Genomic DNA, 128,170 nt, shown 5'->3' with positions numbered 1-128,170 from the left:
TTCCCAGGCCATAGCAGAGAGCTGAATTGGAAGTGGAGCAGCTGGGACTTGAACCAGCACCCATATGGGATGCCGGCACTGCAGGCGGTGGCTTTACCCACTACACCACAGTGCCATCCCCTATATCTTTCTTCTGATTCTTGCTTCTGTAAGATGCTATTAAGCTGAGATACATTTAGAGGTTCTTCAATTTCTGATGATACATCCCAGATATTTCTAAGATGAGACTTCTATTAGTGCTACAACTTCATGTACCTAATTACTTCTCTGTGCTAACTTTCTGCTTTCTGTCACATTTAATGTTTATTGCTTTGAAGTTATTATCTTTCATGCTTGGTTTATATGCTCGGGACCATATTAAATGATTTGCATGCATTACTTTATTTAATCTTCTCAAAGCTTCAATATTGTTTGTTAGAATTGGGAGGATGACTGATGGAACCTAGACTTCTTCACACATTTGGCTCAGAGCTCATCATTTGTTCCACTACTGTGCACATTACTATATGCATCTTAGAGTATAAGCAATGCCACATAACCTGTAGTTTTTCATTTAATTATTTTACTTCACCTTCATGACTTAGCAGTAAGTAAAAAAATCTTCCTCCTTAAGCTATATGCCTTATCTTCTCTGTTAGAAAATACATTTTTGGAGGGAATTATTACTTAGGATTACTTATTATTTTTGTAACTCTTAGGCATTGAACAATACCCTGGACTAGTACATAGGTAATAAAACTGTTGATGATGATGATAATGTGATGCTGAAGATAGTAACTATTAGCATTTGGGATACATAGATTAGGTCAATTTCTGTTCCTTTCCCACACACATCTCTTAAAATTTCAATCTTTGAAAGCTTCCCACACTCCTGTCTCCAGGCAATTTGACTTCTGCTCCATGCTTCATACTCTGAACACCCACCGAGTGGGAAGCTCACCTATGAGAACTTATAGTCACTGTTCTTTTGAAATAAAAGTCCATGCCAATCTTAAGGAGGGGGCCAAATCACAATAACAGGATGGAGGTGAGAGTGAGCGCATCTTTCTAAGATTCCAAGGTGAAGTTCAATACATTTTGGAACCATAATGCTTACATAATAGATGCACTAATTAAAACTGGACTCTTGCAATACACACAGCACAGACAGTGGGCTCAAACTCAGCAACTAGGTGGACTTTACCTACAAAGCCAGAGAAAAACTCACTAGAGCCTCCTCCAAATCTAGCAGATCATCTTGTTGTCTGAGAAAATTAAATGACATTGTAATGAACCAACAATGCAGTGGTTGACAGTTTTTGTTTTAAATGCTCTCAATTGCCTCAGTCTTGGATCCAAGCAAAATGCTATAAATCTTGCATGGCGCTTACATTTATAATTGAAGTCCATGCAGCATTATCATACTGTAATGCAACATGAGCAGGGGATGCCACCACTGAGACACTGCCAGTACACCAAAATGCCCTGTCCTTGACTGTAATACTCCCACACCACTCCCACCCGACCCTATCATACACAGAGAGGTTTGGTGAGTGCATGGATATCCACAAACACCTGATGCTGGAGCAGGCTAATCAAGACTTGACCCTAGACTTGGATGTATAGGTAAGGTTCTATACTTGAAACACTACAAAAATGAGCTTGTATCAAATGTACTTAAATTGAAATGAGGTGGGTTTGTGCTTGATCAGCAAAATGGACATACTCTGTAAAGTTAGCAAATCCATAATATTTTCTCATAATATTCATCCTACTGTCTTCCTCCTCATTATTAAAGCACATCACTAAATACTAGTGATACTCAAATGGTCCAATTACGGGTTAGCATAGGGCGTTGACTTATCAGAACATATGCCTTCGCTTCTATCACGTGTCAACCCTTTAGGTTCTGGATCCTGGAGTAATATAAGGGTCTGGGTGGGAGGGGTTCATCCAGGTTGACATTTGGGAAGGGAGTGGATTAAGGACAACATTATTTATCAATAACTGGCCATATTTTTATATCAACTGTATCATTCTGTTCTAAAGCAACAGCTTATCAGACAAATGTCAACCTTACTAAAAACTCATTTATATTAATAAGTGGTGCTAGAATCACAGTGCTTAGAAATTTAATGATTCCAATAGAGCAGTAGATCAAAAGAATTTTGAAATTTTCTAAACTGTTAGAAAGCAGTCTTAGACTTGCCAATTAATGTTGAGTGGCATTCTGTTGTATCACTATACCACAGTTTGCTTATTTATGGCTTATTGATTTTGGCTATTTTGAATAGGGCTATGAAGATTTCATTGTGAGTTTTTATATAGCCAAGACTTATGCTTTTTTTTTTAAGATTTATTTATTTGACAGTCAGAGTTACACAGAGAGAGAAGGAGAGGCAGAGAGAGAGAGGTCTTCCATCTGCTGGTTCACTCCTCACTTGGCTACAACAGCTAGAGCTGTATCGACCTGAAACCTGGAGCCAAGAGCTTCTTCCTGGTCTCCCATGTGGGTGCAGGGGCCCAAGGACTTGGGCCATCTTCTACTGCTTTGCCAGGCCATAGCAGAGAGCTGAATCAGAAGTGGAGCAGCCAGGACTCAAATCAGCACCCATATGGGATGCCAACACTGTAGGTGGTGGCTTTATCTGTTATGTTATAGCGCCAGCCCTTATGTTTTCAATTATCTTAAGTAAATAAGTACATATGGAAATGCTGCATTATGTAAGAGGCATATGTTTGATTTTTATAGAGTATTTAATTTATTTGAAAGGCAGAGTTATAGAGAGGTAGAAGCAGAGAGAGAGAGGGATAGAGAGAGAGAGAGAGAGAGAGAGAGAGAAAGAGATCTTCCGTCTGCTGGTTCACTCCCCAAATGGCCACAACAGCCAAAGCTAGGCAAATCTGAAGCCAGGAGCCAGAAGCTTCTTCTGGGTCTCCCACACGGGTTCAGGGGCCAAAACTTGGGCCGTCATCCACTTCTTTCCCAGGCACATTAGCAAGGAGTTGGGTTGGAAGTGGAGCAACCAGGACTAGAACTGGTGCCCATATGGGTTACCAGCACTTCAGTCAGTGGCTTTTCCCATGATGCCACAGCACTGGCCCCATATGTTTGCTTTTAAAGACAGTGCAAAACTGTTTTCCAAATCATTGTGGGAGTTTCCAATCACAGTAGTGATGTGTGAGAGTTCTTGTTCCTCCATATTCTTACCATTGTTCCGTGTTATTGGCCTTGATAATTTTAGCCAATCTTTTAAATATGTAGTGTTATCTCATGAATTTAAATTTACATTTTCCTGATGACTAAATCATATTGAATGTCTTTTCATGTGCTTATTGGCAATTATCTTGTTTTGTGAATTGCATGCTCAAATATTTTCCTTGTGCTTTGGTGGACTGATTACTTGTTTTAAGTTCTTCAAGTTCCATACATAGTCTGGATATAAGCTATTTTCAGATATATATAATGCAAACAACTTCTTATATTTTGGGGCTTTGCATTTTCAGCTTATTAATGCTTGCTTGAAGAGCAGACATGTTTAGTTTTGATGAAGTTCTCAATTTATCGTTTTGCATTTCATTTTCCTATCTAGGATTTTTTTATTGATGCTAAAGAAGGCAATATAAATCTGGAGTTAACGTTTAGGTTTTTGACACATTTTGAGTTATTTTTGTCTGAAGTTGAAGCAAATGTTGAGCTTCGTTTTTTTCTGCATATGAGCATCCTATTGTACCAGAGCCATCTGTCTTTTCTCCATTGAATTACTAAGACACTCTTGTCGACCATCAATTGACCAAACACATCAGCATGTTTGGGAGGCAGGGAGAACATATTTTTATTTATTTCTAAAATATCATTTTGTTCCTTTTATTAAATTTATTCTTATTGTTGATTATTATAGCTTTATACTGTTTGTACATGTAGTGTAAAGTTCTCTAAGTTTCTTTTTTTTTTCAAAAGTTTCAGCTGTTCTAAGTTCTTCACATTTCCATATAAATTTTAGAACCATCTTGTAATTTCTATAAAAACAAGAAAATTGGATTTTGATTGGAATTATTATGACTCTGTAGATGAATTTAAGTACAAATGATATTTTGATAATATCAAGCCTTTTAATCTATGATCTGGAGATCTTTAATTTCTCTCATGTTTGATAGCTTTCAATGCAACAGGGATGGACATTTTTTAAAAACTTACCTCTAGGCATTTTATATTTGTTGATATTATGCTAGGCAGTATTTTCTCTTTTCATCTCATTAAATTTTCCATTTCTAATTTTTGTTACTAGTACAGGGTATCCACTGATTTTATGAATTTTGTCCTGTAGCTATAATATGTTAGCTTATTAATTCTTGTAGTCCTTTTGTAGATCTGATAGGATTTGTGTATGATCTTGCAGTCTTCCTTTCCAATTTGTTTGTTTGTTTTTTCTTGCGTTACCATACTAGCTAGGAGTACGCTCCTCCCTCTCCTTCCAAAAAATGTTCAGTGGGACAGGTAGAAGTGAATAGGTTGACTTTGTTTCTAAATTAGGGGAAAGCATTTAATTTTTGTCCATTTACATGAAAATTAATCATTCGCTTTTCGTAAATGTGATTTATCAGATTGAGGAAGTTCCCTTTCAATTCTCTTTGATGAGAGATTCTATCACATATGAGTGTTGACTTTATCAAGTGCTTTTTCTCAGTCTATTGAGATAATCATGTTTTTTCTCCTTTATTCTGTTAATATGTTGAATTAAAATTATTTATTTTCATATAACAGACAGCCTTGTGCTTCTGGGATAAATTTCCTTCATCATTTCTTTAATTTGCTAAATTCAATTGTCTAACATTTAGTTAATGGTTTCATTGTTTGTGTTCATGAGAGTTTTTAGGTTGTAGGATTTTTTTCTTCTTCTTCCTTTTCTTTTCTGTAAAGTCTTTAACTGGTTCTGTTTGCAGGGTAATCCCAACATCACGAAATGAGCTGTGCAGTATCCGTTTTTGTTGTTGTTGTCATTATTTCTATTTTCATCCACCAATTTTTTTCTCACAGTTGTGGTTCACAAGTCTATTTCTTTAGGGGCATGTGTGTAGATTTTGGAATTTTATATTGTTGAGTTGTTACATTGTATTTTGTTGTCTTTAGGAAAGATTGTCAGACTTTGCTATGGAAATCTGTTATATATTTTGTGGCTCACCTTAATTCTTTCGAGACTTGTTTCTGAACTCTATCAAGACTTATTGAAAGTTATCTTTACTGTTCTTACTTTACTTAGTTCTTCTACTGAGGTGTGAGCATTCTGGGTCATTCATGATGATGATCAATGAGAATTTCCAACAAAGGTTGACCAATGCCTGACTGTTTCTCTATTCTGGGTGCGAAATGGGAATTTACAGCCCGCAGCTCCCCAGTCATGCCTTCTCGGTTATTCTTTACCTGACCTCATGGAGTTTCCTGCATACTGGGCTCACAGATGCCTATCCAATTATCAGTAGATACACTCACCTATTTGAGGCATTTTCTGTGTAGGTCTCTCTATCTGGTTGTATGCTCCAGAAATTTCAGCCATCTTAGTCTCCTGGCTCCAATCTGTGTCCTCAGTTTTGCATGACTGTCAGGTTCTAGGCAGGGAATTGTCCTCACCGCAGCTGCCCTGGAACGGGCAAAGTCAGGATGTCCCCAAGCTGATGATTTCTCCTGGCTCATGAGTCCCAGTCCAGCTCTGTCTATTGTCCATTGTCTGAAATATTGTTAAGGTTTTTGTTGTTGTTGCTGTTGTTGTTGTTTAATGAAGTGATAAGCTTGATCACTTTTAGTTGTGACCAGGAGTGTAATACTTTCACCTCTCTTTATTGATTAAGCAAACAGACCTAGAGAGACCATTAGGTGTAGTGATGAAGAACAGGGGTTTGGGGGTAGGTTTGAATTCAATTTTTTCCATTTAGTTTTTAGACAACCTTGGGAAAGTTACCTAACTTTCTGCATTCATCTCTGCATCTTTAAATCAAGGTATTACTGCTGCCGCCACTGCTGCTGCTACTACTGACAATGTAACATTAGGAGTTGTGTCTTCTTATCATTGGGATGATTAATTGAGATGAAGACTCACGTTTTTAGCACAGATTTGACACATAGGGAGAGTCAGATAGATGTTAACTTTTTTTAAAAAGATAGAATTTTAAACATTTTCATATTCTTATTTATTTCTAAGTGTCACAATTGAAGGTCAGACTTGGAAGCATTTTAAGATAAGTCCTTGGCAACCTCCAAATTATTATTGGTGACCTTGACTTCGGCAGAAATTCTTATTTCAAGTTCAGGAATGTAATGTTTGATGGAAAGATGCATATTTTCCCATTGTTTATCAAAATAGTTTTCCTTTTACTAAGTACCCAGACCAGAAACAGCTCATGTTAAGCCCTTAGGACAAACCTGCTGGATACAAGGACAATCTATACTCCCTTAAGGAAACATGAGAAGATCTGTTTGTGTTTGTAGGGAAGCTGTAAGATGAAGATTTGTGGATAATCCATCACAAACTCTCAAGTTATCTGTTACGGATTTAATTCATCACAACAATGAATATACTATTAAGGCCTTTGACGCTACTGACAGTTTCAGTCTTGAAATAATCACTCAAAGTACAACTGTTAAAGGACATCCCTAGTTTTCTTTTTAGAACTCCATACAATCTTGAATAACTACAAAAGTTGCCCAGCAGAGAAGAATCAAGGCAAAACTAGTATGTTCATTGTTGGGGGTCCAGCAATGTCCTAAATGGATCTTCATGAACTTCAATATAGTATTTCTTGTCTGCCTTAAATATAGGTAGACAAGAAACAAAACTCAGCCTTTGTAATGACTGAAATATTCCAGCTCAGAAAGGGAAATTTAAGAATCTTTCTCTGCAGGCTGATGACAGCCAATATGTCAGCTAACATCATCATGTATTCCCAGATGATAATAGTGCCAGTTAATTAGGTCTTGTTTATATTTGGATTGTTGATAGGCTTAAGTTATATTCATATTATCACAAAGAAAAACCACATAGAAATCCTTCTCTTTAATCTAAATTCAGGTTTCCTTTGTCACACTGACATTTAAAGTATATATCAGAATAAAAAAGCTTATAATAAGTCAGACATACAAAGTAAATCATCTAAATCTTAAAGAACATCTGATTAATGATAGTTTTGGCTTGACAACCAGATATCCTGTCTCAACAGAAGTTTAAGCTGGTATATAAACATTCAGACATTACCTTTGAGATTGATGCTACAAAATACCATGAAAATCTCCATAAATTCCACATTACTCTTAACACTTAGACCTTTGTAAAGATTTAATGCTTTGGTTGTTGGTGTAAGACATGTTCTTTTTGTAGAATTCTTGAACTGGGATGAATTCTTTATGACCATTAAAAAGCTTTCTTTTTTTCCTGATTCTTGTAAACTCTTTTCTAACAATGCTCATAACAGGTAGAGAAAATGTTTTTTTTTTTTTTTTTCTGGAACCCACAATAATATCAATTGCAAACATTTAATGTTTAGAAGAAGTTGTTTCTTTGCCATACATTCTGTGTAACTAGACTTGCTAAGAAGCTCAGTTGAGAATTCTAGGGGTGCTGGGCTATTGTCCCCTGAAGACCAGTGCTCACTATTCAGCATGTTCCTGCCACTGTCTCACCCCTTCAAGGATTTCTAAAAAGTCAGAATTATGCCTGGACAAAGCAGCCCTAAAGAGAAAGTGCATGGAGTAGAGACACTTGTCCTTTTATCTTATGTCTTATTTTCCTTTTTTTTTTTTTTTTTCTATTCCCCATTCTTCTTGACAAAACACAAAGAGACACCTGTCAGAAACGCAGATCTTCTTGCTTGGTGTCCTTGATTAGAAGTAGTCTAAACCTCAGGAAGCTAAAATCAAGATGATTATATAACTCCTGAAGCTGATAGTTTTCAAATATACTGCAACAAAAGACCATTTAAGAGGCAGTTTTAAATACACTATTCCATTTCTACTGTTCTGCTCTAAGATTACTAAGATAAAATAGTGTTGAACTCAGCTTACATAATCATAAAAGTTAAAAGCTGTCACTGGCACTCAGTTGGTTCTTAAGCTTTCCGCAAAACCTCAGCCAACTTGAGGTGTTGATTCCTTGTGTCTAGGAAGTGGTCAAGGTTGAATAGTCAGCTTTTAAAGATGAGTTTGCAATCGAAAATGAATCCTCATGTGAATGGAAGGGGAGAGGGAGTGGGAAAGGGGAGGGATGCGGGTGGGAGAGACGATATGGGGGGGAAGCCATTGTAATCCATAAGCTGTACTTTGGAAATTTATATTCATTAAATAAAAGTTAAAAAAAAATAAAGATGAGTTTGCCCCTGATAAAGCAACATTTGCAATCACATGGTATATTTAGGAAAGTGATAGACTGAAAAAAATCATAATTTTGTATTTATGAAGTGTCACTTTTCTACAAATTGGATATTCAGTACTGATGGCTAGAACAAATCATTACATTTCTAAAAGAAATAAAAAATGCACAGAGATAGTAGAAATCAAATGAATTAATGAAAGATTTTGCTCCTGTTATCTTCTTAATAAATGCAGTACAGAGTGTCACAAATGCCCTTGCATCCTTGTTACACAGTTTGAATTACAAATAGAATGACCAAGTAATTTGCTGTCCTCCTAACAGAGTCCAATAGATAAATCCTTAGTTCCTTTCTCACCTTTTACAGATGCCCGTCATTAGTTAGTACTCATATTCTAATTATAATCCCAAATGATTCATAATTGTAGGAAGACAATACCATGCATTTTCACAGTCACATTATTATATTTTAGTATGTCAAATACAGCAAGTATTTATTGAAAGTAACATATGAAAATATGAATAAAATAACGGTATGTACAAAGTAACACTGCATGACTTCTACCTAATATTTAATAATACAACTGCAAATTATCCCTGCATTAACATAGTGGAAAATAATAAATACAAATGTTAGGTAATGCAAGAACACCAAGAAAGTCAGAAAGTCTCCATGGGTATGAACTGTCAGCCCTGGAAACCTTCAACTCCAGGAAGGGGTGTGCCCTCAGGGAGAACACCTGCCTGGGCTGTTAGGTTCATGGCTCACAAACATCCCTCCTAAAACTCACTCCCTTCGGAATGTTTCTAGAAAATGAAGTAACACGCTTTTGTTGCACTTGTAGGCAGAAGAGGCCCAGGATTCTTTTTGACCCTATCAAATTATTGCATGCCATCTAGACATCCTTTTATTGGGACAGGCCAGTGATGCAGACTGGCGAGCAGGATTGGAGATCAGGGCTGATTCCTCACGATTTTCTAGCTTTTCACCCCAGAGCACAGAAGCTGAAGATTAAGCCTGTGAAGAACAACAACAAACAAATTCAGATTCCAAAAAAAGTGAAGAAGCAGAGATGGTGGGGGGATCATTTCATGATAAGAAATGTTAGTAATTAGCCATTTTTGTTTTCAGCTAGAAGAGTCACTTGAATGTTTTACTAGCACTTCAAACTCAACATGTTCGATTAGAAAGCGCTATGCATCCTTCCAAACCTGTTACCCTTCACCCTGTAAACTCAGTCTTGCTATTGCAGCCACAGCACATCCACACAGCAAAGCTGGATATGTGAATATCATTGATAGTCCCATTCTTCTACATTCTTCACTGCTCACACCAAATCAGTCACTACATCTTGAGATTTTTCTCCTTCTAGACCTTTTCTCTATTCTACCTCATCACCTCTATCTCTCCTGTAGCTGCAGCCTTAGCCTAAGCCCTTGTAATTGTCTAGTAGAATATTGCACTAATCTCTGACTTCTCTGCTTCAGGTCTTGCTCCTATTGAACTTTGTGTACCTCAAGAACAAATTTCCTTTGATTCCCCTTCTAATTTAAATCCTTAATGATACTCTACTACTAACGGATGCAGTTCAAGATATGTTGCTTAGGTGACTTTGAGTAGTTAGTAGATTTATGGGTAAATTTCATTATGTCCCTGCTGTGTACTCATCAAGGAGAAGAATGAACAGGCAGCTTGCTGCTTCTCTTTCGCAGGAAAAGTATATAGGCCTTCAGTCTGGTACTTCAAAGGTTGCTTGTTTGTAGTACAGAAATAACCTTCTGTATGGGTCCAAAAGAGAGCCAAGGATGGAGGTTTCTGTGACCAAATTGGGACAGGAGTAGTGGCTTGTGTTGGCAGGGGTTAGATGCTGTGTAGCTCATGACCATATTAGTGACTTGTTGGAGTCTAGGGAGCAGGTGACATTGCATGTATGGGAGTGGGGAGAGTGGGTAGTACCAGTGGCAGAAGTGTGTTCTCTGATCTTTCATGGCATGGTTAGTACAGGCAAGAGGACCCTTAACAGAGATACCTGTACGATTGGTTTGCATGGGACAAAGTTGTACATTTGTTGGCAATGCCTGTGGGTAGGAGCCCCAAAGTCCATGTCAAGTATTAGGCTATGGGAAGGGCTTTAGACTGAGGTAATTCTGATGGCCTTCCAGGGCATCTGTGGCTGAAAGATGGTCCAAAGTATGCCAGAGTGTGGTGTAGCAGAAGGAGCACCATGATTCTAGGGATGCTTACAGGTCTGCTCTTCCCCTAAATATTGGACTAATTTCCTGGGGGGGAGGATGCAATCCCTCAGTATGAAAAAAGTATGACTTTTTAACATTAACAGAAGAGTAAATCATGCTTCCTCTTAGCCTTGTGAAGTCCTTTGTGGTTTACCCAAGGAACAAGGTCTCCCATAACCTGACACCTTTAGTACTTCACCCTCATATTTCCCAGACTGACACTGAACCATATTCTCTAGGCCAATGCTTCCAAAGCTATCCATAGTGTAGGAACTGGTGGTTGTTAATTTTTTAATCTACCCATTTATAAACTGATATTTAAAAATACAGTAACATGAGTTGGATGGTGCAGCAATATTAGATTGTTGTAATAATTTTTAAACTTTTTAAATTTAATTCATGTACCATGCAGTTTCAGGATTCTTTGCCTTTGCACAAGCTATTTCCTGTTTCTAGAAAAACATTTTCTCTTTTCAATGAGGCCATTTTAACGTTCTTAAAAGTCATTCTGTACGTCTCAGCTCAAACACCATCTTTAAAAAATTGCCATTGAACTTAGGAGTACTGTGTTTATCTTTACATACTACTATCTTATCTCAGATTATACTAAAATTAAATTTTGTGTGTGTATTTCTCTCCACTTCTGTAAGTTCCTTGGTGAGAGCAACAATGTTATATCCCTTTTTATATCCAGAACTTGGAAAGGAGTGAGGCCTTAGTCACTTTTTGTTCAACTGAGTCCTACTCCTCTGTAGATGCATTTCCAAGTGAAATCAAGAATTTTCAGCATGGCTTAGCTAGGTACACATTTGGATTTAGGTACTAGGATAATGCTTATGACTCATAATATTTCAATCATGTTAACAAATATCAGCAATCTATATTAGGAATAAATTGGAGTTTCATTAGCATTTATTCCTGAAGGTCATCTTTCTCAAGAAATGGATCTTACTTCATGAATGCTTTTTCCCATTGAGTGATAGTTTCAGTTTATTTGTCTGTACCAACAACAGTATTTTCTTTCTTTCACTACATTGTAATCTCTCCAGGATTCAGTGCGCTGTCTCCAAGTGTGATGAAGGACTTACTGGTCACTCAGCAACCTAATACTTTGTAAATTTGTGATTTTACAAAGAATGCATTATTATTTTATTGTATAGTTTAATAATAGATTTCTATAATAGTATTGACAATATTTTATAAACTTTCTGCCCCAGTCTTATAAATGCGGGACCCAATGCAAAGCATCACTAAGAAATTCACTCAGGACCAGAGAGTAGGAACAGAAAATAAATATTTTCTTATGATATTTTCCTTTTAGCCCTCTTATTTCACTTAAAAATGAAAGAACACCAATTGAAAAACATGTTAAATTCCTCTGGACATTCACAAAGGTGCTCCTGGATTGCTGGGTACCATTTAGAAAAGTACAGAAGTGTAGTGAATTAAAAGTGAAAGAAAAATAAAAATGGCTTCCATTCCACAGTACTGAGGATGCATAGGATGGCACTGTCATGCCAGCTCCTGGACTTGCCTCATTGGACTGAAACTTCAAGAGATTCGGCACACAAGTTGTCTCAGAATAGAAGCGAGATGAGACCCACCAGTAAGTAAGCAAACAGGAGCAGCATGATGTCTTCCTGACCACAGTTTAGGTTTGATCACCAGTAACGTTACATATAAAGTTACGTATACATATAACGTTACATATAAGTTGCTTTGTTCCCATTCATCTTTGTGTATTGGACATGTTTACATAGTATTAAAAAGTTGTCATGAGAATTACTTTTACTACATGCATGTATAATATCACAGGATGAAGCACATTTATTTTACAATTTCCTATCTCTTTGGACAAATAAGCTGTTCATAAAGGTTTACTACCAGTCTTTGTGTATTAATCTTTAATCATGTTTCCAGTGATTTTCTTACACAAAATTCCTAAAAGTGAAAGAAATTACTAGGTTCCCAATGTGAGTATTTTGTTTCTCAGTGAACACAGCTAAGTACTTTTTAGAACATTAATCCCATTTATACTTTCAAATGCAGCATTTGAAACTTCATCAGTATGATTTACCTCATCAGTACGATTTTTTAAAACTTAGAAAAAAAGAGTTCAGTTAAATTGATGTAACATTCAGTTTTTGGTCTTAAATCACATTTTTATTACTAGTAGCATAGGAACTCTTCTATAATTTTATTAATATTTCTATTTCCTTATCTATGAATTACCTATTAATGGCCTTTTGGAAGTTTTCTGTCATGTCCCAGATTAAAATAAAATTCATATTCTATAGATGTCCTAACTGACATCTATAGAATGTTCTACCCAACAGCGGAAGAATACACATTCTTCTTAACAGCACACAATCTGTTCTCCAAGGTAGACCATATAATAGAACAGACAACAAGTCTTAACGAATCTTCTCAGGATTGAAATCATACTGACTTTCTTTTCCAGCCACAACACAATACAAATAGAATTTAATAACCAGAAAAACATTGCAAACCATAGAAATAAATGGAAATGAAACAACATACTCTTGAACAATTGATAGATCAATGAAGAAATTAAGAAGAAAATGTAAGCATTTCTTGAAACCAATGAAAATGCAAACACAACATGGCAAAGCCTATAGGATAGGAAAAAAGTAGTAGTAAGAGAGGAGTTTATGGCAATGAAGACCTACATCAACCAAGTGGAAAGATTTCCAGTAAACAACTTTTCACTACACTTCAGTGGAAAAATAAGTGCAATTCACACCCAAAATTAGTAGAAGGAAAGGAATACAGATGAGAGTCAAAATAAATGAAATACAGACTAAGGAAAAATATAAACATCAACAAAAGAAATGGTTCTTAGGAAAGATCAACACAATTGGCAAACCCTTAATTAGACCAACTAAGAATAAAAGAGAGAAGACTCAAATAAAATCAGAGATGAAAAAGGAGACATTAAAATAACAACACAGAAATAAAAAGGATCATGAGAGATTATTAGGAACAAGCCAACAAATTTGATAGCCTAAATTCCTGAACACATACTTGTTACCATACTTCTCTTGAAACATAAAGAAACAGAATACAATAAATGTCTTCTATCAAAGAAAAACTCAGGTCCAGATGGCTTCACTGCTGAATTTTATCAAACATTTATATAAGAATTAATATCAATTCTCCTTAAATTATTCCCAAAAAAGAGGAGGGAATTCTTGCAAACTCATTCTAGGAGGCCATAGTCTTAGTCTTATTTTGAGATAGGATTTTTTTTTTTTTTGACAGGCAGAGTTAGACAGAGAGAGAGAGACAGAGAAGGCCTTCCTTCCGTTGATTCACCCACCAAATGGCCACCACAGCTGGCGTGCTGCAACCGGTGCGCTGCGCCAATCCAAAGCCAGGAGCCTGGTGCCTTCCTCCTGGTCTCCCATGTGGGTGCAGGGCCCAAGCACTTGGGCCATCCTCTACTGCCTTCCCGGGCCACAGCAGAGAGCTGGACTGGAAGAGGAGCAACCGGGACAGAACCGGCGCCCCAACCGGGACTAGAACCCGGGGTGTTGGCGCCGCAGGCAGAGGATTAGCCTAGTGAGCCTTGGCGCCAGCCGAGATAGGAATTTTTAACATTGGTATTTACTTCTATATTATTATTGGTTGTTGTGCACATATTCAAAGACTAAACTTCTTTCCCAAAATACTCTAGGACTTATGAATGCATCCTTATATACTCTAAATCTCAGAGTCCATCACAGATTTCTCGATGACAATCTAGAAAGTAGTTATTCACTGGTGATTAAATTCAAATTATTCATAATACTAGAATTCTTATGTATTTATAAGGCCTAGACTATTTGGGGAAAGAAGTTAAAAGTCTTTGAATATGTGCATAGAAATCATTAATAATAAAGAAATAAATACCAATGTTAAAATGGTAGAAATAAGGCCGGCGCCATGGCTCAATAGGCTAATCCTCCACCTGTGGTGCCAGCACCCCGGGTTCTAGTCCCGGTCGGGGCACAGGATTTTGTCTCGGTTGCCCCTCTTCCAGTCCAGCTCTCTGCTATGGCCCTGGAGTGCAGTGGAGGATGGCCCAAGCCCTTGGACCCTGCACCAGCGTGGGAGACCAGGAGAAGCACCTGGCTCCTGCCTTCGGATCAGCGTGGTGCACCGGCAGCAGCATGCCGGCCGCAGTGGCCATTGGAGGGTGAACCAACGGAAGGAAGACCTTCTCTGTCTCTATCTCTCACTGTTCATTCTGCCTGTCAAGAAAGAAAAAAGAAAGTCTTTGAATCTGTGCACAGAAATCAATAATAATAAAGAAATAAATACCAATGTTAAAATGGTAGAAATACATTAGAGAAAACAATAATACAAAAAGAGAGAGTAGAATTGACAGAGGTCAAGCTTGTTTCTTCACCTTCCTTTCTGATCTTTACTCTTCAGTGCTTCATTACACAATCCCCAAGTTCCAAAAAACAGCAAGAAAATCATTTGCCTCTTCAAATTAAAAGACATGAAATAGAGGGTTTTAAAGTAAAGCAATGAAAGAGTATGGAGAATAATTTCTTTCTTTCTTTCTTTCTTTCTTTCTTTCTTTCTTTCTTTCTTTCTTTCTTTCTTTCTTTCTTTCATCCAGAGTTAGACAGTGAGACAGAGAGACAGAGAGAAAGGTCTTTCTTTTTCCGTTGGTTCACCCCCAAAATGGCTGCTACAGCCGGCGCTGTGCTGATCCGAAGGCAGGAGCCAGGTGCTTCCTCCTGGTCTCCCATGAGGGTGCAGGGCCCAAGCACATGGGCCATTCTCCACTGCCCTCCCGGGCCACAGCAGAGAGCTGGACTGAAAGAGAAGCAACCGGGACAGAATCCGGCACCCCAACCGGGACTAGAACCTGGGGTGCTGGTGCCGCAGGCGGAGGATTAGCCTAGTGAGCAGTGGCGCCGGCCAGAGAGTAATTTCTTTTATTAAGCTTGTTTGGGTCAGAATTAACACGCCTTTCCTTTTCCCTTTTCCTTTCCTTTTCTGAAAAAAATTTAATAATATAAAGAGACATATTATGTATTTCCTAGGTACAATTCTAAGAAGGTAACCATACTTCTCTCCCTCCTCCTCTCTCCCTCAATTGTCTTCCTTCCTTTCTTTTATTTTTCTGCTAATTTTTTGCAAAAATATAATTGCAATCTCCTTTATAATCACAGACTTAATGCACCACTAACCATAATATTCAGCAAGTAAAATGAAAGACCACAGTTCCCCAGGAGTATAAAAATGGAGTAAAGAATAACAATCAGATCACAAGATGTCCATTTCTTTCTTATACATTTGTTTGTATTCAATATTAACTACCACATATCAGAGAAAACACATGATATTTGTCTTTTTGGGACTGGCTTACTTCACTAAGCATAATGGTTTCCAGTTGCATCCAGCGTTGCAAACTACAGGGTTTCATTCTTTTTAATGGCTGAGTAGTACTCTATAGTGTATATATATCACATTTTTTTCCTTTGCCATTTTCCACAACTCATCAGAAGACTGTTGTTTTCCTCCAAGTTGGACAAATAACTGATAACATTTAAGCATTTATGGTAACCTAGAAAAAATTCCATTACTTGCCACTGGGTCGCGAAGAAACCGAAGCTGGAACGGCAAGATTTTTTCCATTATCAGCTAAGGATGGGCCATGTATCTCCGTGCTCTGCTTCTCAACTTTTGTATCTGAAGTGGCCATTGCAAAAGGATGAGGAAACTCCAAGTTTCCTTTAATGCATCCTGATTTGCTGGCTAGAGAAGGGTGAAATTCTGATATTGGCTCCTATGTCTTGATCTTAGCCACAAGGCCGAAAATCGACGATTCCTAAATCTGAAAGGTACACCTCTATCTCTGTCTTCTGCTCTGGCCAGAGAAGCACAGCAGTACCATTTACTCCGCAAGCAATTGCTGAGTGTCTGTAACATCGCAGTGCTAGTAGATGGACAGTAGAACAGTGATATTCCTCACCCTGGACACTTAGAGTAACTGCCATTGTGGTCAGGCCAACTCTGGGCATATATTTTTGGTTGTTCTGGTTTTTTATTTGTTTTCAAAAGGCAAGTTTTCTGCAGGTTCTATAAAGCATCAAAACCTGTGAGATCACTTAACTGATAATTCTTTTTTATTTTTTTTTAAATATTTTATTTATTTGAGAGGTAGAGTTACAGAGAGTGGAAGAGACAGACAGAAAGGTCTTCCATCCACTGGTTCACTCCCCAAATGGCCCCAATGGCTAGATCTGAGCTGATCAAAAGCTCTGTTCCCATGTGGGAACAGAGGCCCAAGGACTTGGGCCATCTTTCTACTGCTTTCCCAGGACATAGAAGAGAACTGGATTGGAAAAGGAGCAGCGGGGACAGGACAGGAACTAGTACCCATATAGGATGCCAATGCCGCAGGCAGAGGCTTAACCTATTATGCCACAGAGGTGGCCCCTGTAGATGCTTCTTGTAACAACTGGACTAATGTCAGATGAAAATCTCCTTTCCAGTTCCAGGAAACCAAAGGGCAACATCATCCTGAGCTGGTAGGGTTAATTCCAGAGCAAGCCTGAAATTTGCCTGGGCTATGTTACTAAAATAAGAAACACACCTTCATTGCACTGACTCATGGGCAGGACATGAAACATATTGAACAATGCTGTGGCTTTCAATCATACTTTTGAACAGTTTTCATTCTTAATTGATGAGCAATCATTACAGTGAAATTGGTCATTCGTGTTCTCACTGAGACCCTTAGAGGGCTTGTCATTAAGAAGGTAATCCAAGTAGAGCAAGAATGTGCTTCTGGGACCAACTGGGGATAGGACAGCCCAGCTGAAACTGCATTTTAGGTCACCATGGTCCAGGGTTGTTGTGTTCAAGTGCATGGTACTTGAAACCCAAGGGAAAGAGCATCTTGGCGTAGTCCCTAGATGGGGAGGGCGAAGGACATCCTTCCTGGCTGGCTTCTCTGACTCCAGCGCCCAGAGCCAACTTTTGATTGTTATGAACATCCGAATTTTAGTGCACCTTCTATCATGAATTCTTTTCCCAAACTAAATGGCAAATTTGCGAGCGTTATCACTTGGGTCCCTCTAGTCTTCATTAGCAATAGCAACTTGTTTAACTGCCACTGTCAGAGAGGGTTTACTGACCCAGCTAAAAGCAGGATGCATTTACAAGGAAACATTCCCCACAGGCAGGAAGAGTGAGTAGTGCCATTCCTTAGACAGGCAGGGCAAAGGGAAGAATCTTCTACAACAACCAAGGCATTCATTTTTTTGGAAAGTCTTCTGAGAGTTTGTTTTTAGATAAATAGACAATGATGGCTTCACTGACACAAACCATTAACTTTTCAGCCATAAAATTCTTTAAAAATAATCTAAGCTGCAACAACAGGCTACACATTGGATATTAATGAATGGCTCAGCAGGTAAAATTAGGAAACTTACATATTTACTGCCCAGGTGGAGGAAGGATTCATCAGGCTGTCAGTTCTTGGCTTTTCCTTGTGCAGAATGCTCACCTATGAACAGAGCATATGTTTTGATCTATAAACTCAGAGAATGACTGAGGATGAAAATAAATTTCATTGGCTTGTTTTTGTGCTTTTCAAGGAAAGTTCAATTCTGTAGGAATATCATTAGAGCCACAATTTGCCTCTTGGTATTGTCTGAAAACATTCCCCAGGATTTATGAGCTTTTTAAGCCATCATCCTTTGTCCCCCTAAAGGAGCAACGCGAACTCATTTCCCGGGAGTGCAGGGGGTGTGGTTGGGAGATGACAAGGACACATATACCCTGGGGATTGAATTATTGATTTTTGCTTGTTCTATGAGCTGGGCCTTCTAAGCAAGCTCATATCAGATATTTAGGATGCCGTTTTACCAGGAAGACATTCCAGGATCTTTCTGTTTAAATCATTCAGCCAGAGTTTTGTGAAAATGAATATCTAGGCCAACACCAACACTTTGGTGACATACAGAGCAGCAACAGTCAACATTATTCAATGTTACCATGTCATTCCACTATCCAACATTAAGGTAAATATGAACCTAGGGTGGTTGAAAGCTGAATCACCCCAAGCAGTTATCACACGGTACTGGATTCATGATCAGCGTATTCCACGCTACCTGTGTTCTTCCAGGTAGAATCAAGTAGCAACGCCAGTCACATTACAGAAAAGAATATCGGGGCCTGCGCCGCGGCTCACTAGGCTAATCCTCCGCCTTGCAGTGACGGGTTCTAGTCCCGGTCGGGGTGCCGGATTCTGTCCCGGTTGCCTCTCTTCCAGGCCAGCTCTCTGCTGTGGCCAGGGAGTGCAGTGGAGGATGGCCCAAGTGCTTGGGCCCTGCACCCCATGGGAGACCAGGAGAAGCACCTGGCTCCTGCCTTTGGATAGGTGCAGCGGCCATTGGAGGGTGAACCAACGGCAAAGGAAAACCTTTCTCTCACTGTCCACTCTGCCTGTCCAAAAAAAAAAAAAAAAAGAAAAAGAATATTGGGAAATAGCTTGAGTTTTTTGACAAAATACCCTCATTTTGGTCCCAGTGGTTAGGACACCCCTCTTTCTGGGGACACTGTGGTTGTCTCCTCTTCCTGGCACAGTTGTGGCAATAATAATCAGTGCCAGCAACTGAGGAGAACCAGCTCAGAACTCCTCCTCCGGAGAGTGCTCGGAGAAACACCTGCCGCAGCACTGCACACGTGCAGACAACGCTCCTCTGCACCTTTGGCCCACTGTTTCTTTTGCAATACGCACAGCATCTGGAACCCACGGCTATGCAGTTCACGAATGAGAAGTAAGCACAGTAGACGTTGACTGTAGCACTACTATGTGTAGGCAGGCTTGGAAGGCAAATCATGTAGAAATAATTCTAATTCTTTTTTTTTTTTTTTTTTTTTTGACAGGCAGAGTGGACAGTGAGAGAGAGAGACAGAGAGAAAGGTCTTCCTTTTTCCATTGGTTCACTCCCCAATGGCCGCTGCAGCTGGCGTACTGCGGCTGGCGCTCCGCACTGATCTGAAGGCAGGAGCCAGGTGCTTCTCCTGGTCTCCCATGCGGGTGCAGGGCCCAAGGACTTGGGCCATCCTCCACTGCACTCTGGGCCACAGCAGAGAGCTGGACTGGAAGAGGAGCGGCCAGGACTGAATCTGGTGCCCCGACCAGGATTAGAACCTGGTGTGCCGCCGCAGGTAGTGGATTAGCCTATTGAGCCGTGGCGCCGGCTGGAAATAATTCTAATTCTTAAGACTTCTCCTCAGGGTCTGTGTACTCGGGAACAGGAACTGAGAAAGAGTCAATGACAATATGATATCAGTAACAGCTCTAATATGTCTTAGGTAAAGCCAGACATCTAGATAAAACAACAACTAGAAGGAAACATACCAAAAACAGTTGTATCAAGGCTGCATTTTATGGGTGATTTCAAATTCTTTTCTAGTTTCCATTCTGTCTAATGTGGTCAAATGTTAAAATGGGAGTTTAACCCATGACAACATATTACAAGGCAGCCATATATATTATTTTGCCAAATTAATATTAAGCGGAAAAAGGGAAAAAAACACCTCAAGTAGGGCCATCAATGAAGCCTTGCTGGAAATGCAGAGAATGAATCAAATAGTGACAGGCTGAGAAGAGAGAGATGCATGTAGGCTTCGCACACGTGTGAATGGTTTGCTCACTGTTACCTGTTTGTCCAGCTCTTGTTGCTAATGAACTTCTTTTATTTGGAAAAATAAATTAGTTTAAAAACAGCCCTGACTATACATTTAATGAGTAATTACCACAATACATCCATTAGTATTAGTGTACTGATGCAATGCTAATGAAATGTGATGACCATAATGGTTAGCCAGAAGCGGGGAGGAGAGAGTAACAGAGAGCATCTCCTTCCAAACAGCTTGGGGTCAGTGAGGAAGGCAGTCAGGGCCGGTGGGTGAAGGAGGTCTGAAGATGCACTACGTATGTTTGCTAGTTCGCACGGACTGAACTTCATGAAAGGCCTTGTAGAAGTGCTAAGGTGTCTGGACTTAGACAGTAAGAACTTATCAAAGTTTTCTAAGCAGTGGAGTATTTTCATGAACTCAGATCTGCTTCATTTTTGCTCCCGATGGTTCAAAATCAAATAAGGTTTTGAATAAGTGCAATGACACTGTATTTTTCCCTGTAGACTAATGTATTCTGTAACCATTTCAAGTAGTTTTCTTCAGAATTCTTACAGCCTAACATATTAAACACGAGATGGCATACATGAATGCCGTGAGATGTGACGTAAGTGAGAATCAGGATGAAAGTGCACCATGCTACACTTGTATTTCTCAGGCAGTCATAGTGATGTTTAACTTGGCAAGGTTTCTTATTAAAGCAGAATGATAGCTACATTTCGCATAAAGGACTCCTTGATTTGCCACGTTTGGTGCTCGATTCTTTTCTGGAAGATCAAGCTTACTATACTCCAGCAGGATTTCTCTTTTCCATGAAAGAAAGCTAGAAATATAAACATGTGCAGGCTACATTTTCAGCAGAAGACACTGCTGGAAAGAACATATTTAGTGGGAACAAGGAGTTTGGACAGCTGAGCGAAGTGATCCAATCATAGGAGCAGGATTTAGGGGCAAGGGACTGTCTTCCCAGGAGTACTGAACAGAATTCCAGCCGTGGCTCCTAGAGGCTTCTAGAAACCAAGAAAATTTAGCACTCACTGGCATTTTCCCAGAAGGTGAGTTGCTGCAGAGGTCTGTTTCCTTGGAAACCTTGTTTATTGGCCTCTTCAATGGTACAACTTATTTTGAGATAAAATTCCAAAGTTTCTATATTGAGGTAGTGACTGCTAACTACAACCAATTTTCATGGTGTCTAAAACTCAAATTTCACTGTGCTACTCACTTATGCATCTGATTAACAACATATTCCTTAGAACTTGCAGCAAATAAGTTAAATTTTAACAGTAATCAATTCTGAGTGGTAGGTGGTCATATATTTGCTTTATAAAATTTATTTCTATATTTTCAGTATTTCAAAAAATTTATATTTAAATATATCCAACAGTAGAAACATTGAGCTAATCTTGTGAATTTACATTAAACCTAATCACTTCAAGTTTTGTTCTAGTTACATTTTTGGAAAGGTGTCAGTATTAGACAAGAGATAGTTAAGTAAAAAATAATTTTAACGATCCAAATTTGGGACAATGTGGTACAACAGCTAAGCCATAGCCTGTGGTGCTGGCATCCCAGATGAGCGCTGGTTAAGAGTCTTTGCTGCTCTGCTTCTGACCCAGCTCCAGGCTGATGCTCCCGGGAAAGCAGCAAAAGATGGCTCAAGTGCTTGGGCCCTTGCTGCCAGTGTGGGAGACCTGGACGGAGTTCTTGGCTTCTGGGTCCAACCCAGTGGTTGAACCATGTGGGTAGTGAACCAAAGGATGGAAGATCTCTCTCTCTCTCTCTGTCTGTCTCTTTCCTTCTCTCCCTCCCTCTCTCAGTAACTCAGCCTTTCAAATAAACAAATTTCTTTAAACAAATCCTCTGTTGAGTATAGTGAGCACAGTTTTACAAAAAACAATCTGAGTAACTTTTGAAAGACAGAGGAAAGAGAACTGTTTGCTAGTGTTTTAGTAGCTATCAAACTCAGCTAATAGCAGACTTTTGTAAAAATTGTGGTAATATAAAGAGCATTTGGAGAGCATTAAGTTTTACATTATTAATTCTGAATTATTGAAATCTACTCTGCATCACTAATTTCGGTCTTGTTTTGTCACCAGATATTTTCTAGGGTACTCAGCTAGGTTGACTTTTGAGAGGTTCTTTTGTTGAAGTCAGCGTAATTTCTAAATTGAAGTTGGCAGAAATAAAGGTATCAGAGAATCTATCTTATTGTTTCCATGATATTTCCTCTTTAGACCTGCGCCCCTGCGGGTCTGTTCCAGTGATGACTGCAGTCACTACACAAGTGGGAGAGTGTTTGGAGAGTTTTTCTGGGCTTCGAAAAAGAGTCCACTATTCAGTTAAATTGGCTTTCCCTTCTGGAAGCCATGACCCCATTGTTGGTTGACATTTCCTTGATAGAAATTTCTTGACATTTGCTTGACAACTGGTTGACATTGCCTTGATAGAAACTGATAGAAATGGGTGTTAGAAAACTGTGGATGCTTTTTTGACCCCAATCTCTTCCTCACAAGCAGAGCCAAGGGCTCCTAAACTGAGGGTGCTGGCAGGTGCTGGTTGGCACCCAACCCATAGTGTGAAGAGCCCTGGACACTGCAGTGTGTGATGAAAAGCCCACAGGTGAGCACATGAAAGGACTGGGAGACCCCTGGTACCCACAGGCAGGTTAGGAGAACTTTTCTTGTGCAGTGACATAATCATGCCTAAGGTCAATTGAGAGCTTACTCAAGACTAGTGCACACTTCGGCTACTTGATCCATTTCCAGCCCTCTTCCCTGACTGGTAGAGTAGTCTGGGTTACTTAGCCAAGGCTGCTGACCAGCCAGAAGACATCTGTGGGTGATTCTAACCATTCTATGGATGAATTTTTGCTCCTTTTCCCTTTCAGAAGGTTACGCCTGAGAAAGAATAGCATGGGAATACTGGAAGTGTGCAGCACAAAGTAGAACAGAAACAAGAATGAAGGGAGGTCTCTCTTACAACAAAACAGCTCATGTGAAGGCTTCGCCACATCTGAGCAGGCTTTGGTACATCTGCTCTTCAAGACTGCTGTCTGCCTCTTGTAGCTCTGGTTTGAATTTTCCCCCCTGAGATTGGGCCCACAATCAGCCTTTAAGATCTTGCTCTTTTAAATTTATTTTCTATGAACTTTTTGAAGTACTTTTTTTTTTTGACAAGCAGAGTGGACAGTGAGAGAGACAGAGAGAAAGGTCTTCCTTTGCCGTTGGTTCACCCTCCAATGGCCATCGCAGCCGGCGCACCGTGCTGGTCTGAAGGCAGGAACCAGGTGCTTATCCTGGTCTCCCATGGGGTGCACCTCCATTACACTCCCAGGCCATAGCAGAGAGCTGGCCTGGAAGAGGGGCAACCGGGAAAGAATCCAGTGCCCTGACTGGGACTAGAACCTGGTGTGCCAGCGCTGCAAGGCAGAGGATTAGCCCTGACTTGATCAGCTCTTGTCCTGACTGTTGATGTACAAGGTAATACTTTATCCATTTTAGTATTTTTCTTTTTTTTGTTCTAGTACTATTGGTTGAACTCTGTAATTAACACACAATTATTCTTAGGTGTTTAAATTTTAACTGAAAGATGATCCCTGTTAAATATAAGAGTGGGAATAAGAGAGGGAGGAGATGTACAATTTGGGACATGCTCAATCAGACTTGCCCCAAATGGTGGCATTAGAAACGTGCCAGGGGATTCCAATACAATCCCATCAAGGTGGCAAGTACCAATGCCATCTCACTTGTCCAAGTGATCAATTTCAGTTCATAATTGATCACACTGATAGGTCTAAGAGTCAAAGGGATCACACAAACAAGACTAGTGTCTGCTAATACTAACTGATAGAATCAAAAAGGGAGATAACGATCCATCATGGGAAGCAGGATACACAGCAGACTCATAGAATGGCAGATGTCCTAAATAGCACTCTGGCCTCAGAATCAGCCCTTAAGGCATTCGATCTGGCTGAAGAGCCCATGAGAGTATTATAGGCATGGAAAGCCAAGACACTCTGAAAAAAAAAAAAAAAAAGAAGACCTAAATGAAAGATCTCTGCGAGTGAGATCCCAGTGGAAAGAATGGGGCCATCAAAGAAGGAGGTACCTTTCTCTGAAGGGAGGAGAGAACTTCCACTTTGACTATGACCCTGTTGGAATAAGATCGAAGTCGGTGAACTCAAAAGGCTTCCATAGCCTTGGCAATTCATGACTAGAGCCTAGGGAGATTACTGACACCATAAACAAGAGTGCCAAATTGTTAAGTCAACAACAGGAGTCACTGTGTACTTACTTCTCATGTGGGATCTGTCCTTAGTGTGTTGTCCAATGTGAAGTAACGCTATAACTAGTACTGAAACAGTATTTTACACTTTGTGTTTCTGTGTGGGTGCAAACTGATGAAATCTTTACTTAATATATACTAAATTGATCTTCTGTATATAAAGATAATTTAAAATGAATCTTGAAGTGAATGGAATGGAAGAGGGAGCGGGAGATGGGAGGGATGTGGGTGGGAGGGAAGTTATGGGGGGAAAAGCCATTATAATATATAAACTGTACTTTGGAAAATTATATTTACTAATGATGTGAATGGAATAGGAGAGGGAGCAGTAGATGGGAGGGGTGCGAGTGCGAGGGAAATTATGGTGGGGGAGCCATTGTAATCCATAAACTGTACTGTGGAAATTTATATTTACTAAATAAAAAAAATAAAAAAAAGATCTTGCTCTTAATCTGGGGTAATAGGGGTCAGCGTTGTGGCATAGTGGATAAAGCCACTGCCTATGCTACTGGCATCCCATATGGGCACCTGTTCGAGTCTTGGCTGTTCCACTTCTGTTCCATCTCCCTGCTAATGTGCCTGGGAAAGCAGCAGAAGGTGACCCATGTCTATTACTCTCTCTGTGTAACTCTTTCAAATAAATGAAAAAATCCTTAAAATTTAAAAATTCGGGGCAACATAGTTGTCTGTTTTACAAAACTGTTTTTAGTTACCAGAAATATCTATAATGTACTTTGCCATTCTGCAGATCTGACTTTATAAAATTTATGTATTTTTAAAGATTTATTTATTTATTTGAATGTGTTACACAGAGAGATGAGAGGCAGAGAGAGAGAAAGAGAGAGGTCTTCCAACTGCTGGTTCACTCCCCAGTTGGCCACAACAGCCAGAGCTGGGTCTATCTGAAGCCAGGAGCCAGGAATTTCTTCTGGGTCTCCCATGCGGGTGCAGGGGCCCAAGGATTTGGGCATCTTCCACTGCTTTCCCAGACCACTGCAGAGAGCTGGATCAGAAGTGGAGCAGTTGGTTCTCGAACTGGTGCCCATATGGGATGCCAGCACTGAAGGTGGCAGTTTTACTCGCTACGCATAGCGGTGGCCCCCAAATTTATGTATTCTGAAGGCTATTTTCCAAAAGTAAAACTTATGGAACTGAATATTGAAAATGTATTGGGGTAACTTGACACTGGAAACACAATTTTGAATTATGCTTATAATATCAATGTTTTATGTAATAGTCATCTAAGAAAAAAAAAGCTATGCTTTTTATTAATTAATTAATTTTATTTTACTTGAAAAGCAGATAAGCTGAGAAAGGGGAGAGATCCTCCCTCTGATACTTCACTTCCCAAATGCCAGCAACAGCCAGGAACAGACTCATCCAAATCCAGGAAACCAGAATTTAGTCTGGCTCTTCCACGTGCGGCAGTATTTGAACCATTACCACCGCCTCCTCGGCTGTGCACTGCCAGGAACCAGGAATGAGAAGTGCAGCCAAGACTCGACCTCAGGTAGTCCCATGTGGGATGTGGGCATCCCAAGTGGTATCTTAAGCACTCTGCCAAATGCTCACCCTTGCTTTTTCTTTATTTTTATTCATTTAATTTCACTTTATTCAAAAGGCAGAGAGACAAAGAAAGATCTTCTATATGCTGATTCACTCCCCCAAAACCCACAACAGCCAGGGCTGGACCAAGTTAAACCAAGAGCTCAGAGTCCAATCTGGTCCTCCCACGTCGGTTGCAGGGACCCAAGTATTTGAGCCATCACCTGCTGCCTCCCAGGATACACATCTGCAGGAAGCTGGATTGAAAGTGGAGATGGGACTCAAACTAGACACTCTGATAGGGGAAGAAGGCATCTTAAACATGAGCCAAATGCTCACCCCTGCTTTTTATTTTAAAAGCTGTACAGCATCTAATTTCTCATTGTTTTTCACATAAACAGAACTCATACAAATTCTATCTGTATTTTGAAATAGTTTTATGTTTTAAATCAAATGAATATAATTAAGAAATTGGAAACAGAAATGCAAATTTTATCAACAGGAAATTGTGTTTTATCTTTATTGGGAAGCTCAATTAAAATTATATGAAATTATATAAAGCATGATTTACATTTTAGCTGATAAACATATCCTGGCTCCAGCTGGCTATATCCAGACATCACTAAAAATGAAATAAAACAACAGCAACAATAAAACATTTTACAAACTTAGTGCTCTTTGTGTCACTGCTGCAGAATAGGGAACGCCTCTTATTACCACGCACTCCTTAGAACACATCTATACTCCAGAAGGCCTGCTAGTCCAATAAGCTCATCAAAAATGGTATTTGTAGGACCCTTCTTTTCTAATTTATTTATTTATTTTGGTTAAAAAGCAGAGAGAAAGACACACACGCACACACTGACAGGGCAGGTGTTCAGGGGGAGAGAGACTGAGAGGTGTTTGGGGAGAGAGAGAGAGAGAGAGAGAATCTTTCATCTGGTAGTTCCACAAATGCCCACAACAGCTAGGGCTGTGCCAGGCTGAAGCCAGGATCCAGGAACTCAATACCAGTGTCTATGTGGGTGGCAAGAACCCAAGTACTCGAACCATCACTTGCTTCCCAAGATCTGTGGATGCAGGAAGCTCGAATCCAGAGCAAAGCCAGAACTCAAGACCAGGCACCCTGATATGGTATGTGGGTATCCCAAGTGGTGTTTTAACCCTTGTGTCTAATGCCACCCCTCCTCATCTTTTCTTAATAAGAGAATTTGTATTTATTGAGAGTTACTAGACCATTTCTACATAAGTTATGCATTTTGACTAAGTTTCCCATGAACTAAATCCAAGGTTGCAGTTAGATTTTGAAGTAACCATCTCTCATCTAAACACCTGGAAACTTACCAGACTCATGAGAAATTGTCTTAACTGTTAGAAGCTTCACACTCTCTTTATCGGACTGAGGTCTGTTTGAGACAGAAAACATAAGTTAACACCACAGTAATTAGCACTGCATGTCTGTGAACGAAAGCCAATGTGACACAAACAGAATGAAGAAGATGTGCAACCATATGTGTTTTTATATGTTTCTATGGCAAAACCTGTATTTCCTCACATGCAAATATTCAAATACTTTGGCACTTTCCATTTCTTCTGGAATCAAACCAATAAATCGCTGTCATAGTATTACTGTAGTGATCATCAGATACATTCAACACCAGCATGGGTCAAGGACAACCCCTGTCACAAGGTCCGTGTCATGAATTAAGAAGAGGATGAAACAGAAATGTTTCCCAACCTTTAGGGCTGATGCTGAGTTCTGGAGATATCCCTGTTCATGAGATCCTGAGATACGGTGGAGAAATGTCTGACTGCCTAACTAAGATTTCCACTCATCCTTTCTCAGACCCCAAACAGTTTCAAACCCCAATTCCTTCGCCTGGACATCTGTAAAGCTTCCCTTTCAAAAGTCAGATGGGTTGGGAATGTAGGGATATCTAAAGTTCAAAACCTGATGGTATACAGAAATACTTATGTAAAGGCAGGCTACGAAGTCAGGTCAACAAAGAAAATCTAGCCATAGTATTTGATTTTTCCATGTAAGCAATTCTTCAGATCTCTTGGTAGCACCTCAGTCTGTCCATTAGCCTGGGTTGTTAAGGGCTTTGTTTTAACAAAATCCACATAGAGTAATCATCTGGGGTTAAGGCAAAGCCACTTAGAATTGGCTCAGAGTACAGTTGCAATTTTTCTCTAACTTCGTGCTGAAAATTTTACTAGGAAAACTATCTGAAAACTCTAAAGTGTGTCTTCTATGATATTTTCCTTCATAGCTATATTCTTCTACTTTTCCATTTCACCTTATTATTTTCCATTAACCACTTTATCCAAGCTGAGGTCAATTTTTTCAATGAGGTGGAATTTCTCTATTAAATAGGGAGAGCCCTGACAAATAGTCAACTCCCATCAATAGTGCTTGCTGCAAACATTTCTTTTAGACAGCCGCACTGAAAGTGTAAGTAGAAGATCATTTTCCCCATGTAAACGCAAGAGTCAGAGGTTCAAGAAAGCAATGATGTGGCCTTACTTACTGATCATTTCCATTTTCCGGTGTGCCTGGGAGAGGAGAGAGCTGCTGTTAGTGTTGCAGAGAGCTTGGCCTCCCAAGCCCTGAGACCCCCTCCTGCTTCCCGTGCATTTTTAAATGATTTCATCCCCTCGCAAACATTTCCTAGGTATGAACAGTCTATACCAGGTTGACTTTCATGAGAGAGTCCTCATCAGGCCAGCTCCACTACCTGCACTTCTGGACTCATTTTGGTCTCCTAGTTTCAATTACGATGCAAAACTATCGTCCTTTATCACACAGCCAACAGACACCAGAAAAGTATTTCAGTGTATCTGAAAACATTCTCTGCAAAGTTTCGAATTACCTTTTAGACCAGAGAATTGACTTTTCTACTTTCCTTTCAAACACTGCTCTTCCCTGGGACACAAATCACTGTATTTGTGGTGAGCTACCACGTGGATATTGTTTCTAATTGCATCTTAAAACCACTGATTCGGCCTCTCAGAACTGCCCTGCGAAATGTCAGAGGCTGCAAGCTGCAACTAATCCTTTGTATTCTTTTCCAGGTTGCCTCACGATTATGTAGGCGGAGAACATCTAGGGTGGAGAGTGAGCGTGCCCTGCGGGAACACAGCCTTCTCAGCAGTGCGTGCTGGTGGTGGAACCTTGCATTAGGCCACTGTTTAATGGGATTGTTTAAGGCCCCCTTGTTATGCTTCCGCTTCTGCCTTGGTTCTATTCCACTGCCACTTAGTTCCTGCCTCTCGGATTTGTTTTCAGATCTAACCTAGCTCTTTCGCATCATTGGGATAGGCCTTTTGATCTTAATTCTGGCTCTGACCATCCTTGTGCTACCAGACCTAAATTTCCACTAACATTTCAGGTGATTCTTAGTTAGGATGTCCTGTCATGACTCTTACAACTGAGATCTAATTCTTTGACTATCTCAGATGGTGCTACCAACTAGATCTACCTCATCCTATCTCCATCAGTAGGACTTTAACACATTTTTGTTTGATCCCTGAGTCAAATATAATATCATCCTGATGCTCACAGTCCTGTTTCAAAGTGAGTTATGGAAATTTTCATATATTTATGTTTTTCTATAGAGTGCTGGGCTAATTAGCAAATATAAGAATGTCAACAGACTATTTTCTGCATATGTACCATGCTTATTTGGGGTTAAAGCTCAGCCTACTGTTAATATTATCTACATAAGCTTGATTTTGTACTGAAATCTATGATTCATGTTGTTTTTCAGAGAGGAGAGTTTATTTAGTAATTTTCTGAACTTAATGAAGTCTCACCCACATACTTGAAGAGGAATTAACTGAGGGTGTTTAATGGTGTTAATTTAATGATAACAATGCTATAAATTCTATTTGGGGAACAAAAGTCAACAGTAACCAAATAGATTTGGCTAGTTATGCAACTGCCAAACTGGTTTTAAAGCGCTGTATGTCTTCCAAATAACTTCTCCTCATGGTAGGAACTTTATACATCCGGTGTTTCCTTTAATGGAAAATGTCAACTTTTCAATAACATATTTTCAAAACTTCCTTTGCAAAGAAAATTCTCAGTACAGGGTACACTTTACAAATAGATTCCGCATACTAATGTGTACCTATCCTATACACTCGACACCCACGGGCTTCAAAGTGGATGGCTGATTGCCTGCACCAAGAAGGATTGGTGGCTCGAAAACTTAGAGTAATTAAGCTGATTTATAAAAATGCTATTTCCTGTCTGGAGTCTGGGCAAAGAAACATATTTCAGACATTATCAAGAAGTTTATTCACTCACTGCCAGAGGAAAAGGTATCAATTTGTTTTCTTCTTCTTTTCCACCAGAAGCTAAAATGAACAGTGCTGCTTGGGACTCCCGACCTCTCCCTGCACTGTCACAATCACGCCCCTGCTGATGGAGTCACGACACTCAGTGGACAGTTTCAGGAGCAGCATCAATACTGTCCTGGGGGCACAGTGTCCGTGAGGCAACCAGAAAACAGAGTAGCTTATACGTCTTATTCCTCTCCTCTCCTCTCCTCTCCTCTCCTCTCCTCTCCTCTCCTCTCCTCTCCTCTCCTCTCCTCTCCTCTCCTCTCCAGGCAGAGTTAGACAGCGAGAGAGAGAGAGAGAGACAGACAGACAAAGAGAAAGGTCTTCCTTCTGTTGATTCACCCCCCCAAATGGCCGCTATGTCTGGCGCGCTGCGCCAATCCAAAGCCAGGAGCCAGGTGCTTCCTCCTGGTCTCCCATGCGGGTACAGGAACCAAGCACTTGGGCCATCCTCCACTGCCTTCCCGGGCCACAGCAGAGAGCTGGACTGGAAGAGGAGCAACCAGGACAGAATCCGGCGCCCCAACTGGGACTAGAATCTGGGGTGCCAGCGCCAAAGGTGGAGGATTAGCCAAGTGAGCTGCGGCGCCGGTGCTAATACGCCTTATAAAAAAAACAAATGAGAAACATCTCAAAAAAGTACTTCTTACCTTTTAATAGTTTATGAAACTTAGAGGTTTGTTAGTGAAAGGTAAGATTATATTTTACTGGACATCAAAAAATATAGTGCATCAGACATAGAACAAAGGTCTCCTGTCTACTAAGTACAATGCATGTGGACAATAGGTCACTGGGGACTTGCAGGGTTTGTCAGATTTGAGGGGAGGCAGATGCATTCCGATGTGCTTGACTTAAGTATGATGAATGCAGTCATCAGTTTCTGTAGAATCAAACTTCAAAGAACAGCCCACTGTGGTTGGAGAGGTGGTGTGTTATAGGAAGGTAATAAATTGGTGTTGGAGCTGGAGCTTCCAGGGTAAGCTGGAGATCAGGTGTGTAACAAACACTCGAAGATGGGGGGTGGGGATGGAAATTTTGGGAGAAGAAATATTATAAACAGAGTCATGGCTCCATGATGCTGTACGACATCATCACGGCAGGGGTCTGGAATGGATAGATCGTTAAGGGAGTTAAGGAAGAAAGAAAGATAGTTCAGGTAATGTAGGGGGACTGCTGAATCATGGGAGCTGAATGAAGGCGGAGTCAGGCAAAGCACTGAGCGAAGAGTGCCAAAGTCCCTGAAGCACAGAGCAAGACTGAACAGAGACAGACAGAAATCCAATATGGTAGGGGACTTTGTAAGATGTATTAATATTGGCTCAGGAATTTTGACAAACATAAGACATTAATAATAAGGGAAGTGTGAAGTACACGGGAGCTCCCTGGGCTATCTTTGACAATTTTCCACTAACTAAATCTAGTCTAACTTAGGTTTATTTAAACAAAGGACAAAATATATAACAGCGTCCCTTCAATGGGAGGCAGCTGTGACTCCACAGAGGGAAGTTAGCCCCATAACTAACACTGTTCGTGAGAGTGTGGCCCCCAAGCTGAACTTTTAATGAGCCCTCACTTTGTTCTCTGTTAGGTGGAAACGGAAAAGATCTCCAACTGGACACAACGATGCCCTACTAGGTACTTTTTGCTGCTCTATGTCCCTGACTGCCCACAAAATTTGGGGTTCTTTCATGAATAAGAACTTGTGTTTGATACCTACCCATAATGGTTCCTCCTCCCTTCTGACCTTTACCTGCATTTAATGGATTTCTCTGCCCCTTTCCCTCTATTTTTGTGATCACGCACTATGGATTTTATTTCTATCTGTAACCCTTCTGTCCTTTTAAGAGTTTAAGCTCTATTTTAGATTGAACATATATTCACTCTGCTTTCAAGAAAACAAAACTGAACACCATGACCTACCTGGGTCTGTCTTCCAGCACATCCGGTACAAACCCACCAGAACAAACACTGAGAGTGTTACTACAATCAGAGCAATAACCACCGGCAAAATAACACCTAAAACACATTGGAAACATTGTCAGTTAGAGTGCCTACTGAATTGCATATTCGTGGAGCAAAAGCATGCAGGCTGCTTTTGTCCTTTAAACATCAATCCATTAAAATGTTATATTCTGGGCAAAGATTTCTCTAATTCACGGGTTTTCCTCTCGTTGTCATTTCTGACATATCCACTTGATGTCAGTCTTGTTAGCCTTTCTGAAGCAAAACTTCAGATCTAGGAGAGACAGTCCCCCATCTTCCTGGAGACTGAGGGAGTGAGGAAATGGATGCCCTGAGAAGTAGAAGATGTCCTCTAAGTTAGAATTAAATTCATATTCACAAATTGCATTCCCCAACACTTACAGTGAGGCTACTGATATATGTGAACACACACACACATACATGAACACACATACATACATGCACACATACATTTATAATATACATAGTGACTCACCTGAGACTGCTCTAGTCCTAATGCTGATATTCTGAAAAACTCATGAGTATCTTTCTATAACAAAATTGCCAAACTGGCACAGACATTAGTAAAGTTAAGTGAATATCATAGTAGCTATGATTCCTAAAAATGAGCTATGGAGTTCAGGTGAGGGGTGTGCATATGTGTATGTTTGCATGTTTGGGGGAAGAGGCACTGCTGCAATCACTCAGGGTATATGCTATGTTTTTGGTTTTATTATCTGCCTTCTGTGCTGACCATCAGTTACCAGGTAAATACCGCGGTCACGACAGCAGAGCTGCTGTAGGGGCATGTGGGGTCTTTAAGTATTCATGAGAAATGCAAAATGAAAATAAAACTGTGCACGGATTTTTTTAAAAAAATTGTATCAGAATATACTTATCTTTTATCTCTTGAAGTCCCCTCTTAGAATTAGAGGGATTGAAATTAAAGTTACTTTTTAGTTAGATATTCCCATCTGCTTGCATATCGGCTCCTCATTTATGTATCAGGAGGGTAATACAGTCCTCTGATTCATAGGGTGGTTTATGCTTCCATTTTCTGGGTTAAATATTTGTTTTAATTATGTTCTGCTGATTTCATAACAATCCTTGAATGAGATTTTTATTGCCTCCTAAAATGAAGACACCATGAATCAGCAGGTCAATAATTTCTATGCTAAGTTATTTAATGGAATGGCTTTACCTAAACCTAAGATAATCTTTTATGATTCCAGATTTACAGAAGTTCATCTTATCCTTAATTGCTGGGGAAATTATTAAAGATTCTATGTTCAGTCTTAGCAAACACGCAAGGGTGCTTCAAAAATTTCCTGCTTGGGGCCGGCTCTGTGGCACAGTAGGTTAATCCTCCACTTGCGTTGTCTGCATCCCCTATGGGGACCGGTTCTAGTCCCAGCTGCCCCTCTTCTGATCCAGTTCTCTGGTATGGCTTGGGAAAGCAGTGGAAGATGACCTAAGTGCTTGGGCTCCTGCACCCGCATAGGAGACCAGGAAGAAGCACCTGGCTCCTGGCTTTGGATCGGTATAGCTCCAGCTGTTGTGGCCATCTGGGGAGTGAACTATTGGAAGGAAGACCTTTCTCTCTGTCTTTCTCTCTCAGTGTCTGTAACTCTACCTCTGTAACTCTACCTCTCAAATAAATAAATAAATAATTTCCTGCAAATATAGAATTAAAAGATAAGTATATTTTGGTTCAAAAATTGTGAAACTTGTGCATAATTTTTTTTTCATATTACACATTTTCAGTGAACTTTTTTGAAAAACACTCATCTACGATTTTGATAAAAAGGAGCATTTCTTAAAGGCCATTTTTAATGGTTGGACAAAATTCTGTCAAGGTGATAAATCATTTTTTGGTATAATTTTTGTTCTTAGTATTTTATATTGAAACTATTTAATTGACAATGATGGAATTTATTCAAAATATACAACTTGAAAATCTGAACATAATTCATTCTATGGGGATCTCAGTGTTTGTGTGTTTTGGCTTATCGGAAATTTGTCTCATTGACTCATCCTTGGCCCTTGGTGGTAGCTGCTTACCTCTAAGGTAGGAAAAACTTTTTTTTTTTTAAGATTTATTTATTTGTTTGAAAGTCAGTGTTACACAGAGAGAGGAGAGGCAGAGAGAGAGAGAGAGGGAGAGAGAGAGAGGTCTTCCATCCCCTCGTTCACTCCCCAATTGGCCTCAATGGCCAGAGCTGCGCCGACCCAAAGCCAGGAGCCAGGAGCATCCTCCGGTCTCCCACGTGGGTGCACGGGCTCAAGGACTTGGGCCATCTTCTACTGCTTTGCCAGGCTACAGCAGGGCGTTAACCTGCTGCACCACAGCACCGGCCCAGAAAAACCATTTTTTTTTTTTTTTTAGCTGTGCTCATTATGACCAGATTCACAAGGCCAGTACTGTGGCATAGTGGGTAAAGCCACTGCCTGCAGTGCCAGCATCCCTTATGGCCACCAGTTCGAGACCCGGCTGCTCCACTTCTGATCCAGCTCTCTGCTATGGTCTGGGAAAGGAGTAGAAGATGGCCCAAGTCCTTGGGTCCCTGCACCCACATGGGAGACCCGGAAGAAACTCCTGGATCCTGGCAACAGCTCCAGCTGTTGCAGCCATTTGGGGAGTGAACCAGCAAACGAAATACCTCTCTCTCTCTCTCTCTCTCTCTATTTATTTATTTTTAATTTTTTGACCTCTCTCTCTCTCAGCTTCTGCCTCTGTAACTCTGCCTTTCAAATAAATATATAAATCCTTTAAAAAAAAAAAGAGACCACATTCTCTTGTAGGGAATTCTTAAGGAGGCAGCAGTTAGATAGGCATATAATGGTATCGCAGATTCTGTCAAGTTGAGAGAAAAGGCTGCCCATACTCTGAGCCTTCCCATTCACTGGTCACATACCAACACAGCTATTGCCATGAATGAAGATATGTCTGTAACTCACTGGAATAGGAGGGGTTAGTTGATGAAGAGCTCATATTTTTTCCATCCTCGGTACCTATTATTTTAAGAAAGAAAAAGACAAGTCACTTTGGTTAATGTATGCCATCCCCACAATTTTCCCTCTACTTCCATTTAAAGCAGCATCTGTGACTTACAGGTATGATGCTGCAAGAGGGAGAAATTCTATGCCCTTGTGGGAAAGCTCTGTTCTATAACTCAAGATTGGTCGGGTTTTCTTGGTGACAAAGGTGGAGCAGAGCAGGGTTCCACTCAGGCACAATGAAATCATACCTTGAGACTGTAAGATGATTGCTGGAGTTGTTACTGCTGCTGAAGGCAACGTATTGGTTTCAGAAAATGGTCCATCTGGTTGTGAAGTGTTAACTGTGGAAACTAAAAAATCCAGAGTCAGACAGTAACATTAATTCTTCATATTGGATTTCTTTGCAGATTCAAACCGTCTGCATTTCTGAAGATCTGTGGAAACTATTTATTGTTGAATAATGGGATACATGCTGTCATATTACTGAAGTGTGAGTTCATTTAGTTCTCCTGGAAAGATGATTAAATCTGTAACCACAAAACCTAGATATTACTATTTAATTTTCACAAGTTGGCCTAGAAAACTCGAGGAAGTCTCTTACCCTAGAGTATAGACTGTATCACATGGTGCGTTAGAGTCTTGAGGCAAACAAATCGACACAAAAGCATCATTCACATATCAGATATTATAACTTTGGGCAATAGTGTTTTTTTTTTTCTATCATACATATTCAAAAGTCGCATAGATGCACAGGCCTTTAGATTTCTCAGTGGAAGAGGAGAAAAGGTTGTATTTGTGGCTTTGATTAGAAGGATGGGGGATAAATCACAGGGGATGCGTTCATTTCCATCTCCCGAGCTCAGCTGCTGTTTACACGGTGTGCCTTTCCCACTGTCCATTTCCCATTTTCCACCCAAGGAAAATGTCATTATATATTTACTGTTACCATTACTTGTTTGTTTAACATTTGCCACCTTCAACTGGAAGGACTGAAACAGAAACTATAAATAAAAATGTATTATTCAAAATCCACATATCTTGAGAGGTTTAATGGAGATACAAATTAATAAAGGTTTCACAAATGTATGGTGTTTTTTTCTTGTGAATTTGGGATAAAATGTTATTTGCATTTAGAAAATTGCTTGAAAAAATGAATTCCCCTTCCTTCACGGTGGGCCTGTTTGCCTTGTCTATACTAAATTACCAGTTCCTGGAGAGCAAAGGCCGTAACTGTCACCACAGCGCACATGGAGCGCTTACCCCAGCGGGCGTGCAGTGGGATGTAGCTGACTGCTAGGCTCAACGAAGAGGTACCTCTTAGGACTGTGGCTCCTCAGGAGGACTGAGGCCATGGGCAACTGCATCAAAGACAATGAGATTTCCATGGCTGCCCTGGCTCTTTCATCCTTTGCCACCCACAGCCCAGCACGCGCCCTGCATGCTTGTGCATTTTTGACATCTGTGGGGGAAGAATAATGATTAGAGTCTGTGCCGTTCTTGCCATGGAAGAGGTCTGTGGGAGGAAGCTAGATATATGCCCCCAAGAACAAAGAAAAGTGCCAGCCTAGGCTAGCAAGCAAGCAGAAACAGGAATATTAAATGAAAGAGTAGGAACGAGCTGAAGCCTTGATGCTTTTAGTTCCTGTTTGCAGTGTCAGGTCCTTTAGTGAGGACAGATGCTCTTTCACTCGTGTTGGTAGAGAACACGATGACTGATTAAATAGCCAACGGGAGTAATCCTCATGGATCACCTACAGGTTATTTTTTAAGATCGCACATCCTATCTTTCTGCTTTCTTGTAGACAATGTTGTGCAATAGCTCCAGGACTGAACAGAATCTGGTTCACAGGAAACACCAAGACTCCCCACTTGGAGAGTGGATTGTCAGTCTCTGGTTACCGCTGAGGAACCGGAGGTAGCAATAGAGTTAGTCCTTCTTAATAGAACACCTGAGTGTCTCTTTAAATCAAGACTTTCACATTTTTTGTTTTGCTTTTCTTTTGACTGCAACCCTCAGTTAAGAATCATTTCTCAAACTAGTATAGACACACACACACATACACACACAGAATTACCTCTCTAAATGTGTGATGCCTTCTGGTGTTGCATTTTCTAGTTTCTCTTATTTCCTTTTTGCACATATTAGTTATGACCCCCGTGAGTGACTCACAGAGAAACTCACAGTTGATCATGTGATGTGATCAGATTGCTGAAATTATGGCAACTGGCTGAATTCACAAATTAGGACCCTGCTGCTGTTCTCTGTAATACTAAGATAAGAGGGATTCAGGCTGTGCTCAGAGCTGATGATTTTTTCTGGGTTCTGCTGAGATTCTTTTATTCCAAACAACTCTCCAAACTGCATTGTCAGGGGAGGTATGGGAGAGGTGTAGAGGAGTTAAGAGCGGGATTCTGATGCAGAATTCCTGGCTTCAAATCTAAATCTAGAACTTGCTCACAGCGGAATCATGGGCAAGTCACTGTACTGTTTTTTGTCTGTTTCTGCATATGTACACTGGGCTTATGATGCAATAGTATAATATCATAATATTATTTAGAAAAATTAATGAGCAACAATAATTTTAGCTGCTTAAACTAATATTTGATACTAATAAGTATACACAATATGAAGGTACTTAAGAGTTTATGGTGCAAAAAATATAAGCTTATTTTGATGCCAAGATTTTATAAATCCACATGTAGGTTTCTCAGAATAGGTATTTTCCATGAAATTTTGAAGACACTTTGCATCCATGTATTTCAAAAATTCTGCACCAAAATGGACTTGTCTTTTACTTCTACTTTCCATGAACTAGCTGAACCACCCTCATGTTACATAATATATATTATCATGCGATGTTAGGATACCATTATGTTGTGATTATGCCACTAGAGTTGAACCTTCCAAACAAAGGCAGCTTGTCTATTTTTTTCCAAAGCTCAAAATGTAAAAAACACACGAGATAGACTCTTCAGGCACTCCTTTGCTCTAGTCGGGAGCCAGTGTATGATGGTATGCAGTGTATGCTGCTCATGATCCGGTTTGCCCTTGGGCTCTGACTTCTGGTGACTATGGTGAATACTGAGTTTTGGATATTTTATGTCACAACTTAACCAGTTTGCAATGTCATGTCAGAACTTGGAGCAAGTTTGAGGTGACTCTCAAAGCCAAGTCTGTTGTAATAATGTGCATTCAAATCCACCCCATGGTGCCTGATGGTGGTCCTTAGTTGGCTCTTGCTGTAAATCTCTCACTTGACAAATCAGTGGGAGTTTTAAAGATAGGATGCTTTATGGAGGTTGCAGGGCACTATGGGGTCATGGGAACGCACTGAACAGAATCCGACCAGAGGCCATGTAAGAGCTGCACGTTCACCACCTGCTCTCTGAAATCCTTCATTTTGTCTACAGCGATGTCCTGCATTCCCAAGGCTGTTCTCAGCCACCAAGTGAACAAGGTAGGAATTTGAAGGCAGGTGTGTTTCTGGGAGACATCAACTCCTTAAAGAAGGAACTCGGGCTGGGGGGATTGCTGATGGCCTTCCTGAACCTTCCTTGGAGTGAAGGGCAGACTAGAGTGCTCCCACCCAACATTCGCTCCTTCTCCTCTCTGTATGTCAGACTTGCATCTCTGATGCCCTTCCCAGTGTCCTTGACATTTTCTGTCACGGATATTTTCCCTGACAAAATCCCTGTCCCTTTAATTACATCTTGAATTCTGCTTCTTTGAAGAACCAAACTCTTCCTGTGGGGAAAAAACCCTTTCCCCATTCATGCGGTCATAAGAGATGTCCCTTTTCACTCTAGGCTCAGGGTCACTGGCTGACCAAAGTCCCCTCCTGAGAATTTGAGTGTGGTGGTTCTGGGTTGTTTCCAGTTGAAGCTCTGAAGGAACTATTGGTGGCAATGCCAGATTCCTGAAATTACCTGGGTCCTCTCCTTCTTAATTCTGTAGGCCTCCTAGTATCCTTTACATACACACACGCACACACACATCATTTAATTAAGCTGGAGTTAAATTCTGTTCGCTACCTAGCAACCTTGAGTATTTAATTTTTTAGTTATTTGTTTTGGCAAGTCGGATATGGCAGTTTGAAGTGCAACTACTTCTATCCAAGGACTTGGAGCAAGATCTGGTAAAGAAAATGACCAGATTTCAGACAAAAAAAATTTGAGCCCTATACCTGCAGTTTACTTTTATGTTTGCATATACAGACATAAAAATAAACATCATTTAATTCCATTTTCCATGAACTTTTTGAAGTTTTTCCCAAAGAAATCTTTTATTTAAGGAATACAAACTTCATAAGTAGAACTTTAGGAATATAGTGATTCTTCCCGCCATATTCACCCTCCCACCGACACTCCCACCCTTCCTCCTCCTCCCTCTCCCATTCCCAGTCCCATTCTCCATTAAGATTCACTTTCAATTAATTTTGTAAACAGAAGACCAATTCTATACTAAGTAAGATTTCAGCAATTTGCACACACATGCACAAAACTGTTTGAGAACAAATTTTACAGTTAACTTTCAAAATACAACTCATTGAGGACAGAGGTCCTGCATGGGAACTTAGTACACAGTGACTCCTGTTATTAATTTAACAATTAATCCTCTTATATATGACATCAGACCACCTGAGCCTCTTGACATGAGCTGCCTAGGCTATGGAAGCCTTTTGAATCCACAAACTCCATCAGTATTTAGACAAAGTCATAGGCAAAGCGGAAGTTCTCTCCTCCCTTCAGAGAAAAGTACATCCTTCTTTGATGGCCACTTCTTTCCACTGGGGTCTCACTCAGAGAGATCCTTCATGTAGAAGATTTTTTGCCACAGTGTCTTTGCTTTCCATGCCTGAAATGCTCTCATGGTCTTTTCAGCCAGACCAGGATGCCTTAAGGGCTGAATCTGAGGTCAGAGTGGTACTTAAAGTGATTATCATTTTATGAGTCTGCTGTGTGAACTGCTTCCCATGTCGGAACATTCTCTCTTTTTTAATTCTATCCATTGTTATTACCAGACACTTGCTCCTATTTATATGATCACTTTAACACTTAATCCTATCTATATATTCACTTTAACACTTAATAGGATCACTTTAACACTTAAGAAGGTAACAGGAACCCAACTTTGTGAGCCATTACTGCTGCATTCCAAGGAATGTGTTATCAGAAATTTGGAGTCAGAAGCCAGGACTGAGACTTAAACACAGACACTGCTAAAGGATCCAGATATCCTAACACCCATGCTAAACACCTACCCCTAAGTTTAAAACAAGATTTAATTTTTATTTATATGAAAAGCAGAGTGATGGAGGGAGGGGAGCTTCCATCTACTGATTCATTCCCTAAGTGGCTGCTACAGCTAGGTCTGGGCCAGGTCAAAATCAGGGATCAGGAACTCCATCCTAGTTATCCATGCGGATGGCAGGGACCCAAACACTTAGACCATCATCTGCTATCTTCCCAGGCACATTACAAAGAAACTGGATCCAAAATGAAGAAGCTGGGACTTGGATCGGCACTTCCATATGGCATGCTGGTATTGCAAGCAGTAGTTTAATTAGCTTTGCCACAACACCGGAGTCTAAGTGCACTTTTGTTCTGGAAGAAAATACATTATCAGGCCAAGGAATCATGAACAGAATCATGGAATCCTGTTGCTTGAAGCAATATGTTCTTTAGGTAGAACAGCATTTGAGTGCCATCTTTTTTTTTTTTTTTTTTTTTTTTTTTTTTTTTTTTTTTTTTGACAGGCAGAGTGGACAGTGAGAGAGAGAGACAGAGAGAAAGGTCTTCCCTTGCCGTTGGTTCACCCTCCACTGGCTGCCGCGGCCGGCGCCGCGCTGATCCGATGGCAGGAGCCAGGAGCCAGGTGCTTTTCCTGGTCTCCCATGGGGTGCAGGCCCAAGCACCTGGGCCATCCTCCACTGCACTCCCTGGCCACAGCAGAGAGCTGGCCTGGAAGAGGGGCAACCGGGAAAGAATCCGGCACGCCTAACAGGACTAGAACCCGGTGTGCCGGCGCCGCTAGGCGGAGGATTAGCCTAGTGAGCCGCGGCGCCGGCCTGAGTGCCATCCTTAATAGGTTGGAGCCACTCTGTGCAATGCCGTGTTCAGAACTGTTAGGAAGCCGAATCTGAGAAAAATATGATAGATCAATTTGCAAAGGCTATAAGAGGAGCTGAGTGGCAGCCTCAGGGCACCCATTTGCCGATCTTGCCTTGCCCAAACCTCTTATTTTATGTAGCCAAACTAAGGCTCAGGAGATTTAAAAAAGGTTTTTAAGATTTTGCTGATGTTTGGTAACTAAACCATAAATAACACCTGGGTCTCCTGGACCTCCATCCTGATCCTTTTTCAACTACCCACATTCCCTCTCTAGGCTGTGCGCAAACACACAGCTGTGGTTTCTCTTTCAATAAATTTGGAGAATCACAGGCACTGACACAGTATGCTTTAGAATATGAACAAGGCTCCCCCTTGCCCGCTTCAGGGCTGTAAAACATCCTCTAATGATCTTTGAAGGCATAGTCTCCATTCGCATCCAGTCTAGACTGAATTTCACCATTGGGTCTGTTTCTTGGATTACACTATAAAGCTGGCAGTATTCTCTCTTAGGAAATCTCTGTCACAGGGCCTTTCCCAGGTTTTCCAGAACACCATTGATTTTAATTTTCCTATCAGGATATGCCAGATTTATATCCAAGTTGTTTTTATAAAATACATTATGATTCCTAGAAGGATTTCAAATTAACCCAGTATTAAAATATGCACCCATGTAACATACAGATATAGTTGATTAATGCTAGTAGAGAATTATATGAATTATATGAAGATTAGAAAGAAAGATTGAGAGAAAATCATATGAGGTACATATATATTAATGGGAGGTGAATGTGGGAAGCAGTAGAGAGTTAAACATTCTATTGTAAGAAAGAAAATGAAATTGTATTTTATTTTTATTTCCCTTGTGTTGCCTGCATTTATTTTTGGTATGTGTGCATTTAATGTAAATGTGCCTAACAGGTTAAACTCCATTGAATCAAACACTTGTTAGTTGTTTCATATGATTTATAAATAATTCAAACTGGTCTCTACTTGCAATTTGATGTAGTAATGTCCTGTTTTAAAAAAGAAATTTCAGCATTTCATCATTCGCTCCTCAACGTATTTTCTTTATGTGATTTTCATCAGAGCACACTCTATTGGGTGGTGTCTTAAGGCTTATTCTTCCTGGCCTTTTTTTTATTTTTTTCATTCATCCAACAATAGCAGGAATCGAGAGCTACTGGGCATCTCCCACCAGATGTTGAAGGAAACGCTGCACAGCATCATGGCTGCTATTGCAGTGAAGGATCTGAAGGATCGTACATCTTAGGGGAGATGAGAAGCATACCCAAAAACTGAGAGATGTGAAACATGGGATAAACAACAAGCAAAACAGCATGCTAAAGACGAAGGAAAGACAAACAGTGTTATAGTTTCTTGAATTTCACTTATAAACTGGCTCTTTTTAAAAATGATGTGGGGAGCTTAAGCAATGATATACTTACATACCATCAAATCCATCAACTAGAAATAGGAAATCAGAACAAATGCAAATGCATGAAGTAGACAGGCTACTTGTAAGAGTCACCAACACGCATTCTCACGGTTGCTGGCACTGGCCATGGCAACAGACTCAGGAGCATCCTGACAGGGAAAGTGTGGCCTGCTCCAGACTCTCATTATCAGAGAGGGACACGGTTATATTGCAAAGGTAAGTGGCAGATTAGTTGTATAAACAATACATGGTAGGAGTATGAAACACTCCTCTAGGACAACGTCAGCTCTCCTGGTCCGAACACACAGTCTTTATGCTTTGTCTTGCTTAGCTTGCCCATTTCTAGTCTATGAAGATAGAAATAATAAAAAAATAGCATTGTAAGATAAAACAGAGAGTATACAAGTAACTCTTAATTAGAGAGAAATTAGCTTGCAAAAGTTAATAATTAAAAGTGAAAACTAACTGAGCACCAAAGGGGAAACTTGTTGAAGTGAAATGGACACTATGAGAAACAGTGACTTGATCAGCTCTTGTCCTGACTGTTGATGTACAATGTAATACTTTATCCATTTTAGTATTTTTTTTGTTCTAGTACTATTGGTTGAACTCTGTAATTAACACACAATTATTCTTAGGTGTTTAAATTTTAACTGAAAAGTGATCCCTGTTAGGAATTTGGAAAACATTATGTTGAGTGAAATAAGCCAATCCCAAAGGGACAAATACCACTTGTTCTCCCTGATAGGTGACAACTAACTGAGCACCAAAAAGGAAACCTGATAAAGTGAAATGAACACTATGAGAAATGGTGACTAGATCAGCCCTCACCCTGACTGTTGATGAGCAGCTTAATATGTTATCCCTCTTAGTATTTTTTTTTGTTTGTTCTACTTAATACTTTTGGTTGAATACTGTAATCAATACACAATTCTTCTTAAGTGCTGAAACTTAACTGAAAAGTGATGGCTGTTAAATATAAGAGTGGGAATAAGAGAGAGAAGAGATGTGCAATTTGGGACATGCTCAAGCTGACTTACCTCAAACAGTAGAGTTAGAAACATACCAGGGGATTCGAATTCAATCCCATCGAGGTGGCATGTACCAATGCCATCTCACTAGTCCCAGTGATCAATTTCTGTTCACAATTGATCATAATGATAGGACTAAGAACCAAAGGGATCACAGAAACAAGAATAGTGTCTGCAAATACTAGCTGATAGAATCAAAAAGGGAGAGAATGATCCAACATGGGAAGTGAGATACACAGCAGACCCATAGAATGGTAAATGTCCTAAACAGCCCTTTGGCCTCATAATCAGCCCTTAAGGCATGTGGATCCGGCTGAAATGCCCATGAGAGTATTTCAGGCATGGAAAACCAAGACACTCTGGGGAAAAAAAAAACCTAAATGAAAGATCTCCGCGAGTGAGATCCCAGTGGAAAGAATGGGTCATCAAAGAAGGAGGTACCTTTCTCTGAAGGGAGGAGAGAACTTCCACTTTGACCATGGCCTGTCTAAATATGATCAGAGTCAGTGAACTCAGGGGGCTTCCATAGCCTTGGCAGCTCATGACAAGAGCCTAGGGTGATTACTGATGCCATAAACAAGAGTGTCAATTTGTTAAGTCAACAACAGGAGTCACTGTGCACTCACTCCTCATGTAGGATCTTTGTCCTTAGTGCGCTGTACATTGAGATTTAATGCTATACTAGTACTCAGACAGTATTTTTCACTTTATGTTTCTGTGTGGGAGCAAACTGTTGAAATCTTTACTTAATGTATGCTAAACTGATCTTCTGTATATAAAGAGAATCGAAAATGAATCTTGACATGAATGGAAGGGGAGAGGGAGTGGTTAAGGGGAGGGTTGCGGGTTGGAGGGACTTTATGGGGGGGAAGCCATTGTAATCCATATTCTGTACTTTGGAAATTTATATTCATTAAATAAAAGTTAAAAAAAGTGAAAAGTATAATAATTCATTTCTTTTTTTTTATTTTTTGACAGGCAGAATGGACAGTGAGAGAGAGAGACAGAGAGAATGGTCTTCCTTTTTGCCATTGCTTCACCCTCCAACGGCTGCCGCGGCCAGCCCGCTACAGCCGGCGCACCGCGCTGATCCGATGGCAGGAGTCAGGTACTTATCCTGTTCTCCCATGGGGTGCAGGGCCCAAGGACTTGGGCCATCCTCCACTGCACTCCCTGGCCACAGCAGAGAGTTGGCCTGGAAGAGGGGCAACTGGGACAGAATCCGGCGCCCGACCAGGACTAGAACCCGGTGTGCCGGTGCCGCAAGGCAGAGGATTAGCCTAGTGAGCCGCGGCACCGGCCTAATAATTCATTTCAAATTCCTTGAACAAGAGGTAGAAGGTATCCTAAGATACTAACTATCCTGTGCAATTCTGTGTTTGAGAAGAGAAATGTGCTAAAACAACCCTTGCCTTCTTTTTTATGTATAAGTTGTATTTATTTTATTTGGAAGTTGGGGTACAGATTCAGAGAGAGAAAGAGGGAGAAAGAGAGAGAGAGGAAGAGAGAGAGATTCATTTCCAATCCCTGGTTCACTCCCAAATGCTTTGAACACCTGCCAAAGCCACATTATGGAACTCAATCAGTGTCTTCCATGTGGCTGACAGGGACACAAGTGCTTGAGTTATCATCTGCTGCCTCCCAGGTGCACATTAGCAGGAAGCTGCATTAGAAGTGGAGGAGCTGGGACTTGAATCCAGGCACTTGATATGGGATGCAGTCATCATAATTGCTGTGCCAAAAGCCCCCTCTTTCTCAAGAGAATTTCCTAGCTTTAAAATTGTTTTTTTATGTTTTAAAATATTTTATTTATTTATTTGGGAAAGAGAAGAGAGTGCTCTTATCCACATGATCACTCCTCAAAAACCCACAAGAGCCAGACCTGGGCCAGGCTGAAGCTGGGAGATGGAAACTCAATCCAGACCTCTAAGTATTGCTCACAGGAGCCCAACTACTTGAGCTTGTTGTTACCTCCCAGGGTCTGCTTTAGCAGGAGAGAAGTGGGTATCAAATCTAGATATTCCAGTGAAGGACACAGTCATAACCACAAGGCCAAACATCTACTCGAATTTTAAGATTGTTAGAGTCTTGTCAGGTTCTTTATTTTTCATAACTAGTATGCATGACCACCCAGAATGGCATTCCCTTTCCCTTTATGAGCAAAATATCAAAGGGGCGGGGGTTCTAACATAATTTCCACTGCCTTCAGATTTAATTGGACTTCTACAGCAAAGCAAAAAAGTTTTATCTCAAATTTTCCTAATTTTCTTTTGGGTCACTAATGTGACTAGCTTCAGGTAATTGCATTCCCTAAACTAGTAATAACTGTGAATGGAAATTTATTATCTTTTGGTAACTCCATAGAAATCCATGTTGAAGAAAGAAGATGTATTTTTTGTTTTTGATTTGGATAGTTATTAATTTTCAGAAAATTATAAACAATATACAAAGAAGGAAAGAGGCAACATGCTCATTACTTACATATACGCTAATTCATTTTGCTGTTAAGCAAATATTTGTAACCCTGTGCTTTAAAGACACTGTGATTCAGAGAGATAAAGTAACATGTATGACAGTAAGTGAAAGAACTAAAAGAGAAATAGTAATCATTTTTAGTTGTTTGCCTATCCTTGATCCTATGGATGTATACTTCACAAATTTGTTATCTTCACATTTTTGATGACAAATATTCAATATATAAAGGCACAAAGAAGTCTTCCATTTGAAAAAAAAAATCAAATGATTAGAGTTGTTAACAGATGTATAAAAATATCTGCTAATAAATTTGTTAAGCATTTGAATGTAGCTTTTATTTCAAACAATTTTTTAATTCATTTTCATTTTATTTTAAAGGCAGAGAGACACAGACACAACATGGACACACACGCACAATCTTCCTCCCACTGGTTCACTTCTGAAATGCCTGCAACTGCCAGGGGTAGGCCAGACCAAAGCTAGAACCCCACAACCTAATCAGAGTCTCATGTGGGTGAGAGGGACTCACACATTTGAGACATCACCTGCTACACCACAAGGTGTGCATTAGCAGGCAGCTGGATCAGAAGCGAAGGAGCCAGGACTCCAATCCAGGCATGTAAATATGGGAAGAGGGCATTCCAAGCATCATCTTAACCTTAATGCTAAATATCCAACCTTGGCTTTATTCTTTAAAGACAAAATTCATCTGAAGTTTGAAAGTAAAGAAATGAGACTGATCTTTCTTGTAGCTTGTCGAACTAGTCTCATTTCTTTTTAGTTCAGTATTCAAATCAATGGTTTTTGCCTTAACTGTTTCAGAACTAGTTTACATAACTACTTAAATTAACTAGTTTACATAACTATGTAAACAAAATTAAAATACCCTAGATGGGTGTTGAGTTCCCTTTAAAATACACTATAGATAACATGGTTAAAGACAATTCTTGTAAACAACTTGAAGGCTACTTCAGTCCTTTCTTAAAAGAAACCGAATGCTTGGCAGCTTCCCACTTTGCCTCTATATTATGTATATTTGACTTTTCCTCAACAGCCAGTCAGCGGACCAGAGAGGAAGCACTCCTCCAGGACAGCGTCAGCTCTCTTGGCCTAAATGCACGGCCTTTGTCTTGCCTAGCTTGTGTATACCCATTTTTTGACTACGAAGATAGAAATAATAATTTAAAAAAGTTATGTGGTAAAACAGAGAATATACAAGTAACTCTTTATTAGATAAAGAAATTATCTTGCAGAAGTTAAAGATTGAAAGTGAGAAATATAATAATACAAGAGGTAGAAGGTAGACTAAGATACTAACTATTTGGGACACTTGCTGTGAAAATGATGTTAGAGTTACTCATAGTTTTTATTTTTTTTTAATTTTCCAAAATTTCTAAGTTTATTTCACATTTTTATTTGATTTGTACCAAAGGTAACCAGGATTGGAACCTCTGAGTTTTTATTTATTTATTTATTTTTATTTGACAGTTATAGACAGTGAGAGAGAGACAGAGAGAAAGATCTTCCCTCCATTGGTTCACTCTCAAAATGGCTGCTATAGCTGGTGCGCTGCACCTATCCGAAGCCAGGAGCCAGGTGCTTCTTCTGGTCTCCCATGTGGGTGCAGGGCCCAAGCACCTGGGCCATCCTCCACTGCCTTCCCGGGCCACAGCAGAGAGCTGGCCTGGAAGAGGAGCAACCGGGACTAGAACCCGGCACCCATATGGAATGCCGGCGCTGCGGGCAAAGGACTAACCAAGTGAGCCACGGCCCCAGCCCTGAAACCTCTGAGTTTTAACATTGCTATACACATCAGGCAGAAATATTTAATTTTGGTTTCAAAACTACAGGAAAAGTCAACCTTGCTATCCCCATCCTCCACCGGACTCACCCACCGGTCTTCTCTAATCTCTTTCACTCTGCCATCCAGAATTCATTTGGTTTAAAGCTAAGGAATGGCAGAAACACAAACACTTCTTGGAATGATAACACTGAAGACTGCTAACTGTGGTTTATACCATCATCTTTTTGGATGCCAGGACCAGACTTGGTTACCAAATACAGAGAAGACACTCTGTACTTCTGGGAACGGCAGTGGGTACACTGACAATAACAGCCCAGAACACAGAGTTCTGGGCAGGGGACAATCCCACAGGCATTAAACATGCTCTAGGGTGGCTTCACTCACCTCACTCACAGCATTCAGGCATGTCCTTGTATGTTCTTTTTTTCACCCAAGCTCTCCTAAACATTTTTAGTTGTCATTGAATACTTACTTTCAAATCATTTTGCCGTGTCCTCAAACTGGTTGACCTACTTTGCCTCATTTGGGGTATTTTACCCATGACTATACTCAGGGAAAAGCAAAAAGACTTACCTATTATTTCTGTTGTCTTGCTTGAACTCTGATTCTCAGCTTTAAAGTAAAGAAAAAAAAACCATTAAAATTAAATATCAAATACAAAATTTGCTCTCATAGTTGTTTTAGGTGGTAAGTGGATATAGATAGTTCATTTCTGATTCATTTTTCTTCAAATTATAATATCATGAGGCTTTACACTTAGACGAAATTTTAGAGTAGGGAACAACTGATCTGCAAATATTAGGCGAGAGAAATGAAATTACTTTCTCAAGGAGGGACCAAGACTGTAAATCAGATCTGTTGGTTCCAAATCTCATCTTCTTTCACTAAAATAGCTGGTTCTTCCTTCTACTAAGCTGCCCCAAATGCAAAGCTTGTAAAATTCATTCCAACGTGAACATGGCAAAATGTTACATTTGGAAACACAGTTAAAATAATTATTAGATTTAGAGGATTAGAATAAAAAGAAAATCAAAATCCTTTGTTCCCCTTATCAATAACAGGTCATAACCTTTCTTGCTGATAGAATTGATTGAGAATGAAAAAAGTTAAAGGCTATGTCAGACACAACTTTCTGTCTATCCTTTATTTGAATTTGGTTTCAGCTTTCGAAGTACATGATAATTTTAAAGGAACCTAAAATACAACATAAATATAACTATGCATTAAGACATGGATGGATCTTGAAAAAAATATAACATACATCAAAAATGTATTATATCATATGTTCTAAGAGCCTTCACATGAGAATAAACTGTTACTTTGAAAACAAAATTCTGCAAATCTCGAAAATACTTAAGATTGGGTATGAGATTATTCATTTTTGTCAAATTATGATATATAACTAAGATATTATTATCTTGAAGATTCCTCTTGTATCTGTCTATATGAACTAATATAAGAAAAGTTATGATTAAGTCCCCAAATAAGTGAAAATGACACAGACAAATGGTACAATTCACACACACACACACACAATCAATATGCATTGAAGCTCACTGAGCACTCAGATATATTAACATTTTCTAAAATGTGGGATCATAGCATTGTATAGAAGATTCTATAACATGTTATGACAAAATATTTAATGGTTTTTTTCAGCTTTCTGCTTACTTGGTTATTTCACTGAGAAAGCTTCAAAATTTCAATGTGATGCATACATGCCTCTAATACCTGGCATGTGCTTATCTTGATTCATTTATTATTATTTAAAATCTATTTTTATCTAGACATTTCTTAACTAGAAAATTAGCTTTACGAGAGAGACAGAGACAGAGCTCTTACACACTGGCTCATTCCGCAAATGACAAATGACTGGTTGACCTGAGGCCAGAGCCAGGATCTATGAACTCAATCCAGGTCTCCCAGATGAGTAGCAGGAATCCAATTACTTGAGCCTTACCAAAGCGTTGGCAGGAACCTGCAGCCAGGAGCCAGAAGCCAGAGGCAGGAATTGAACCCAGGCACTCTGATGTGTGCTGTAGGCATCTTAACTGCTAGGCTACCTGCCTGCTCCTCATCTTTATTTTAATTAGCTTTTGCAAAATATACTTCTGCCCTCTTATCACAACCAGTTTATATTTAAAGTGGGTTTCATGAATACTGCATATACTTGAGTCATCCTTTTTAATCTCACAATATCACTTTAATAATAGAAATGTTTTAAACCATTTTATTTTCTGAGATTATAATTGGCTCTAAATAGATAATATTTGTTGGTGTTTTCTTAAATTTCCCATCTGCTCTTTGTTCTTTTTACTTCTCTTATTGCCTTCATTTGGATTATTTTTAAGATTTATCATATCTGCATGGTTGCTCTTATGATACTAACCTTACCTTTTTCCTATTTTAGTGTTTGTATGATTTTCATACCTTTTATTTTTACAAACATTTTAACCATTGTTGTTTGACTGACATGGTATAAAATCATTTATATTTCCTCATATTTTTGCCATGTTCAGTATCTTCATACCTTTATTTAGATTCAAATTTCCATCTGGCATAATTTTTCACTTCTTGAATGTCTTATTGATAATGAGTTTTCCCAGCTTTTCAATGTCTGCAGAAAATATTTTTAGAATTCTATGGTGACATGCTTTTCACCTCCCACGCTAATGAAGCTGCTCCATTTTTTCTGACATGCATTGTTTCTGAGGAGACTCTGCTGTTGGTTGTGTCTTTGTTCAGATCTACTTAATACGTCATTTTCCCCAACAGTTTCTTTTAAAATTTTCCCTTCATCTTCAGCTTTCCATGATTTGATTATGATGTGCTTTGGTGTGGTTTCTTTCCTGTTTCTTCCAGTTGGTGCTCACTGGGCTTCCTGAATCTATGGGTTTATGGTTTTATATCACCTTAGAGAAATACTTCTTTTATTCCTTTTTGTATTTCTCAGTTCTTCTTCTGGAACTTCAATTATATGTGTGTTGGAAACCTTGAGTCCACAGATGACTAATTCTTCATTTTTTTTTCTTTGATCTTCATGAGGTTTCATTCTTTCGGGTTTCTATTGCTATGCCTTTACATTAAAAAAAAAAACCACAATTTCATCTACTGATTGACTCTGTTGTATGGTTGTTTTTTTTTTTTTTTTTGACAGGCATAGTGGACAGTGAGAGAGAGAGACAGAGAGAAAGGTATTCCTTTGCCGTTGGTTCACCCTCCAATGGCCGCCGTAGCAGGCGTGCTGAGGCCAGTGCACCGTGCTGATCCAAAGGCAGAAGCCAGGTGCTTCTCCTGGTCTCCCATGGGGTGCAGGGCCCAAGTACTTGGGCCATCTTCCACTGCACTCCTGGGCCATAGCAGAGAGCTGGCCTGGAAGAGGGGCAACCGGGACAGAATCCGGTGCCCCGACCGGGACTAGAACCCGGTGTGCCGGCACCTCAAGGCAGAGGATTAGCCTGTTGAGCCGCGGCGCCAGCCCTCTGTTGTATGTTCTAATTGACTACTTTCTATTCTTTTTTTTTGCCTCTTTTTTTTTTTTATTTTTTATTTTTATTTTTTTGGCAGGCATAGTGGACAGTGAGAGAGAGAGACAGAGAGAAAGGTCTTTCTTTTGCCATTGGTTCACCCTCCAATGGCTGCCGTGGCTGGCGCGCTGCAGCCGGCGCACCGCACTGATCCGATGGCAGGAGCCAGGTGCTTATCCTGGTCTCCCATGGGGTGCAGGGCCCAAGCACCTGGGCCATCCTCCACTGCACTCCCTGGCCACAGCAGAGAGCTGGCCTGGAAGAGGGGCAACCGGGACAGAATCCGGCACCCTGACTGGGACTAGAACCCGGTTGCCGGTGCCGCAAGGCGAAGGATTAGCCTAGTGAGCCGCGGCGCCAGCCCTATTCTTATAATTATTATTTTCTTCCTTCTATTTTCTTTGTGTTTTTTATTGTTATTTTTTCTCTAGGTTCTTTTTGGGGGAGTCTTTTATATTAAAATAATTCAAATAATATAGGAAAGTTTAAAGAAGTGTTCAATAAGGCTTCATCGATACTATAATGTTTAATATTTTGTTCTATTTGCTTCATATGTAAACATTATAATATGCACATATATTTGTACACTCATACTATTTTTTAAAAGCAAGGGTGGATATTTTAATATTACCTATTGTGAGATGATTCTTGACATAACTGAACTTGAACCATTGTTTTCCCTTCCTACTTAATGTATTTAGAGCTCTGTATTTCAATGTAACTCTGCCTTTAAGTAAAGTGTTGTACACATTTTGATAAGTTATTAAAATGTGGTGAGACTTGCTTTACCACTAAGGCTATGATCTCTTAAAAAATGCTTATCTATTTGAAAATAATTTGCTTTCTTTAGGTGAGGCACAGTGTTCCACAGATGTACATTAATCATGGTGATTAATTTTTGTCATTGTGATCTACTGTTCTTTCAGCTACTGAGACAAGTATACTAAAACATGCAATAAAATTGTGGATTTGTCTTTTTCATTAAATTTTTTAAAGATTTATTTATTTTATTTGAAAGTCAGAGTTACACAGAGAAAGGAGGAGAGTCAGAGAGAGAGAGGTCTTCCATCTGCTGGTTCACTCCCCATCTGGCTGCAACAGCCGGAGCTGCACTGATCTAAAGCCAGGAGCCAGGAGCTTCCTCTGGGTCTCCCACATGGATGCAGCGGCCCAAGGACTTGGGCCATCTTCTACTGCTTTCCCAGGCCACAGCAGAGAGCTGGGTCAGAAGTGGAGCGGCCAGAACTCGAACCAGAGCCCATATGGGATGCTGGCACTCTAGGCGGTGGCTTTACCCGCTACACCACAGCACTGGCCAATTAAATTTTTACTTTGTACATTTTCAGACTATATCATCATATGTGTAAACATGTTAACTTGGCTTATTTTCCTGGAAATTTAAGTATTTTGGTACCATGAAAAGGTCCTGTTTATTTCCATTTAGTTTTTTGCCTTAAATTCTACTTTTTATGATACTAATGTGTCTTTCTTACCTTAATTAATGTGGGCTTCAGTGAATATTGTTTCTTTATCCTTTTAAATTCAACTATTGTGTGACTTCTATAAGCATCATATAGTTGGGTTGTGTTCATTTTGACAATCTACTTTTAAAACTTAGAATATCTACACAATCAACACTTGATTCATTATGGTTACTTATATATAGTTGTATTTCATTGCCATCTTATTCCCTGCTTCTATTTGTTCTGAGGTATAACTTTTTAAGCTTTATTTTGAACAGATTAATAAGTTTTTAAATGAATCTATTATTTTTTTTTATTCTGAATATTTTCTTCTGACATATTTCAAGCACACTGATTCTTTTTTCACTTGTCTCTAAGCTACGTTAAGCTCAACCAGTGAGCTCTTACATTTCATTTGTTAAGTTATAATATTTTCTTTTTCTTTTTTTTTTAAAGAATTATTTTATTGATTTGACAGACAGAGTTACAGAGAGTGGTAGAGACAGAGAGAGAGAGGTCTTCCATCCGCTGGTTCACTCCTCAGATGGCCACAACGGCCGGAGCTGTGTTGATCCGAAGCCAGAAGCCAGGAGCCAGAGCTTCCTTCGGGTCTCCCACATGGGTGCAGGGGCCCAAGGACTTGGGCCATCTTCCACCGCTTTCCCAGGCCATAACAGAGAGCTGGATTGGAAGAGGAGCAGCCGGGACTAGAACCAGAGCCCACATGGGATGCTGGCACTTCAGGCCAGGCTTTAACCCACTGTGCCACAGCGCCGGCCCCAAGTTATAATATTTTCATTGTGTTCTTTGTCTCCCCTGTTGTTTCCATGTCTTTGGTGAAATTATAAATCTCTTTTAATCCATTGTGCACATTATGAATAGCTGATAAATTTAATATATATACTTTCTGTATATTTGTTTTTATTGCCTAGTGTCCTTCTCCTTTTGGTTTTTCATCAAATGATCTTGTACTCATACCATCTAGCTATTTTTTACTTAGTGAAAATTATAGCATTTCACAGTATTGCAGAGATAACTGGAGGCCTATGATGACATTACTGTCTTTCGATAGTTTTGTTTCTTTCCACGCCGTACCTTCCAAGTGTCATATCCAAATAAATCATTGCCCAGACAAATGTCAAAAAGCTTTCCGCCCATGTTTTCTTCTAAGAGTCTTATAGTTTCAGGTCCATTGAAAATGTAAACAAGATTGCATCATGCCCTGATCTCAGCCCTGCCTCACACTGTGTTTGCCATTAGAGTAAATTCTATGACCTCCACCGCAGCTTACGTGGCCCAGTATGGAATGGCTACTGCTTCCTGCTCTGATGCTATCTACTACTGCCTCTTCTTCCCTCCATTGTCCCACCCCCAAACACAGGGGCCTCCTCTCCATCATCCAAACAACCTAATCCATCCACATAACAACCCCTAAGCACGTTGTGTTTCCTCTTCTCTGAACTCCCCAGATATCCACATGTTAACCCCCTCACTCCATTTAGTTTTTTCCCCCAAATGCCACTTGTTCAGAGAGGGCTTCCTTAAGTCCTGATGGAGAATTGACACTGCCATCACCATCCCTTGATTATTTTCTTTACTCATCTTTTTTATATTGTTTAGAATGCGGCTATTTGATAACAAGGTATTAATGTTTGTTTATTATCTTTTTTATCCACTAGGAGGCAAATTCCATGATGGCACTATCTGTCTAGTTTATAAATATTTCCCACAATGAAGAAGAATGTCAGGCACACAGGTGCTCTTCCAAAATACTCCTTGTGAGTAAATTAACTTGCTGATTAAGTCAACAGGCTCACATTTCCTTAACTTAAAGTGAGAGCACTGAATTAATCAGGATTGCTATTTAAAAACTCTAGAATTTTAGGAATTTGCTTTTTTACAGGAAGAACAAAAGTAAATAAACAGGGGAACTACACACAACTCTCCGAGAATGGGAAAAGATGAGAGAGAAATGTTTTTGAGGACATGCTTTGCTTTTATCTGCATTCTACATTTCCAGGGAATAAAGCAGTAGACATCAATAACTCTTCCACTCTAAATGAAACCTGCATTCAGTCTAGTCTTGATATGACACACTCATAATGCTTTTATCTGATGTTTGCTATCCAAAAGGCCATTGCCCATATGTTTAAGAGGGAGGTGATTCTTCAGTTATTCAACTTTCTTCTAATATTAAATTGTTTTGTTCTCTGTCTCTTTGTCCTGAATCCATTAATTCTGGATATGTATGCATGTGAGGAGTGCAAAGGGAGTGGTACTCTGCTAATCAGGCATTTGGAGGGAGGGGTAAAGTTTTCATCACTTGGAGAGCAGAATTGTGTGCAAACTCAATGTACTGAGAATCCATGCTGTGTGGGAAGTACCATGAAGAACGAAGAGTAATGAGTGCCCGAGGAATGAATTTCAGAATACAGAACTAAAGGACTTAGTGTGGAACTGACTAATCAAATGACAAATGAAAAGGACAGCAGTAAATGTTGCTATTTCATTATCTTGCTTTCCAGGGTGTTTCAGTTTTTTTTAAAGAAATGGCTTTGATGTGTTTTTTAGCTCCTTGGAAGAAAGCCATTTCAAACTGTGTTTAGAAGCTAAATAAATACGATAGTCCTCAGAACCGAGTTGTGGAGGGCATTTTACTTCATGAATCAGAGAGAAATTAAGAGTCTTAAGTGACTCATGGGATTGACCACATACTTCTTTGTAAATATTAATTTTAATAAACCACAGCCCCTGAATAAAATTTTGCTCATCATCAACCACTGAATGGATGATGCAGAGTACACATTATTTGAATGTAGTCTTCCAGAAGCTACTACAACTTATGCATATACATATGCAATTTTATTCTTGTTTGCTTTAGAGATAATCATATTATGAAGTAGGTGACTTTTGGTTTGCTAAAGTTTCCTTTCAGTTATTTGCCTATGAAATAGGTTCTATTTGCCAGAAGACAAAACACTATCATAAGGGAATGTTTTTCATATGAAGGAGAGTTGACCTTATCCCTCAAATTCTTCTTTGGGGTTACTGTCTCAGTAAAGGTAATTATTAGTTTGCATTTATGGTGTAAAATCTAGCTGACTGTTTTATGTTGAGCTCAAATAAGATTATTACAATAAAAAAGGGGAAACAGTGTTCTTGATGTATTGCTGTACAAGAGTAGATCTTGAATTCCTGCTCTCCATCCATCTCTCTCTTCACTGGAGGTCTCTCAAAGCCCTTGTTTGACTGTTAAAGAACAGTTTTAGTTTAGTTAGTTCAGTTTTTTTTTTTTTTTTTTTCTTAATGGAGAATGAAACTGAGAATCAGAGAGGCAGGAGAAGTTGGAGTGGGAGGGTGGGTATGATGGGAAGAATCACTATATTCCTAAAGTTGTACTTATGAAATTTGCACACATTAAATAAATGACTTCTTTGGGGAAAAAAATAAAGTCTAGGGGAGGAAGTGTAAAAAAAAAAAGAAGAGCTTTAGATTATGCGTCATCTGTCACTGCTTCTTTTTAGGACTATGAATTTGCCAATAATGTATCCATTACTGTTAGTGGATGGTATCTCATAAGGTGATTATGGCAGATCACTAACTTTTCCAATCAGGACATTTTGACAATACATACGACTACACATTATTTGTATCATGGAAGCTAGAATGTGGGAAGTGCTTGTTGTGAGGATATATATGGCCAGGGAGTGGCAAGGTGTCAGAAATCAAGGGAGGTCAGCTTCTGCCACTCTCTATCTCAGGAACAATTTCATTTGGGTCATGGAGTTGCTCCATCTCCTCTCATACTCCCCATTCTTGTCTATTAAGTTTACGCTATTTCTTCATAACGCCTGTTTCCAAATGTCCTGGGCATGCCCATGAATCACCATGACTGTATCAGACTCTCTTCTAAAGCTTCACTAGCAGTTACAACAGCTAATTCCAGTTCTTGCTTGAATTTTGTAGCTCAGATTATGAACACAACTTTATAAACATTACTTACATACCACTAAATTCACTCATTTTAAGTATGCAACTAATAATTTTTAGTCAATTTACAGAGTTGTATGTCCAACTACATAATTTTATTTTAGAGCATTTCCAACAACATGAAACAATGTCTTGAGTCTCTTTACAGTCAGTCTCCGCTGTCATCCACGGTTGCAGGCAATCACATAGGAACTTTCTGTCCTTATAAAAATGTTCTTTGTGTATACTTGATATCAATGGAATCATAGTATATGCCATATATTGGATATGGCCTTTTTCACTGAGCATAATTGAGGTGGAATGAGAAGGCCATGCCAAGATGGCCGCTGGCAAGTGAGTGTCAGTTACTCAGGAATGGCTACAGAACCCACCTGGCAAAGAAGCCTGCCTGGCAATGGGCAGTGATTGGGTAGGACATAAAATGTTCCTTGAGCGGATTGGCTGCCTCAGCTATATAAGCTGCTGTACCAACTGAAATAAACAAGTCTGCGGGCTGCTCGCCTCTGGCCCGCTTTCACTTGACTCCCGGGGTCTGTGTGCTGACTCTGCACCTCTTGCTCCCACCACGCTCCTCCTCTCAGAACAAATCCACAGCAACACATCATGTTTTAGAGATTCATCCTTGATTATTATAGCTTTAGAGTATGTTTTGAAATTGGGCTGTGGAATGCCTCCAGTGTTGTTCTTTTTAAAAAAGTGTTTTGGATATTCTAGGTCCTTCTCATTTCCATAAAAAATTAGAGATAAGCACTTCAATTTCTAAGAAAATTGAATTGAGATTTTGATAGGCATTGTATTGAATATATCAATCAGTCTCTGATAACTTAGGAAGCACTGTTACATACAGAGCCTTCTGGTCTGTGAACATGAAATGCACCTCTACTTAGACTTTTCACTTCTCACTGAAATGCATTGTACTTTAGAGTACAAGTTTAAAAATTTCTATTCTTAAATTCCTTCTTAAATAATTCATACTTTTGGGGCCAGGACTGTGGTTCAGTGGGTTAAATTGCTTCCTGCAGTGCTGGCATCACATGTACTGGTTTGAGTCCCAGTTGTTTCACTTCCAAACCAGCTCCTCACTGGTATACATGGGAAAGTAGTGGACAATGAGCCAATTCCTGGGCCTTTGCACCCACATGGGAGACCTAGAGAAGGCTCCTAGCTCCTGCCTTTGGCCTGGCATAGCCCTGGCTGCTGTGGCCATTTAGGAAGTGAACCAGTGCATGGATGATCTGTCTGTCTCTCCTTCTCTTTCTCTGTAACTCTATATTTCAAATAAATAAATAAACAAACCTTTAAAAATAGTTTATACTTTAATGTTGTGAATGAAATTATTACCTTAATCTTATTTTGAATTGCTGTTGCTAACATAAATAAATGATTTATATATATATATATATAGTACCATGTGATAGAAGCTACTCTTGATTGTTACAGTAGTTCTATTGTGAATTATTTGAATTTTCCACATGGATTATTGTGTGGTATACTTATTAAAAACTCTTTTATTCCTTCCTATTCAGCTAGAGAGAACCATCTCCTTATCCATCCATCTGTCTTTTATCCATCTATTTACATGCTATCTAGATTCTCTGGTTATAATGCTAAATAGAATTAATGAGGATAGGCATCTGTGCAGTATTCATATATTGAGGGGGAAATATAAAATCTTTCACTATTAGGCATGATGTTAGTAGTTGGGTTTTCTTGGATGGAGGAAGTTACATTTTATTTCTATGTCATTCAGAGTTTTTATTATGAATGGGTATTGGATTTCATCAAATGCTCTTTCTGCATGTAGTGCTAATATGATGTGTTAGGTAACATTCATATATTAAACAAACCTCCCATTCTTGAGGTTTTGTATTCTATCTTATGTATTACTGGATTTGTTAATGTTTTATTAAGGATATTTGCATTTATGTTCCTGAGGAATATTGGGCTATAGTTCTCTTTGCTTGTTTCTTTTTTTTTTTCCTTATTCTTCTCTACCTTTGATATCAGGTTAATAAGAGCCTAATGTGCAATGCTTCTTTCTCCTCTACTTTCTGAAGGAGTTTTGGAAGATAGATTTCCACTTTTTGAAAATAATTTTATAGAGTTTGTTGGTGAGGTCATCCTGGCCTGGAGTTCTCATCATAAAATATTTAAAATTTCTATTTTGTTTTTTATAGGTGTTATAGGTCTTTTCAGACTTCCATATCATCTTGAGATACTTTGAGAAATTTGCTTCTTTCTTAGGTATTTACCATTTTATGAACATTTCCTAGTTTGTTGGCTGAGTTGTTATTTGCGGAATAACTAATATCATAGATTATTATTGCATATCCTTAAATTTGTCTTCCTTGATACACAATCAATTGTAGCTATAGTGGAATGCACCAACACTATAAAAATAAAGTTTTCATTAGATGGTCCCCCTTGGCAGAGAATCTAACTATAAGAATGTATAATATCCAGTTTCTTTGCAACTGTGGGATGCAAAGCATTCTGTGACTAATTCTGTCCAGTACACTAATCAGTCTCTTCAGCACACATCTCCATACTTACTCTTGTGTTGGGAACTTTTTAATGTTGAAACTGCGCTGATAGGTGGAAGATTTGTCACTGTGTCATTTGTAGTGACAGACTCATTCTTTGGGACACCATTGCTTGTGGTTCCTAGTTATGTAAGAAGAATGAAGAGAAATCAGAGGTAAAACAAGACAGGCTTATTAATATTCACATTAACATCCATTTATAACTTGAAGATTAAGTATTGAAAATTTTCTGATTAGAATTTAGAAACTCAGCATTTTAATGTTCACTTTTTAGTGATTCAGTTCATTACTTTAAAGATAGTGGAGGGACATTAGACTTTCCTACGTGCCTACTACAAATAATCTCATTTGATGACTATAATAATTCTATGAATGAAATAATCATCATGATCACTATTTTATGTATGAGGCTCAGAGAAATTTGGTAATTTCTCCATTGTTTCATAAAGAGAGCTTATGGCCTGAATCCAATTCTTCTGGTACAAAAGTTAATCACCCAAATATGCTGGTAAGGAAGTGGTAGTGGTTAAAGACAGCACCATGGGTCTGAAGATGCATGGGAGAGAATTTTCAAGCAGATGGACTGTTCGGAGGAGAAAGTAAATTGAATAAACTCCTGATTATGCTTAGTTCATTCTTGGAAGAACAAAAAAGGAAAATTAAAAACAAAGAAAAGAAAACCTGAGCTTTTCAAAAATGACATTGGAATATGACCTCAAACACACTGAAATTGTGAAAATGCTAGAAAACAAAGTGATTGATGCCTTTTAGTTTTTCAAAGTTTAGTATAGAGACAATTGAGCTAGTAAAGATAGACATATCAGTTGGTGTGTACTTAGTGTTAACTACATGTGATGTTTGCTAGAGATATAGGGGAAAGCATTTGGTAGATTCCTATCAGAGAGTAGAATAGGCACAAATTGTTGGCACCTTCCTGAAATGCCAGTGAGCTTCCATTTTTTGACATTATTGTATAATGTGAATTCCTGGTGCAGCTGAGAGATTCATCATGGAGAAACTGATAGTTTGGGAGAATACCTCATAAAGAGTTGAGAAATACATACATCTTCAGGTAAAAAGCTTTCAAGAATTGGTAGGCAAACAAACATGAAGATGAAGCAATATTGGGGGTAAAGATTTTGCTTCTGGCTGGGACTCCAACATACACATGGGAAGTGTCAGGAGTTCTTCAGAAATCTTTGAAGCTGAGCTGAAACTGGAAAGTATAAAATGCTATCTTGATGGCCTAAACATTTTGTTGATATAAACCTGACTCAATAGTCTTGGTGGCAGAAATATGCAGTTAAGAAAGATGGTTGGCTGCCATATTGAAAAAACACAAAGAAGAAATAGTTGGTAAAATAATGCCAAGGATTTTGCTTGGAGAATAGCCCATTAGTGTGCAATACGCTTCTAAAATGAGAGTGGAGTTAGCGCCACACTCAATTCAGGACAGGCTGTCCATTGCACTGCATCAACTAGACAATGGAGGAAAGCTTAAAGCCTTTTATATGTAAATTAAGATTTTTAAACATACATGGTGGACCCAAAATAAATAGAATGAAAAACGTGAGGCTGATGATGCCACAGCCATAGAACTCCAAATTTTACTAGTACACATACATGCTTGAATCCTAGCTTAGGTGAGGAAAATATGTGAGTAACTCAGATATAGTGATATATGTAAATCCTAGCTGTGTTAGCATCTTTCTGAGAAAATTTTCCCAAACGCAGCTTGGGTTCACATCTAGCAGATTCTGGACTACTGCTGAATTACTGACAGCTCAGAGAAAAAGAAAATTAGGTTTTTAAACATAAATACTTGGTTGTATTTCAGATTTTCTGTCTGGTCACCTTCTCCCGGATAACTGGTTTGGTCTACAGGTATGACTTGTCTTGTAAGACCAGGTAATAGCATATGTATTCAGTTTGGCAAACATAATTTTGCCAGAGAAACATTACTTAATAAAAGAATCACAACTCTGACCACAATGATCAACCGTTGCCTGCTGTTGAGCAGAAGCATGGGGTGTTGCTTTGTGATTATATTGAAATTTTTAATGAGAGATTAATTTAGTACATTTTGGAGAATTAAATATATTAAGAGAAATAAAAGAAACATGATTTGTATTAGAAATGTGATGTACAATTACAGTAATCACCCTAGGCTCTTGTCATGAGCTGCCAAAGCTATGGAAGCCCCCTGGGTTCACTGACTCTGATCATTTTTAGACAAGGCCATGGTCAAAGTGGAAGTTCTCTCCTCCCTTCAGAGAAAGGTACCTCCTTCTTTGATGACCCATTCTTTCCACTGGGATCTCACTCATGGAGATCTTTCATTTAGGTTTTTTTTTTTTTTTTCCCCCAGAGTGTCTTGGCTTTCCATGCCTGAAATACTCTCATGGGCATTTCAGCCAGATCCGCATGCCTTAAGGGCTGATTATGAGGCCAGAGTGCTATTAGGACATTTGCCATTCTATGGGTCTGCTGTGTATCTCACTTCCCATGTTGGACCATTCTCTCCCTTTTTTATTCTATCAGCTAGTATTTGCAGACACTATTCTTGTTTCTGTGATCCCTTTGGTTCTTAGTCCTATCATTATGATCAATTGTGAACAGAAATTGATCACTGGGACTAGTGAGATGGCATTGGTACATGCCACCTCGATGGGATTGAATTCGAATCCCCTGGTATGTTTCTAACTCTACTGTTTGAGGTAAGTCAGCTTGAGCATGTCCCGAATTGCACATCTCTTCTCTCTCTTGTTCCCACTCTTATATTTAACAGCAATCACTTTTCAGTTGTTTCAGTACTTAAGAAGAATTGTGTATTGATTACAGTATTCAACCAAAAGTATTAAGTAGAACAAACAAAAAAAATACTAAGAGGGATAACATATTAAGCTGCTCATCAACAGTCAGGGTGAGGGGTGATTACTGATGCCATAAACAAGAGTGTCAATTTGTCAAGTCAACAATAGGAGTCACTGTGCACTTACTCCTCATGTAGGATCTTTGTCCTTAGTGTGCTGTACATTGAGATTTAATGCTATAACTAGTACTCAAACAGTATTTTTCACTTTATGTTTCTGTGTGGGAGCAAACTGTTGAAATCTTTACTTAATGTATGCTAAACTGATCTGTATATAAAGAGAATCGAAAATGAATCTTAACATGAATGGAAGGAGAGAGGGAGTGGATAAGGGGAGGGTTGCGGGTTGGAGGGACGTTATGGGGGGGAAGTCATTATAATCAATATTCTGTACTTTGGTAATTTATATTCATTAAATAAAAGTTAAAAAAAGAAAAAAAAATAATAAATTCTATTTATCTCTGGAAAAAAAAAGAAATGTGATGTATAATTACAGCGGATTGACTTGAAAGGAAGGATTTATGAATTTTAATTGTACAGAGAGGAGATTAATAGCTTTATTCCTTTGGATTTATGTGGTTGGAAGTACAGTGTTGTTTATCTGATGCCAGTAGCAACAGCATCTGGCCACTTTCTCCAAAGAAACAGAACAAAGAGTAGGTGACTTTTTGACAAAATTATCATTTATTAAAATATATACTGTTGAGCCGGCGCCACGGCTCACTAGGCTAATCCTCCGCCTAGCGGTGCCGGCACACCGGGTTCTAGTCCCGGTTGGGGCGCCGGATTCTGTCCCGGTTGCCCCTCTTCCAGGCCAGCTCTCTGCTGTGGCCAGGGAGTGCAGTGGAGGATGGCCCAGGTGCTTGGGCCCTGCACCCCATGGGAGACCAGGAAAAGCACCTGGCTCCTGGCTCCTGCCATCGGATCAGCGCGGTGCGCCGGCCGCAGCGCACCGGCCGCGGCGGCCATTGGAGGGTGAACCAACGGCAAAGGAAGACCTTTCTCTCTCTGTCTCTCTCTCTCACTGTCCACTCTGCCTGTCAAAAAAAATAAAAAAATATATATATATATACTGTTGAATACTAGTACTGTGGTACAATATTTTGCTTACATAGAAAGATGCTCTTAAACTACTTAGAAATAAATCAAGGAAGTGAAATATATGTACACTGAAAACTATAAAGAATTTGTGTAGAGATTGAAGGAATCACAAAAAACAAGATAGCCCATGTCCATGAACTAGAAGTTTATGAAAATGCATAGTACGGAAAAAAATTTGCACAGATTAAAAAATTTTAGCACCTAAATAAACTTATTCTTTAATGCCATTTCCCATGTTCTTTTTTAAAACTTCACTCTCTTTATACATCTATTTATATATAGGTTGTTTTAGTGTCTTGACTATTGTGTCTAACGCTGCAATGAACCTGGTGTGCAGGTATCTTTATGAATTGATGATTTCATTTCCTTTTGGTATATACTCAAAAAATGGATTGTGGAGTTATACAATGGTTCTGTTTTTTATTTCTTTAAGAACTTCCAAACTCTTTTCTGTAATGACCACACCAATCTAAATGCTTATTACCAGTTCCCTTTTTTCATAATCTTATCATTTACTAAACATATACTATAGAATACCTGTACTGTGGTACCACTGGACTTTTTGATAATAGCCACTCTAACAGTTGAGAGGCAGTAGTATCTCTTAGTGGTTTGACAAGCATAAATTTCCAGAAAACTACCAACTATCAAAATGGAAGTGAGAAGAAATATAACATCTGGAAGATCTATAGAAAGTAGAGTCTGAGTTAGTTAGAAACAAAACAGAACAAGACACTTTCCACAAAGAAACCCCAGGAGAAGGTTGCTTTGCTGCCAAATTCTAATTTACTGAACAATTTCTACAAATCTTCAAAACTACTCCAAAAATGTAGGAGAACACTCCCCAGTTCACTCTATGAGGCTAACATTACCTAACACCCCAAACAGACAAAAGCATAACAAAAAATTAGAAACCTATATATGTTATGAATATAGGCACAAAAGTCTTAAATTAAAAACACAAATCAAATCTAGCATTATATAAAAAGATTTCTACACAATAGCTGAGTTGAATTTATACCAGGAATTCAAGAGTGGTGGAACATATAGAGGTCAATATCAGATGCCATATTAATAAAATAAAGACAAAAAGCACATAATAATCTCAGTATCTGAGTATTGATAAATGAAATTTTTAAAGATGCAGTACTCTTGCAAGATAAGAAGAAATGGAGACATTTATAAACTAATAATAGAATATAACTCCTTCATGCTAATAAAGGTTACCTATGGAAATCTCAAATCTAGCATCATACTTAATGGTGAGTCTCTAATAATGAAGAACAACAGTATACCCTCTCACCACTTCTAGTCAACATTGCACTGGAAGTTCTAGATAGGGCAATTAGGTGGTAGAATAAAGACACTCAAACTAGAAATGAGAAGTAAAATGATTTGCAGATGACATGACCTTGCATATAGAAAAATTCCAAAGGATATTCAAAGTAAAAACAGTAAATAAGTTCTACAAACTGAAAAAAAGGTACCAATACACATGAAAGCAGCTTGTGTCTCTATACAGTAGCAATGAACACTCTTAACCTGAAATTAAAAATAATTCCAGTTACAAAAGTATCAACGTGAAAAAACATTAGAGATCAATTAAATAAAAGAAGTTCAGTTCTTACACACTGGAAACTTTAAATGTCATCAAAATAAATTAAAGACACAGAGAGGGAGCCAAGATGGCGGAATAGGGAGGGCGCGCACCGATAGTCCGGGAAAATTTAGTTTAATAAAAGGGGAGTTACGGTAGCCGCAGAAAATAGAACCAAACAAAAATTGCAGGGGAAACCCTTCTGAATGGAACAGGCGTGAATCGGACGACCTACTGGGAGAACAAGGTCGCCCACCACACGGAAGCAAAGTCGCGGGACCCAGCCGCAGAAGCCCCAGGGTCTGCGACAGTGCTCCAAGGAGAGTGCACGCCACACAGAAAACAGCGGGGAGACTTGAGACGCTCAGGGCTCCGAGTCCACACATCGGCGCTGGAAGGGGAGGTGAGCTCAATAACCCGAGACATTGGTGGGGAAACGGGGGTCAGAATCTAGAGGGGGGCCGGAAAGTGCAGCAAACTCACTACCGGAAAGAAGGAAAAAAAAAAGCTTCGGGGTTTCTCTTCCCCCTAACCTTGCAAAGGTTACAAGCCTGCAAGACTTGAAGAATTCCCAAGAGACAAAGAGCAGGCCTCCTCTTTGGATTTACATATCAGTGGGGGAGAGTTAAGGAACTGAGTCACTACAATTCAGTAGCCTAGGCAACCCAGTGGGAGTCCAGAGGAGCCAAAGACTGGAAGCTAAATACCATCAATTCTGCACAGCCCTGCCCTGCAGTGTTACTTACCCCCTGAATAAATAAAATAAATAAATAAATAAAAAGAGAGAGATTTACCACGCATAACCTGAGGGTGTCACCTTTGCACACCCTTAACCTGGAAGAACCAGGCAGAGCTCTCAGGCCCCACCCATCTCAAGCCTCCAAGGCTCCTCCAACAGCAGGCAGTTCACTTAACACGGACACAGTATAAAAAAAAAAAAAAAGAAAAAAAAAAGCGCACAGTGACGCAAGAAGAATTAACTATGCCGAGTAACAAACACAGAAATAGAGGGAGCAAGATCAACGATGACACTATGATGCCTCCAAATAAGCAAAACACCCCAAGCCAAGAGTATGAAGATGATGAGATAGAAGAAATGCAAGATACGGATTTCAAAAAATTTATGATAAGAACATTTAGAAGTTTTCAAAAGCAAATCCTTGAACTACAGAAATCCTTAATGGACAAGATTGAAAATCTTTCTCGTGAAAATGAAATTTTAAGGAAGAGTCAAAATGAAACTCAGAAACTAGTAGAACAGGAAAGTGTAATAGTCAAGAGAAATTAAAATGAAATGAAGAGCTCAATAGATCAAATGACAAACACATTAGAAAGCCTTAAAAACAGAATGGGTGAAGCAGAAGAGAGAATATCGGACTTAGAAGATAGAGCACAGGAAAACATACAGTCAAACCAAAGAAAAGAAGAGGAAATTAGAAACCTGAAAAATATTGTTGGGAATCTACAGGATACTATTAAAAAAACCAACATTCGGGTTCTAGGAGTTCCTGAAGGCATGGAGAGAGAGAAAGGATTGGAAGGCCTTTTTAGTGAGATACTAGCAGAGAACTTTCCAGGTTTGGAGAAGGACAGAGATATCCTAGTACAGGAAGCTCATAGAACCCCCAATAAACATGACCAAAAGAGATCCTCACCACGACACGTGGTAATTAAACTTACCACAGTGAAACATAAAGAAAAGATCCTAAAATGTGCAAGAGAGAAGCGTCAGATTACTCTCAGAGGATCTCCAATCAGACTCACAGCTGACTTCTCATCAGAAACCCTACAAGCTAGGAGGGAATGGCGAGACATAGCACAGGTGCTAAGAGAGAAAAATTGCCAGCCCAGAATATTATATCCTGCCAAGCTCTCATTTGTGAATGAAGGTGAAATAAAGACCTTTCATAGCAAACAGAAATTGAAAGACTTTGTGGCCACTCGTCCGGCCCTGCAAAAGATACTTAAAGATGTGCTACACTCAGAAACACAGAAACACGGCCATCAATATGAAAGAAGGGAAAGGAAGAACACCTACCAGTAAAAGAGCATGGGAAGCTCAAAGCATATACTAGAAAATATTTCCGGGAAAATGGCAGGGCAAAGTCACTACGTATCAATTGTCACATTGAACATTAATGGTCTGAATTCTTCAGTTAAAAGACACCGTTTAGCTGACTGGCTCACAGAACACAACCCAACTATTTGTTGCCTACAAGAAACACATCTCTCTAACAAAGAGGCATGCAGACTGAAAGTGAAAGGTTGGAAAAAGATATTCCATGCCAACAGAAACCAAAAAAAAGCAGGTGTAGCCATATTAATATCAGACAAAATAAACTTTAATACAAAAACTGTTAAGAGAGACAAAGAGGGACACTATATAATGATTAAGGGTTCAATTCAACAGGAAGATGTAACTATTATAAATGTATATGCACCTAATTACAGGGCACCGGTCTATTTAAAAGATATGTTAAGGGACTTAAAGGGAGATTTAGATTCCAATACAATAGTACTGGGGGACTTCAATACTCCACTCTCAGAAGTAGACAGATCATCCGGACAGAAGATCAACAAGGAAACAGCAGATTTAATTGACACTATTGCCCAAATGGATCTAACAGATATCTACAGAACTTTCAACCCTACATCTACAGACTTCACATTCTTCTCAGCAGCGCATGGAACCTTCTCTAGGATTGATCACATACTAGGACATAAAGCAAATCTCAGCAAATTTAAAAGAATTAGAATCATACCATGCAGCTTCTCAGACCACAGCGGGATGAAGCTGGAAATTAGCAACTCAGGAAACCCCAGAAAGTATGCAAACACATGGAGACTGAACAACATGCTCCTGAATGAACACTGGGTCATTCAAGAAATCAAAAGAGAAATCAAAAACTTTCTGGAAGTAAATGAAGCCAACAACACAACATATCAAAACTTATGGGATACAGCAAAAGCAGTATTGAGAGGCAAATTTATAGCAATAGGTGCCTATATCAAGAAATTGGAAAGGTACCAAATAAATGAGCTTTCAGCGCACCTCAAGGACCTAGAAAAACTGCAGCAAACCAAACCCAAATCTAGTAGGAGAAGAGAAATAATTAAAACCAGAGAAGAAATTAACAGGATTGAATCCAAAAAAACATTACAAAAAATCAGCCAAGCGAGAAGCTGGTTTTTTGAAAAAATAAACAAAATTGACACCCCATTGGCCCAACTAACTAAAAAAAGAAGAGAAAAGACCCAAATCAATAAAATCAGAGATGAAAAAGGAAACGTAACAACAGACACCACAGAAATAAAAAGAATCATCAGAAATTACTACAAGGACCTGTATGCCAGCAAACAGGAAAACCTATCAGAAATGGATAGATTCCTGGACACATGCAATCTACCAAAATTGAACCATGAAGACATCGAAAACCTAAATAGACCCATAACTGAAACAGAAATTGAAACAGTAATAAAGGCCCTCCCAACAAAGAAAAGCCCAGGACCAGATGGATTCACTGCTGAATTCTACCAGACATTTAAAGAAGAACTAATCCCATTTCTTCTCAAACTATTCAGAACAATCGAAGAAGAGGGAATCCTCCCAAATTCTTTTTATGAAGCCAGCATCACCTTAATCCCTAAGCCAGAGAAAGATGCAGCACTGAAAGAAAATTACAGACCAATATCCCTGATGAACATAGATGCAAAAATCCTCAATAAAATTCTGGCCAACAGAATACAACAACACATCAGGAAAATCATCCACCCAGACCAAGTGGGATTCATCCCTGGTATGCAGGGATGGTTCAACATTCGCAGATCAATCAATGTGATTCACCACATTAACAGACTGCAGAAGAAAAACCATATGATTATCTCAATTGATGCAGAGAAAGCATTTGATAAAATTCAACACCCTTTCATGATGAAAACTCTAAGCAAATTGGGTATAGAAGGAACATTCCTCAATATAATCAAAGCAATTTATAAAAAACCCACAGCCAGCATCCTATTGAATGGGGAAAAGTTGGAAGCATTTCCACTGAAATCTGGCACCAGGCAGGGATGCCCACTCTCACCACTGCTATTTCACATAGTTCTGGAAGTTTTAGCCAGAGCCATCAGACAAGAAAAAGAAATCAAAGGAATACAAATCAAGAAGGAAGAAGTCAAACTATCCCTCTTTGCAGACGATATGATTCTGTACTTAGAGGATCCAAAGAACTCTACTAAGAGACTATTGGAACTCATAGAGGAGTTTGGCAAAGTGGCAGGATATAAAATCAATGCACAAAAATCAACAGCCTTTGTATACACAAGTAATGCCATGACTGAGAAAGAACTGCTAAGATCAATCCCATTCACAATAGCTACAAAAACAATCAAATACCTTGGAATAAACTTAACCAAGGACGTTAAAGATCTCTACGATGAAAATTACAAAACCTTAAAGAAAGAAATAGAAGAGGATACCAAAAAATGGAAAAATCTTCCATGCTCATGGATTGGAAGAATCAACATCATCAAAATGTCCATTCTCCCAAAAGCAATTTATAGATTCAATGCAATCCCAATCAAGATACCAAAGACATTCTTCGCAGATCTAGAAAAAATGATGCTGAAATTCATATGGAGGCACAAGAGACCTCGAATAGCTAAAGCAATCTTGTACAACAAAAACAAAGCCGGAGGCATCACAATACCAGACTTCAGGACATACTACAGGGCAGTTGTAATCAAAACAGCATGGTACTGGTACAGAAACAGATGGATAGACCAATGGAACAGAATTGAAACACCAGAAATCAACCCAAACATCTACAGCCAACTTATATTTGATCAAGGATCTAAAACTAATTCCTGGAGCAAGGACAGTCTATTCAATAAATGGTGCTGGGAAAACTGGATTTCCACGTGCAGAAGCATGAAGCAAGACCCCTACCTTACACCTTACACAAAAATCCACTCAACGTGGATTAAAGACCTAAATCTACGTCCTGACACCATTAAGTTATTAGAGAACATTGGAGAAACCCTTCAAGATATTGGCACAGGTAAAGAATTTCTGGAAAAGACCCGGGAGGCACAGACAGTCAAAGCCAAAATCAACTATTGGGATTGCATCAAATTGAGAAGTTTCTTTACTGCAAAAGAAACAGTCAGGAGAGTGAAGAGACAACCGACAGAATGGGAAAAAATATTTGCAAACTATGCAACAGATAAAGGGTTAATAACCAGAATCTACAAAGAGATCAAGAAACTCCACAAAAACAAAACCAACAACCCACTTAAGAGATGGGCCAAGGACTTCAATAGACATTTTTCAAAAGAGGAAATCCAAATGGCCAACAGGCACATGAAAAAATGTTCAAGGTCACTAGCAATCAGGGAAATGCAAATCAAAACCACAATGAGGTTTCACCTCACCCCGGTTAGAATGGCTCACATACAGAAATCTACCAACAACAGATGCTGGCGAGGATGTGGGGAAAAAGGGACACTAACCCACTGTTGGTGGGAATGCAAACTGGTTAAGCCACTATGGAAATCAGTCTGGAGATTCCTCAGAAACCTGAATATAACCCTACCGTTCGACCCAGCCATCCCACTCCTTGGAATTTACCCAAAGGAGTTTAAATTGATAAAGAAAAAAGCGGTCTGCACCCTAATGTTTATTGCAGCACAATTCACAATAGCCAAGACCTGGAACCAACCTAAATGCCCATCAATGGTAGACTGGATAAAGAAATTATGGGATATGTATTCTTTAGAATACTATACCGCAGTAAGAAACAACGAAATCCAGTCATTTGCAACAAAATGGAGGAATCTGGAACACATCATGCTGAGTGAAGTAAGCCAGTCCCAAAGGGACAAATACCATATGTTCTCCCTGATCGGTGACAACTGACTGAACACCAAAAAGGAAACCTCCTGAAGTGAAAGGGACACTATGAGAAATGGTGACTTGATCAGCATAGCCCTGACTGCTAATGGACAACTTAATACATTATCCCTCATAGTATTTTTTTTTTTGTCTGTTCTACTTAATATGACTGGTTTAATTCTGTAATTATCACACAGTTATTCTTAAGTGTTGAAAATTAACTGAAATGTGATCCCTGTTAAACATAAAAGTGGGAATAAGAGAGGGAAGAGATGTATAATTTGGGGCATGCTCGGGCTGACTTGCCCCAATTGGTAGAGTTGGAAACATACTATGGGATTCCAATTCAATCCCATCAAGGTGGCATGTGCCAATGCCATCTCACTATTCCAAGTGATCAATTTCAGTTCACAATTGATCATAATGAAAGGACTAAGAGTCAAAGGGAGCACATAAACAAGTCTAGTATCTGCTAACACTAACCGATAGAATAAATAAAGGGGAGAGTGATCCAACATGGGAAGTGAGATACTCAGCAGACTCATAGAATGGCAGATGTCCTAAATAGCACTCTGGCCTCAGAATCAGCCCTAAAGGCACTCGGATCTGGCTGAAAAGCCCATGAGAGTATTTCAGGCATGGAAAGCCAAGACACTCTGGCAAAAAGATCTCTGTGAGTGAGATCCCAGTGGAAAGAACAGGTCTTCAAAGAGGGAGGTGCCTTTCTCTGAAGGGAGGAGAGAACCTCCACTTTGACTATGACCTTGTCTAAACAAGATAAGAGTCGGAGAACTCAAGGGGCTTCCATAGCCTTGGAAACTCATGACTGGTGCATAGGGAGATTACTGATGCCATAAACAGGAGTGTCAATTTGTAAAGTCAACAACAGGAGTCACTGTGCACTTACTCCTCATGTAGGATCTCTGTCCTTAATGTGCTGTACACTGAGGCTTAATGCTATAACGAGTACTCAAACAGTATATTTCACTTTGTGTTTCTATGGGGGTGCAAACGACTGAAATCTTTACTTAATGTACACTAAACTGATCTTCTGTTAAAAAAAAAAAAAAAAAAAAAGAAAAGAAACTATCAATTCCCAACTTGACTCTCACTGGGATTAAACATGACAATAGGTCTGATCTGATTTCATCATCATTTAAAAAAAAATAATCTATTATTTTTCACTTTATGTTTCTGTGTGGGAACAAACTGTTGAAATCCTTACTTAAGGTATACTAAGCTGATCTTCTGTATACTAAGATAATCGAAAATGAATCTTGATGTGAATGGAAGGGGAGAGGGAGTGGGAAAGGGCAGGGTGGTGGGTGGGAGGGACGGTATGGGGGGGAAAGCCATTGTAACCCATGAGACGTACTTTGGAAATTTATATTCATTAAATAAAATAAAAAAAAAAAAAAAAAGACACAGAGAAATGGAAAGACTTCCTGTGCTCCTAGATTGGAAAATTTAACACTGTTAAGACGGCAATACTCCCTTGTTGATATAGAGACTCTATGCTTTAAAATCGCAGCTAGCTTTCTGCAGAAATTTGCAAGCTGATTTTAAAATCTGTAGTGAAACTCAAGTGACTCAAAATTGATAAAACAACTTATAAAAGGAAGAAAAAAATTGAAGAGCCCACATTTAATGTTTTTAGAACTTAATGTAAAGCTACAGTTACTCCATAGTGTGTAATTCTGGCACAATGAAGGACATATAGATTAGTGGAGTAGATTTGAGAATTCAATAAAACCAAAACCCTCTCATGTTTATGCCCACCTGATTTTGATCAAGGATATGAAGATGACAAAATGGGGAAGCAATCATTTTTTTCAACAACTGGTGCTAGGACAAATGGATAGCTACATGCGGGAGAATACAGTTGGCTATCTACATTACACCATACACAAAAATTGAAGACTTAAGTTTAATAACTAAAACTTTACTCTTCTATAAAATTCTTAAAAGAAAACACTGATGAAAATCTTTGTGATCTTAAATTGGGAAGAAGTTTCTGAGATTTGGTATCTAATGCACAAGTGACAAAAGAAAGGATTGATAAACTGTACTCCACGAAAATTATAGCTTTTCATCCTTCAAAGGATGAAAAAAGGACTACCAAGAAACTACAGAAAAGAAGAAAACATTTGCAAATTATCTATAATAAAGATCTATTCTCTAATATGTAATTCCTACGATTCTATATGAAAAAGATAGCCCATTGTTTTAAGTGTGCAAAGGAATTGAACAAGCATTTCTCCAAAGAAGATATGTAATTGGCTAGTAGGCACATAAAATATGTTCAGCATTGTTAGTGGTTAGCAAAAATGTAAATCAAACCCATGATGAGATACAACTTCACATCCACTAGAATGAAAAAATTGAAAAACACGGACAAAAAACAAGTGCTGTGTGCCAGTATCTTTTTGCTGGTAAGAATGAATAGCTGTTTTGGAACTCAGTTCATCAAAATGTTAAACAGCAAGTTCTCATATGACTCAGCAATCCCAGCCCAAGCAGTGTCCCTGAGAGAAACTACAATGTTTATTTATTTATTTATAGTCATAAGTAGGAAATTCAAATACTCATCAACCAGAAAATATAGAAAATGTGTTATATTCACATGGTGAAATATTATTCAGTCACAAAAAATAATGAACTACAGATACATACTACAACATGGATGAAACTGAGAAGATTATGCTAAGTTAAGGAAGCCAGACCAAAAGGTCAAATGATGTGTGAGTCAATTTAAATTAAAGGTCCAGAATAGGCATACACATACAGAGGCAGTAAGTTCCTAGTTACCAGAGACTAGGAAATGGGATGTGGAATGAACAGGAATACAGGGTCTCCTTCTGAGATGAAGTATCTGGAGTTAGATAATGGTGACGGTCACGCAGTCTAATGCATATATAAAAACCACCAAATTGTTTACTTTAAAAGAATGATTATTATGGTTTGTGAATTATATGCAGGCTTTTAAATGCTAGCAACACAAATCACTCACCTTCACTTTTAACTGTTGTTAATGAAGGAGCTGTTGACATCAGAGTTGTTTTTGCTGATTCGTTGTTGGTTGTTCCTAGTTTGATAAGATAGATGACATTATTATTAATCACAATCTCATTTCACCTGTCAAGGAATAAATGAAAGTAAGTGAAATCTGGATGTGAACTGGAATCCCTTTGCAGAGGTACTGGTTGAAGTTTAATTTTGCCATTTTCCAGCTCCTTTTCATCTAAAGAGGAATCGAAATATTGAATGTTTGAGTAAATTTAGAAAACAAAATACACATATATTTGTATGAAAGACCCAAAAAGGAAATTTCCACTATAGAATGTTACTAGGGTATTATTAAACATGCAACAAATTATTACAAAAACTCTAAACTCTAATGATTTTAAGTTATTTTATTTTCCCCTGTGGGAGAATTGACCTGGTTAATAGGATCCGGGAATATCATGGTTTGTATTTCAGCACTACATTTTATTTTGTCTATGTAGTTATGGCAATGAAACATAAGTCAAAAAGCCACTTGTAAGTGCCTGTGATTTACTTGTTCATTCATGAAACATTCTTTAAGTTCCCATTCTGGGCTAGGGCCTCTCCTAGGCTCCTGGGGAAAGCATTCAACATTTAGTCACCTTTTTACTTAAAGAGTTATCAAGAGGAATTCCTGGCATTTAGTGGGCATTGAGGAAATGCAGGCATGGGCATACAGGCCAGAAGGGTCCACAAGAACCAAGATCTGCCTTAAGAACTCAACAAGGCATAAGAGGTTGACACCCACTGTTACAGTTAGCATTCCTTTCTTTCTTAAAACACTTTAAAACTTTCAACATCCTTTATTCTATTTTTAACAAGAATCTCAGTATGTCCTTTTGTGATCAGGGTGCAGATCTCATATTTACTATATGACATAAATGTAATCTTGGCTCTTGTACTTGAATGTATGCACACCGTATTTGAGGGAGGAACCATTTGGCTCTGCACAGTGAATCTGAGGCTTTAAAATCCTAAACCAGAGGGGAGTTTTCTGGAGGGTCAATTGGCTGAAACTATGTCGGCGGATACTAAGGAACCACAAGAGGAAGATCGATCATAGCTGTGGCGGATGTTGAAGGCTAACTTCCACACAGATAGCGAAGGGCTTTTCCCCTGCCAACTCCTCTGTCCTCACTGCTTATCAGGGGATATAGGAAGTGATGGAAAGAAGCTGTCATAGGCATTTGTGAATTATACTGTAATTGTATTGGAGAGTCTAAGCATGTATGACTTTCTGAAAGTCTTTTAGACTCTTCTGTAGTTATATTTTAAAGGAAGAACAAATGAACATGTCTTCCTAAAGCTAGGTTTGAGATTTTGAGTTGCCTACTCATATGATGCCAACATCTTAAAATAAGGATAAAATGATATAAATGAACGTTTCCTTTAGCTCAACATGGTAAGGTTGTTTCACTTCATCACCATCCTTGGACTCATGGTACCAACATTAGGTCCAACTGAACTTTCACAACCAGCTTCCAACTACCTTTCATTGAATTCTGTCTCATATATTGTTTGAAAAAAAAAAAAGTACAGGTCGATTAGACCCATATAATGATAATAGTGAATATAAACAGAGAAAATGTCAAGTGTGTGTAACCTTTTGACTTCTTCAGAACTCTTGACCCTTTTATTTCATATCTATCCTGATTTTATGTTTGATAAGGGGAAGAGGTACAGGTTGAGCTTTGGACTTAATATTTAGCCAGAGTTTTCCATTCGGCTTCGGTTTCAGCCTCGGACTTTGCAAAAGTGAGGAACCAAAGAGCTCACATTTTCATTGTTCTCTCTTGAAAAAAATAAAGCATTATTTTATTTATTTGAAAGGCTGAGTTACAGAGCAAGAAGGAAGAGAGAGAGAGAGAAGGAGAGAGAGAAACAGAGAGAGAAACAGAGAGAGGGAGAGAATTATCTTCCATCTGCTGCTTCGCTCCCCAGATGCTCATTACAGTGGAGATGTGGACTGGGATTCGAACTGGAGCTCATATGGATGTTGGCATTGTAGGCAGTGGCTTTAACACACTGTGCCATAATGCCAGCCCTGTCAAGTGTTCTTAAACTTGTGTATGAATGGTGATCTTGTGACTGTTCCATGCAATAATCAGTGAGACAATATTTGTAAGTGAAACAAATTATTTTATATGTTTATTTTATTTTTCCCCAGCTTTAGTGAGGTAAAATTGACATATATTAGAAGTGTACAATGTGATATTTTGATATATACATAATTTGTGAAATTATTACTGCAATGAAGCTAACTTATATATCTGTCTCTTTATACAGGAAGCATTTTCCTTTTTTTGTTGTAAGAACAGGAGGCTGGTGCCGTGGCTCACTAGGCTAATCCTCCGCCTGCGGCGCCTGCACTCCAGGTTCTAGTCCTGGTTGGGCTGCCAGTTCTGTCCCGGTTGCCCCTCTTCCAGGCCAGCTCTCTGCTGTGGCCAGGGAGTGCAGTGGAGGATGGCTCAAGTCCTTGGGCCCTGCACCCACATGGGAGACCAGGAGGAAGCACCTGGCTCTTGGTTTCGGATCAGTACAGCGCGCCAGCCGTGGTGGCCATTTGGAGGGTGAACCAACGGAGGGAAGACCTTTCTCTCTGTCTCTCTCTCTCACTAACTCTGCCTGTCAAAAAAACAAAACAAAACAAAACAAAAAAAAAAAAACAGGGACACTATTTTGATGTTTTGTTAACGTATGGATCTTCACTTTGAAATATGAGTAAGCATATTTTATACTGAAACTTATGTGCTAGATACATATAAATTCTAAAGTGTACATGCATTTTTATTTTGAAAGCCTAAAATGTTGCACTAATAATAAATATGATTTCTGTTAACTTTCTGTGCAAAATAATGATTAAATATTTTGAAGCAGTTAATTGGAGAAGCAGATTGAAGTTAATGTAAACATTAAGAGAATACAATATCCATGCCTTTAATGATATTACATTATTTTGAGTCAACAAATATTTATAAAAGAATAAATCCTTAGAACATTGTAATTCTATTCTCTGTAAAATTAGTAGTGTATAAGAATTTGTAACATTTTCCAAAATAACTTTTTGTGTTTATGTTAGATTCCATTTAGGCCACAAATGTTTCAAGAAAATATCTAATTTGCATACATTCCATATTTTGTGAAGATAAACTAAAAGTAAGATGTCAGTTTATCACTTCAGTATCCTATGAAAAGGAGAAATCAAAAACCCATGTTCAATGACATCCCAGGTAGTTAATTTTCAATTCAAACTTAACAAGGAATAGAAAGACAGTGGAGAAAGAACCACCATGGAACAAAATGAAGTAACCAATTCCATTTTTTTTTTCTTCCAACTAATCATAGGAGAAAACTTAGTGGAAGGCTGTTTAAATGTTGACTCTCGACGGTTTCATTGAGCTGATTTCTATATAGAAGATGTGCATTTTACGCTGGTGACATTCAATGTCTGCCAAATGTTGATTTTTATCTCTAGTCACTTGCCCTTTGCACAAAATGTGCAGTGCACTTGATGTACATCTAGGGCAAAGTTAAGTCCCAGCTCTCTAATTGGATAAATCTCTGAAAGCAAGTCCTGCTCCGGGCAAAGCTTTGTCAATCAGTTCTGCCACTGTGACTGTGTCACTGTAGGGAGAATTGTCATCTCAGTTCCACATTATCCACTTTTCTGATGACAGAATTTCTGCCATTGGCAATGGGAAGAAAATGCATGTGCTTTAGACAGACATAAGCGTTATTAAACCAAATATCTTTTGACCTTTACATCAAGAAAGTCTGATTAGAAAGCCTTAAAATGAAAATAAAGTAGCTTCTTCACGTCATATATTTTTGGTGGGAACATAAGGACAATGTTGACATTAGGAAGAAGGCATAAGAATTGCTTATACATAACTTTTTTTTACTAATATACTACAAATTAGAAAAAACATGTGATATTTTTCTTTTGGGATCTGGCTTATTTCACTAAGCATAATGATTTCAAGTTGCATCTACTTTGTTGCAGAAGACATGTAACTTAAAAATGGCTATTTTGGGGGCTGGCACTGTGGCTCAGCCAATTAAAGCCATAACCCACAAAACTGGCATCTCATATGGGTGCTAGTTTAAGTCCCAGCAGCTCCACTTCAAATCCAGCTCCCTGCTAATGCACCTGGGAAAGCAATGGAAGATGGCCCAAGTCCCTGGGCCCCTGCACCAACATGGGAGGCCTTGAAGAAGCTCCTGGTTCCTGGGTTTGGCATGGCCCAGTCCTGGCTGTTGCAGCCATTTGGGGAGTGAACCAGTGGATGGACGATCTCTCTCTCTCATCTCTTCCTCTCTCTTTCTCTGTAACTCTGCCTTTCAAACAAATACATGGTTATTTTGGAGAATAGTACAAAGGATACAACTCTGCCAGATTTAAAACATCCTCACGCCTGAAATCAAGAAGCCAAATATGAGGGATCTTCAAAAAGTTCCTCTAAATGTATATTATGAAAAAACTATGCATAGATTTTAAAATTTTTGTGGTAAACATCTTTTAATTTTATTTTCCCACAAATGATTCAAAGTACCCTTGTATGTTGATACTACTTAGAGCATGAAAACTTGAGGCAAGATTTCCCTTATCTGCATACTGTGTATTTTACTATCTTTAGGAGCATGGACTATATCCAGTCTACATGGCACAACTCACATACCCACTAGTAAACAAGGAGAAACAAGCAAACCAGATAGCAGGAAGTTGCTTTCTTTGTCTTCCTTCTCCTGTGTGATTCCTCCATTTTCCTACAGTTTTCCCATACCATGGACTCCCAGCTGCTTCACGGCTTCACCCAGCCGTACCACTATGCCAGATTTCCCCAGGAGTTGTGGACATTGGAGTTGCCTTTGCTGCTTCATCTCCTTCCAATGGCAGAGGTCCTAAATAGCACTCTGGCCTCAGAATCAGCCCTTAAGGCATTATGATCTGGCTGAAGAGCCCATGAGAGTATTTTAGGCATGGAAAGCCGAGACACTCTAGCAAAAATAAAAAAAAATCTCCTTCCAATGTCACTCTCTTCACTGGTTCTCAGAGACTCCAGGATGAACTTCCTTCCCATAATTCCCTCCCATGACATATTCATGGTTATTAGATATTAATGCTTAAAACTTCTATAAATGGACATTAGATGATATTACGGTGCTTTGTAATAAACTGTCTATATCTGTTGAGATGCATATTTACTATGTAGAAGTAGAAATTATACAAAGTTTAGGTTTCTTTCAAAATACTGTAGCAATCAAGAAGAAAAATAGCATGATAAGGAAACAAGAAAGGAAAAATGAGAAAGAAAATATTGATAAGTATTGATTTTGGGAGATGGGATTATGGAGATTAATCATAATATTCTCTACTTTTGGATATATTTGAATATTTTATAATAAAAATTAATAAAAAGTAAAATTTATCTGGACTATTAGAATTTATACAATTCCATGTGAATAATTTAAAACATAGCTGGAAAACTTCAGCTAAACACAGACCAGAGGTTATTAAGGTAGTATCAATCGGTCAAAGTATCCAACAAAAGGAATTCAAAGGCATATAAATGTGTATGTGTGAGAGTGTGTATATGAGTATGTACATAAACAATTAGGCATCCTATGAGCTTTTCCACTGTAAGAGCCACCACAGCTAAAGTTGCTAGAAATATCTCAGTTATGCTTCACATGTGCTCTAACAAACAGCAAGGTAGGATGCATTCCTGCTACTGCAAGTTATAATTCTGCCAGAATTCCTTCATTGGACCCCAAATCTGCCTTTTCATGGCTGCTTAACATAGTGGTCAGATTTGTGTTTTTATCTGGATGGTGTTATTCATGATAGTTTTTATAGGCTCAGCTAGGAATCTACCTAATGAGAAAGCACTGTCCCATGTAGTTTTGTAAAAAACTAAACGTTTTATGACTTCAAACTTTTAGGTCTATATTGTAGCAACAGCACCTGTGTCATTACTGACTGCAAAAATAATATGCTTTTGTCAAACTGGTACCAATTTTATGCCAAGGACTCAACTGGCGGAGAGAGAAAGAAACAGAGAAAGAGAGAGAGAGAGAAACATATAGTTATACTCTGTAAAAGTGCTGGGATTATTCTGTTCAAATCCTAGGAACACAGGACTGTGACAATTTTAAAAATTTTTAAAAATATAGTATGCAGGAATTGAGTGGAGGCCTCAGGGGCCATGGCTTCTGATCATGCCTTTTGGGAGTTTCCCTTTGTTGGATACATAGGTTGTACCATATTCCGAGAATGAAATGCCCCATGATGCTCTCTTTGTGTGATGCTTTCTTCTGCTTTGATGGAGCGATTCTGCAGAATTGGTTTGGTTCCATCTTAGAATCAAACATTGTGCACATAGTAGTCCAAGATCATGATAGCCTTTATTTCTGAGAATCACCACTGCATTCAAGCTTTTACTGAATTTGGTCTCAGAAGGAACATTAAGGGAGGGCTTGGAGAGGTGGGAGAGGCAGCAGCAGGAATTACATACCATGATATATCATTCATCAAGGTATGTGTTTTGTTGGTGTTTCTGTGGCCCTAGCATTTTAACTGGACTTTCTGCTAATAGGCAAAAATTCTATTTTTTTCTCCATTATTTACTGAACCTGAATGAGATGCCTCATTGTATGTGTGTTGTAGGATGAGTAATGCAGAGCGTATTGAACTACTAACCTCTTGGGTTTTTAGTGAAATGAATCTAATGGCATTTAAAATTCTTATGGATGGTGAAGCAATCCCCTTTAACACCCAGCCAGAAAAACATGATGTTGTTATTATTAGTTCAGTAACAAGAATGATGATGTTGCTGCTGAAAGCACAAGTTAATTTTATTATCTGCACAATACAACCAACAAGATCAGTCTGTTATTAGCATAGTTTCACTGTTTTGGTTATGCTCCTTAAGTGGAGAACTATAATTTCAGAAAGATATTTTTATGACTTGGTGCATGGTAATTTTTTTCTTCTCTAAAAATAAACTTTGTGTATATAGTATTCACAATAGGATCATTCTCAAACAGGAAGTGATCCAAAAGAATATCATCAAAGAAGCCTACTGAGATCCCAGAGCTCTGTATGCAAACCAAAATAGCACATGGATTTCAAAACAGTGAAACAGCACGGACCTTAACAATCAGTTATGAGACCTCAAATTATTTTCTTGTATTAAGTTATGTAATTGCTTATTTTTTTTGTCAAAATGGGAATAAATTCCAGTAGATGTTAAACTTACCTTGAGGAGATGTTCCACGTGTTGATTTTTCAAGATTAGGTGCTAGTGTTGTGTTTGGTGTTGATACAGATGTTTGTGTTGTAGAATTTGATGATGACACTCTAGGGGTAGCTATATTTATAACATCTGAAAAGAAAGTAAATTATGTTAAAGTGGTTACATTATTTACATTCCCTTTGCCAGTCAATAGATCAATAGAACAGTATGTTTATATGAGAACACTGTATACATACTGCTGCTCATCCGGTCAGTGGGGAATGAATTTGAAATCAATTTCTTAGTTATAAGAATTCATGTTAACTCAATACTCATTCACTCATTCCATCTGCTTCTCATCAAGAGCATAAATTTTTAGGACTGCTAGCAGGAACAGTCTGTGGGTCTGAAACTACACACTATTTCAGAAAACTAATAGAGACTGAATGTGTAAATTTAAAATTTAACATTTTAAGCCAATTAAACTAACTGCTATGTGTAATAATTAAAATGCGTACTCTATGCAGTGGATGTTTTACTAAACCTTTTCACAGACACTAAAATTAAGTGGCAAGAGGACCATATTAGTACAGACCTTCTTTTTTAATGTTTTTTTTTTTTTTTCATCTACTTGTAATGCAGAGAGATACAGAAAGAAAGACACAGAGACAGAGATTATCTGTTGGTTCACCCCTCAAATGCCTTTAACAATCATGTTTGGGTGAGACTGAAGCCAACAGCCCAGAACCACACCCAAGTCTCCCATGTGGGTGGCAGGGGCCTAAGCACTTGACCCATCATCCATTGACTCCCAGAACACATGAACAAAAAGCTTTATGGGAAGCAGAGTAGTTGGAACCTGAATTTGTACTGTGAAATGTGAGCGCAGGCATCCCAAGCAGGAGTTTAGCTTTCTGTGCCATAGTTCCTGCCCCTTTGTAAATCTTCTTGATAGGAAGTGCTCTTCAGCTCACATACATTTTGTTCCTCTGTGCTTGTGTGCATGTATTTACATATTACATACAGAGATACACTTCAAAGAAAGATAACATATTTCAAAGAAATTCAACAGTCTCAACATGTTTAAATTTTTGGTGATACAGCCACCATAAATCTGTATTTTTCAAGTCATTTATTTCTCTAAATTGCAACAATGCTTTGACAACCAAAGGCAAGAAAAGAAAGGACTATATTAGAAGGCATATTACATGGTTTTTTTTCATCATAATTCCTAAAATTTCCATTGAAATATGTGCAGAGATTGGTCTGTAATAGCTTGAGTTGGCAGAATCATGACTTCATTATTAAATTTTTAAAGTGAAGTATGTAGGAAATAACTCTTTTTGCCATAAAAATACTGCTTCACATTAAGTTGCTGTAATTTATTAGCACTAATACAATCTTTTTAATCCAGTATTTTACTGGTCTCATCTCTGGACATTCACTGTTATGTTAAAGATCAAAATGCAACAAAAGAATGTTTAACAAGGGTTTGGAAAAAGCATTCACATCCATGAAAGGTATTTTCATGTCATTACTTGCTCCTTACACTGTACTTGTACCATATGCATAATAGTTAAAATGATGGACTTTGAGTAATAAAGTCTTATCTTTATATCTCAAACTGTATGTAATTATAAAAAATATATAGCATTAGTATAATTTCTCAAATTTAAATTATAGTCAACATTTCCTCTTTGAGTCTAAAAACAAAAATAATCTGTCATGTTACTGAAAAGCACTATCTCAGATGTCATGAGTTAAGAGTATATTTGCTGTTCCATTTACAACCCTGAGGAACTCAGGAGTGTTGGTTCTTAGCACTGACTTTGTTTATAGACACAGTTATCAGAAATCTCTTGATGTACTCAGCTCACAGAGACGTGTTCAGCGCACACAGAAGTGACAGAATTGCATTTGCACGGGATTTATGGAAATCGAGTCAAAGCTCTCTTCATCTCTTCAGGTGCACGTCACATCCTTGGTCCTATCCCTGCCCCTTAGTATGCACCAAGGGCCAGGAATGCAGCCTCTACAAGCTTATATTTTATGTATTAATCCTGTTGTTTTGGCTATCTTTCATTTAGTCCTAGATTCCATGATGTAACCTTAATTTCTAAGCTTACAATAAAGTTGAAGAAATTACTCAAAGAGGTAAACCACTTAAACTGGAAAATTCACCTGCAGTGGTTTGAATGATATCCATCTGTTGACTTCTAAAATATTAGCAACCTAATTTTCTGAGAATAATCAATATCCCTGGAAGTATTTCTTTTGCTTCCTTCCTTAGTCCCTCCCTCTCCTCCTTCCTCCCTCCCTTCCTTCCTTCTTTCCTGTTTCCACAATGTTTACTGGGCAACTACTTATACGGATACAGACGTCATAATATATACACTGTATAACACTTGAATAACTGCAGTCTGGTAGGGAACATAATGACTGTGCAGTAGGTAATACATGATTTTCTGTATGAGTTGTGTAGACCATTATTCTTCAAACTGCACATTGTGATACAATTAAAGATAATTCAATCTCTTTTGTGGATTGCAATCAGAGCATTCTGCCAAGTAAAAAAGAAATGAGACAATACTAGACCCTATTGCAAACAATGGAGACTTGTTACATGAAGCTTTGATTTAGGAATGTGTATGTGTCCGAGTCTGGACAACATGTGTCAATGCAAAACACATTACTCATTGTAATTCTAGCTGAAACTTTGAAAGTTCTGGGCAAAAAATAACTTTGGCAACATTTTATAATATAAAAGACAACCAACCTCTGGACATGAGCAAGGAATACTTTATGAGAGAGCTAACATAGCAGTTAGACCTTGAGAAGTGAGTCATATGTCCACCCAGGAACAAGAGTGGGCATGAGCTAAGCTCTGGAGTATCAAAGTGAGAGGTATCTGAGAACACTGCAAGCAGTTAATGTTTGGCTGGATGAAAAGAATGAAAGCGAAGAAAACGCATAGTGGTATTGTTGGAGAAAATATTGGAGGACAGATTGCAGAGGCTCATGAACACCAACCCTGGGATTTGCAATGCTATTGAATGATTAGGGAGCCATAGAGAATTATCAAACAGATATTTCACCATAGCAAAAACTATGGGGAACCAAGTATTGACTGGAACTGCAACACCTCATCTTTGTATTTAGCATATCCCTGCTCTCTTGTAGTCAGCATGTAGAATCAGTGAGCTCATATCTGTTAAATGACTTGATGTGAACAACAAGCAGGCAAATTTCTAACCACTGATGTGGTAAAGTTGGGAAGTACTACAAGGCCTTTCCTCCTCCTCATCCTCAAACATACAGAGTACTTCAAATGATTTTTTGTAGAAAATGAATTAAAAGATGAACTGATTTTGGTGTACAATTTGTTGAAACCCATGCACTTAAGGAGTCTTCAATGACTTCAAGGAAAATGCATATTAAGAGAAAAAAACACTGTGGATTTTTAGTGCAAAAAAAAAATTGTGCACTAAAATAAAATTACCTTTTATGTTACTTCCTTTTGAAGTTCTTGGGTTTTGGCTACTAATTTCTCCTGAGTAAAACCTTAATCCACTGGCACACATTAACACCTTCATTAGTCCTTGGGATTGCTCAACAAAGGGTTCCTTCTTTAGGAAGGGGCTGACAATTCCTAAAAGTATTGAATGTGCCATGTACCAGGTTCAATATCAGTACTGTCTGTGCATTAACTAATTTAATCTAAAATATGACACTAAGAGACACATAGTCTTATGATCACCATTTTAAGGATGATGACCTTGGACTCAAGAAGGATGAATAGTGTTCTCACTTTATACTGTACACTGGGAAGTCAAACAGTTGACTTTTTAATTCAGACAACCTTGTCTCCAGGGAATATATCTTTCTCAGCCACCCAACTGGCCACAGGAAGATGGCAATAAACAAAGATACATTCCCCAGCCCTACCTGCTCTTTGCCTTTTACAGGGTCTGATATAAAAAGGAAGGAAATGATTAGACACCCAGATATTTTGCACTTCTGTACCTATGATGCAGAAATAGGCAAACTATTATTCCCGAAAGTACAAGCATTTCACATGGTCATATAGACATATATGTATACGTGTATGTATATACATACACACATAAAATATTCCCATCTCTGACTTAAAGTCTTAAATAAAATTTTCCGGCCGGCGTTGTGGCTCACTAGGCTAATCCTCCGCCTTGCTGTGCCAGCACACCGGGTTCTAGTCCCGGTTGGGGCGCCGGATTCTGTCCCGGTTGCCCCTCTTCCAGGCCACCTCTCTGCTGTGGCCAGGGAGTGCAGTGGAGGATGGCCCAGGTGCTTGGGCCCTGCACCCCATGGGAGACCAGGATAAGCACCTGGCTCCTGGCTCCTGCCATCGGATCAGCGCGGTGTGCCGGCAGCAGCGTGCCGGCCGCGGCGGCCACTGGAGGGTGAACCAACGGCAAAGGAAGACCTTTCTCTCTGTCTCTCTCTCTCTCACTGTCCACTCTGCCTGTCAAAAAAAAAATTTTTTTTTCCATCAACTAAAATAATTTGATTCGAAACATAATACTAGGGATTTATTCAATTTGAAAAATTCTGTAACTGGGAACTTGTTTTATGAGGAGGTGGAAAAAAAGCATTCTCTCTATCAAGGCTGACGGTTTTCCTGACCACAGTGCAGGTAAGCACCAGTTATGCTTTGACTGTATGATCTGTAGATTTCTTCTAAGTTTCATTTGATCTCATAATAAACCGTTAATAAAAATGTCTTATGCTGATGCATTTTTTCTTCACAGAACAGGATGATATGGTGTTTTCCCTCTTTTTGTCTCTACAGTGATCGAAGGTGATTAACAAGCAACCCAGATCTCAGGACATCTCTTGTGCCAACCCAGAGAGCACTGCTCTGGGGATGTTGCAGGAGAAACAGATGGCATTTTGTCCTGATTCCACCCTGCACCTGTGCATCAGCACTGGGACGCTCAAGGTATAGCACGATACCAGTTTCCTTCACTGTGATAAGATGGAGCAGTACCTAGGTTTTAGCCCAATAACCCCTTTGATTGTAGAAGTTACATCGTAGATTGACACTATGATATATCCGTAGGTCCTGAAAGAGTTCTCTCTGAGTTCAAGTTAGGGAATTCACTACTGCTGCATCTCATCACAGAGAAACTTTCATGTATACTTCCTTTTCTTGCCTTGAGGATTCAACTTATGATCAGAAACCAAACATATTTTTCCCTGTTTTCACATGATCAAGTCACCTACTCCAAATGTTTTAGACACACTTTGTAATTATGTTACTAGGAAGCTCGCAAACAGTACTTAGGTTTGATCTCTGATAATGAAGATCCTGAGAGGCAGCGGTGATGGCTCAAGTGATGGGACTCCTGCCGGGTGCATGGGTCACCTGGATCGAGTTTCTAGCTCTAAGCTTCACTTCTAGCCCACACCTGGCTGCTTGCATGTATTGGGCAGTAACCCAGCATATGAGAGTTCTGTCTGTATGTATGTCTCTCTCTCTCTCTCTCTCTCTCTCTCTCTCTCTGTGTGTGTGTGTGTCTACATCTCTGAAATGAACAAGCAAATAATCAAATATAAAAAGAAGATTTTAAATTTAAAATGCATTTTAAATTAAAAATACTATTGCAGGCACCGAAGTTTTGAGAACGCTTCCATTTTTCCTGTGTGGAACGGTTTTGGACATAAGTAACAAGAAAACATCCACTCTCCCAAAAAGGAAAAATATTCAGATGAGTGGGAAAAAGCTGCACCAGAAAGAAGCATCTCCTCGGGTCGCCCACCATCTGCGAGGTAGCCAGGGAGCTCCAAGCCTGGCAGGACTAGGGGAAGGACAGGTGTTGCGGCCACCTGGCCACTCTGGGGAGAACAGGAAGGTAGCACCTTATTGGTGAGTTTGCTAAACAGAAAACAACAATATCTGCAAAACAGGCCCAAGAAGCCAAGGTGTTCTGGCTGACGAATGGATGGAAGTGTACCAGGCAAGCTGCCTGCACACACCCAGGTGGCTTGTTTGACATCGTGCGGTGATGCCCGTTATTTTTCCTTCCCAAACCGGGGATTCTTTAAAGATCGTGTTCCATAATAGGGAGATGTATTTAGATGGTGGACTCTATTATAAGGAAGCTTTTTCTATAGTGTGCCTGGTTTGAGAAATTTAAACTTTTCAAGGTGTAAAAAGGCAAAGATAATATTTAATGACGTACAAAAGAGGAGGGAGAGGGGGAAGCAACAATCAGGCCATATCCCCTGGAGCTCTCAGACAGTTGTCCCAGATCTTGCCAACCATGCAGTTCTGATGCCAGAGAGAAACTGTGTTTCTGAGGCTACAAGATACCTCCCAAGGAAGCAAGAGGCTGAGGCTTAGCCCAGCCTTGAAGGCACCAGCAAATTTCCCAACCAAGTCTCGTAGGCCCACCCCATGACTTCACAATAGGAATCTGTTTGGCAGCCTGTTTGATCCTAGGAGAAGCAGCACCGCTCTGTCCCTTGTCTGCCCCAAATAGAAGGCCATTGTAGGAGAGCGTGCACTAGTCCCTCCTTAATGGAGCCTTCAACTTTCTTCTGAACTTTGGACATACCACTTGAGATCTTGGGTCTTAAGCTGCAGGTTCTACTGAGTATTTCTTCGGAAGCATGGAAGGCCCCACAATACACTGTCTACGAGCGGATCCCATTGGTGTAGGACAGCGACTTCCCTACATGAAATGACATGACGGAAGTGGAGGAAAAACAGAGCTGGCCACCCCCGCCTTGAATTACGCAACTTTGCATGTGCCACTATAGCTCTCTGGATCTCATTTTCCTCTTCAATAACTGGTGTCCATTGAATAGTGTCTCTTCAACTATGACATTTCATTATCTTTAACATAAAATGCAAATATCCATTGTGACAAATAATATAGGATAAGCTGTATTCATACACACCATGATGAGCCTTGTACTTTAGAAGTTATACACTAGCCTGTGGAATTACTGTTACCTGGGAGAAATCTGGGCCCCACAGACAATTGTGTATTTTAAGGGGGAAAAGATGACCACATTAATTTCCAATCTAATGTTGTTACTTGGTCTAAACATATTCCCCATTAGTTGCTGATCTAGTCAGAACTAGAGAAAATGTTGCAGAGTTTGAAACATATTTGGAATGGAATTTCCTTTCAATTGTAGAAGGACAAGTGTACCAAGATGAAATATTTTCCATAGGTAAACTGAGTCCTACGTGAATGAACACAGCTTATATCAACATGCTAGTCAATTTCCTCTCACAGTGTAGTATATTATTGTTCAAGTTTATATTTAATTAGGTACAGGGAGTTTCTAAAGTACTCCACAGTACTAAATCTGAAGCTAGATTTGACTGAGTTTGAGATGTCTTATTTGTCCTATCATTTATTATATTTTTGTTTTCTCTAATACTTAAAGGAAATCTATATAGCTCATTTAAAATGTTCTTTAAATTGTACCAGCTGAAAGACTATTTTTAGTTAAAAAGAGAAAAAAATGTTAATTCTAATTTTTGGAAAAGAATTCTTAAGGGGATACAAAACTTTAAATAACAGATGTTCCCAGAGACCCAGGATATGAAATAATAATTATTTTCATTTACATCAGTGAATTTGAATAACAATTTCTGAAACACTCGAACAAGCACTACTGGTATTTACACTTGACAGAGAAATACAGAAGCCTGGTAACTGATTTTGACTTTTTAAGATATAAGTCCAAGACAGTAGAGCCATACTTCAGCTCTAGTGTTTCAACTTCACCCTTCATGCTCCTTTTCTTTGGTTGGCTGCAGGTTTTTAAATATAGTGTCATGTTGTTTGTGCTAGAGTCCAAATATGTTTCTGCTATGCTATTCCTAGTGCTCATAGAAATAAATGTAACAAATTAGGGTACATGAAGTATGTAAACAGGTCAACAGCAGCACCCCCCTCCCTGTTGATGGCTGACTGACCACGTGATCCATCAAAGATGATTAAAGAAATCAAAACCAAAGCCAATCTCCTAGCTCAAATTTTTGTCTTATTTTGTCCATCACTCGAACATTAGTATGTATGAAACAACTGTAAAAAAACATAAAAGCAGGGAGGTCAATTTTTATAGTAATACCAAATGACCTACAATATATAGCTTTTCTGTTTGCTTTTCTTTGTATTCCACCTGGATATAGAGCAACACTGCAGGGAAAAAAAAAAAAAGCTTCTTTTTTTCTTTTTTCTTTTTTTGACAGGCAGAGTTAGACAGTGAGAGACAGAGAGACAGAGAAAGGTCTTCCTTCCATTGGTTCACTCCCCAAATGGCCACTAAGGCTGGTGCATTGCAGCCGGCACGCTGCGCCGATCCGAAGCCAGGTGCTTCCTCCTGGTCTCCCATGTGGGTGCAGGGCCCAAGGACCTGGGCCATCCTCCACCACCTTCCCGGGTCACAGCAGAGAGCTGGACTGGAAGAGGGGCAACCAGGACAGAATCTGGCACCCCAACTGGGACTAGAACCCGGGGTGCCGGTGCCACAGGCAGAGGATTAGCCTAGTGAGCCACGGCGCCGGCTAAGCTTTCTTATTTTGAATAAAGCAAATGGATATGGTAAAGAAATCATTGCTTGATCTCACACTTACAACAATCACCAATTACTTTAACTGGCTCACAGCAAAGAACTATGTTCCTTCTTTTTTTTCTTTTTTTTATTATTATTATTTTTTGACAGGCAGAGTGGACAGTGAGAGAGAGAGACAGAGGAAAGGTCTTCCTTTGCCGTTGGTTCACCCTCCAATGGCTGCCGTGGCCGGCGCGCTGTTGCCGGCGCACCGCGCTGATCCGATGGCAGGAGCCAGGTACTTATCCTGGTCTCCCATGGGGTGCAGGGCCCAAGCACTTGGGCCATCCTCCACTGCCTCCCCGGGCCACAGCAGAGAGCTGGCCTGGAAGAGGGGCAACCAGGACAGAATCTGGCGCCCCGACCGGGACTAGAACCTGGTGTGCTGGCGCCGCAAGGCGGAGGATTAGCCTAGTGAGCCGCAGCGCCGGCCTGTTCCTTCTTTATATCATTTTCATCCATGTAATTCTTTTTATGAAAAAAGAATGTTTTACCATTAGACATTTACCCAAAGCATAAATCAAGCTAAAAGTTTCAAGAAGTAGGAAATTACACAAACATATATAGATAGGCTATTTTGAATGAAGAAGTTACAGAAAAAAATTAGATCTTTTAATTTAAAAAATATTTTTGTGTCATATGATATTTGTACAATGTGATATTCTGAAACATGTGTACAATGGGTAATGATCAATTCAGAGTAATTAGCATACCCATCACGTTCAACTGTCAACATTTTATTACAGTAAGTAAATTCAAATTTCTGTATCATTTTTCTTTTTTAATTTATTTGAGAGGTAGAGTTACACATAGAAAGAGGGAGAGACAGAAAGGTCTTCAATATGCTAGTTCACTCCCCAGATGGCCGCAACAGCCAGATTTGGGCCGATCCAAACCCAAGACCCACTAGTTTTTATATAAATATATAGGTGCATAGGGGCCCAAGCACTTGAATTATTTTCTACTGCTTTCCCAGGTCATAGCAGAAAGCTGGATTGGAAGAGGAGCAGCTGGGACACAAATGAGCACCCATATGGGATGTGGCACTATGCCACAGTGCTATCTCTATGTATATATTTTGAGATGTATAAGGGATGCCAGCATCAGATGGAGGCTTAGCTTACTATGCCACAGTGCCAGCTCAAGTTTCTCTATCTTGAGGTATGCAATGCATTATTGATCTCACAGACGTTGAAAATAGAATAATAGTTTGTAGAGACTGGTGAATTCAGGAGTTTTGGGATTTTTATTTTTAGTTAATTACTTATAAATCAAGAAATTGTAGTCTTAGATTTTTAACAGGTAGAAAGTTGGTGTTAGATTTATCAGTACACTATGGAGTAATTAAATAAAGCTAACTCACATCTCTATGGCCTCAAATATTTATTTTTGCTGTGAGAATTTCTGAAATTAACTCTCAGGGTTTTTAAAGTGTACAATGCATTATTAGTTGCTGTGTTCACTATGCTGTGCAATATAGAGCAAAGAAAAATCCTTATTCCTTTTAACTGAGACTTTGTACCCTTTTCATTTTCATTTCATTGCCTCTTTTCATTCCCACCACCCTCCAGACTCTGACAACACCATCCTGTTCTCTGCTTGTTTGAGTATAACTGTTTTAGATCCTATACATGAGGGTGCTTCAAAATTTCATGGAAAATGGAATGAAGAAGTAAGTTTATGTTGGTGCAAAACATTTTGAAGTTCATGTATACAAACTTGAGGAAAGAAAAAAAGATACACATATTTCAAAAATGTTTTTGCAAACATCTTTTAATTCCATTATCCATAAACTTTTTGAAATAATCTTGTGTAAGAGAACACACATTTGTCTTCCTGTGCTCAGTATAGCATGTGCTCCATTTTATCCATGTTTTCAGAAATGACATTTATTTTTTTAAATTTGCATAATATTCATGAGTGTGTATTCTACATCATCTATATTCATTCATCTGTTGATAGGCAGTTAGGTTAATACCATAAATTGGCTAACGTAAGTAGTGTTGCAATGAACACTGAAGCATAGATATCTCTTCAATATACTGACTGTAAGTCTTTTGAGTAAATGCCTAGAAATTGCTGGGTAACATGCAGGGAATTCAAAAAGTTTATGGAAAATGGAATTTAAAAATGAACACTTATTCAGGTGTAAAAAAAAAGCTGAAATCCATGAAGAGTTTTTGTTTAATAATACGCATTTCCATGCATGTTTTTGAAGGCCCTTGATGTGGTAATTCTATTTTTAAATTTTTAAATAATCTGTAATCTGTAATGAATTTATGAATTTACTCTCCCACCAACAGGGTACAAAGACCCCCCCTTATCCCATTCTCACCAACATTTACTGTTTTTTTTTTTTTTTGACAGTAGTCATTCTAAAGCTTGTGAGACCCTATCTCACAATAATTTTAATTTACATTTTCTTTGTATTAGTGATTGGAATACTATCTCATAGATCTGTTGGCCATTTTTATGTCTTTTCTAAAGAAACGTGTATTCAGGTTCCTTGCCAATTTACAAAACATTATTTATTTATTTATTTTATTAGAAAGGTGGAGAAAGAGAGACATTCAGGCAGAGATCTCCCATTTGCTGAGTCACTCTCTCAATGCCAACAGCCAGGGCTAGGTCAGGTGTCAGCCAGGAGTTAGGAATTCAGTTTGAGTCTTCCACGTGGGCGGCCAGGACAAAACTGCTTGAGTCATCGCCTGCTGTGTCCCAGCATCTTCACTGGCAGGAATCTGGAATTAGGAGTAGAGCTGGGACTTTAATCCAGGCAATATGACATGGGATGTGAGTATCCCAAGCTGTGTCAACCACTACACCAAGTGTCCATGATCTCCTTGCTTACTTTTTAATCAGGTTATTTGTGTTCATTCTATAGAATTGTTTGAGTTTTTTATACATTTTGGATATTAACACCATACCAGGTTTTCATGTAGATATTTTCTCCAAATCCATAAACTTTCTGTTCACTCTGTTAATTTTTCCTTTGTTGTTAATAAGCTTTTAACTTTGATGGAATTCCCATTTGTCTATTTTTGCTTTTGTGGCCTGCACTTTTAGGGTCAAATAAAAAATTATTGCCAGGGCCAGTGTCGTGGTGCAGCAGGTTAATCCTCTGCCGTGGCACTGGCATCCCATATGGGTGCCGGTTCTAGTCCTAGCTGCTCCTCTTTCAATCCAGCTCTCTGCTATGGCCTGGGAAAGCAGTAGAAGATGGCACAAGTGCTTGGGCCCCTGCACTCGCATGGGAGACCAGGGAGAAACACCTGTCTCCTGGCTTTGGACTGGCATAGCTCCGGCCATTGTGGCCATTTGGGGAGTGAACCAATGGAAGTAAGACCTTTCTATCTCTCCCTCTCACTGTCTGCAACTCTACATCTCAAATAAATAAATAAAATCTTAAAAAAAAATCATTGCCTAAAACCAGTGTCATATAGTGTTTTCCTCTAGTGGTTTTGCAGTTTCAAGAGTAAGTCTTTAAACCATTTTGAGTTGATTTTGTATATGGTATGAGAAAAGGATCCAATTTAATCATTTTGCATATGAATACCCAGTTTTCCTAACACTATTTAGAGAAGAGACTTTCCTTTTCCTGATGTGTGTATTTGGCACCTCCACTGGAAAACAATTGACCATACCTGCATGAGTTCACTTCTGGGCTCTCTATTCTGTTCTAATAATCGGGGAGTTAATTTTTATGTCAGTATCATGCTGTTTTAATTAATCTCCCTTTGCCAAGGAATTAGTAGCACCACATCCAGGATTTTAATGTTCTTTCTAGTGATACCAAAACCAACCCTCAGACTCCACTCAGGGAGTCTGACAATTGGTGCAGACATTTTGGCAAGGAGCAAGGATTAGATCTTCATGCCTGGGAATTTAAACAGTGCTCAAGAGCCTACTTGAAGGCATTAAACAGAAAGGAAGGCCAACTTCAACTATGCATTCCTTGAGCAAGCAATTCCCACCCATTCCAATCAACAACTCCACATAACCCCAGGATGCCTTATGCAATTCTTTACAACTCCTGAACTCAAATATCACTACCTCTTGGCCAGGGAGTATCCCATGAGGCCAAGTCTTACCTGAAATAATTTTATTGCTCATTCAATAACTCACCCTGACTGCAGAGTCCCTCCAGCTGTCTGACCTGAACTCAAAGCACAGGCAGTAGCCGAGCCATCTAGAGAACCCAGAAGCAAGCTCTGCCTGACCAGTGTTGATACCAGCTGTTCTATCCAAAATGGCAGTCTAGAATAAATCCTGAAGACTTATCCCTGACAAAGAATGCCAATAGCAACAAGAACAAGTAGTCATTTCTTGACTTGAGTTATATACCTTTTCAAAAGACAGACACTGGAAGTCACAATCTCTTCAAAAGAAACAAAGGTCCAAAAGTAAATACTAGAGTAAAAGACATATATGAAATGACAGAGAAAAAATTTAGAATAACCTCTTAAAGTTCACTGAACTATAAGAATACATGGATAAAATATTAAATGAAGCTTGGTAAACAGTATATGAAAAAATGTGAAGTTTGACTGAAAACCAGAAAAAATAAGAAGCTAAATAGAAATCTTAGAGGTGAAAAATATGATGACTGAAATGAAAAAATGCAATAGAAAGCTTAAATCAAGCTGAAGAATCAGTGATTCTAAGACAGCATTTGAAATTACCTGATCAGGAGCAAAAAGTAAAAAAAAAAAATCAAAAATATATACTCAGTAATTGTGGCATTAGAGCCCTAATTGACACATAAAAAGAATTCAAAAAGAACTAGAAAAAGATCCAGAAAGCTATTTAAAGAAATAATGACCAAAGTTTTCTCTTCTGGGGAAAGATACCAATGGCCAGATACAGGAAGAGTAGATATCTTCAATCAAATTCACCTCAAAGAAGAGTATATCAATGTACATAAGTATGATACTTTCAAAAATAAAAGACAAAGAAAAAAATTCTGAAAGCTACAAGAAATAAGAAACACATAATATACAAGGGGGGTGTTAATATGAAATATCAGTGGATTTCTCAGTACAATGTCCTTGGACATTTACCCACTTCGATTTGTGAATGGAATCTAAGTCACTAAATAGACATAATTTATAACCTAGAAATTAGTCAAGGGACAGCATAGTGTAGGGAATGGAGAATAGTAGGGCTCTGGGACTCTTGTTCACTTTGAATCCAGGCCCCACCCCTTACCAAGTGTATAAAATTATGGAAATTGTATGCCTCTTTAGCCTCAGTTTTATATCTTACAGAAATATACCCATCACATCTTTGGGCACATGAAAATATTAGAACACATAAAAATTAGGAAATATGGCTGGCGCCGCAGCTCAATAGGCTAATCCTCCACCTTGCGGCACTGGCACACCGGGTTCTAGTCCCGGTTAGGGCACCGGATTCTGTCCTGGTTGCCCTCTTCCAGGCCAGCTCTCTGCTGTGGCCAGGGAGTGCAGTGGAGGATGGCCCAAGTGCTTGGGCCCTGCACCCCATGGGAGACCAGGAGAAGCACCTGGCTCCTGCCATTGGATCAGTGTGGTGCGCCAGCTGCGGCGGCCATTGGAGGGTGAACCAACGGCAAAGGAAGACCTTTCTCTCTTTCTCTCTCTCACTGTCCACTCTGCCTTTCAAAAAATAAAAAAATAAAAAAAAATTAGGAACTACAACAGCTATGTTATGCTTCAAGTTCTCCTAATGAAAAACTTAATCAAATGATGTATACTTTAGAGTACTACCTTTAGTTCAGGAAAATGTATATTTCTTTCTAATATTACTTGCTTATGCTGGGTTGAGTAGTTAATGAGCCATTTCTGACCCACTCAGTATGTTCAAACCAGTAAAATAATCTTGAGAAAAACTGAAACTCCTCACTAACTCATTACCTAATTCTGCCAATTATACCATAGCTTTGATGATCATTTTGCCAGATGTGATAAATAATTTCCATTATGCCATTTTTCGTAATATCTTTATACCATTCCTTCCAAGAAAATGTCATTATACTAGCAGAAGAGAAATATTTCATGACAGAAAAAAGAAAATTTGGAAGTTGATTTCCTATAGTGAATACAAGAGGTTCTCCAAGTTGTAGGTCTATAGGCCACAGTGATTATTACTATGCTGTGGGCATTACACTACTGAAATCCCTGAGTTCCTACCAGGGATCTAAGAATCCATATTCACACTAAATATTGTCTGTATATTGATCAAAATGATTCACATATTTATGCTACTAGTTTTAAGTATCCATAGATTCTCTGGAGGTTAATAGCTTCTCTACTGATTATAGGATACTTTTTTTAAAATACACATTTTTAAATTGCTAAATATTTAGTAATATTTTATTTGTATTCACTTGACAGATGCAATTATTATCTTATTGGGGTTGTTACATAATTTTCTATAAAAATCAAATATTAATCTTCAAAAAGTTAGGGGACTACTTCTGGGTGGATCGTCAATTAGTACATCAATAGCAAAGTTTAGTTAATGTCACTTAAGGCTTTATATTGCCCCACAGGGCTGAAACAAATGTGAAATATTTCCTCATTTATCCTCTGAAAATACTCAGGGATTCTCTTCAACACTTGTGACTCATACTTTCTAATGAAAAACAAGCAAATAAATGCACACACAGCCAGGATTTACAGCTGTTTTTCTCTCCAGCTGATAACAATTCTAAGTGTTAGGACAAAAGCATACCTTTCCTGTCTCTGCTCCTGTTTCCCCACACTTTTTCCACACTGGGGATGGAAAAACTGCTCCAAACCACACGCTTAGCAGGAGCCCGTCATGCAGTTGCCCAGGGACAGAGAAGAATTCCTGATTGTCTACTTTCTTATTTTAGAGACTGGCTTTTATATGGTGTATTTTCCAAATTAAAAATATGTTGAACTATTCCGTTAGGATACCATCAAAGAAGTTACTTGTGGTCAGTTAATTGAATTTAACACATTTAAAAATAACTCTGCTTGTGTTGGGACAGATGCAGCCATTGGGGGGAAAAAAAGGTTAACACTGAACATTGTACAGATTTTTGTATTTACCAGTAGGCAACAAAAACAGTTCTAGAACATGATTTCCAAGTCAGGTTGTGAAGTATTACAGTGTGGAATCAAGAAACCCTATGTAAAGGAAGGACGGGAAGAAGTAAACTGTGTACTTTTGGTACTCAATATACTGAAATTTGCGTCATTAATTAAAAGTAGTGATCCATTGAATAAAATTGTCCACTTCTAACTAAAAAAATCATTATTCTAAAATCTCCTGCTGAATAGCAAGACAAAGACTAGGATGGAAATTGTCCATATCTAAGAATACACGGTCAGATGCACCTTTGCAAGAGGCAATTTTGAAAATTTGAAAACAATGTCCAGAACTGGGTGTTAAGAGAAAAAGCTCGAATGAAGAATTGCTCAGATAAAATGAAACAATTTGTCATTTTTTTTACCCCAGGATGTAGGGAAAGAGAATAAAGAAAAGACTTTTAAAGAACAGAGACATCAGGGCTGGCTGCTACAGTGTAGAGGGTAAAGCCACTACCTGCAGTGCAGGCATCCCATAAGGGTGGCGGTTCAAGTCCTGGCTGCTCCACTTCTGGTCCAGCTCTCTGCTATGGCCTGGAAAGGTGGTAGAAGATGGCCCAAATCCTTGGGCCTCTCCACCTGGGTGGGAGACCTGGAAGAAGCTCCAGGCTCCTGGCTTCGGAATGGCCTACCTCAAGCTGTTTCGTCCATTTGGGGAGTGAACCAGAGGATGGAAGACCTCTCACTCTGCCTCTGCCTCTCTCTACCTTTGTCTTTCAAATAAAAAAAAAGTAAATCTTAAAAAAAAAAGAACAGAGACATTTAAAACACAACCTTAATTTTACATCAGTCTAATGTAAACCTCTCTTTCTTCACTGAACTCTGCAAATACAAGACTTTAATTAAGTGGATTTTTCTGGGCATGCATGAAGGAAAGAGAAATGATAGTTTAGTTTTTACTCTTGCAAAGGTAAAGAATATTTCATAATAAACCAACACCTGTGTACGATTTGATGTATGGAAGAAGTTGCAAAAAAAGGTGAGCATGAGAACTTAATTCTTCCTTGCCACAATGGATTTGCAGGAATTTCAGTAGTTAACGATTTTCCATAGACTATACAATAGGTCTTCAATTTCAATGTGTTCATTTATTAAAGAATGGAGATAGTTAGGTGATATTTAAGCTATACAAAGTGGTTTTGTTATTTCATTACATGTTTTCTAGGCTCATGATCAAATTGATTGAATTATAAGCATATGTTTATAACTAGAAGAGGATAACCACAAATTTCTCCTATAGCAAGTTATTCCAGACAATGCTGGCTATAAATTGTTTGCTTTACAAATATGATAGGATAAGCAGAACAAATGGACTGTGGAGCTACAAAATAAACATTTGGAAGCAGCAGCAATTATTACTTAAATCTGAGAGAACATCAGTATTTAGTAATAAATTGTTTTCTACATGTGAAAGGTTATTAAATCAGAATTAACAATTTTAAAATAATTTTTTTATCTTGAAGGCAAATTTATGCCAAAACAATTAAATTTACTTTCTTGACAGGGTGACACAGATAAAGATAAAACCAAAAGACTTAATCTCACATTATTACCAAGATATAAATAATTAATTTATCCAGATCTAAGAAATATGGTACTCTGTATGATTAAATATTTAATTACTTTCAAGGGATTATGTAAGATACACAAAATGATCAGTTTTCTTGCAATTTTAGTAGATCATATTACCATTTATCTGTGTATCTTCAGGTATTAATACAGTATTTGACATTCAATTCTTAATAAATGTTTATTAAATGCTACATATAAGTAGGTTTTTCCTAAATAGTCAGAATCTTTAAAATATTGTAATTCTTCTGTCATTTTAAATGGAAGTACCATCTAATAACAATAGAAAAGTAAAAAGTTGTATTGAATTTATATTGAACATATGAGAGTGTTCAAGCTTCATATTTAAATAAAACTTATGAGTTTAAATTTATTGGCAAATCATTATTCCTTACATTTAATTGCTGCCTGTAAATCTACTTCTGCTCTTTGGTGACCTCAGTTGGGCTGAATTCTGAATTCTGGTACCCTTGTATTTAGAATTTTTTTCCTCCTGATGTAAGATCACTTTAAAAATCAGGGATTAATTCACCGGGCATCTCATGTTTTCTTGGTGTTTTTCTTATCTTGAATGAGACTCTAACATCTGAAGACACAACTCTTCTTATCCTCCTGGGTGATAAAGGTTGAAGTAAAATGTATTTGCTAAGTTCAAGAGAGTCATTTGCTATCACAGTGTACTCAAAAATCTTGTCTGTTTTAGCAGCTTTTTAGTAAGGAAAAAAAAAAAAAGCTGGCAAAATGAAATGCCAAGTTTGGAAATGGCAGCCTCCTTTGAAAAGTTAAATCTCCAGAAATGTGTGTCCCAAATGTGGTTCGCTCCTGTGCCACCTTCATGAGTTTTTGGTATCATTTACTCTACTATTATTTCCTTACTTTTCTCTTAAAATCAACTCAATTCTTATCCAATTCACTTTTTGAAAAAGAATTTTAAAACCCTAACACAAAATAAAGCAAAATCAATCACTGGTCATTAATAGAAGCAATCTAAGCAGGAAGACAGGATTAAATCAGACTCATGAACTGGAAGACCATGCCCTCCCCAGGCCCCTGCCTGATCTCACCTGTACACCCACCTGCCAATCAGACTAGGTAACCACTCCCCTTTTGGAACCGAATAAAAGGCCTGAAGCACAGTGGGCCCCTCCCCTGTTGTACAACGCCTCTGCTTTCCTGCCTGTATGCTTTGCTCCACGTAGCTCCTGGCCTGCCCTCTGTCTGGCCTGGGCCCAGCTTGCGTTTCTAGACTTCTTTTTCCCCTAAATAAAGCCCTCACTTTCCTGTGTTTTCTTTTCACTGAATAAATGTTAAAAAATTACCATGTCGCTTGTTTTATTTGAGCTGATAGTCAGAATTCTTATCTGAATAGACAGCAAGAACCCTCCGGCTCAATAGGCTACTCCTCCACCTAGCGGCGCCAGCACACCGGGTTCTAGTCCCGGTCGGGGCGCTGGATTCTTTCCCGGTTGCCCCTCTTCCAGGCCAGCTCTCTGCTGTGGCCAGAGAGTGCAGTGGAGGATGGCCCAACTGTTTGGGCCCTGCATCCCATGGGAGACCAGGAGAAGCACCTGGCTTCTGCGGGAAAAAAAAAAAAAAAAACACTTCAAATTATTAACAAGGCTGGATGATTTCAGAAGTAGCCATAAAATAAATACTATAAAAATCAGGGTCTGGCACCATGGCTCACTTGGCTAATCCTCTGCCTGTGGTGTTGGCATCCCATACGGACTCCGGGTTCTAGTCCCAGTTGCTGCTCTTCCAGTTCAGCTCTCTGCTGTGGACCAGGAGGGCAGTGGAGGATGGCCCAGGTCCTTGGGCCCTGCACCTGCATGGGAGACCAGGAGAAGCACCTGGCTCCTGGCTTCAGATCAGCGTAGCTCCTGCCGTTGTGGCCATTTTGGGGGTGAACCAATGGAAGGAAGACCTTTCTCTCTGTCTCTCTCTCTCACTGTCTATAACTCACCTGTCAAATAAATACATAAAAAATCATTGTATTATAGATAGAAACTATGAATTGTGACAATGACATGCTTCAGTGCTATGCTCTTGATGTTAAAAATGTAATTAGTTTCAGGGCACAGTGGAGACAAAGACAAAACAAAAAAATCCAAAGCTTATAAACACCAAACATAGATGTTTGTTAGAAACTGGAGTGAATTTTATCTAATTCCATGAGCACTTATGGCTAAATTCATCTCAACTACCATAAACTGCATCCCTTTTTTGCATACTGGGAATGTTGCCATAGATAAAGCCTTTTAAGGTGACCCAATCCATCACAAGTAGGTTTTAACTTGCCAGATTAGAGCTTGTCTATATGACAGAAAGTCAGGCTCCATCAATCTTCTCTTTGCTTTTTTTCTCCTATCAGCATGTATTATTCTCACTTCCTTTAAGAGGCAAAGGCAGAGGAACCCCAAACATAGCATTGTTTCAGGGACTGATAGTATTACACAGAGGATAAGAAGCAACAGATGATTAATAACCAGCTCACATCTCAAATCCCTATGTGAAGAGAATACTGTATATAAAAAAGTCAGAAGGCCTACAATGGCTGGTTAGCTTGAGAAAGGCTTTCAATTTTTACCACAGATGGCTTTAATATCAGTAAATTACATTAATCCAATAGCCAGCAAATGACAGAATCAACCCAAGAGAAGATTTTGAATATGAACTTTACAATTTAAAATATAATTAAAATCAAGTTTTTAAAGATCTGTAAGTGCAGCTATATTTTTAATATAGTAAGAATAAGGACAATGAAAAATGAAGAAAAATAATTACTGAAATTACTCCTTATAGGATATAGTTCAGAAGGAATAAACATAAAGTGAAAAATAAAACAACAAAAGCAAAAAAACACAATTTTTGCAAGACAGTATAAAAATAAATGCATCAGGAAATGCCATAAAGCCAAAGGAAAACCTAGGGTTTGGAAATGAGCAATTAATATGATATTTATTTCAGAACATTACTCCCCGACTAGTGATGAGAACATACAGTATAAGAATTAGAGAGTAATTTTTGTAAATAGTGTTTGGATTCTCATTACAGCAAGAATTCAGTTTGCACCTCTGCATTTCAAACAAAGGCACAATCAGCAAAGAAGAGAGACTAATCCAAATAAAGACACAGATTGGATTCCAGGAGGAGAAGGAAAAAGCGTTGGACTGAATTTATGTTTAACCTCAAGATACATTGCCTGAAAATAAACTTAATTTCTTTCAGATTTAAAATTCTGTGCCATTTGTCTATCTTAGTTTCTCAAAATCTGAATGAAAGTAAAATATTTCACCCAAAAACTGATGATTTTTTTTTTTTTTGACAGGCAGAGTGGACAGTGAGAGAGACAGAGAGAAAGGTCTTCCTTTGCCGTTGGTTCACCCTCCAATGGCCGCCGCGGCCGGCGCGCTGCGGCCGGCGCACCGCGCTGATCCGATGGCGGGAGCCAGGAGCCAGGTGCTTTTCCTGGTCTCCCATGGGGTGCAGGGCCCAAGCACCTGGGCCATCCTCCACTGCACTCCCTGGCCATAGCAGAGAGCTGGCCTGGAAGAGGGGCAACCGGGACAGAATCCGGCGCCCCGACCGGGACTAGAACCCGGTGTGCCGGCGCCGCTAGGCGGAGGATTAGCCTAGTGAGCCGCGGCACCGGCCTGATGATTCTTTAAATACAGAGAGTCAGCAATTATTTTCCTAACATTTAGGAAAAAAAATGGGCAAAAACAGCTCACGAACAAAGTAACTCCCGCATCAACCTGTTAAGAAAAGCACACTAGGGCCAGCAGTGTGGCTTAGCCAGTAAAGCCACCATCTGCAGTGCTGGCATCCCATATGGGCTCCGGTTTGAGTCATGGCTGCTTCACTTCCAATCCAGCTCTCTGCTATGTCCTGGGAAAGCAGTGGAAGATGGCCCAAGTCCTTGGGCCCCTGCACCCACATAGGAGACCAGGAGGCTCCGGGCTTCAGATCGGTGCAGTTCTGGCTGTTGCGGCTATTTGGGGAGTGGACCAGCAGTTGGAAGACCTCTCTCTCTCTCTCTCTCTCTCTCTGCCTCTCCTTCTCTCTGTGTGTAACTCTTTCAAATAAATAAATAAATCTTTAAAAAAAGAAAAGAAATGCACACTAGGGGTCAGCATTGTGGCCCAGTGGGTTAAGCTGCTCCCTGGGAAGCCAATATCCCACATGAACTCTGGTTAAAGTCCCAACTGCTCCACTTCTGATCCAGCTCCCTGCTAATGTGCCTGGGAAAACAATGGAAGATAGTGAACATACCTGGGACCCTGTCACCTATTTGGGAGACCCAGATGGAATTCCATGCTCCTGATTTTCATCTGGCCCAGTCCTGGCCATTGCCACCATTTAGAGAGTGAACCAGAGGATGGAAGACCTCTCTGTCTCTCCCTGCCTTTCTTTAACTCTGCCTCACAAATAAATAAATAAACGTTTAAAAAATAGCTTTCATAATTACATTGCATAATGTGTTGAAATTACAGTGCATAATTTTAATGATGTGGTGACATAAAAAATAAACTGTATTGATTTTAACATTAATTATTGGTATTATTACTGTAGAAATTAAATAAATCACCATTCTGATTCTATCTGTACTAATTCTATAGTGGTAAAGTGAAGCTTTGAACTTCAAGAATTTAATATTAATAAATATTAATTGTAAAGATATAATTTTTTTTGATAGGCAGAGTTAGATAGTGAGAAAGAGAGACAGAGAGAAAGGTCTTTCTTTTTCCATTGGTTCACTCCCCTAATGGCCGCCACAGCCGGCGCTGCACCTATCTGAAGCCAGGAGCTGGGTGCTTCCTCCCGGTCTCCCATGCAGGTGCAGGGCCCAAGGACTTGGGCCATCCTCCACTGCCCTCCCAGGCCACAGCAGAGAGCTGGACTGGAAGAGGAGCAACCAGGACAGAATCAGGCACCCCAAGCAGGAATAGAACCCGGGATGCTAGCCTGTCGTAGATGGAGCATTAGCCAAGTGAGCCACGGCGCTGGCCGTAAAGATATAGTTTTTAAAAGATATATTATTTGAAATTTATTTATTTGAAAGGGACAGTTACAGAGAGGCAGAGGCAGAGAGAAAGAAGTCTGCTGTTTCACTCCTCAAACTGCCTTAACAGCTGGAGCTGTGTAAATCAAAACTGAGAGGCAGGAGCTTCTTCCGGGTCTCCCACACAGGTGCAGGGGCCCAAGGACTTGGGCCATCCTCTACTGCCTTCCCAGGCCATAGCAGAGAGCTGGATCAGAAGTGGAGCAGCCGGTACTTGCACTGGTGCCCATATGGGATGCCGGCACAGTAGGCAGCGGCTTACTACCATGTCACAGCTCCAGTCCTATAAAGTTATTTTTTTACTTTCTAGAGTAACTATATAGTGGGTTTATGTCAAAAGCTTGAATATGGTTCAAGTTTTAAATGGTGACAGTTGTATTATTTCTCTTGATGCATCATAAATTATCCCTAAATATTTATCTTAAAACAACAATAATTTATTATCTCTCACAGTTTCTGTTGATTAGCAATTTGAGCAATGTTTAGGCAATTCTGGCTTTGAGTTTCTCACAAAACACCTGTCAGATGTCAGCTAGATTGTTCTGGAAACTCCATTTACAACGTGGTTTATCCACATGGCTGGCAAGTTGGTGCTGGCTGTTGGTGGAAGTACTCGGTTGGTTTTTCTCCAGCAGGTGTCTCCATAATGTGGCTTATCTGTTGTCACAGCAGGATGCCTGGCTCTCCCCAGAGCAAGCAATCTAAGAGAGTAAGGCAGCAGCTATCTATCTTTGGAAGTCATACAATATCACTTCCATCACATTCTCTTAGACACAGTTCAGCCCTGATTCAGCGTGGGACTGATCCTCCCAAGGCACGAATATCAGAGAGCTGGGATTGCGGGAAGCCATCTTGCAGACTGGCTACCACAAGTATTCACACAATGACAAAACTGTCTGCGGATGCAAGGGAAAATAATGCAAGGCAGTGGCATCCTTCAGAAAGCCATTTTACTACCTGGGGATAAGTCTGAGCAGTGATGGCTCTTACCTGTGTGGTTTCTGACCCTGGATATGTAGGGATAATGAGAAGCTAAAATTCTGGAGCATAACAGAATGGGATTGGTAGGAAATCAGTAAGACCTGAACTAAAGCTTCAACGTATACAGTGTGCCTTGCCTGTTCACGGGGACAAAATACGCATCCAGAGTTCTAGTGATGGGGGCCAATGGAACACTAGTGTCCAGTCATGATCATTACTGTCTGGTAAAGGAGTTTGTTACTGTCACTGAACACTTCCGACAACTTGTGATACTTCTCTTCATCATTTTCTTCTCTTGCTGTTTCTTCAATTTTGCTGTGAAAACACATTCAGGCTCTGCTAAGTACTAATCACAGGTAAGACCCTGAAAGTCTTCTCCCATCTACCCAATCTGATTGCTTATTTTCCTTTGAATGGATCCAAAAGTCAGTTTCAAATTTCTTAAAGTCAGGATTTGAGTTTCATTTACCTTCCCATAACTCTGGTTATAATTATAAAAGGGAACAGAAAAGTGTAAAAATATAAATATACATATAATGAATAAACCTTAGCCAAAGCCTGCTGTAGTCACAACCCAGATTTAAAACTGGAAGGCTACCAGTGGCTCCTCTCCCACTCATCCACAGGTGGCCACGAATCTCACCTTGGCTTGAGAGACTGACTCTCTATGTGTGCATCTGAATATACCAGAGATTAGATTTGACTACTTTTACTTTTATGTAAATAGAAATATATTATAGGTATTTTTTGTTTTGCTCAATATAACTCCATCTTTTTCATTTTATTGATTAGAGTGATAATGTGTTCATTGTCAGTGTCCTTGCCACTTCACTGAATGAAGGAACTGTACTTATTCTGCAGCTGAAAGGTACTGAGCTGTGACTAGTTTTTGGTCCTTCTAAAAATGCTGCTATGAACATATCTGTATTTCTGTTCTTGTGTAAAAGAAGAGTGCTTATTTAAGCCTGTCAAGTAGGAGTGGCAATAGGCTATATTTTATTTTTATTAATGACTAGTAGTTTTTTCTATATATTTTAGAGCTTTTTCTTAGCCATTTATGTACATGGCAGATACCTTTTTATATTTTATGCCTTTTTTCCCTTAAACAATGTATCTTCTGATTTAGAGCAATTAAATCTAATGCAATTAACTGTCCATGTTTTTTCTTTGGTGATGAGTGCTTTTTGTGAATTTTTCTATGATAAAGTTATAAAAATAGCCACCATTATTTTCTTCAGTAATTAATTTGGAATTACTGAATTCTTTTTTTTAAAAAAAGAAAGATAGGTCTGCTTAACTTGAGTGTGTGGAAGAGTGAAGAGAGAACACTGCAAATGGAATGGATGCAGGGAAGAAGGACTGGCAAGAACTTCCAAGGAAAGAAGGAAGAATGCTGTGACAATAGCCCTGTGAGGGTGGTGAGAAGGTCTGTGGGGAATGCTGCTCTCAAGTCCTTAGCCCATTCCATAAGTCTCCCTATCTCCCATCTCGGCCCTCTCAGACCAGCTCTCTCATTCTCCCAGGTTCTATCACTGTATCAGATATCTTTTTTTAAAAAAAAATTATTTTGAAAGTCAGACTTACACAGAGAGAGAGAGACAGATCCTGGCAATAGATTTAAATGGTTGGCATCATTGTCATTTTTTCTGTCTTCTACTTTGTAAGCCTATAGAGTTTTAATTGAGTAATATAGTTTAGTTTTTCTCAATAATGCACTTATTATTCATGAATATTTAGTAAATTCAGTGCTTTAAATAGGTATGTCCTACCTTTCAAAATTGCAGAGAGAGACATAATTAGGGATGTTGAATGCTTGGACAAAGGAACTGTCACAATGATTTTGAGCAGCAGTGACCTCTGGGCCCTGGGGAGAGAACCCAAGCCCTCAGTGTGAATGTCCTCACACTTGCCGCAGACCCTAGGAGGACAATTTCACAGTTTATACCTCAATAAGAGTTCTTTTCCCACTTCTGTTTAAAATAAATTCAATGTGCGATACAAATGGTTTTTTGGTGATGTGTGTATGTGTGTGTGTGTGTGTGTGTGTGAGAGAGAGAGAGAGAGAGAGGGAGAGAGAGAGATTTTATAACTAAAGCATTATTTCAACACACAGCCATTTAGATGTGAACAGCCACAAAGGCTAAGTACAAAATATTAAGGCTACAAGAGGAATAGTAGAATGACAGCCAAAAGCCCAGAGTAAGTAAGAATCCAGCAATTCATTAAATGCTTTTGTACTTATCTATTGATTTTTTGAGTTAAATCATAATTTCCTGGGATTCCAAGATGGCTGAATAGGGAAAAGATGCATTGATTTTTTTTAAGATTTGCTTATTTGAAAGTCCCAGTTATATAGAGAAAAGGAGAGGCACAGAGAGAAGAGAAATCCATCTTGGTTCACTCCCCAGGAAGCTGCAACAACTAGGACTGAGCCAAGCCCAAGCCAGGAGCCAGAAGCTTCTTCCAGGTCTCCCACAGGGGTAGTAGGGACTTGGGTCATCCTAATGACTTGGGTTGTCTTTTGCTAATTTCCCCAGGCCTTAAGCAAGGCCTGGCTGGATCAAAAGTGGAGCAGTTGGGAACTGGTGCCCATAAGGGATACGGTGCCCATATGTTATGCCACAACACCGGTCCCAGATGCATGGAATTTGATTACAGGAAGATAACAGAAAAGCAGAGGAGGACCTGCATTCTTGGCCAATAGGTGGAGAGAAGTTCTCAATGAAAAGTCTGCAGAAAGTGATAATCCATGGAACAACAAAGACAGTACAGATATGCAGCAGCTCAATGGATAACACCAGGGACTCACGAGCCCAGCACCTTGCAAGAAGGCTATTTTCCCAGAGCGAAGTGAGGCATCTGCAGAAGCCCATGCTCCACTGGTGGTCTTGTCTAAGGGAGAGACTTGGGGTTCCCACTGACTAAGTCCAGGCAGCTGAGTTGGTGGGGGTCAGAGTGCCCACCTAACTGAATAGATGGCCCATTGCTTCTCTTCCCTCCCCACACCAAGGCACTGGGTGACCAGAGGAGAAGTGGCTTCTTCTCAGAATAAGGCAAGTGGCACATTGACCACTTAGCACATTGATCCCCACCCCTCATCAAACCAAAGCCCCAACTCAGGAGCTGGGTGGCTCTCTCTTGTGATAGGGAGGCTTGCAGGCCAGAGAGTAGATACTCTGCAGCCTGTGACTGTAGGAATCCTGTAACTGTGAGATAGACCAGGAAGTCAACAGGGGCATGGGGTGTGGTTGGGTTTTGTGGCAATTGCTGAGCCTGGCTAGAAGCTCAGAATTAACTGAGTGCTGGAACGGACATCACGGAAGGCTCCACACTCACATTACAGAGTGTATACATAAATTATTTGTGTGCTTCATGTGCCTTACTAAGTAGGGGGTGCAGGTACAGAGAGGTTCACCTTGGCACTGACAAAGGTAGAGGCACTGATCACACCAGCCAGGGTGTTCATCCCCTCTCCCCTACAGACTGCAGAGGAGAGCTACCATGCATAACATGGGTTACCTTGGACTTTTGCCCAACCCAAAAATGCTGGCTAAAATTCCCTGGCTCTACCCAGCACACATCTCTACATACCCATGAAGGAGCAAGCATCCCACTATGTCTAAAGGGACTTCTCAAGAACAAGTACTTCAGAGGCAATATCAACAAGTTATTATACAGATGCATAAAAGTAAGTGTAGAAATACGAGGAATATGAACAAAGAAAACAATATGACTCCCCAAAGGGATCAGAATATGTCAATATTAGATTGTGAAGATGAGGAGATTGATGAAATGTCGGAAAGGGAATTCAAAAGAAACATTGTAATATTATTTAAAAACACAGAGAAGAAATTACATGAGTTAATGAAATCTGAATGACATGGATAAGAAATTCTACTGGGAAATGGATATATTATAGAACTCAGTAATTAACACATAATTATTCTTAGGTGTTTAAATTTTAACTGAAAAGTGATCCCTGTTAAATATAAAAGTGGGAATAAGAGAGGGAGGAGATACACAATTTGGGACATGCTCAATCGGACTTGCCCCAAATGGTGGAGTTAGAAATGTGCCAGGGGATTCCAATATAATCCCATCAAGATGGCATGTACCAATGCCATCTCACTGGTCCAGGTGATCAATTTCAGTTCACAACTGATCACACTGATAGGTCTAAGAGTCAAAGGGATCACACAAACAAGACTAGTGTCTGCTAATACTAACTGATAGAATAAAAAAGGGAGAGAATGATCCAACATGGGAAGCGGTATACACAGCAGACTCATAGAATGGCAGATGTCCTAAATAGCACTCTGGCCTCAGAATCAGCCCTTAAGTCATTTGGATATGGCTGAGATACATGATAGTATTTTAGTATACACGAGAGTATTTTAGGCATGGAAAGCCAAGACACCATGGAAAAAAAAAAAAAAAGAAGAAGACCTAAATGGAAGATCTCTGTGAGTGAGATCCCAGTGGAAAGAATGGGGCCATCAAAGAAGGAGGTACCTTTCTCTGAAGGGAGGAGAGAACTTCTACTTGGACTATGACCCTGTCAAAATAAGATCGAAGTCGGCGAACTCAAAAGGCTTCCATAGCCTTGGCAACTCATGACTAGAGCCTAGGGAGATTACTGACACCATAAACAAGAGTGTCAAATTGTTAAGTCAACAACAGGAGTCACTGTGTACTTACTTCTCATGTGGGATCTGTCCTTAATGTGTTGTCCAATGTGAAGTAATGCTATAACTAGTACTCAAACAGTATTTTACACTTTGTGTATCTGTGTAGTGCAAACTGATGAAATCTTTACTTAATATATACTAAATCGATCTTCTGTAAATAAAGATAATTGAAAATGAAAAAAAACTAATATTAGAAATTAAGAATTCAATGTAGCAAATAAAAATATGTGGAATTCCTAAACAGAAGACTCTCTGAGGAAGAATAAAGAATATCTGAGCTGGAAGACAAAGGTACTGAAATATCTCAGTCAGACAAAAAGAAAAAAAAAAGAAAAAGTAGAAATACCAAAAACCATGTTCAGAATCTATGGGATACAGTCAAATGACAATATATATGTATCTTTGGAGTTCCTGAAGGAATGGGAAGACCAAATGACTTAGAAAACTTCTTCAGTGAAATAACTGAAAATTTCCCTAGTTTGTACAAAGATATGGACATCCAAGTAAGACATAGAATACACAGTAGACATGATCAGAGATCTTCACTATGACACATGATATTCAAACTTTGACAAGTAAAACACAAAGAAAAGATCCTAAGTGTGCAAGAATGAAATGCCAGGTAACCTTTACAGGATCTTCAGTTAGCTTGAGAGTGAATTTCTCATCAGAAACCCTACAGGCTAGGAGAGAATGGACATAGTCCAAGTCCCTAAAAAAAAAATTGTTAGGTCAGAATACTGTACCCAGAGAAGCTCTCATTTAAAAATATAAGGTGAAATAAAGACCTTACAAAAAAAGCAAACAATTGAATGAATCTGTCACCACCTTGCCAGTCTTACAAATGATACTTAAGAATGTACTAAACACAGAAACAGAGAATGATAACCAGCATCATGAAAGAATGTGAGGGTATAAAACCTAATAATAGTACAAAGGAAGTCGAAAACAAAATATAGAAATATTTATGGAAAATGGGAAGGACAAGTCATTATTTATCAGTATAACATTGTATGTAAATGGACTAAAATCTCCAATTAAAATATATAGACTGGCTGAATGAAATAGAAAGCAAGACCTGCCTACAAGAAACAACCTCACTAACAAAGATATGCACATACTGAAAGTGAAAGGGTGGAAAAATATTTCATGCAAATGGAAACAAAAAATAAGCAGGAGTAACTAATTTCAGACAACACAGACTTTAAAGAAAAAAGTTAAAAGTGACAAAGAAGGGCATTATGTTATGACTAAGGAGTCAACTCAACAGGAAGGTGTGACTATAGTGAATGTATATTCCCCCAGTGCTAGAGTACCCAGTTATTTAAAACAAATGTTAATAACCTAAAGGGAGACATATGCTCCAATGCAATCATAACGGCAGACTTCAACATTTCACCAATAGACAGATCAACTAGGCAAAAAATCAAAGAAACAACAGAGCTAATATACACTACTGACACACCTAACAGCCACAGACTACACATTCTTTTTATTGATGCATGAAACACTGTCTAGGATAGACCATATGCTACTCCAAACAAGCTTCAACAAATTAAAAAAAAATTGAAATTGTACCACATATCTTTTCTGACCACAAGGTAAGGAAGCTAGAAATTAACAACATAAGAAATTCTAGAAAATATAAAAACACATGAAGGCTGAGCAACATGCTCCTGAATGAAGAGTGGGTCATGGAAGAAATCAAAGGGGAGGGGCAATGCTGTGGTGTAGATAGTAAGCTGGCACCCGCAGCACCGGCATTCCATATGGACACCAGTTTGAGTTCCAGATGCTCCACTTCTGATCCAGCTCCCTACCAATGCACCTGGGAAAGCAGGAGAAGAAGGCCCAAGTACTTGGGCACTTGCACTCACATGGAAGACCTTGAAGAACCTCCTGGCTCCTGGCTTAACCAGCAGATGGAAAGTTTCTCTCTCTCTCTCTCTCTCTCTCTCATCTCCTCTCTCCCTCTCCCTCTCCCCCTCTCTCTCTCTCTCTGTAACTCTGCCTTTCAAATAAATGCAATCTTAAAGAGAAGAAGAAATCAAAATGAAATCAAGGGGCCAGCATTGTGGTGTAGTGAGTAAAGCTGCCACCTGCTATGTATGCATCCCACATGGGTGCATTTTCATGTCCCAGGTGTACTGCTTCCAGTCCAGCTTCTTGCTAATAGCCTGGGAAAAACAGTGGAAGACAGTGCAAGTGCTTGAGCTCCTGCACCCATGTGGGAGACCCAGATGAAGCTCCTGGCTCCTGGCTTCAGGTAGGCCCAGCTCTGGCCATTGGGGTCATTTGGCTTCTGCCTGGCTCACAGACTTGGCTATTGGAGCCACTTGTAGAGTGAGCAAGTGGATGAAAGACCTTTCTCTGTGTGTCTCTTTCTTTCTTTGTCTATGACTCTGACTTTCAAATAAATGAATCTCTAAGAAAAGGAAAATCAAAAAATTCCTCAAAACAACTGAAGATGATAAGACAACATATGCAAAAGGAGTGTTGAGGAAAGTGTATAGTCATTAGTGCCTACATCACGAAATTTGGCAGGTATAAAATAGATGGCTCAATAATGCATCTCAAGGACCTAGAGACACAGGAGAAAACCAATCCAGAAATTATTGGAAGTAAAGAATACAAAATGGAGAAGAAATAAACAAGAAATTTAAACAAAAAATACAAAAGGTCAGTGAAATGTAGAGCTGATTTCTTAAAAAAATAAACAAAATTGATCAACCATTGGCCCAAATAACCAAAAAAGGGCGGGGGGAGAAGGTACAAATTAACAAAATCAAAGGTGAAAAAGATGTTACAAATGATGACACTGAAATAAAAAGAATCATTAAGAAATATAACTAGTTTTAATTCAACAAATTGGAAAATGTAAAAGAAAGGCATAGGTGTCTGGACACACACAATTTATCAAAATTGAGGCATGAAGACATAAAAAACCTAAATAAACCAATAACCAAAGCAGAGATTGAATCAGTAATCATTGCAACAAAGAAAAGTACATGAAAGATGGCTTCACAACTGAATTCTACCAAACATTTACAGAAGTTCTAATCCTCCTTCTTTTTTTCCATAGAAAACTTTTATACAAACTTCATGCATTTCATAGATACAACTTTAGAAACATAGTGATTCTTCCCACCATACTTGCCCTCCCACCCACACTCCCACCTTATTCCTTTTCCCTCTCCTATTCCCATCATTTTAACTAAGATATAGAACTTAAACATATACAATTTTATACATATACAACTAACTATGCATATAAGTTTAACTCTATACTAAGTACAGAGTTCTACAAATAATATTTAAAAAACTGTTCCTCAAAAGCCAGGACAGGCACTGTCCAAAGTCATTGCATCTCAAAGTGTCCTTCCACTTCTATAGATTATCTTTCCGGTACTCCATTAGTTACCACAGATCAGGGAGAACATATGGTATTTGTCATTTTGGGACTGGCTTATTTCATTAAGTATGATAGTTTCCAGCTTCAACCATTTTGTTGCAAACGACAAGATTTCATTACTTTTAACACTGTACAGTATTCCATCGTGTACATATCCCATAATTCATTTATCCAGTCTTCATTTGACAGACATTTGGGTTGATTCCATATCTTAGCTATTGTCAATTGAGCTGAAATAAACATGCGAGTACAGATAACTCTTTCATATGCTGATTTTATCTCCCTTGGGTAAATACCTAGGAGTGGGATGGCTGGGTCCTATGTAAGGTCTATATTCAGATTTCTGAGGTGTCTCCATACTGTCTTCCACAGTGGCTATACCAGTTTACATTCCAACCAACAGTAGATCAGGGTACATTTTCCCTCACATCTTCACCAGCATTTATTGTTTGCTGATTTCTATATGAAAGCCATTCTAACAGGGATGAGGTGAAACCTCATTGTGGTTTTGATTTGCATTCACTTGATGGCTAGTGATCCTGAGAATTTTTTTATGTCTGTTGTTGATTTGGATTTCCTCTTTTGAAAACTGCCTGTTTAAGTCCTTTATCCATTTTTTTAAAGATTTTATTTATTTGAGAGGTAGAGTTACAGACAGTGAGTGGAAGAGACAAAGAGAAAAGTCTTCCATCTACAGGTTCACTCTCCAAATGGTCATAATGGCCAGAGCTGTGACAATCTGAAGTCAGGAGCCAGGAGTTTCTTCTGGGTCTCCTACAAGGGTGCAAGGGCCCAAGGACTTGGGCCATCTTCTGCTGCTTTCCCAGGCCAGAGAAGAGAGCTGGATCGCAAGAGGAGCAGTCGGAACTAGAACAGGCACCCATGTGGGATGCCAGTGCTGCAGGCAGAGGATTAACCTACTCTGCCACAGCACAGCCCCTTGCCCATTTCTTTTTTATTTATCACATGTAATATTTATTTATTTTTTGCTTTCAAACTTTTATTTAATGAATATAAATTTCCAAAGTACAGAATATTGATTACAATGGCTTCCCCCCCATAACATCCCTCCCACCAGCAACCCTCCCCTTTCCCACTCCCTCTCCCATTCCATTCACATCAAGATTCATTTTCGTTTCTCTTTATATACAGAAGATCAGTTTAGCATACATTAAGTAAAGATTTCAACAGTTTGCTCCCACACAGAAACATAAAGTGAAAAATACTGTTTGAGTACTAGTTATAGCATTAAATCACAATGTACAGCACACTAAAGACAAAGATCCTACATGAGGAGTAAGTGCACAGTGACTCCTGTTGTTGACTTAACAAATTGACACTCTTGTTTATGGCCTCAGTAATCACCCTAGGCTCTTGTCATGAGCTGCCAAGGCTATGGAAGCCCCCTGAGTTCACTGACTCTGTTTGTTTTGTTGTTGTTGAGTTTCTTGAGCTCTTTATAGATTCTGGATAGTAATCCTTTATAAATTACATAGATTGCAAATTTCTGCCATTCTGTTAGTCGCCTCTTTGCTTTGTTGAGTGTTTCTTTTGCAGTGCAGAGGCTTCTCAGCTTGATGTAATTCCATTTGTCAATTTTGTCTTTGATTACCTGTTCCTTTGGGGTCTTTTGCAAGAACACTTTGCCTATGCCAATGTATTCCAGGATTTCCCCAATGTTCTCTATTAGTTTGATTGTATAAGGTTGTAGATTTAGGTTTTTGATTCATTTTCAATGGGTTTTTGTGGAATGTGTTTGTTTCATACTTCTGCATGTGGAGACACAATCTTCCCAGCACCATTTGTTGAAGAGATTGCTTTAGCTATTCAGGATATCTTGGATTGCCGTATGAATTTTAGCATCATGTTTTCTATATCTGAGAAGAACGCCCTTGGTATTTTGATTGGTATCACATTGAATCTATAAATTACTTTTGGTAGTATGGACATTTTGTTGATATTGATTCTTCCAATACAAGAACATGTAAGATTTTCACATTCTTTTATGTCTTCTTCTGTTTCTTTCTTTAACGTTTTGTAATTCTAATTGTAGAGATCTTTGATGTTAAATTTATTCCAAGGTATTTGATATTTTTGTAGCTATTGTGAATGGGATTGATCTTAGAAGTTCTTTCTCAGCCATGGAGTTTTCTGTGTATACAAAGGCTGTTGATTTTTGTGTGTTGATTTTATATCATGCCACATTACCAAATTCTTCTATGAGTTCCAATGGTCTATTAGTGGAGTTTTTTGTATCCCCTATATATAGAATCATGTCATCTGCAAATATGGATAGTTTGACTTCAACCTTCCCAATTTATATCCCCTTTATTTCTTTTTCTTGCCTAATGTCTCTGGCTAAAACTTCCAGGACCATAATGAATAGCAATGGTGAGAGTGGGCATCATTGTCTGGTTCCAGATCTTAGTGGGAATGCTTCCAACTATTCTTCATTCAATAGGATTCTGGTCATGGGTTTGTCAAAAATCACTTTGATTGTGTTGGGGAATGTTTTTTCTATACCCAATTTGCTTAACGTTTTTATCATGAAAGAATATTCTATTTTATCAAATCCTTTCTATGCATCTATTGAGATGACCGCATGGTTTTTTTCTTCAATTTGTTAATATGATGCATCACATTGATTTTAGGATGTTTAACCATCCTTGCATACCAGGAGTAAATCTCATTTAGCCTAATAATAATCTTTAATAATCTTTCTGATGTGTTTTTTGAAATTGATTGGCTAGTATTTTGTTGAGGATTTTTTGCACCTAAGTTAATCAGGGAAATCGGTCTGTAGTTCTCTTCCTCAGTTGCGTCTTTTTTCATGTTTAGGAATTAAGGTGATGCTGACTTCATAGAAGGATTTTGGGAGAATTCTCTCCCTTTCAACTGTTCTGAATAGATTGAGGAAAATTTGATTTAGCTATTTTTTAAATGTTTGGTGGAATTCAGCAGTGAAGCCATCTGGTCCCAGGCTTTTCTTTGTTGGGGCGGTCTTTATTACTGATTCAGTTTCTGTCTTGGTTACTTGTCTGTTTAGGTATTCTATGTCTTCATGGCTCAATTTAGGTAGGTTATATGTGTTCAGGAATCTATCCATTTCTTTTATGTTTCCCAGTTTGTTGGCATACAGCTTGTTGTGGTAATTTCTGATGATTCTTTTTATTTTGGTTGTGATTGTTGTTACATTTCCTTTTCCATCTCTAATTTTATTGATTTGGGTCTTCTCTCTCTTTTTTTTCCTTTTTTGGTTAGTTGAGCGAATGGTGTGTCAATTTTGTTTTGTTTTGTTTTTGTTTTGTTTTGTTTTGTTTTGTTTTTTAAAAAAAATCAGCTCGTCATTTTGGTGATTTTTTGTGTTGTTTTTGGTTTCAATTTTTGTTGACTTCTTCTCTAATTTTAATTATTTGTTTTCTCCTATTAGTTTTGGGTTTCGTTTACTGTTTTTTATAGGTTCCTGAGATTCATTGATAGTTCATTTATTTGATGCCTTTCCAGTTTCTTGATGTAGGCACTAATTTCTATGAAATTTCCTCTCAACACCACTTTTGCTATATCTCATAAGTTTTGATATGTTGTATTATCTTGATTCATTTCCATTATCTTTTGATTTCTTATATGATCCACTGTTCATTCAGAAGAATGTTGTTCAATTTCCATGTGTTTGTGTAGGTTCTAGAGATTCTTAAGTTGCTGAATTCTAGTTTCATTCTATTGTGGTCAGAAAAGATACATGGTATGATTTTGATTGTTTTTTATTCGCTGAGACTTGCTTTGTGGCCTAGCATGTGGTCTGTCCAAAAGAAAATTCCATGCACTGGTGAAAAAAATGTGTATTCTGCATCTGTAGGATGAAAAGTTTTTTAGATATCCATTATGTCCATTTGGTCTGTAGTGTTAATTGAGTCTGTGTACCCTGAATAATTAAAACAATCCACTTGAGAAATGGCAAAGGGCATGAACAGACATGCTTCAAAGAATGAAATATGAATTGCCAAGGGATACATGAAAAGATGCTCAGAGTCAATGGCCATCAGGGAATTCCAAATCAAAACCACTATGAGATTTCACCTCACCACCATTAGAATGGCTATCATCAAACATTCAAAAGATAATAATTTCTGGCAAGAATGTGGAGAAAAAGGTACCTTAATTCACTGCTGATGGGAATCTAGACTAGTACAAACATTTAGGAAAAAAGTATGGAGATCCCTCAGAAATCTTAAAATAGACCTACCATATGACCCAGTCAACCAACTGCCAGGAATTTACCCAAAGGAAATGAATTCAGTATATGAAAGAGTTATTTGTATTCCCTTGTTTATAGCAGCTCAGTTTACAATGGCTAAGATATGGAATCAATGGAGATGTCCATCAACTGATGACTGCTAAAGAAATTGTGGTATATATACACAAAAGAATACTACTCATCCATAAAGAAGAATGAAATCCTGTCTTTTGCAATAAAATGAATGCAACTGGAGACTGCCATGCTTAGCGAAATAAACTAGTTCTAAAAAGGCAAATATCATATATTTGAAAGTTAATTTAGAATAAAAAATATATAAGAATGAAACTGTGATGATACAATTTGATTATTGTTTATAGCTCTTGTCTATCTTGTGGAATGGTGGTCTTTCCAGGTTTTACTTGTTGAATATATGGTTAGTGGTGCATTAAGCCAGTGATTACAAACTAATGAAATTATGTTATTACAAAAATTCAAGGGAAAACAAAGAAAGAAAGGAAGGATGGGGGATGCATGGAAGGTAGGAGGGAGTGAGGTATGATTGTCTACTTAGAATTATATCTATGAAATACATGAAATCTGTTCTCTTTACAATAATAAATATTAATAATAAATAGTTTCAATAATAATAATACTTTATCAGGAACTTATGAGCTACATACAGCATATCAAAAATGATTTTTCATTGTCATGTAACACTAGTGCTACAAGGGATCCCCAAAATTTATGATAAATGCATACTATGAAAAAATAGCATGGATTTCAACAATAGTTGCTCCAAAATAAACTTTTCTCTTTATTTTTTTAAGATTTATTTTAATTATTTGGAAGACAAAATTACAGAGAGAGGCAGAGACAGAAAGAGAGGTCTTCCACCAGCTGGTTCATTCCCCAATAGACCACAACAGCCGGAGCTGCACCGATTCAAAGCCAGGAGCCAGGAACTTCTTCTGGGTCTCCCACGTGGGTGTGTAGGGGCCCAAGTCCTTGGGCCATTTTTTACTACTTTCCCAGGCCATAGCAGAGAGCTGGATTGGAAAAGGAGCAGCCGGGACTAGAATTGGCTCCTACATGGGATGCCAGTGTTCAAGGCCAGGGCTTTAACCCGCTGTGCCAGCTCCATCTTTTTTTGTTTGTTTGTTTTTTAAGACAAAGAAAGTTTCTGGCAAGCGAATAGGCAATGTGGGACAATCTACTCGTACTGTCCTTGAATGTGGTAAAGCAGAGTCCAAGAGACCTGATTGAATCCCAGTTCAGCTGCCTTCTGTCTGGGTCATCTTTAAAAAGTGCCTTTTTAAATTTTAAATTTCATTTATTTATTTGAAATGTAGCATGACAGAGAGAGTGAAACACACACACACACACACATACACACACGTTCATGAGGGGAGAAAGAGAGGGAGATGGAACTATCTTCTTTCCATTGGTTTACTCTCCTCTGTCTGCAACAGCTAAGGCTGGGCCAGCCCAAGTTAAGAGCCAAGAACTCCATCAGGGTCATCCATGTGGGTGGGTGGCAGGAATCCAAGTACTGGCCATTGTCTGCTGCATCCCAGGTGCATTTCCAGGAAGCTGAATGCAAAGGAGAAGTGGGACTCCATCCCATCTACTCTGATGTGCAATTCAGGCATCCTAAGCAGTGCCTTAACCTCTTTCATCACAATGCCTGCCCCTAAGCTGAATTTTTAATTCCAATTTTCCAGGAATTTTCTGAAGTACTTTCATGTGTTAATAACAACAACAACAACAAAAACAATGTTCTCTTTATTTTAGCCTCAAAAGAGTTTAGGTTAAGAAATCTAGGCTAAGAAATATTTAGTGTTTTGGTCAAATTCAGCAGAAAACAGACTGAAACTTACTTTTCACATTAAGGCCATGTTTACTTCTGCTGAGATGCTCACCCTCTCAGAATGAGTAATGCTTAGTATTTTATAACAATATTGGAGGATACTGACTTCCTGCAGACTGAAAGATTAGAATTGTTATTAAATATAAACATTACTTTGCTTATGAAATTGAGCGATCAGTGCACACATAAATTAAATAATTTACAAATCTGAAAGGCATTCACGAGAATACACTTGTTGGCATATATCAACTTGTGTCTTTATACACTGTGATTGAAAGCATAACTTGACAATCCTTTCTAGTATCCTGCATCAATCCTGTTGTGAAAATTATCACTTAATTATTTTTCAGTTTGTGACAATTAATATTATTATTTAAATATTTGCTGAATCTGGATTTGATTCATCCTGGAAATAAAGTAATTTATCTAAGGGATGAGGTATTACAAACTATAGGGTTCTGAGTTCCAAAAATCAGCAGAATTTATGGTTTGCCATTTAAGACATGCTGTACACCACATCATGTGCTTATCTGTATTACCTCACACGATACTCCAATATCCCTGTAAGATAAAGACTATTTGCATCCCCATTCATAGCTGAGGAAGCTGAAATTTAAGTAACTTATTTAAGTTCATACAGCTAGTAAGTGACAAAGCTGAAATTTGAATCCAGACAGTCCGGCTCTAGAAATATTACAAATGTGACAGTAAATGATTAATTCAGTAATGTTTACTTCCTTTTAGTTTTTTTTCACTTTCTATTCTAAGTATCGTGTTAACATCACTGATATTTAAAGCCAGTTCCTTTTTTTTTTTTCAATCAACCTCATGATGGGTAGGTAGGCAAGTGACTGTACCTCCTTTCAACCGATCCCCTAAGAATTGACTGAATGCAAGATGCTAAGAAATTATTATTGCTAGGTGGAAACTTCTTGTCCTCAGTGGTCAATTTAGAGGTGATGAAGGTGCTATGAGAGGCAGCAGTGATTTCTAAATTTCTCGTCATAGGCCTTTATCCTTACTCCTTCTGATCAGAAAACTCAATTTGCTGAAGTCTCACTACTTTGGAACATAGCAAACTACAGAGAAAAGGTTTTTTTTTTTTAAATTATTTATTTAAAGTGAAAGTTACAGAGAGAGAGAAAGAGAGAGAGATCTTCCATCACTCCCCATATGACCACAGTGACTAACACTGAATCAAGCCAAAGCCAGGAGCTGGAAGCTTCATCCAGGTCTCTGATGTGGCAGGGGCCCAAGCACTTGGGCCATCTTCCACTGCCTTTCCCATGCCATTAGCTGAGAGCTGCATTGGAAGTGGAGCAGCTGGGACAGGAACCAGCATCCATATGGGTTTCTGGCATTGCAGTGGCTTTATCTGCCAGCCCCTCAGGGAAAGTTTTGAAGAGCAACAACCCTAGGTTTCATTTTAAGTCATGCAACCCTAGCATAACACTATTTCCAGTCTGTTACCTAATCAATAGGTATTGATAAGGCTGGCTCTGAAGTGTCATCATGGAAGTAGTGTAATTAAAGTGCTCGCTACACTAGAGAGAAGATAGTAGTAGATGTTATAAGAACACTTCTTAGGATTATCTCGAACCACACTCAATATGATCTCCATCCTCTGGTCTTTGATGTAATTAACACAGATTTCAGACAGAATATGACTGATTAAACCAATAAAAAGCAATTCATACTTAAGATGAACACTACAAGAATAAAGTCAATGTCATCAACATTTTTGACTATTAACCTCATAGTATAATTTATTACTGATACTGAACCTATGTACAGGCAAATTAGAATAAGCCTCGCTTAGAAATTGTTTGGTATATCCAACAAAGCTTGATCAAAGTTTTTTTTTCAGTGTTATAAGTAAAAAAGAAAAAGAGTGGTGCATATTACATAGAGTGTCAGGGAAACTGTAACCAATCTACCTGGATGTACACTTTAATGCAACTCAAAACGTTTCCACCAAGAACAGTGAAAAAGTTCTGAATGTCCCCAGAAAGCAGAGCCCAAGAAGAATTGTGGGCAGACAGTTTATGAAGAGAAGTGTACTTAAGGAAAGTAGAGGACTGAAAGTGAAATTAAGGCAGGAACCAAAGAGACAAGCATTTCTTCTCTGATCCTATTTCCTCCCCACAGGTGCTAGTGTTCTGGTATTTCTAGCTCATGCCTCTGACAGGGCCAGGCCAGGGTCTGAACCACACCTTGGTGTTATAGTAACACTATACAGAAAACAAGATATGTGCATTCAAGTGAGGTAATTTGCTGGCTGACACAGCAATGGCTAAAGTAATCACAGCCAGACAGATAGGGAAGAGTCAACAGGTGTCCAGTCCTCTCATTTGTTGATTTCTTGTATTTAGAGACCAGATGTGATGATCTTATGGTGGAACAAAATTTGGCAAACTTAAAAGTAGTCCTTCTAGATGTAATTGACATCATTTTCCCCCTGGCTAATGTTGTTTTTTAATTTTAAAATTTATTCATTTAAAAGGCAGAGAGAGAGGGAGAGACAGGCAGACAGGGATCTTCCAAACAGTGGTTCACTCCCCCAGGAGCCTATAGCAAATGGGGCTAAGCCAAGCCAAAGCCAGGAGCCAGGAACCCAATCCTGGTCTCCCACTTGGGTAGGGACTCAATGACTTGGGCCATCATCTGCCACCTCCTAGGGTGCACGTAAACAAAAAGCTGGAATCTGGCCCAGGGCCAAAGTACTCTTACTGTGTGCAACAGTACAAAAACTATCTTGTTTGCTGAGAGAGTTCCTTCTAATACCCAACAGGTAATAGAAACCAATGGCCTACAAGGATTCAGCAGCCGGGAAGAAGACACTACCCAGCACAGAACATCACTTCTAGCATAATACTATTTCAACAGCCAATGTTTTCTCAATGTTCATCTCCAATTGTTCTTAAAGATGAAAAGTTGGAAAGTGGTTAGTAAGGCAACGAATACATGTGATATGGATTAGATAATTACTCACAAGTTAAACCATTTACCTGAAGCTTGAAAAGTAACTTCTATTAATGACAAGGAAAGGAAGGATAAGTGATCTGGTAAACCAAAGGCTGTCTGAAACCCCAAATGTTCATCATTTCGTCCTCAACTTTTATCAGTAATGAAAATCTGCAAGACAGAATTTCCAGAGACATTGCTTCTGAGAGTTGTTATGAATTCCCTGAAAATGGGAATTACAGAATGGTCATTTCTATTTTTAAGAAGGGGCCATTAAACAAGAGTAGTGAAGAAAGAATACTCAAGAAATGGTTTGGGAACTAAATACTTTTTTCCATTGGTTTTGTCCTATGTTTGTTTACCCTTCCTATAATAAATCACTCATTTCAAGTCAGACATGTTGAGGTGGACTAAGCAGAATAGAATTTCTAAGCAAAACATTCAGCCCTGAAACAACTCATAATACCTAAAGACTCATGAAGTAATAATTTGCAATATTCATTTAACTTTCTTCTAACTTCTCTTTTTGTGAACTTTGCTTTGAAAAGCAATCCGCTTTGTATTTCTGAGAGTTGGCTGAGAATAAAGTATTATCTTAGACATTTCTACCAAAAAGGAGAAGCAGAATCAATTTCATTTAGACACCCTTCTTCCCGATAATTATACTTACAACAATTTCTTCTTCTAAATTACTGTTACATGGAACTATGTTGTCCACCTACAATTAATAACTTTTCTTCTGTTAAAATTTTAGAACTGGATGCCATTGATATGAAGCCCTTTTGTCTGTATTTTGTGATCTTTTTCATAGCCTGGACTCAAAAGAATCTACTTAACTCTACCTTAAGTTCCGTGATTCATACCTGTCATTTTCCAAAGCACGAGATAGTAAGTAGATAAGTGATTGTCATAGAAAAAAATTAAAGAATTAAAAAAATGAAGCAACTATTTCATTCATGTCTACATTCATTCATATAATTATGATCTAATGAGTTTGCAGCTGTAACTATACAAGAAAACATTTAATTATGGTTTCGACTTTCAAGGAATTTGTAGACTGCTAGAAGAGAGAAGGCTTTCACATAAATAACCATGACACAATTGGAAAATAAGTACCATAAGGGAATTAGACATGAGCACATTCAGAAGGGGAAGAAATGGTTTCTCTATGTTATTCATGTTGCAATGGGCAGGGCTAAGAAGTCCTTGAATTTAGAACTGAAGGACACTTGCCCTTCACATCACCTTTGGCTCCATGCTCTGACTACACATCAGACGTCTATAATTTGCCAATGGCGATTTCTTCTCAGTGTCTTAGCAGTAGTTCGAAATCACCATCTCCAAAAAGGTGCATTTCTCTTCCTAAATCATTTCTCTTCCAATCTTTCCCAACCAGCACTCCCAGCTATTTTCCTATTTTCAGCATTCAAATAACACTATGCTACCCTGAAGTTACCTTCTCCCCCATTGCCAGTATAAACAATAAATCAAATCACACTTCTTCTTGTCCCTTAATGCTCTGCCCAGATCCTCCTTGCTATTTTATTTACAGATTCTCAGACTTGCAATGACATTTGAACTAGTTTCTTTAACTTCTATCTCTCTTGATTCCAACAGTCTAATTTACATTCTGCTGGAAGATTCGTCTTCAGATTTATAGCCCCAACCCAATCATATAATGGCCATACTCACACACATTTACAGGTCCTACACTAATGAACAGATGAGTCAATATTTCTCTTCTCGATATCCCATAGCTCCCAATGCTATATTTCTAATCTTATTTCCCAGTACTTAACTATGATCACTTTGTGGTCTCTTTACATTTCTAGAGTAAATTATGCTGGTGTTTCAGTGTTCCTACTCAGAAAATTTCACCCATTTGGAACCTCCTTATTTTAAAGCTTCAAGGCTTATTCTAATTTCCATTTTTATATGAAGTCTTTTCTGATCTCTCTATACCCCAAAACAAGCTAATTACAAACTCTCCATGACATTCTTTGTCTCTTGAAGACTGTAATATAAGCAAATGTACAATGACTTGGTCTATCCTCCTCCTTCTCCCACTTTAGGGCAAGGGCTGAGTCTCACTGATATCTGTAAGCTCGTGGCATTTAGAATGCTGTCTGCTTTAGTGTGTTCAATCGATTTATGTTCCCTGAAATTGAATGTTTACTCATCAACAAATGAATTTCTCCAAGCAATTACATGTTTCCTCAGATACAAATAGAGTGGTGTCAGTTCTTGCCTACCCAAAACACTTTAATCATTCCTAAATTAATGTAAGTTTCAAGGAGAAAATGATATTTCAACAGTAAATATTGTTTCCAGAGGCATCTTTTTCTTGGAATCCTCCCTTATTTAACTTCTCTTAGTCCTGTCAGTCAAAGGCTCATTCATCTAGACTTAAGAGACCATGGGACTGAACAGCCACTGTTGAGATGGGTTCAGTTTTAAATACAGTTTAGAAAACCTTAGGAAACAATGAAGTTTTCCTTTCAGGAAACCTATCTTTCAATGGAACATCTTTCTAAATTGGAGATTGGAAAACATCATAGCAGCAGCACAGCCATGGACAAAGATTCCGTTGATTATCACAAAGAACACGAATGAATACATTGTATTTATTTAAATATGAGACTGGCTAAAATGTCAAAAAGAAAAAGAAAAGGAGCTATTTCCTCCAGAAGATCATTATTTGCAAATAAATGATCCTGCATGAAAGTATGGCTCTGTTTGACAACTTGTGAATTGAAAGGAGATGGACTGTCTCCTTCCTACCCCCAATAGTCAACTCTGCTGATGAAATGTGTAATCGTTCTAAGTTTGGGGAAATCAATGCGTTTCTGGTACAGAGGATTAAGGAAAGAATGTACTCAATCAGCTGAGGAAATGTTTCATTTCCTTTGCCTGATCTGCAAAGGAAAACATGAAGCAGGCAGAGCCAGGTGCAACAAAATCGCACACACGGGTGGGAAAATCTCCTCCAGTTCCTTTTAGGCACTACTCCCACGGCCAGATTATGCCCCTGAGCTCTAACTTCCTTTTCTAATATAAATGGGGTCCTTCTTGCAGTTGTTGTTTCCTTAGAGATACTGTCTCTACCTTGACAAGCAGACTTGTTGGCAGAGGCCGAAGGAGACAGGCATTATTAACCATTGTCTCTGCCCCAAAGGGAAATTATCTTTCATGAGTTAACAGTGCGTTAGAAAGACTGCGCCATTGACAGAGAGATTTGGCTCATTACTGGTGAGGTAAAAGAAGTTGCATTTCCCCCTAATGACCGGAGCAGAAACACCTTCCAGGCATCTCTGGGTTTTCCCTCACATTCACTTCCTCCTTATGGCTACATTTTGCTCCCACTTCTATCGATCCTATTCCACTTTGCTTTCAGAGGGAGGAGAAATCCATGGAGAGGCAGGCATTCCAGCATAGCAGGGCACTCGCTGATGTCTGCAGGCCTGAAATGGCGAGCAGCCTAACACAGACTCTCCGCACCTCTGTGATCCGGTCATGTGCTTGTGACCAGTGTTTTTCATAGCACTGGGGTCCTATCCATCCTTCCCATGCACACTGAAGACTTACGCATATGTTAGTTTATTATTTCTGTGGCACCTTCTAAATATCCTTTATTTTTACAAGTCAAAGGCTTAGTAATTCTCCAAGATGCATGGCAAGTAAGCAAGCATATGTGATTTTTGAAGTGTTCTGGAAATTGCCCCAAATTTATATACATACTTGATGAAATAACTGAAAAAAATGTTGCTCAAAAGGATTGTGATTTTTTTAAAAATATTATTGCTGTAAATTAGGATTTTGTAGCCAGCAAACTTCTGAAAAGAATACAAGCAGAGGCCAGCACTGTGGCATACTTAGGCTAAGCCTCTGCCTGCAGTGCTGGCATGCCACATGGGCGCTGGTTCGTGTCCTGATTGCTCTTCCTCAGAGCCAGCTCTCTGCTATGGCCTGCGAAAGCAGTAGAAGATGGCCCAAGTCCTTGGGCCCCTGCACCCTTGTAGGAGACCCAGAAGAAGCTCCTGGCTTCAGATTGGCCCAGCTCTGGCCATTGGGGCCATTTGGGGAGTGAACCAGCAGATGGAAGACCTTTCTCTCTGTCTCTCCCTCTCACTGTCTGTAACTCTACCTCTCAAATAAATAAATAAAATCTTAAAAAAAAGCAAAGCAAAATTAGAACTTGGTCTTGTCCCCTAGTCCCCACACGCCCAGGGCTCATCAGAGTCAGATTGAATCTTTCCCAACTATGTTCTTCTGTGGTATTTTGTACTTTGGTTTTTGTCTTTTATTACAATCATGTATTAATTTTCCCCAATGCTCCATTTACCACCGTGTGGCAGGACAGTGTGTTACTCACTTTTATATTCCTTGCACTGACAAGACAGAGGAGAAGCCTAGCAACTATTATAAAATTTAACTGCTTACTTTGCAACACTCAAGAAGGATCAAAAGTCAAATGTGACCACTTTCTGTAACTGGTTATTCACATGGTATGGGTTCATATATGCATGTATTCATCCTGAGTTCTTAACCTGCAGTCAGGGTAGAGTTTTTATACCTGTAAAATCCCAAAATGCAGTGCAAACTCTTTTGTGGATATGCTTAGTTGCATGCATATATCGACAGCAAAAGTCTATAAACTGTATCCAAGTGACTCTCCCTCTGCTCAGCCCACTCTCTCAAGATGTTAAGTTTCACTCCCTTAAAGCAGCTTCAGCTTCAGGCTAAAGCCAACAGAGCTGGGCAATAGCCGGGACAAGTCCAGGCTAGCATGTGCTGTGCAGTATTGCTAACTAAAGCCTTTCACTCATCCTCAAGCATGAAAATCTTTGTGCACTTACATCTGAAAAGAAAAAGTGTCTGAGAAACGGTGTATTTTTCATTAGCCTTCTAGTCTCCAGATTTTTATGCGTTAAAAAAGTCCTGTATATCCCCAGTACCCTTATAACTGCACCCAACGCACTTCGCAGCCAGGGCAGCCGCCAGCATTTCCCCCTCAGTGAAAGCAAACATCCACCCCGTGAAGCCCCGCCGCGACATCCACAGCGTGACCTCAGAGCAACCGACTTGCCACACGAAAAGTTTCTAGAAAGTCCCTGAAAGTAAACAGGCCGAAAGACCCCTGCTAGTGATTTCTCATGCATGCTACTAGACGAGTAAGACAGACTTTGGTACCTGTGTTGTCTTGCCCGCCGCCAAGACTGGACAGAAGTAGAACAAGCACCGTCCCTTGAAGCAGTGCCATGCCGCCTGCGGACCGTCCTAGCTGCTTCTGCCTCCAGAGGCGAGCAGGCACGACTCCCTCCCAGCCTGGCAGGGCCTTCTTAGCAGATGGAAAAGGTGTGTTGAATGCGAGCCGTCACTGCCCATTCCTACTTATTTTGGGGGCTCTGATAAAGAACGGGAGGAAATACACACACTCCCTTTGGGAGTTCAGCAGAGAGGAGATTTATTGTTTCAGTCCCTTACAGGAACTCTTTTTTTTTTCCTCTCTCTTCCTTTGGCAGCCACTTGTGTTTTTGTTACTACATTATTTTGTTCTTCTTCAACAAAAAGGTCAGGACGGGTTTTGAACAGAAACAGATCCTTCTTGAGAATGGATACAGAGGCTTCTAGCTTCTGTTGTGAAAGTGTGTTTTGGAGTGGCTACCCAGGGGTCTCATTAAGTAGCTGCCGGGTGTGGGGGAAGAGGCTGCCACTGTCTGAAAGTTAAATTTTAGAGCACTATATACGTGAGATCAACTTCCTTCTGCCTTTGCAATGTGAAAGCCAGAGTAGCACACATCACCTTCCAAAGACCGTGCAGTGTTTTATTAAATAAATCATACTTTGCACTTGAGTCAGCAAAAATATCCCCAGAGGGTGTCCAGAGGGATTGTCAAGATACTATTAATAGAGTTAAGCAAAGACGTGAGTGCCCACTGCTCATTGCTAGTTTTTATTGGTGGGCTTTTGAAGAATAAGGGAAAATTGACTTATGCTACTTTGTGGGTATGGGGAATGGGATTGGAGTGAATTTATGTGTGGTCAAAACAAATCAGTGTGGTTGGGAGAGGTGGATCCTGGGGGTCCGAATGTCACCCGGGCAGGATATCCTATGTATCTAGGATCTCTTAGCAAAGGTGGAGCTACCGGGGCCACCGCCCTGGATACAGTCCCTGG

The 128,170-nt window shown here is 39.0% G+C and overlaps 1 protein-coding gene across 2 annotated transcripts; it reads right to left on the bottom strand.

The window, feature by feature from the left end:
• Positions 1-7,013: 7,013 nt before the first annotated feature.
• On the bottom strand, positions 7,014-127,483 carry EMCN (endomucin). Of its 2 annotated transcripts, XM_008267566.4 has the most exons (12): positions 127,184-127,483; positions 81,528-81,653; positions 74,234-74,308; positions 59,771-59,881; positions 48,811-48,849; positions 35,630-35,731; positions 35,340-35,393; positions 32,340-32,435; positions 28,604-28,628; positions 27,417-27,478; positions 18,029-18,102; positions 7,014-9,354 (listed from the first exon to the last, which is right to left on the bottom strand). In XM_008267566.4, exons 1-11 carry the CDS (start codon positions 127,251-127,253, stop codon positions 18,068-18,070), a joined length of 795 nt encoding a protein of 264 aa, XP_008265788.2. In that variant the 5' UTR covers positions 127,254-127,483; the 3' UTR covers positions 7,014-9,354; positions 18,029-18,067. The 2 variants fall into 2 exon arrangements, 1 of the variants encoding a protein (XP_008265788.2); XR_011378336.1 differs by lacking the exon at positions 28,604-28,628 and having other exon boundaries at positions 32,323-32,435.
• Positions 127,484-128,170: the final 687 nt, after the last annotated feature.

Source organism: Oryctolagus cuniculus, chromosome 8 (genome assembly GCF_964237555.1).
Source record: "Oryctolagus cuniculus chromosome 8, mOryCun1.1, whole genome shotgun sequence".
Taxonomy (NCBI): Eukaryota; Metazoa; Chordata; class Mammalia; order Lagomorpha; family Leporidae; genus Oryctolagus; species Oryctolagus cuniculus.
Note: the sequence above shows the minus strand (reverse complement) of the source record. Positions and strands in the feature narration are given on the sequence as shown.

What these genes read in the sequence shown, in the direction of transcription:
- EMCN (XM_008267566.4), bottom strand. Translation starts at nt 127,253, where the DNA reads ATGGCACTGCTTCAAGGGACGGTGCTTGTTCTACTTCTGTCCAGTCTT. An exon ending in ACGTGGAACATCTCCTCAAG is followed by an intron (nt 74,309 to 81,527) that starts GTAAGTTTAACA and finishes TTATCAAACTAG; the next exon opens with GAACAACCAACAACGAATCA. An exon ending in AATCATCTTACAGTCTCAAG is followed by an intron (nt 35,394 to 35,629) that starts GTATGATTTCAT and finishes TTAAAATAATAG; the next exon opens with GTACCGAGGATGGAAAAAAT.